Here is a 124,219-nt window from a genome sequence, read left to right on the forward strand (position 1 = left end):
TAATGGTTATTTTCCCATAAAATAACGGAAAAATCGGAATTTCTCAAAAAATGGCCAGAACGATTTTTATGTACTGTGCTATTGTCCTTTAAATTCTAAACAAAATGGTACAAAACACATTTCTGTAAAAATTATCGTTCAAAAGTTATTGTAACTTATGTTATTTTCCTATTAAAAACCCCATAAAATAACAAAAATCTGATTTTAGGAAAAAAACTGGTTTTGATTCAAATAATTTAATTAATTAATTATGGTCCTTATAATTTCAAAGAAAATAGAGCAAACCCCCATTGCGGGTAAACAATTATTACTGCTCAAAAATTATCGCACCTTTTGTGATTTTCTCTTTAAAATATCATAGTTTTACTCCCACCACTTACCTATGATAAAGGTTGTTGACAAGCCAATGGGAGAAAGTATGTGTCAGTTTGCAAATACCGTTTATTTAAATATATTTGATAAATTTTATAATCCATGTATTTATAAATTCAATACGGTATTAACATTTAGCCTAATATAAATGTCACTAAATTTAAATGCACACTGGTAAACACTAACTTGTGCCTGTAGTAACTTGTGTTGGTTTGTGATGTTGAATGAAACTCCAATATTATATCCAAGCCCAAGCATACTTTAATACATTTTCAAATGTATCACTTTTTGTACACAGACTCTTTTCTTGAATGTAATAAAGTTGCACTAGTTATAGTTTTATACTTTTAAAAATATAAATGTTATATTTAAATATTTTGTTGCACTTGTTTTACCTGACCTATTTTGTTGAATGTTTATTTCAGTTTTCATAAATAGACAGTATTATAAATTGAACTTGTTGAAAAAATACAATAAATAAATGATTATATATAATACATTGTATCCAGCAGGGCCGCGTTAAGGGTCAGTGGAGCCCTGCGCAACCCAAAAGCAGCGCCCCCTTTTTTCCTAGTGCGGGCGGGAGGGGGCGCCCGCTCCCCTCTGCCCGAAATGCCCAGTCTGCCCATTTATAAAAGTGGGCCTGGTATCTAGTGTATGAAAAAGCAGGAAAAATAGCCTACATGGACAAGCCGCAATTTTAACTTAGCTTCATTCAATTGTGGAATATGTACTTCCATTAAAATAATATAAAATTGCCCCCCATCATTTATTGCTTCATTAAGTAATTATTGTTGAATGTTTTTGGTTAGTTATGTTAATCAAAATCAAGTAACTGCCTTAAAAATAACTCGATAGAATCACAATTAATTAAGCTACATCTTTAAAATTGTTCAAAACATATAACCACTAAAAAAAATTACATATAGGTATGTTATAATTTATATATATATATATATATAATGTATAATATATATGTATATTATAATTTCTAAAATGCAGAATATATTGAGAGAATTATAAGGCAACTGCATCAAGTGCATTATACATTGGTGACCTACTTCTTTAATGACAAAAGTACTTTTCACAGAACAAAAGTTCCAAAGTACTTTTTTTGCCGGTACACCATAACTTCCTTAATTCTTAACCAATTTTAATAAATGAGGTGTCATTTTAAAGCTCCTTTTACCTACTACATCAGGGAAGTATACAGATCACTCATTTTTCAGTAGTTTTTCGTAAAAAACGATCTATTATATCATCCTGCAAGTAATTTAAACGAAGTGACTGTTCGCATGTCAAAACGACGTCACAACCCATTCCCGTTCCAGTCCCAGTTCCAGTATTGCAAAATAATGTAAAGGGAACAGTTACTTTTTTCTAGAAGTCATTTTCAATTTGAATTACATTAAATTTCAGTGAAGATTGAGGTTAATTAAATTGTTTGCTATTTCGAAGCGTTTAAAAGAATTTATTTAAAAAAAAGGCGAGCTTCTGTCTGTATATTCAGTTAAGGATAGGACGTTCTACTACTTAACAGTAGATGGAGCGTAAAAGGCCATGTCTGCTATCAAAGCGGAATTTTGAAATGTTACAGCAAGTTTGGTTTGGTTAGGTTAGTTAAGGACAGTTTCATTTCATAATCAATATTACGGGCAGAAAAACTTGAAGTTGTAGTTGATTCCATCCATTAGGCTAATGAGGTTAGAGGCACTACCGTTCCTAATACTGGGTTTTCTTTGTGTGCAACTTGTTCCCAGACAGTTATAAAAGTAAATGGATTAGGAGCGTAATGAGACGTCATTTGGAACAGACGTGCGCGGTAGCGGCTCTCGTCTGACGTGCGAATAGCCACTGCCAGAGCACAGCTATAGACATACCACGAACAAAACAACCTGCGCAGAAACGAAAAGATCACGTGGTTCGCGCCGGTAGGTGTGGCTTAACCCTTCAAACCTGCGCGGCTCGAAACGGCCCAGGGTTCTTTTGTTTCTGGTATTACTATAATAGCCCAGTAGGTAACTTAAGTAAAAGGCCAACAAAGACATGAAAGATGTAAAGCTGATTATTTGCATGGTGATAGCGTATGATAGGAAGGGTGTTTTCTGAAAGTTCCCCGAATTTCCTCCCCCCCTTGCTTCCCCTTAAACCCCCCTCCCCCCAAACACCAGGTTCAAAGTGCAGTGTTTTACTAAATCACCTATATCTTTTGATGTAAACGAGCTATCAGCATAACTGTTTTTTCTTTGAACCCCCGTTAAATTTACTTTAATAAAATAACCTTACATGTAGCATTATCTCTATTGGGTGGGGTTTTATATGTGATACAAAATAAATATTTTACTTGAAGTTGTAGATATATAATGAACATGAATTAGGCTTTCCAATAACCCATTAATTAACAAAATCCCAATAGAGATAATGCTACATGTAAGGTCGTTTTATTAAAGTAAATTTAACGGGGAGTTCAAAGAAAAAACTATTATGCTGATAGCTCGTTTACATCAAAATATATAGGCAATTTAGTAAAACACTACACTTTGAACCTGGTGGTTGGGGGGAGGGGGGTTTCAGGGGAAGCAAGGGGGGGAAATTTGGGGAACTTTCAGAAAACACCCTTCCTATTATATACTATCACCATGCAAAAAATCAGCTTTACATCTTTCATGTTCAGGTTCTTACCTAAAGTGACTGGGCTATAAAGTGTGGCCTTGTCTAATTTAAAATAAAAATTTTTATTGAGCGGAGCGAGCGAAGCTCTTATACGTCGACTCTTATGCATTTCGTAATACGCAAACTCCTCCTACACGGCTGAATCGATCGTTTTCAAATTTTGTATGGTGATAAAGACCATATCGGTGAGTGCCAACATCTATTTGGCGTTAAAAAAGTCTCTCAGGAATCCGCCCCACTGGGTCTCAAAGTTTCAATGTAATCCTTATGGAAGCAGTATTTGACACATAAACAAAGACATATGAGCTGTTGACTTTTGAACGCAGTAGATTAAAAAATGTCTGATAGAATTATTCCACAGATATTAGAACAGAAACGGTATGAATAATAAATATAATCAAATGACGACACTAGCTTGAGGTCGGTGACGTAAGAAGTGGTGAAGAAAGTAGTAAAGATGAGCAGTCTGGAGTGTGGAAACTGTTTATGACGATTAGATTTAGGTATCCGCATTCCTAAAATTCTAAGGTAAGGGAATGAAACAGGTCCGCGACGTAGGAAGTGGTGAAGGAAGTAGTCAAGGTGAGCTGTCCGGAGTGTGGGAACTGTTTATGACGATTAGATTAAGGGATATGCAATCCTAAAATGCTATGGGAAGGGAGGGAAACAGGTCCGAGACGTAAGAAGAGATGAAGGAAGTAGTAGGGTGAGCAGTGTGGAGTGTGGGAACTGGAAACATTGAAGATTAGATTAATGTATCTTCAGTCCTAAAATGCTATGGGAAGAAAGGGAAACAGGTTCACGACGTAGGGGGTGGTGAAGAATGTAGTAAAGGTGAGCAGTGTTGAGTTTGGGAATGGATTAATGTATCTGCAATGCTAAAATGCTATGGGAAGAGACTGTAGACTGTAGGTTAAAATGATCTTATTTTCGATACATGCAATCGTTTACAATATAAATTTACAACTGAGTTGACAACAGCTGATTTTTACTCCATAGAGGCTAGAAACGATTTTTACTCCGTAATAGTCCGGTGGCTTAGGGCTTTAATTTACGAATACCGTTACCTGATGGATAAAAGCACCAAATTTGGCATGAAGGTAACCTTAGGGTATACTAATAAATTTTAGCCTAGGAGCCCTTATGAAATTTTAAATATTTCCACACACGGTACCAAAATTCAAAATGGCCGGCAAATACGACAAAAACTACCTTTAAAACAATCCATTCTCCTGTTAGTCCTGTTAACTCTAAAATATAACTTAAATCCAAGCAAGACTCTACAATACAAACCGGAGACATACTAAATTATATGAAAGAAATCTTATGTCTGTGTGTGAGTGGGTGGGGGTATGTGTGTGAGTATTTATGTAACGAAACCTGTACTGGACATTGCGCAAAAATGGGCAAACCAATTTACTGCAAATTTGGTGTGGACTTTGTTAGTATCATATGTCAACATGTAGATCTGTTTCCTTTTATTTATCTATTTTTATAATTTTATTTTGTTTATTTTTACAATTTTCATCTATTTTTTTTTTTTTATCTACAGGGTTAGGCAAAAGTATGGAACCCCCCAGTTAACTTTTTAACGCGTTGCAGTAGGAAAACCAAACTGCATATATTTACACAATAAAAATTGCACTTTTTATACAAGTTACAACTTTGCCTCAGCCCCCAAAATGGGGTATTTTGGGGGCAGCCCCAAATTTTCAAACTTAAAAACCTATAATGTGACCGCTCATTTTAAAGGGTTTATCAAGATAAATTGAATGGTGAAAACCATAGGTCGATATCGCACCCCTAATCAAAATGGCAGCCATTTTAATTTAAGATGAGCAAGCAAAAGATAAAGTCTGGAAGCCTCCAATTAACTTTATAACGTGTGGCAGGGGGAAAACCAAACTCGGCACATGTTTACAAAATAAAAAAAAATTCACTTTTTCATTACAGTTAGAACTTGAACCCGGCTCCCAAAATGGGGTATTTGGGTGCGGTCCCAAATTTTCAAATGTAAACACCTATCATGTGACCCCTCATTTTAAAGGGTTTCTCAAGACAAATTAAATGGCGCAAACTAGAAGTCAATATCGCCCCCCTGATACTACTTACTTACTTTCCGTGCCCGGAAATCAGACTTCGCATTTCCAAAAATTAGCTACCGATATGGCTTTGTCATTCGCATGTAAAAGATCATCAAATGTGCAAGACTGGTCTAGGCGTGGGCAGATCAGCAGATGGCCAGGATCCTGAACAGCACCACACGCGCACAAGATGTTTTCTTTGTCTGGTAAGAGACCCCATTTCTGCATGTTTGTCCTGCATTTTGGTACCTCGACCCTAATTCGATTTAGGGACTTCCACATCGTGTAAAGAAGGCCTCCACCAGGAGCCAGTTCCTCCCTGGCTGGTAAGGAAGGGTTAGTCAACGTGGCCTCCAACTTTCGGGTGGCTCTCCACCCGATTGATTGAGAGTGATCCATCCAGGAAGGTATGGTTATCTAGAGTGTGGGGGGTTCTCCCTGGAACCTCAATTGAGCAAAGGGTGTCACCACCTTTGGTGGATAGGTTCATCCGGGTGGGACCCACTTCTATTCCTGCCTCCTTTTGGGAAACCCTGATGGCCTGGCAGTGATGTTGTGCTTGATGGGCAAACGAAGTAGATCGGGTGCTGGGTTCAAGCCCGCTGGGGGTGTTCAGGGATCTATCGCCTTGGTCACCTCTGGTTTCCCAGCAACTGGGTAAGGCTTCGATCGGGTAGTGGTGTAAATAGGTGGTTGGGGTTCCCCCCATCAGCTTGCTGGTGGTCCCCTTCTTCCTGGCTTTGATGGCGGGTTTTGCCTGTCAGGGATTGGATAGGTCCCGAGTGTTGCTTGCACTAAATGCGTCAGGGCATTTCACTATGGTCCTTCTGGGTTCCGTACCTGGGGGAACCCAGGTGAAGTGACGCTTAAACAAGTAGCCGGTATCCCTGGTTAGGATTGAGGGGCAACCCTCTTTCCGAAGGGTTGCTTCGGCAGCCGGTGAGCTTGATGACCTTAAGTCATCCTCCCATGGTGTACCAAAGGTCGGTGCGTATGCTTCGGCCTACATCATGGGGCCGGGTATGTTTAATTATAGGTACCGGGTTAGCAGTCAGGGAGTTTCTTGCTCTTAATGACAAAACGAAATGGAAATGGAAATGATCCATCCAGGACTTGTGTCCGTGATAAAAAGCTCTTTCTGGACCGAAGCTGTCACTCTGCAGAAGGTTGGTGGCCATGTAATGGGTGACGAGGGTCTGTCTTTTGCTTAGTCCTTTCTGCGTCGGCAGCGACATCACGTCGGATTGATGGAGGGGCGATCCCTATGATAGGATAGTTTGTGTACTGGGGTTGGTTTCAAAGACCCAGTTACAGTCCGAGCCATGTCATTGACTGCTATGTCAACCTTTTTTGCATGTGACGATGCATTCCATACTGGTGCAGCGTACTCCGCAGCCGACACACTGAGCGCTAAAGCTGAGGTTCTGAGGACATTAGGGTTAGCACCCCAGCATCTGCTGGTGAGCTTCCTGATGATATTATTCCTCGCTGAGACTTTACCTCTTGTCGCAATACAATGCGCCTTAAATGTCAGTGTGCGGTCCAGTATGACACCAAGATATTCCCCCCTAATCAAAATGGCAGTCATTTTGAAATATGCCTTATTAACTTTGTAACAGGTTATAGCTGGAACACTAAAATCTACATACCTATATTAAAAAAGATAATTCACCTTTTTGCCAGTATTAAAATATTAAATTTTTAAAGTTAACTGGGATTATCAAGACTTTATCTTTTGCTTGCTCATCTTAAATAATTAAAATGGCTGCCATTTCGATTTGGAGTGGGATATTGACCACTGGTTTACACCATTCAACTTCTCTTGATAAACCCTTTAAAATGAGTGGTCACATGATAGGTGTTTAATTTTGAAAATTTGGGGCTGACCCCAAAATACCCCATTCTGGGGGCTGGGGCAAAGTTGTAACTTTGATGAAAAAGTGCAATTTTTTATTTTGTAAATTTATGCTGAGTTTGGTTTTCCTACTGCAACGCGTTAAAAAGTTAACTGGGGGGTTTCCATACTTTTGCCTAACTCTGTAGATCTAAAAAAAATAGATGAAAATTGTAAAAATAAACTAAATAAAATTATAAAAATAGATAAATAAAAGGAAACAGATCTAAATGTTGACATCTAACAAAGTCCACACCAAATTTGCAGTAAATTGGTTTGACCATTTTTGCGCAATGTCCAGTACAGGTTTCGTTACATAAATACTCACACACATACCCCCACCCACTCACACACAGACACACATAAGATTTCTTTCACATAATTTAGTATGTCTTCGGTTAGTATTGTAGAGTCTTGGTTGGATTTAAGTTATATTTTAGAGTTAACAGGAGAATGGATTGTTTTAAAGGTAGTTTTTGTTGTATTTGTCGGCCATTTTGGATTTTGGTGCCGTGTGTGGAAATATTTAAAATTTCAAAAGGGCTCCTAGGCTAAAATTTATTAGTATACCCTAAGGTACCTTCATACCAAATTTGATGCTTTTATCCGCCATGTAACGGTAATTACACTAAGCCACCGGACTAGTAAAGAGTAAAAATGCTACTTAAGACCCTCAACGCATGCATTAAAAACGACTGTTTTTACTGCAGTATGACAAAAACAATATGATATGAACCCTTGATGACTCCGCTCAATTTTGTGGATGCCTCTGCGAACGCCACCTAGTTTACGTTATTCAATCAGCTGAAACATATGAATTAAATAAATCAAAACAAACTAATTATTTCTCAAATCTGAGTGGCAATAAGTCAAAAACATACAAATTTAGTAGTCTGTGCTTTCTACGATGAATAACCCCGGAGATGAAAACAGATTATTCACTTTAAGAAGTCTAAACAAGAACAACTCAAAAGTAAGTACTGCATGGATTCTTTACGTTTTATATTTCTTTATTTACAATATAGCCTTAATTTTGATATACATATTCTATATGTATTTAAGAAGTCCATCTTTAAACATCTTCTCTTATCTTTTATTTACTACAGGTTTCAATGAATGGTTATGTTGTGTCGAATTTGTAACTCATTTAAGCCCTTCAGGTTAGTTACCTCATAAACCCACGCTAAAAAGAACTCTTTTTATCATATATTGATGAAAAACCTACGCATTTTCAAAGATTGGTTGTGGCTCACTTGGACACCTACACTATGAAAGCGAAGTTGGCTGACTTCGGTCAAACTGTCATACTACGCAAAAAGACCGTAATCCTTTCAAACACTGACTAAGAAGGAATTTACCTTTAAAGTTACCCCCTCCCCTTATGACCTAAATAAATTCATATAGACAGACTGTTTTTTTGACTTTGTCAAGGGTGCGGTGTTTCAGTGAAAACTATGTGTAAAAACAAGGCGTCAAAACAAAAATCGTATATGGCCGTATTATCACTTCCAATATAGTGTTCAATTAGGTCCTGTAAATATGTAAAAAGGTAAATAACTTAAAATTGTACTTTGAAAATTTTTATTTATCTAAAGTGGGTTATTTGTATGTTTTATCTATGTCTAAACCCACATCTATTCCTAAAATCAACGATGCACAACTTACTACGCAGTATGAAGTACAGTAGGGTCTATGTTTTGCACTTCAATAAGTCGGATTTGAGAAGGATTTAGTGTGATTCTTCGCACGGTTCGGCTAGTCAAAATAAAAATGGTACCACTTTCATTAGATTTGAGTATCTGTGAGGAAAAACAACCAACAACAGAATCGGGTTAAAAAAATTATTTGTGGGTTGGTTGAAAAACGCTGGAAAATATTTTCAACTTATTAAGTGCCGGTAAGCCAACATGAAAAACTAAAATATTTTACTGTGAAAACAGAAGTCATGTAAGTTAATTTTAATTACTACTGTAAATATCTGGAATAGTTGTTCAACTGTCAAATGACGAAATGTGTTTTCTCTTTATTGGTTTTAATACTTCAGACCATATAGTCATATTATATAATATACGGACAATGTAGCACATGAGAGGATCTAAAGGATAAAGATAGGAGTAAAAATGAAAAAATCCCCTAACACCAATAGTTTGTTGCAAACAGTAAGTGATCCCTCTTCATTTGACACCCCTAGTGGAATTCTATGGGAAGGGGACTGTATTGAAACAGTTATTTAGCTTCAGGGGGTCGACATAATACTTTCCTTTCCAGTTCATACGTTATTGAAATGGGGAAGTGCGTAATATATACAGGTGGTTCATAAAAGGTGGGGACATTTTACGTAGTGGTTCCTTGGGTAAAAATAAAGTGACAATCAAGAATAAAGTTTTTTCCCAAAATCGCTTTGTTAACCAGATATCCGCCACTTTGTATTTTTTACATAAACATTTTTATTTTTGGATTTTTTCATTAGACGATCGTTATGAAACTTGATTGTGTAGCCTATGTTAAGGTAGAAGAGACCCAAGTTAGAAAAAAATTCATCTTTATTCAACCTAAAATTTAAAAATGGTGGTCATTGTAAGTTTTAAACATAAATTATTAACAAATAGCTGATTTTATGAAAACAAATTTAGTACACTTTTATTTAGCATTTTTAATTCCCTATCAAACGATACTAAGTTTAAAAGAATCGAATCAGAAATAGCTGAAATATTACGATTTTTAATAGTAAAATGGGGCAAACCTGACTAACTTAAAGGCTCTAACCAATTTTAATTTATACTCTACCCAATTTTATACTCTACATGTTTTATAAAGGAAATTCGTTTCGAGTTTTTTCAAAAGAAACTCTTAAATTTAAGAACAATAAATCAAATAAACAGTAAGTTTGTATACATTAATTTGAAGGTTATTACTAAAGAAGCTATATAATATTTGACACTCTCTATTAGTCCAGTTTAGCGTAGAAAAACTACTTGTGTAAAAGTGTTTGCATTTTTCTCAAAAATCACAAATTCAAACTTCCATTGCAGAATTAAGCGAACTTATAGAGCTTATAGAGATGTTTCATTTCAATGACTCTGTAGTATTACTTTCGGAAATTTAATGAGGATTATGAAAATTACAATAAATTCTAAATAAAATCAATTTTTATTGCACTTATGGCAATTTTATTGAAGCAAATACAAATATTAAAAAAATCTTAATTTGTATGTTATTTCCTACATGTGATGGATGGTATGGAAATCTAAATTAGTGCCATTTTGTCACCAATACTACCAGCTGTTATAAACATTCTGTATATATTACGCACTTAACCATTCCAATAAAAGTATGAATTGGAAAGGAAAGATTAATTAACACATACGAATTTGTAAAACTAACTTTGTTCCACCATCTATATATATAATACGCTAAGCCAATTTTTGTGAACAGAACTCCTCCCTCATTTTTCGACCGATTTTGATGATTAAAGTGTCAAAAGAATTGCCCTGATCTGTAGTTTTGCACAGTGTTTTTCGTTTTTTGATATCTTTATTAGTTTGGGTAGGATCTTCCATCAAAGTTGGATTTTCTCCCATAAGAATAACATGGGGGAATCTAAAAATTTAATTGGAAACTTTGTCTCCAATAATTTGAGAGAACGGCTGGGCGTAGAAACTTGGTAGGGGTGTCAAAAGAAAGGTCTTGGTCTGTAGATGGGTTATCAAAAGAAAAACGAAGTAAATTCCCTTAGGGCTCTGCCCCAGAAGCCTTTAAAGATCCCTCTACAGATTTGTTTACATTTTGGCCATGTGGATAATACTTTTTTATGAAACAGCTGTTAATTTGTAAATTGTATTTTAAACAAGACACATTAATTGGGAGTTACTGAATTGTCCAAAAGAAGCATTTGCAATGTTATTTTCTGATATTAAAATTAATTTTTTCTGTATCATGTTATGTTTTGCAATATATACCATGACGAAATCAGTGGAAAATCCTTTTATCACAGTAACTCTAAAAATTATTTCTTATTGACCTTATCCATTTTACGGGTTGGTGACTGCCCTTTTCACAATTTTTGTCTTTATTTTTATCATATTGTTCTAGACAGATCATCATAGGTTCATGAGATTATTGTCATACATGTTTTCAATCATTGGTAAAATATTAAATTGCGTAATACAATACAAAATAATAGCCTACAAGTGCAGAAGGGCACGGTGCCTATTTGAGCCGTGTCCATATTTTGTTAAATTAATAGTAGTTTACAGCAACTGGATAAAACATTTTACAATATTTATGTAGAAATATTTGCATGATAAATAAAGTCATTAAGCTAGAAAACTGCAATATACTGAAGACTTTTCAGAGAGGTTACTTCGATGTATTCATTCAGGTTAGTGAAAACATAATATAGATATATACCTATACAAATAAGAACTTTAATTCTTAGAGAGCCTTTGAATGTTATTAGACTAACGAAAAGGGTTGTGCAAGTTTACTAGCGCTACTCTGCAACAAAAACCATTTAATTTATCTCCAAAATATATATTCTTAAAGTGCACTGATCAGCAGCAAAAAAATATATGTAACTTACCCATATGTTATTGAAAATAACACAACATTTTAGCTGTAAATATGGCCCAATGAGTAAATAATATTTAAGCAGCTACTGTCGTGACAGAAAGGTCATATTCCTTTTAAACATCATCATTTATAAGATACGTTGATTAACAATGCATGTAAACGTCAATATTTACGTAACAGCAAATTTACAGTATTTTTGATTTTTGGAAATGTCCCATTGCTATATCATTTGCATTATTTGTTGTCAATGAAGCCGCATATAAATGAGGAGGCCCCTAACAGTTTAAGAATAAAAGCCAACTTCACTTCAAGTATATTCCACTACACCTCACATTCCGTAGAGAGATTATATTGACAACTTAATGTAATTGATATGGCTGAGACAACTAACTGACATCCCCCATGTCAAGGAATTCCAGCTTTAACAGTAACCCCACAACAAATTTCTCAAAACTGTGATGGAGGGTTATTCATTAGCACAGAAGTACGATATGAACTGACGCGACGTGACGAAGGAAAAATCAAACTTACACTGTAATGGATATCTCCCTTTGAAGTTAGAACGTGTCTTCCCAACAAACAGATTTTTTTTTTTCAAATAAAATCATAGATTAATCTACATTACACTGATGAAATCACGGAAGTGTTTAACTACAAAAGATCCACCAATACGATTTTAATACTATTTAAAGTTTAATCCAAACGATGAGATACCAGATAACATACTAATAACTCCGATGACGTACAGTATAGGAGATATTTTATCCATTGAATGATCTATGATATATTTGGTAACTATCATTATTGTTTTTACACTTATTAATCTTTAAACAATGCTAAATGCTCAAAATATGTACAATTTCACTCAATTTATCGCAGTTAGATGAATTAGCGTAATCCTTGAAAATAACCGTCGATTTCGACGGGTTTCACCTCGTGTATAATAATTCCAAAGTGCAATAACCTATTTATTACTAGAAACAATTATCGTAAACAGTATGACGTTAAAATTCGATTGTGCAAATTAACTTATTATAACAATATCTGTTTGTTATAATACCTACTATAAAATGAGAAAAGAATAAAACATAAACAAAATTGTATTGGGGAACTTTCTGCGTAAACTCCGTTCCTAAACCAACTCCGGGATCGGTAAATTATCGGGTCACGGAGAACTCAAAGAAGAAACGGAGAATCTGATAATTAGTGTGTTAAGGTAGGTAAGGATTTCTATAACCATGAGAGTTATGTATCCAGTGATTGTCGGGGCGCGGGGTAGTTAGTTAGTCGCACGGTGGTGTGTAGCCGTGTGGCGCAGGCGCTCCCCTCGTCACCCGCTCCGTGTCGGAACCGTCAGTCGCCTCTCGTCTGTCGCCTGTCACCGTGCTCCGCCATGAAGCACTGTAGTGCTTGGTTCATCTCGCTCTCCCCGGCGGTCGTCCTCGTGCTCTGCTGGTTATGTCCAGGTAGGTCTTCGCCCCTCTGGCCCCAGAAGCCGTGCGGTAGCTCCAGGTGTTTTCCTCGGGTCGTATCGATCCTTTACCCTTGACCCGGCGGCCATTTTCAGCTGAGAGATCGAACCTGACCTACTTGAGACACCTCGGTCACCAGTCACCACCATCCCCCGGATCTGCGGAGGTGTTAGATGTATAGGGTGTGCCGTTTCGGGCCCGGCCGGCGCTGCGTAACGTGCGTAACACGCACAACGCGTACTAACTCATTTACCTACACACGTCATTCAGAGTGTTAAGTTTCACTTGACACGAATGCTACACCTTGATCTAAAACAGAAATCTTGTAGCACGCGATGCCTTCACAAATTGCTACATACCTCAACCTCAACAGAATGCCCTTGCCTTTGTAGGTTATTCGTTTCTTGCTTGAATACGTTAAAACCCCACGTGTTTTTCCATACTGTATTTTACAGTGTAACTCGATGGTCTTTCTTTTTTCGTGTATACTGTTCATCTTATAGTATTTTCCCCCCTTCTTAGTGCAGTAAAACGAAAAGAAATGTGAAGCCTTCTAGGAATAGTATTATTTTGTCATGTGTGTAGCCTACGCTTTGTTTACTACAGTATAGGACTGCTCAATCTGGATTTAACGTGTAAAAAAATACTTCTCCAAATTTGCTACATTTTGTTAATTAGTTTTTAAGCTTGTTAAATTACAGCCTTTACATAATAGTTTATCACTTTATTACCCTCGCGATTGTAAAAGAACAACTCGTACATATTACACATTTGAGTACCGGTGCACTATTAAATGGAATTTTAATTACAAACTGGAGGTCGTCTAGTAGTCGAAAACTCGACCAAAGTTATTATAATGAACAAGCTTTTTCTATTTTCACCCCACGCTGTAAATAAAACATGTGATTGGAATTTCTCCAATTTGTTTTGGTTTTCTGTTTATATTTCGTTGTTATTTTGTCACCAGCATGACAACCGATAAAGTCCATGTTAATTTTTTAAATTTCAAATTATTTTTTTGTGCTTATTTTGAGCCTATTTTAATTTATGAAGGGAACAGGAACAGGATTTGATATCTACAGGATAAGAACAAGATTATTCATATTTCAAACGGTATATGCGTAGATTTTCCCTGCGATGCACTCGAGCTTAGAAAAAAGAATTGAGATAAACATGCTTAGCTCGTGACACCTAAGCTGGCACTTGGCCTAGCGCGGGCAGTGTAGGCGGGAGGAGGGTGGAGGTAGGGAAAAGACCGGACTGCAAACATTTCCGCTGCCTCACGGGGTTGACTACCCTTGTATTATGTACTTGAGCGCCTTCATATGGGTCGCGAGGACAGTTTATGCAACCCGCATGACGAGACATAATGTTTTTGAAAAAGGTACTATTAGCGATCGGCCAAGTGCCAGCTTAGATGTCACGAGCTGTACCTATTAAAATATACTAGAGGTCGTCCAGTGGTCGAAAACTCGACCAAAAATATGCAATTTGCAGACTTCTCTGTTTTCACCCCAAGCTGTAAATTAAAACATGTGATTGGAATTTCTTTCATTTGTTTTTCTTTTCTGTTTATATTTCGTTGTTATTTGGTCACCAGTATGGCAAACCATAAGGTCCATGTTATTTTTTTAAATTTCAACTTCATTTTTGTGCTTATTTTTGAGCTTATTTTAATTCATAATGTTATTCTGCACATCTACAGGAAAATATCTTTCCAACAGTATGCGTAGATTTTCCCTGTGATGCACTCGAGCTTAGAAAAAAGGTTTTAAAGAAACATGCTTGCCTATTAAAATATACTAGAGGTCGTCCAGTGGTCGAAAACTCGACCAAAAATATGCAATGTACAGTACAGACTACTCTATTTTCACCCCACACTATAAATAAAACATGTTATTTTTTGTGCTTATTTGTTAACCTATTTTAATTTATAAAGGGATTCTGCACAGCTACAGGCAAATATCTTTCTAACAGTAACAGTATGCGTAGATTCTCCCTGAGATGCACACGAGCTGAGAAAAAAGGTTTCAAAGAAACATGGTATATAACATATACATAGATAAACTGAATCGAACAGTCTTCATGCTATCAAACAAAGCGCCTGAATAATAAATAACCATTCGATCTGTAACCCAATGGCCAGCACAAATATTGACTAATTATTCGATCATTGGATGAGAAACAAAACCAAGAAAGGTGAAAACTGTGAGTTTGTGTGACGTCGCCGGTGTGACGACGTCTTAACTTGACAGGAGACGGGACTAGTGAGAAATAAAAACTACATAATTAGATAATACCACGGGCTGCACGGACCGGGATAAAGGTGTACGGTTGCAGGACTAGGACGGACTGACGTAGTGGTTAGATGCACGGGTATAGCGTGGTCGCGGCAGCCAATGGGAATTTATTAAAAATCACCTGATATGACGTCACAGACGTGGCGTGATGTACACACACACTAACACACACTTACATTTTATACAAATCTGGTTTCCTACAAGAAACGCTGTTTTACAAATATAATATTGAATACATAAAATCATCAAATATACTACATCCCTCCCGTGTAATTTTTATACACATCTCAGCAAATATAAAAGTTTAAAACAAGTAAAACAAAACTATTAATTTCAAAAACAAACTTCAAAAATCACACATACAATTTTTACAAATCAAGGCGTTCGACTGGTTTTATTATTCTACTGGGATATCTACGTGCTGTTGTAGTAACAGGTGTTTGGGGATGTACAATGGGCGATTGTTGTGGAGAACGGACCATGGGAGTGCTAGGTGAGGAGGGGAAGGAAGTATGACGTGTAGCAGGAGTACTATGATCAGGTGATCGGTTGGATATGCTGTGTCTATTTTTATATTGGGAGTGGGATTGCTGTAACGGAGTTTTGGGGGGATCAGCTGATGGTACCACTGCCGGCTCACATACGGTTTCAGAATGCGCATTCCTCAATTTGAAATAGTGTAGCAATATCGTCAACATACTCATCACAACTATCATTAGAATTTATCTGAGATTTCCTGTCAGAAACAAAGTTATGTATTTTGTTGTTTTTACTAAACTGTCCATTAGTCCTTTCAGTTTTCAAATTGTTCTTATCATTCTTAACAGTATAATTTTTGTTTGACTTACCTAACAGCTTTGATCTGCACACCTTAGATAAATGATTCTTTTTTCCACAAAAATGACATACCACAACACCCAATAATCTGCACTCATTTCTCATGTGACCGAAGCCACCACAACAAAAACACTGCACTGATTTGTGTTGAGGTCGAGGTGTTGACTTTGACGTTTGATTGTGCTGCTGAGCGCCGCCGCTGCTCCCTGAATCTCGTCGTCGTTGTGCCGCTGCCACTCGCAACACCTTGCCGCCGCTGCTGCCGACCGTCAACGCCGCTGCATTCTTCTCCGCCGCTTCCGCTGATGAGACGATTTTCACAGCTTGATCAAACGTTAAACTGGACTCTGATAACAGTTTCTGTTTGATAGTGTCGCTTCTTATTCCACTGACTAGACGATCTCGAAGAAAGTCGTTCAACGATGCGCCAAACTCACAGTGCGTGGACATCTTCTTCAAATTTGCTACATATTCGGCAACTCCTTCCCCCTCTAATTGGTTGCGTTTACTAAACTTGTAACGTTCCGCGATGAATGATGGTTTAGGATGTAAATGATCCTGAATTAACTTTACTATATCTTTAAAAGATTTTGCGTTAGGTTTATCGGGCGTGCACAAATCGCGTAACAGATTGTACGTTTTCTTCCCGACTACTGTCAATAAAGTACTCACTTTTTTGGCATCACTAATCCCGTTACACTCGACAAATAACTCAAACCTTTCAACGTACGAGGTCCAAGATTCTTCACTCCCGTCAAAGTCTCCGATTCCGCCGATGATTCCAGACATTGTATCTTGTTCAAAGAAGACACGAGATAAAATTAACACTGGGTTGTCGTAATCGGACATTAACCCTAATACTTATAAAAATACGGCCGAACAGTTACACCGCACACACGAATAGTTAGGTTCTTAATAATGCCATCGTTATCACTGTAACTTCCTCTTCGCCAGTGTGACGTCGCCGGTGTGACGACGTCTTAACTTGACAGGAGACGGGACTAGTGAGAAATAAAAACTACATAATTAGATAATACCACGGGCTGCACGGACCGGGATAAAGGTGTACGGTTGCAGGACTAGGACGGACTGACGTAGTGGTTAGATGCACGGGTATAGCGTGGTCGCGGCAGCCAATGGGAATTTATTAAAAATCACCTGATATGACGTCACAGACGTGGCGTGATGTACACACACACAAACACACACTTACATTTTATACAAATCTGGTTTCCTACAAGAAACGCTGTTTTACAAATATAATATTGAATACATAAAATCATCAAATATACTACAGTTTGTGTGTGGTTTTATTGATTACCCGTGGCCACGATGGAGGTATTTGAGTTTAGTGTCGCAAGAAGCCCCAAGTATGTTCCCCAAGCTGCTGATCCCCGGGCTTACTATGGGGTTGTCGTTGTCGGAGGATTGTTTCAGTGGAAATAAAACTGTATTCATTCCATCAGGCGATTGTAAGCTATGATTTAAGTAGGTATAAATGCGTAGTTGGAATATCAAACAGGCTACCAAAATACAGGACTAACTGTACATAGTTTCAAGAATAAATTCAATGATAAACAGTAACTTAGTTGAAATTCGTTACATTCTATAACTAAAACAAACTATAAATAATACAGGGTGACACAAAGGAACCGGACGTTTTTTAAACAGCTGTTCCATTGTTGTCGCACGTGGTAGGAAGATTGAGGTTATGTCATTACCTTCAGTGAGGCTTGCCATTTTTGTTGAAATGGCTTAGTGGACCCTAGACCATCGAGTTTTCGCATACGATACTTTTGTCCAAAATGGCGAATCTATCATCAAAACCCAGCGGGAATTTCGTCAACATTTTAATATTGAACTCCATGGAACGGTTCCAAGCCGAAATACGCTATTAAGATGGGTTTCAGGTTTCAGGGTTCCAAACAACTGGGAATATAACAAGAAAGAAACCACCAGGCCTTGTTAGAACTTTGTGAACACCCGAAAATATCACCAGAGTGAGAGCAGCATTGGATCATAAGGAGTCCAAGGGACCATTTTTTCGAGGAAAATTGTGTAACAGTGACAGTGAGCTCTCAACGCTATGTTCACATGTTGAACACATTTCTTTGTCAAGAAGTTAGCAGACGTCAAATAAACCGAAAAAGGGTATATTTTCAACAGGACGGTGCTACAGCCCACACTGCAGACCAATCAATGAGATTCTTGAGGCAAATGTTTCCGAACAAGGTGATTTCTCGCTTTGGTGACATACCGTGGCCGTCAGCAAGGACAGCTGTCATTACTTCCTTTGGGGATTTCTTAAAGGAGCGTCTTTATGATCACAAACCATGTACTCCAGAGGTTTTGAAGTTGGCAATCACAGAAGAAATCAATGGCATTGAACAAGACCTCCTGACCCGAGTTTCAGATGATTTTCAGACCAGAATGAACATTCTAGAGAAGTACATGGTCACCATATGCGTGAAGTTATTTTCAAAAAATGACTTTTTGGCAAAAAATGGCAAATGTTTACCTTACTATGTACAGTATTAAAACCATTTTATTCCTTTTAACTACTGTGTACTACTTATTTAAAAAACGTCCGGTTCCTTTGTGTCACCCTGTATAATAATGTTCATTCAATTTTAAAACAAGTCAGGGATAGCAAGTAGTTTGATTATATACATTTAAAAATCATCCAAAAATTGCATTATGCTACTACTTGTTAAACCATAGTTAGATAAATACTCACCATTTCCACATGATTCATCAAGTTTATAGTTTTGGCTGATGGCAGCTTGTTTCCGGCACTATTTGCGGGCATTGCATTGTAAACTGTAAGATCGTTCTTATTGACAGTTGATTGGAGCTTGTTACCATTTAACAATATTGGGGTTATTGTGACAGGCACATCATGTTTTACAGAGAGGGCGAAACTTGTCTGAGTATATGATAGTTTATATTATTATAGCCCGAGGCCAAAAATCCTCAAAAAAGAAAACAAAACTATCTAAGGTTCTGAGGTGGTCCAACAATTTGAGGAATGGGGTTACAAAAAGATGCGGAAGTAGCTTTCAGGGTTCATGGTCGTAACTTTCCATTTAAGTTAAGACGATTTTACCCAAGTTTCGTGTTAAATTCCCTTCGTAGATATGTTTAAAATGTAGCCGCATAAAGTGCAGTTTGTGTACACGTCAATTAGATTCACAAAATCAATAATTTCGTCTGAAAGCTAAAAATTGGAGGGAGAGGGACAGGAGAGCAAAACTTTTTTTCGATACGGAGGACACAATATGCAGCAACTAGGCAGGAATGACTGGAAGATTTCCCCATTTTGTTATCAAATTGTGCAAACAGAGTTTACTTTGGCTATGAATGATATTGTTGGAATCATTGTGATGATGGGCGTCGCATCATACGAATGTGACTGGGGTTTGATTTAATGATAGATAACGATCAGCATATTTGCACTACGATGCTTTGCAAATTGGCTCTACTTGTTTATATTAGGTCATTAGGTCCATGCAAATGTTACGAAATGAAATAGAAAAATAGAGACCGATTCTCTACTGCACTATTACGTTCCAGTTACAGCACGTCAGAGTTGTGTTCTGTGAAGAAAATTATAACATAACGACGTTTTGGGATGAAGGATTCGCTTTTCTCGTTCCAAAATCGAGAAATTCGTCTGATAAGAATTCTATGGCCTATACGACACGAGTGACAAATCACGCAAACTGTACTAACAAGAAGATCACTTATTTCAGCAATGGCAAATCTCGAATAAAATCGTCACGGCAAACCATAATAATTGAGTATTTATTTGAGTTTGCTGTGTACCGGTATGTTGTATTAAAACGTATTCATTTTGTGCTCTCTGGTTACACTTCATTATTGACTGATGAATTTAATAAAATACTCCTGTAAGTAAAAATCACAAATCTTGAACATTACTGTATCAACGTTTATTAAGGTAAATGGTAATAATTTAGTTATCATTCGAGTTTATTGTGTCCGAGTATATCTATTGACATATTTATTATACATTCAAAATGCCAATGAACAAAGACTTTATTAAGCCCTATACCGGCATAAAATTGATGGTGAGGTTGATACCTTTCCCCTAGAGGAACGTTTGAAATACTATTGCACTTTTTTCTACTGTGAATTATTCATATATTTTCTGTAAATGCCGGTACAGTAAAGACTGAAGGAGGGGAGAGAATATAAAAGCTTTATTCAGTTGTTGCGGCAGTAATTTCTCGCGCGCCCTCATTTCCGACTCAAATATTGATGTGCGAACTATTCACTTTGGACAGTCTCTTGCGCCACGCAATTCTTCCGTCTTTCCCCCTTCATCAATAACGACCATGTCAACATGTTTTCACCGCAATGGTAATTGAATTATGCTGCTAAATTTCATCCTCTGACCCTTTTACATAATAACCTCGAAGAAAGGTTTTGTAGTCTCTAAAGCAGAATATGTAAGCATATAAATGTCCGGTGCTAGAATATATTAATTTTTACCTTCTTCCGTTAGTCCTATTTTTTTACAAAACAGTTTTTTGAGTAATTTATATTGAAATAAACGGTATCAGCTATCTAGCACACACTTTCTCCCATTAGCTTGTCAACAACCCTCATCATTGGTAGGTGGTGGGAGTAACTATGATAGGGAAAATCACAAAAGTGGCAATAGCTTTTGAACCGTAAATTTTACAGCAATTGGGGCTGTACTATTTTGTTTAAGGTTATAAGGACAATCTTATATACTAAAAAACTTTTGCAAAACTTATGGCAGCTAGCCTACTGGACCGAATTACACGCGGTTGGTACCAAATGAAAGATATTTTCCTGTAGATGTACAGAATTCCTTAATAAATTAAAATAGGCTCAAAAATAAGCACAACAAATTAATTTTAAATTTTAAAAATATTAACATGGGCCTTATGGGTTGCCATGTTGGTGACAAAATAACAAAAAAATATAAACAGAAAATCAAAACAAATCATAGAAACTCCAATCACATGTTTTATTTAGATAGTGGGTTGAAAATAGAGAAGTTTGCACGATCCATACTTTTGGTCGAGTTTTCGACCACGGGGCGAGCTCTCATAACATACTATTTTTCAAACCAATCAACCTTTTTTAAACGAAAATCCGATATTTCATTATTTTGTGGGTTTTTATAAGAAACCAACATAAGTTACAATAACTGTTGACCGCGATTTGTACAGCAATAGGGGTTGTACCATTTTGTTAAGAATTGAAAGGGTTCAAACATACTACATTTTTATCAAAATCGTTCGGGCCATGTTGAGAAAAATAATACCTACATACTGTATTAAACTTGGACTACATGTGTGGTCTGTTCCTCTGTACAAATCCACACATACAGACAATTAGACAGGCAGACAGACACACACACAGACATCACTTCGAAACAGCTTTTGGGAGGCCAAAACAGATATATCCTCTCAAAACTCGAAAAATGTTGGTGAAAACAATACTTTTTCCATATACTATGTGTTTAGGGAGAGAAAGTAAAAATGCCTAAAAATCTCACTTAGGTACACTAGGGGCCATGAGGGTCAGCAGAAAGATGGCGGCAGCTAGCGCGACGTGTTTACTAATTTTCGACACTAATAAAATATACTAAACAATATTTTCAAATCAGCTGGTATTATTATATTTGGCAACAACGTGTGGTCCTCATTGGCTCTTTCGAAGTCACGTGGTAAATAGGCTTCTCCCTCAACTGCAGTCTCTCGTGGACCGTACTGTAGAAATCAGAAGGTCGCCTGTTTGATCACTTTGATTCTGAGAAAAATCAGATGTTTTTTGATGGTTCGAAACTGGACTTAATTTCGTTTAAGATCATTGTGCTTTTAATAAATGGTGCGGATAAAGAACCAGCAAAACTGTCAGTAACAATCAGTTATATCTTCGTCTCAAACAATGTACACACTCTGATGGTTGTTGTATAATCTAGTCTTATGTAAATAAAATAAACTAAGACCAAAAATAATGTTAGATGTAACATGTCAAAATGTACATTGTGCAAGTAAATTCAATATATTGTATCTAAAGTTAAAGTAATATGATATATCATTTAGTATTTAATTCGAAGTCATTGGAAAATAATTGGTCTTAGTTTAATTCTGCGATTACAACCTGTTCGTGTTATGTGCGTGATGTTTAAGTTAAATATGAATGGAGAATGGAGGTTCAGTGGAGAGTGAGTGCAATATAGTGATTCAGCTAACCGCGCGGTAACACGCATACATATATCTAGTAGATGTCCGGTGCACTTGATTAAACGCGTCTAGTACAATACCTGCGGTCCTTGAACATTTGGCAAGTTTAATTCTACTATTTAATGGTGGGCATGGTTTGTAAAACTCTAGATTATTTCAAAGCTACTTGTTGAAACATTTTCAGGTGGTCTATCATCATTCATTTTCGTTTAAATTTACAACTAATTGACATAAACGTCACACTTAGTATCATTTATTGGAATTGCTGCAAACTGGTAACTTAATTGAACAATCAAGTTTGTTTACTAAACTAAACTTTTAATGGGTTGTTTACATTATCGCCTGAAGACAGAACCAAATTCAAGATTTTAAAACGTCGTGAAACTCGTTTTCAATCTCATCTTGGCGAAAAATGTCTACAATAATAAATCAGCATAAAAATAGTAGCCTTAGGGAGGACTTAGTATTTATGGGAAACGTTAAGTATTCGAAAATGAAATAAAACCCAATATTACGATTCTTGATACAACACCGATACTGATGTTTGAGTCGGTTATCCTGAGTAGCGAATTGTTTATCTGCTCATTGACTACAGAGGCGACAGCTGTTGTGTTGTTGTTATTGTTTGTGTATCGTCGATTGACGTCGCTCCACAGTCTACAGAAGTCTTCGTACAATATTAAGGACGCACGTAGTTATGGCGTGTGTGTGTGTATCCTGCTTATTCTCGGCGGGGCGGAGGCGGCGTAGGTGCAGGAACTCCCCGTTTACCCCACATACACAGACAAACACACGGCCCTCGGCCCTCGTAAATATACATTAGCCAGCGATACAGTGGCCCACCCGCTGTAATGGAACCGTAAACTATGCACTCATTATAAATACATAAATTAAACTTAACTCTATATGAGGGGAAATGCATGGGATAAAACAAACACAATACAGTAACTGCGAGGGTGGAAAGACGCGTTTGTTTGGGTTTGCATCCAACTTTTGGGGAGGGTGTCTTGGCAATTATAAGGCAATATGCGCATTCCCTCAGACAGTCGCCCCTGCCACGTCAGTTAACAGTCAAAAGTTATGCAAATTTTCACTTTTATTTGGACAACGTTGTGATTGATAATTCACAATGTGTATACTATTGAAATTTGGTAACATTACATCAACTCTCATCGACCATTTCATGGTGCGTGATTTAGTGATCGAAAGTTTTTAGAATATGCTACGGTACTTATCGTGATACGGTATTCGAAATATTGGATGTATTAGTTTAAACGTTCAAATAAAAGTTAGCAGTTTTAATTTATACAGTATAGCAGCTTACAATGTTATAGCTATGTGCCGTTTACAATCTGCTACCAATCGAACAATTAGTTAATGAAATTATACTGATGATCCATCATAGAAGTACAAATACCATTAAACATTTTGTTTTTAAAATGTGATTTCTGGTTTCCAATATAATTTATAGGTAAACTTTATGTAATCCACGCGTCTTGGATTAAACATGCCTAGAAAATATTATCTTTTAAAACGTATATTACAACACATAGTAGTTCACAAAACCATCTTACCCAACCTAATGAACAAGGAAGCATGGATGTTTGGGTAGAGACGAAGGTAAAAGATTGTTTATTACTTAAGTTTGCGTTTTGTAGGATGGCGTGACCAATATCGTGAGTGTCTCCGTGACACAGTAACTGAAGTTCAGAACACAGAATACAAAGTACCGCCGAGTTAGGTAGGCTAGGTCACATGTAACTGACTTACATTTCCCCTACTTCATCATCGCAGCCTACACAGACGATTGATTTGTAGCATGAATATGATCTGCAAAGCACCACCGAGTTAGGCTAGGTCACATGTAACTGACTTACATTGCCGCTACTTCATCATTACAGCTGCCTTCACAGACGATTGATTTGTAGCATGAACATGTTCTGCAAAGCACCGCCGAGTTAGGCTAGGTCACATGTAACTGACTTACATTGCCGCTACTTCATCATCACAGCCTACACAGACGATTGATTTGTAGCATGAATATGTTCTGCAAAGCACCGCCGAGTTAGGCTAGGTCACATGTAACTGACTTACATTGCCGCTACTTCATCATTACAGCTGCCTTCACAGACGATTGATTTGTAGCATGAACATGTTCTGCAAAGCACCGCCGAGTTAGGCTAGGTCACATGTAACTGACTTACATTGCCGCTACTTCATCATCGCAGCCTACACAGACGATTGATTTGTAGCATGAATATGTTCTGCAAAGCACCGCCGAGTTAGGCTAGGTCACATGTAACTGACTTACATTGCCACTACTTCATCATCACAGTCTACACAGACGATTGATTTGTAGCATGAATATGTTCTGCAAAGCACCGCCGAGTTAGGCTAGGTCACATGTAACTGACTTACATTGCCACTACTTCATCATCACAGTCTACACAGACGATTGATTTGTAGCATGAACATGTTCTGCAAAGCACCGCCGAGTTAGGCTAGGTCACATGTAACTGACTTACATTGCCACTACTTCATCATCACAGTCTACACAGACGATTGATTTGTAGCATGAACATGTTATGCAAAGCACCGCCGAGTTAGGCTAGGTCACATGTAACTGACTTACATTGCCACTACTTCATCATCACAGTCTACACAGACGATTGATTTGTAGCATGAACATGTTCTGCAAAGCACCGCCGAGTTAGGCTAGGTCACATGTAACTGACTTACATTGCCACTACTTCATCATCGCAGCCTACACAGACGATTGATTTGTAGCATGAACATGTTCTGCAAAGCAACGCCGAGTTAGGCTAGGTCACATGTAACTGACTTACATTGCCGCTACTTCATCATTACAGCTGCCTTCACAGACGATTGATTTGTAGCATGAACATGTTCTGCAAAGCACCGCCGAGTTAGGCTAGGTCACATGTAACTGACTTACATTGCCACTACTTCATCATCACAGTCTACACAGACGATTGATTTGTAGCATGAACATGTTCTGCAAAGCAACGCCGAGTTAGGCTAGGTCACATGTAACTGACTTACATTGCCACTACTTCATCATCGCAGCCTACACAGACGATTGATTTGTAGCATGAACATGTTCTGCAAAGCACCGCCGAGTTAGGCTAGGTCACATGTAACTGACTTACATTGCCGCTACTTCATCATTACAGCTGCCTTCACAGACGATTGATTTGTAGCATGAACATGTTCTGCAAAGCACCGCCGAGTTAGGCTAGGTCACATGTAACTGACTTACATTGCCACTACTTCATCATCACAGTCTACACAGACGATTGATTTGTAGCATGAACATGTTATGCAAAGCACCGCCGAGTTAGGCTAGGTCACATGTAACTGACTTACATTGCCACTACTTCATCATCGCAGCCTACACAGACGATTGATTTGTAGCATGAACATGTTCTGCAAAGCACCGCCGAGTTAGGCTAGGTCACATGTAACTGACTTACATTGCCACTACTTCATCATCACAGTCTACACAGACGATTGATTTGTAGCATGAACATGTTATGCAAAGCACCACCGAGTTAGGCTAGGTCACATGTAACTGACTTACATTGCCGCTACTTCATCATCACAGTCTACACAGACGATTGATTTGTAGCATGAACATGTTCTGCAAAGCAACGCCGAGTAGGCTAGGTCACATGCAACTGACTTACATTGCCGCTACTTCATCATCACAGCCACATGCAACTGACATTGCCACTACTTCATCATCACAGCCTACACAGACGATTGATTTGTAGCATGAACATGTTCTGCAAAGCACCACCGAGTTAGGCTAGGTCACATGTCACTGACTTACATTGCCCCTACGTCATCATCGGAGCTCGCAGCCTACACAGACGATTGATTTGTAGCATGAATATGATCTGCAAAGCACCACCGAGTTAGGCTAGGTCACAGGCAAAGGACTTACATTGCCGCTACTTCATCATCACAGTCTACACAGACGATTGATTTGTAGCATGAATATGATCTGCAAAGCACCACCGAGTTAGGCTAGGTCACAGGCAACTGACTTACATTGCCGCTACTTCATCATCACAGTCTACACAGACGATTGATTTGTAGTATGAACATGTTCTGCAAAGCAACGCCGAGTAGGCTAGGTCACATGCAACTGACATTGCCACTACTTCATCATCACAGCCTACACAGACGATTGATTTGTAGCATGAACATGTTCTGCAAAGCACCGCCGAGTTAGGCTAGGTCACAGGCAACTGACTTACATTGCCGCTACTTCATCATTACAGCTGCCTACACAGACGATTGATTTGTAGCATGAATATGTTCTGCAAAGCACCGCCGAGTTAGGCTAGGTCACATGTAACTGACTTATATTGCCGCTACTTCATCATTACAGCTGCCTTCAAATACGATTGATTTGTAGCATGAATATGTTCTGCAAAGCACCGCCGAGTTAGGCTAGGTCACATGTAACTGACTTACATTGCCGCTACTTCATCATTACAGCTGCCTTCACAGACGATTGATTTGTAGCATGAATATGTTCTGCAAAGCACCGCCGAGTTAGGCTAGGTCACATGCAACTGACTTACATTGCCGCTACTTCATCATTACAGCTGCCTACACAGACGATTGATTTGTAGCATGAATATGTTCTGCAAAGCACCGCCGAGTTAGGCTAGGTCACATGTAACTGACTTACATTGCCGCTACTTCATCATCACAGCCTACACAGACGATTGATTTGTAGCATGAATATGTTATGCAAAGCACCGCCGAGTTAGGCTAGGTCACATGTAACTGACTTACATTGCCGCTACTTCATCATCACAGCCTACACAGACGATTGATTTGTAGCATGAATATGTTATGCAAAGCACCGCCGAGTTAGGCTAGGTCACATGTAACTGACTTACATTGCCGCTACTTCATCATCACAGCCTACACAGACGATTGATTTGTAGCATGAACATGTTCTGCAAAGCACCGCCGAGTTAGGCTAGGTCACATGTAACTGACTTACATTGCCCCTACTTCATCATCACAGCCTACACAGACGATTGATTTAAAGCATGAACATGTTCTGAAAAGCAACGCCCAGTTAGGCTAGGTCACATGAACCCATAAGGCCAATGTTAAAAAGTTTTGACTTTCAATTTAATTTTTTACGTAATTAGATTTTTGTTGGCAGTTTTAACTGCATTTAACACGTATTAAGGTAGAAATTAATTATTTACAACATTTGAAGGAAATCGTCGGAGCCGTTTTCGATATCTTTGTGCAAGCAAGCATACAAGCATACATACAGTGAGTAAATTAAGTCTGGCACACATTTTTTATCTTTTTTTCTATAGTAGATAGAAGAAATCAATTTGCGGGACTGATCAATAACAAATGTTAGGCACTTTTTACAAATTTTGAAAATAAAAATTCCCTTAAGGGCAAGGGGGGGTTGGGGGTAACTAAAAATTTTCAAATGACAACCCCCATCTTGTGACCCCTCATTTTAAAGGTTTTTGGAAGACAAATTTAACGATGTGTCTGAAAAAAATTTAATGTGTTTCAGACTTAATTCACCCGTTCAACCCTAAGTACATTTTAAGCCGCCATATTAGACAACACATATAACATGCTTACATATAAACACACACATACAAACATAAAAATATACATTATGTTTAAATAACTAAAATTTTTCAGACACATAGTTAAATTTGTCTTCCAAATACCTTTAAAATGAGGGGTCACAAGATGGGGGTTGTGATTTGAAAATTTTTAGTTACCCCCCCCCCCCACCTTACCCTTAAGGGGAATTTTTTCAAAATCATGAAAAAGTGCCAAACATTTGTTCTTACTCAGTCCCGCAAATTAATTCCTTCTATCTACAAAGAGTAAAAAAGATAAGAAAAGTGTGCCATACCTAATCTACCCGTTCAACCCTAAGTACATTTTAAACCGCCATCTTGGATAGGGTGCAAAATTTTTTTTTCCAGACACATCTTTGGATTTGTCTTCCAATGACCTTTAAAATGAGGGGTCACAAGATGGGGGTTGTCATTTGAAAAATTTTAGTTACCCCCCACCCCCCTTGCCCTTAAGGGAATTTTTATTTTTAAAATTTGAAAAAAGTGCCTAATATTTGTTATTAATCAGTCCCGCAAATTGATTTCTTCTATCTACTATAGAAAAAAAGATAAAAAATGTGTGCCAGACTTAATTTACACACTGTATATACAAGCTAACATTGCTCATAAAATAACAAAAAATAAAAAATAAAATTTAATAATAATAAAATAATAATAATAATAATACTATAGTGCATTTTGTAAAAATACTGGCGACAATGGTGGTACTATGTAAGCTACAGTATCAATGAATGATGAAGATTAACATGTACATTGTACAACTTTATGCGGCTATGGGTGACTTGGAAAACTTTTTGTAGCTAAACACTAAAAACAAGGATAGCTTCTGAAAAGTTATAAATCATTTGCAAGAAATGTTGATTATGTCAAACTGTTATGAACAGCGTGATTATTTCTATTAGTTACATAAGACAAGCTTTTAGTTGAGTCTTACAACTCAATGAAAATTTTATATCTGTTATTAGTTTTAAAATAGTAAAACAGGTACTTGACCTTGACAATTGCTCGATTTCGAGCAAGATGTAAACTAGTTCCAGTAAACTAGACTGGTAGCCAACAACACACTCACGCAGAACACCAAGAGGTTTTCATGTGTTCTCCTAACATGATGCATATAATTTGTTTATGGATGTGTGGTACAGCATGGTCATATTTAGAAACGTTAAGATTCTTTTTTTTATTGTCAAATAAAGTTTAAAATTTTATCTCGATCTGGGTTAAACATTTTTGCATTTCAAGTGGCAATTGAAATAGCTCGAGTCAGTGTAGTAGTTTCGTATAGTGTACAGTAGTTGTCAAGTTTCGTGATCGAAGCCAATGAATGTTGGATGAGCGGCACGCGGCGGTACCTCCATCGATTGACACAACCCTCCCCCAACCCCCTTTAAATGTTACCTCCGACCCTCAAACTGACAGATAAGAAGTAAATAAGCTTCAGATAAAAGAAAATCTGCTTGTAAGAAATTCTTATTAGAGTCAAAAGACTAATTTCCCAGGTCAAGTATATTTTTAAAAAGTTATTGAGTTTGTTCGACGCAAATAATAATGCAGGTTTAAGGTTCGAAGTCCGAAGGAAACAGTTCTCTGTTAGTTTATTTGTTGAGTTTAGGGAATTTCAACTCTGGTGAATTATTTGTGTGCGCACGATGCGGGAATTAAAATAACAATATCCCTGGCTGTACAATACAAATGTAAACGGCAAGTTTGCACTGTGCCTAGTGACGTCACGTTTACAAGTAGTGCAATGAGGATCCGGAAGCTCCAATGTACTGTATGTGTGAACATCGGCGCGTAACTACTGTAGTGGTTGCCGTCATGTCAGACTTCAATTTGGGGAAACAATAACTATCCTTTTCTTCCTCGCAGCTATCGACGCGATTATGTTTATACCTACGGAAAATACTGCTTCGTTTCACTAGTATAAATAGTGGCTGACGTTTAAAGGCAAGCTGCAGTTCGACAACTCTATTATCCTGATTCGACCACTCCACTCTGAATCTAGAATAAACAATTTTTAAACATCAATCAAACGTTACCATACTTTGTTTTGCTTCATTAAATTACTATTATCTAATCAAATTTCAAGTCAGTGATGTAGGACGTGGCCGAACTTACACCTTTCACATCAAAAAACGTTTTTTCCGAAACATTCTTTAAGTTATTAAATCTAATGAGTTGTTTATATTTACAAGTCCCTGCTTTTGTTATCGCTCAGGTTGTCACGTTATCGTTTTCACGCGGTTTTCCATACAACCGTGGAAGTGGCTCATTGAGTTTTATTTTATCTTGGTTCTTCCCTTTAACAAAAAACCCTCGAGATACATTTTAATTGGAGCGGTGGAGGGTGGATAGGGAGGCTTCGCAGATCCAATTACGCCCTTACTTTTCATGGTAAGCCGTGCACCGTCCACCATCCACTGTCCACAATCCACTTTCAACCCTATACCTCCCACCAATCCCTCATGTCCACTACTCCCAACCCGCCCACTGTCCACAATGCAATAACTGCCCCATAATCCACCTTCCATCAAATGTTCACAATTCATAATCAACCTTCCGTCAAAATGTCCACAATCCATCCACTATCCCTAATCCACTTTCCGCCAACCGTCCGCAATTCAACCATCGTCAATGTTGTACACATGACGGCGTAACACCGACGATCAAGGGATGGAGGTATACTTATCTCGCACGAGGCTCCTGGCTCTAAACTGAAATGCCACAACAAAGAAACAACGCCTAGAAAAAGATTCTTAAATCAATTTAATATTAAGAAGATATTTAATCAGAACCTACCACAACATTTACATTTGCGTGCATTCAATTTTGAAATTGTTCGAATAACCTACATTTTACTTTTTCATTTTTGCATTTAAGTATTGTGAGTGTGTGTAGTGTGTAGATTATTTACTTAGTAATTTTCAACAATAGCGTAGAGTCTAGCCCCTTATACAACGATGACGGTAAGAGCGAATAAAGGGGCCGTCCTTTTTCCCTTATCATAAAAAGGTGTTTGGAACGAGGTGGTAGACAGGCGATGAACGGACGAAGTGATTACGGCGGAAATGGCAGGGGATGGTGACGGGGCTGGAGATTGAAACATTGACATCTCTCCACAACTGCGTCGACACAAACTGGATTTCACAAACAGCAGAGAACATTGGCACTACTGTACTGCAGAAATAGATTGTAACTCCTTGTGCTCCTTTCATGCTATACTATACGATTTCACTCGTCCAAGAAGTCAAATGATAGGCAGTATGAGACCTCTCTCATAAGTTGGTTACAAACTGGACCGGGCATATTTATACAATTTGTGAAATTTACAAATTACGTCAAATTGAAATAGCAAAATACTAGGCCTACTTGTAAAAATAATCAATACCCCCGCCGCAGCAAACCTGCAGACTAAGCGAATTTCCATTTGCTTTATTGGATTTACACAAACATGTCTCTTTTAAAAATATCACATTTATTCCCTAGGCCTATTTAAATAACATTAATTTAACGTGTACTTAGGTTTACTTAGGTAAAAATGTTTGTTTTTTTTTGTAAAATGTTAATAGTTTGGAATGAAATGAATGCATTTTCCAAATTTGATCAAAATATGTTCATATACAAGCAAACTACAACAGTTTACTTATTCTCCATAAGAATAACATGGGAATTTTAAATTTACAGTTATTTAGAATTTTCTCCGTAACCATTAGGCGCATAAAAACGCTTCATTATACTAAATTATTTGTTTTTTAAGCTCTACAAAATGGGTTGGAAAGAAAATGTTAAATTTTAAGTTTTTAGGGTTAATAATGGGCAAAAACCAATTTTTACCCCATAAAACCCCCCATAAACACTTGTTCCCATAGTCCTATCATGCTGGTTCGCGAACTCGTTCGAATAAACATAGGTTTACATGTTTGTACCAAATTTCATCAAAATCGGATGAGTTTTGCTCGAGTTAGCGCGCTAACGGACACATATATAAATAAATAAATATATAAATGAATAAATAAATAAATATATATATATATATAAATTTGAACGGATGGTGTTTTTGGCCTCTAGGGACCTCAAAACGAAAAAGTAAATCGGTCCCGGGTCCAGGTCTTACCATGAGTAGGCCTACTACGGTAATAGCTTATTCCGTATATGGGTAATTCGCTAATAATTTTTTTTTCATAATAGCAGCCATTATAATTGTTACAACGTAAATGACTTAACAATGGCTGATTTAATAAAAATAACCACGCCGCAGCAATCCTGCACACTAAGCGAATTTCCATTTACCTAGCTGAATTTCTACTAAAATATTCCTTTAAAATCGTAATATTTATTTCCTATTCAAATAACATTAATTTTAACGAGTACTTAGGTTTGCTGTTACAGGGGAGGTAATGAGTTGTGTTTTTATAGAAATTTGGATAGCTTATTTTAGTATGAAATAAACAAAATTGCAAATGTGATTGAAATACAGTTTATCCATAAACAAGCAAACTACAACAGTTAATCATTTATCTATCTATCTACCTATCTATATTATTATACAATTGAAGTGGTGTCTGCCCGTCTGTCTGTCACGACTAAAATACAAAACCGATACAGCCAAAATTAAGCACAACAATGAATGGTCCACATCTAGAAATGTCATTGATGGTCGGGTCCCTGAGTTCCCTTATTATTAACTTAAGTCATTATTAACTTCCCTCGGGTTAGTTCCTCTCGGGCTACTCCCCTTGGATGTCCAAAGTTTTGAGGTTATATGGCATTTACTTATTGTTCAACATATTTAAAGAACAGATTGTAAAGTAGACAAATACAAAAAAAGTTTATTTTGTACAACTGTGTTTTTGGCCTCTGAGAACATCAAAACAAACAAATAAATCGGTCCCGGGTCCAGGTTTACCATAAGACCCGCAGTAATAGTGTTTCCCTGTATGGGAAATTGACTAAAAACCTAAATTGGTTTATATTGTATTTGACTTAAAACAAATTTCTTAATGAGAAAACAACTAAGATAGTTTTTTTCAATAATTAGATACCGATTTTTTTTTTAAATTTGTCAATTAAATTATCTATATTTTATATGGAAAGGTGGTTGACAATTAATTGTCTAAAAAGAAATTACAGTATTCTAGTTCTTTTTTTCATAAAGCTGTACCTCTACAGCAGTTTGCTTCAATTAAACGTAGTCTTATTTATATTGCCTATTAATTGAATTTAAATGCCTGATAGCTTTTTTCTTTAACATATTTTCTATAAGAGGTAACTGAGATGTATATTATGAAATAATTATATCTCATATATTGTTAGTTCCTATTTTTGTCTATGCTATTAAAGTATTAACACGGACAGTAAAGATATAAACATTAAAACCACATTTAGATCGATCAAGAAAACCGATTTGATCTAAAGTTGATCTACCGGTAGTCTAGAGTAATGAAGATAACATGGAGGAATCGTGTAATAAAGAACCCATTATATGCTTGCCAATGCATATGTTTTGCATTATAATGTTATTACACTACTACCTGTTCCCCGTCGGCTTCACCCGACATTGCCTTCATAATTTAGTATAGATCGTGTGTCCCATACAATTTTCAGTTCATATTGGTACATAGCCCCGCATGCAAAATAGTACAGTGTTAACAAATATAACAGCTTTGATACATTCACGTGTCAATTAATTCGGGGAAAGAATTTAATATTACTTATCACATTATTAATATTTAATTCTCTACTATAGTAGTTTCTGTTTCACTTCAAACCTTGTTACTTTTTTTTTAATTTCCCGTAAGTATTGATGGATACCCAACAAATAATTACTATGTAAAACCATTGACCATGGTAAAACCTACTTCAGTGTTATTTTGGTTTAAGATTAATACAGTTGTGGCGTCAAACCTATGATTTCAACACGAAACCTGTAGCAATGTACGGTTGAGAGGTGCGAACTGGTCCTGGTGGTATATCGCGGGGCTTCGGACCCCGAGGTCCCAAGCACAAAACCAGCCAATCACCAATGGATTTTATCTAGACATATGTGATAATACCGCAACCCTCCAAGGCTCTATGACCCACCCAGGACTAGCCTGCAGTAATGTGTGTGCAGTTCCCGGCTAGAGCCTTACGTCCTAGGATGTGAAGGTGGGACATAAAATAATTTACGATTTGGATTCTAAGCGCATGTATAGGCCTACTGTGCGAGTGATCTCTGTGGTGCGGTCATGCAACATGTCATTGAGTCATTATAGTTTATAGAGTAAGAGTACAAAGGCCTGACTGGGAATCATTATAAAAGGGTGAATTTGTTCTTCATCAAGCTGCTCTCCCATCGATGCATCGCCATATATGCATTGATGGTGCACCACGTATTGCCTATTCGTGCTGAATACGGAACAGTGAAATTTGTGTTAACTCAAATATTTTCGTTAGCGTTTATATCTAACCACAGACAATAGAGTTCCTTAGTCTATGATCTAACTCATAAAGTGTATTGTGTATGCCTACTTAGATACTTAAAAATAGAATATGATTATTGGATTTGTTTGTTAAAATCTATTTAGGGGAGGAATTGCTAAAGTTAATGTTACATAATATGGTGATAGCATTCATGGGAAGGCAGGAGCCCCCCCCTCCCACTGGGGTCGATAGCGTCGTGACGTCACTTTGACGTCATCGTCTGTCCCCTGCTGTGACGTCCGTCCCGGTCTTGGCTAACATCTTTTTGAGATGTACGATGTGCTAGAAGTGTTATTAGCGAGTTTTCCATATAAGGAAGACGTTATTACATATAGTATAGCATGTCTCACGATAGACATAGACCCAGGACCGATCAACTTTTTTGTTTTGATGTTGATGGACCGGATTTTGGACCATATCCGGTCAAATTTATTTATAACAGGCTAAACATATGTCCTTCAGATCGATAACTCGAGTAAAAAACATCCGATTATGATTAAATTTGGTACAATTATGTAAACTCACATTTATTCAATCGCTTTGCAATCCAGCAGTGGGACTATGACTACTGTGTGGGAACTGGGAACTGGGTTATATGGGGTGAATAGATTTTCCACCATTTTTGAACCTCAAACCATAACTTTGCTGCTATTTCTTTTCTTCCCATCTTGTAGAGCTTACAAAAATAATTTAGTGTTGAAACCTGCTATAAGCCTATAAAGGCTACAGAGGAAATTACAAAACCTGTGAATTTAAAATGCTTAGGCTATTATCCTTATGGAGTAAACTGCTTCAATTTGTCCTGTTTACCGAACTATTTGGATTAAAATTGGGTAATTTACTGAATTCATACTAAGCTTTATTGACATTTCACTAAACACACACTTTGTCACCTTGCCTGTATCAGCAAACTATGAGTACGGTAGGTACCAAACCTATTGATTTTAAATTGTTAAAAAATATCAATTTAGAGCACTGCCTTTTCTTTGTAAACATATGTTCTTTTCAATTTAGAATTGTTTCCATCTAATTACTTGTCATTCCTCTGTTCTCACAATCAAGTATATCTAGAAATTTAAAAAATCAGATTCTGTAGGTGAGTAAAAATTTAAAAACGTACGTTTTCAAGAAAAGGAATTAATAATATTTTTTTTCTTTTTCCGAATGTTTTTGATTTTGTTTATTTCATTGCCATTTGAAGTTTCATAAAATGTCTATGGTAACACAATATCTTTGGTGGTTTTAGCGAATTTCCCTATAGGGAAGTAGCTATTGCCGTAGGTGGCACGGTAAGACCTAGACCCGGGACCGATTTACTTTTTCATTTTGATGTCCCCAGAGGCCAAAAACACTATTCGTTCAAATTTTTATATATGTATATATATATATATATATATACAGGGTGTTTTTTTAAAAACTTGCATCTTTATTTATGTAAAAACCGCAATAGATAGAAATATGCAGTTTGCAGGAATCATCTATTGACGTAGGGGGACCAATTGTTTTGAATTCAACGTTACATTCACATTCCCCCCCTTTCCCCCCCTGCCCCCAACTTAATTTTTTTAAATAGCAAGGTACCCCTTGTGACATATTAAATAAAAGAGCATGAAAAAAGAAAAAGTTTGATGAAAAAAAATTGAAAATCGGTTAATAAATTTGTGAGATATTCCCCCCCCTTACCCCCCCGGAACTAATTTTTTTTTTAATAGCAAAGTACCCCTTGTGACATATCAAATGAAAGAGCATGAAAAAAGAAAAATTTTGGTGAAATTTATGTTTCATTTGATATGTCACAAGGGCGGGTACCTTGCTATTAAAAATCAAGTTATGGGTAGGGGAAAAGGGGGGTGATTATCTCACAAATTCATGAGCCGATTTTAAATTTTTTTTCACCAAAAATTTTCTTTTTTCATGCTCTTTCATTTGATATGTCACAAGGGGTACTTTGCTATTAAAAAAAAATTAAGTTCCGGGGGGGTGAGGGGGGGAATATCTCACAAATTTATGAACCGATTTTCAATTTTTTTTCATCAAACATTTTCTTTTTTTATGCTCTTTTATTTGATATGTCACAAGGGGTACCTTGCTATTTAAAAAAATTAAGTTGGGGGCAGGGGGGGAAAGGAGGGGGATGTGAATGTAACGTTGAATTCAAAACAATTGGTCCCCCTACGTCAATAGATGATTCCCGCAAACTGCATATTTCTATCTATTGCGGTTTTTACATAAATAAAGATGCAAGTTTTTAAAAAAACACCCTGTATATATATATATATATATAGACTTATATATATATATATATATATAGACTTATATATATATATATATAGACTTTTATATATATATATATATATATATATATATATATATATATACGTCCGTGAACGCGATAACTTGAGTAATTTTTGTCCGATTTTGATGAAATTTGGTTTAAAGGTGTAAAGCGGGATAAACTTGAATGAGTTCGCGAACCAGCACGATCGGACCATGGGAACGGGGCTTTACGGGGGGTTTTATGGGGTAAAAATTGGTTTTTCTCACTTTTGACCCTCAAAACACAAAATTTCCCAATTTCTCTTTAGACCTTTTTAAAGAGCTTAAAAAAACAAATAATTTAGTATATAAAAGTATTTTTGTTCGAATATTAGTAACGGAGAAAATTAAAAAAATTGTAAATTTAAAATTCCCATGTTATTCTTATGGAGAAAATTGTCAAATGTTGTAGTTTGCTTGTTTATGAATATATTTTGATCAAACTTGGCAAATTTATTTATTTTGTACTAAGCTATCAATATTTTACTCAAAAACACACTTTATTAGTTTCCTTGTAGCAGCAAACCTAGGTACTCGTTAAACCTAATGTTATTAAAATATATTTAACTGAAAATCAATTCAGACAAATGGAAATTCGCTTAGTCGGCAGGTTTGCTGCGGCGGGGGTATTTATTAATACAGCATCTTTTATGGAAAAACACAAAATTCTGTCACGACTATAACGAACGTAAACATTAATATTAAAAAAAGTTAATGGTATTTTTATAAATATGTTTTGCTGTAGATAGATTTAGTTTTAGGGCCATTTTGCAATAAACAGCTCACTAAGCTTTTGGTATATTTGGTATTAAAAAAAAAAACTAAAAAAAACTAAACAAATTTAAAAATTTTATTTGGCTCTGTTCTTGTGACAGCATTAAGCTACTTCCATTCCTACGAATTTACCCACTTGTTAACCTAGAGACTAATACCACTATTATCTATGATAGTTTATAGAGAGTCATGCTTTGCATTTGCAAAGGCAGAGGACACGTTTTAAGAAAATTTTGTTTACTATAATTTACGGTATACTATAGTATAGCATCTACTATAGCCATAATGTTCTACCACTGCACCTAAACAATAGAAAAAATTTAAGTTCTCACAGCTTTTTGTTTTGCTGCTTTGGTTCAAATTAGCTGTTGTCATAAACGCAAAAAGAATTAATAGTGCTGCACCCTGTTAGTAAACCTTATAACCTTTTAATGCTATTGAATATCATAAAACCAACTTGTGTAGTTGAAACAGCTGCTCCTAGCTAAATTCACTGCAGTAGGAGAGAATAAACTTTTCTGTCCGGCAGAGACTTAATTTATATGAAAAATTTTTGGAAAAGAACAAATTAACTAAAAATTAATAAACTATAGCAAGGAGGACTGGAGGGGATTAGGGAAGGTCTGCCCCAGGCAAGCTACAGTGGGATCAGGCAAGCTATAGTGGGAACAGACAAGCTATAGTAGGATCAGGCAAGTTATAGTGGGATCAGGCAAGCTATAGTGGGAACAGACAAGCTATAGTGGGATCAGGCAAGCTATAGTGGGAACAGGCAATCTATAGTGGAAACAGGCAGGCTATAGTGGGATCAGGCAAGCTATTAATATTGGAAATGACAAAAAGTCCAAAAGCATAATCTAATTGAGATTGATGTACCTATAAATATACCCTTTAAAAAAATGTTGATGCTAAAAGTATTCTGTAGTGCTTACCACAGAATAAAAAACTTCAAAAAGCAAAAAGTTTGATCTGATAAAATTGAAAATTCTGAAATGTTGTGAATGTTCACAACTAACCCAGCTGTCCATGGTCCAAAGAACCAGCTGATTACAGTCACAATAGTCAGTAATAAAGCTGTCATCTCATTCTTCTAACATTCGTCCTTTGCTCGGCTTAGTCATAAAATATACACTTGCTCTGATATGTCAGCATCGTATGGATCTACATTATATATTAAACTGTTTCTAAAAACTACAGTTGTGTGTGCGCCAGTTCCTTTGTAGGGTTGGCAGTAACTGGAGTTATGCAGACACGTTAATCGGATGAGAGAAGCCGCAAAAGATCAGATACCCTCCGCACGACTTCTCTGTAACAATAAAACTCTTCTGGTTACTAACATTTGTTGAACTATCTTGCCAACGAACATTTAAATAACATTATAATTGGCCGAATAAAAATAACTAAGTCAAGGAAGTTTTGTGAACTTAGATGGTTTGGACAAAACAAAATGCCTGTGATAGGTGCAGAGTGCCTATTTATTTTATGTGGTTACGAAATTCTCTTCGTAATATAAATATTGTTATGATTTATCAATACTACATGTCAAGAAATAAGACTGTAGTATTAAGGCAAAAATGTGGTTCAGATTCCGCTATAAACTGTATGTCCCTTTCCCTTAGTTGCCATTGACTGTATGGACTATTAATTAACAAACAGTCCTGTCTAAGGAAGGAACACGTCCTTAGTCAGTAACAAGACTACAAGATCTCGTCAATCATCCTACACTCATCTCCATTCATACTTTGCTTAAAATACTGGTACCTACCTTCAAATGGTCGCCATTTCAATTAAAAGTATTAAAGTATAATGTCTGTACCAATGTGACTCTTTTAAGCACATAGGTTTCCTTGCCAAACTCAGCAGATGGCTGCACTTGATCCTTGTGTGTTCAGTTAGTGCCCACCTTAACTCTTCAAAACGATCCATTGATCACATTGATGTTGTGCAGGTGTGGAGTCCATCATCTGCTACCATTGCAACTCTGCCTATGACCCTCGCTGTGGTGATCCATTCGACCCTTACAGTCTGGGGAAGATTAATTGCTCCATGCAGCCTCCCCTAGAGCACCTGCCATACATGGAGCCCACTGTCTGTCGCAAGAATGTCCAGAAAGGTATTTTATGAATCGTTGTCTTAATGTTCTGTAGTAAAAGCAGGGCTGCCAGTTGATGAGCTTAATTTTTCAGCAAATAGCAGCTCTTATACTTATGTTACTTATGTAATAAACTGAAAAAAAAACATTTAGACCTACCTAACAACACACCATCCAGTTGGTTAGCAATTACTGTACACAAGAACTCTGTCTCTCTCTCTCTTTCTCTCTCTCACACACACACAGGTGTAAAAATACAATAGTAGTACACATTCCTTGTTCTGCTTCAAACTGAAACGACTATAAAGCAATTCTATGTAATGAAAAAAGCCCAGCTGGTTAGAGTATTCAGTATAATAGACCTTCTGTCCTGCCAACCACCAATGGAAATTCAATGTGTAATATATTATGGTTTTAACCCGGTGATCCCGAGCCCACCCTGAATTGAGAACCCATTCACCGTGTATTAAAATTAAAATATAATACTTTAATGTCCTTTGTCCATCATCATAAAGTAATATAGTTTATTCAATAAGGTGAAGGGTCTCTGTTTAGTAATCTCTAAACATGCCCCACTTTGTGTATGGACTGACTGGGCTATAGCCCAGAGCGCCAAAAATTTATAGCGCCAATTAAAAAAAAAAACATGTAAATCACAACAATTCTATGGAAGAGGGACTAGATGTTCTATTTCAATTCCAAATTCAGTTTGTCAACTGTCTTTAGCTGCAAAGGCTGCAAAGCGTCACTTTCAACATATTTTTGCAAGCTATAACTAGGATAGTTTAGAAAACTTAACTGCATGCATCTTAGTCCCTCGTCTAGCATTTGGATACCAAACTTGGTTCTAGAAAACCATAAGCTTGGTCAAGCAAGCAGTTAGTTAATTGAATCCATTATTTTGCATTAGTTCTCTTTCTATTCAACCTAGGTGTGTAAAGGCTCTTAACAATGTGCTGTCTTACTTCAAACCTCAAACAAGGTAGTAAGGGATTATTCATCGATCAAATATGAGTGCGTCACCTGTTTAATGCCCCTTAGTATCTGTGTCCACCTACTGTAACTAGAGAATGTTGTTCAAGCAAACAAAAAAGTAGATAGCCAACCACTCAAATAAATATAGTTTCAACATTTCAAATAGATCTTACTCCTTGACTGTTGCAGTATATGGCAAGATCCGAGTTGTGCGTAGCTGTGGATTCATAGAGGACCCCGACAGAGAAGAGAAGTCCTGCGTGAGGAGGTCGGGGACCCACGATGTGCAGATGCTGTATTGCGCCTGCAAGGGTGACATCTGCAATCCTGCCTCCACGACAATAGCACCCGGACTGCTCATGGTGCTGGCCATGTCTGCTATTGGGGCCAGCGTGTTATAACAGCTCCATTCCTGTTAACACTGGTTCGCTTATTACTGTTGACCGATCTGATCTCAAGGCGTGTGGATGATAGTCGTAACACCGGCTTGCTTCTAGTTCAGGTCACCTAGAATTACGAAATGATTTTATACTTTGAGTTCATTGCTCTTTTTTGTTAAACCTCCTTTAAAATACACTGTAGGCAATTTGTTGTAGATATTAAACAAAGAGTACCTCAAAAATCCTCTACAGTAGGTATATCAAAATATAGATGTGCAATAGTTTTAACAGTTTTAGCATTTTTTAGTCAAAAGTTGTTGCTTTATGATGCAAGAATATGTTTAAATGTAAAATAAATTTTAAGTCAGGTGGTTTGGCAAAATCATCAGTTGTCTTTTTGCAGGAAGTTATTAGTTTTTAGCACATACCTAACGTGCCAGTAAAACCCCACCTGAGATAGTATGAAAATCCATTTGAGAAGAAGGTCAAAACATCATGAAACTATATTTCATGCTTATATCCATCAAATTTTGGTTTATTGTTTGGGTTTTTGCCTATTTAATCACTGCCATTGTTGATAATGAGTGTTATTTTCACTTGTTCATTTGTTATTTATCCTTTCCTCAACAACCAAATGGAGGTCAAGTATGAACAAATGAATTGAGTATACAATTACTTTAGTTGTCAACCAAAGAAAAACTCCAAGAATATGTAGATCTAGAAAGTGAGTTAATTTTAAATTGTAATTGTTCACATTCTCAATAGGAACACTATTGAGTGATATTTTAACAGAGTGTTTAAAGTAATGTAATATCAAATAATACTTTAACATACCTTCAGTTTTGTAAAGATCCTTGCTACAAGTAGTTTAAAAAAACACAAGATATTGGTAAATATAAAACTAATGAAAACTATCAGTCCACAGAAATGTTTTAAAGCATTTGAGTGTTACCTGAGTAGCTGAGAAACTACTCATAGATGAGATGCCTTGCCATACCTCTGCTATTTTCCTACACTAACACAACTGTATATATTTTTTCAATCCTAGTTGTAAGAGTGTTATTGTCAGTTCTATACTTGTGTTGTGTGCGTTTGTATGTTAGTGTTTGTGGGAATGAATGTGTACGAGCTAAAAATGATATTGTGCTTTATGGTTACTACCAACAGATTAATTTTGCGATATTTTAAATAACTGACATATTTTGAGTGTTAATTATAATTATCGTAATTTTAGAAGACAGTTAAATCAGTAACATTGACACGAAGACTCTGAAATGAAACAAAACCATTTCTGGAGAATGTTGTTGCATATCATAAAGTGTAAGCTGTAGACGGGACGGACAAACTAATTTAAGAACTCACTTAAAAAGGTGGAGATATGACTATGTAAAGCCTATGAGTGAGTGGTATAAATCAAGCAAGTAGAATTGACTTTATTTTTACCTCAAATTTAGTGACACAGTCACAGTACCTACGTCACCACTTACACATTTCCTCTACTCCCCAGGTGTTGAGAGTCTTTATGGCAATGTTAACGGTTTTTATCTATGTACCTAAGAAAGACGTTTTAAAACATCTTATGTTGATGATAAATATTGTTTTTGTTGTTAAACTAAGTGTATTATACAAATTGCTTTTTTATTTTAATGAGGCTGCTTTATAGAAACATTCAGGGCAATTTGGCTTTCAAAAACCCACATGCTTCCACTCTGTTTGTATTTAATACCTAACCTTTAGGAAGTTAATTTATTGCATTGACTTTAGATTACCTACATTCATTATCAATGTTAATAGCATTCTAGGACCTATGTAGCCTATTATTCAATCATTTTTGTATAATTTTCAACCTCAGGACCTATCGCAAACTCTAAAATTTTTATAAAAACTCTATAGTTACAAATCCAAAAAATACATAAAAATAGCACCACACCATTATTAAAAATCCCTCCCTCAATGACAATGAGACAATGTGGTTAATTTCTACTTAATACATGAACTCACCCTCTAATCTAGACTAGAGTAAGAATAGAATTTAAAGTTATCATTACTAGTAACTAAGAACCACTTTTATTAATATAAAAGAAGACAACACAGTGGCCACTACAGTCCTTCTACCTTATAGGTTTACTGATATGTCATATGAGTTTTTTTAATGGTTTAATACTGTAAATTTTAATATCAACAGCAATGCTTGATGCTCTAATACAGATTTTTCTTCCAACTTCCAAAATAGTTTTCTTTTCAAATTTTCACAAAATTGGTTAACAACGAATAACCATGTAAAAAATAAAATAAAAGATTTCACGTTCTGTTTCAAATAAGTAACAAATTTCATATTTTTTACAATGCATAAAACTAAGATGATATATTTGGAAAAGTGAACAACCATATATCACATTCACACTGGTATTTTAGAGTAATGACAAACAATCATTAATTGGGTTTATCACTACTGTACATCTTATATTTCTCAATTGTAATGTTCTTACAACAGTTTTTTTGTTCTTTCTAACACATCGAAATGGTTGAGGTCCTAGGTATGATAGATGAATTTTACAAAAAATATTGTATTTGCTACTATAATTTTGTATAATAACTTTGTAAGTAGGCTTTTGTAAGTTAAGTTTTAACTTTGTTGTAAATGTTTAATAATTCCATCCATAGCTTGAATTAGTTGTAATTAATATTACTCATAAAGTAGTTGTGTTTCAATGCTAACAAGTGATGAATAATAATCTAACAGTTGTTTCATGACCGTACCGTGTTTTAATTATTCTTAGTATATTAAAAGTAGTCTCTATTTATTTATTTAATTAAATTAACTTATAATCATTTTAAAAAGTTAACAATTTTCAACTCTTCCTCTTGTAATGTGAATTTTCAGTTTTAATCCTAAAAATAGGTGTTATTTCTAAATAAAAATCACTAAATTTACCACAGATCAGAGTAAGACTATTTTAAGTGGCTAGTTGATAATTTAAAATAAAGAATTTATTTAAGATTACTAGTTTGCTCATAGTTAAGTACCCAGTATTCAGGATTTATTTCTAGGGATTAAAAAAAAATATCTAGTAGTAGTATAATAATAAATACTTTGGCCTCATTGGGTTTCTCTCAATGTGGGGATCACTACCACCTATTGCTAGAGGAATTAAAAAAAACTGCTTTAACGGAAAACTGAATTTGCACCTCAGTTTCAATAAAAAAAAAAATCAAATGGTAATTTAATTTCACTAAACTAGGATGAATTGATAAATAGCCATTGGTTAGAGGAATCCCAGTGAAAGGGGTAGAGTAATTGGTAATATGAACATGGGATTAATTACTGTTAAAGTAGACAATCAGAATTCAGAATTCCGAGAGACCCAAGATGAATTACACTCTATTTCCCATTGAACATTTATTATTGATTGGCTAAGTAAAACCAAGGAGAAACTCTAAAATTAGGTTATAACATTCATAATTGTTTAGAAGGACCACAAATTGACACTTATTACACTTCTTTTAGATAAATTTGATCTCTATGGTTTGATTTTGGACTTTTATCAGCTGCAGGGTGCATGTAGCCAAGTCAAAAGTAACCTATCACTCAATTTTGTGCTATGATTTGTTCAGTTTTTAAAGTTATACCGAGTCAAGTTATTTTTGTGACAAGTGTTCCTCACAACTGTTTCCGCAGCAATTAATAGCAATGTTGTGACCAAAGATAACTAAATCTGACTATTTGTACTCCGTAGCTCACTGGGTCAAAGCATAAGATAGTATGGTTTTATTATTACCGACAATAAATCAAACTTTTATCAGAGTGTCAGCTATATCAGCTACAGTAGTTAAATTGTATTTCCTTTATTGTTTAGGTAGTTTAAGAAGCTTGACAACCAATGTGGTGTATTTGTGTCTTTGCAATTCCTACTAAAAATGATTTTTTTGTTACTCCAAAAACCTAGTGTAAAAATTTTAGTGTCAGAATTTCCCTTGATACTGGCTTAGTTTTTCTGTCTGCCATTGTGGACATGTGCTTGGTAATTATTATATTTATTACTTGTACAAACTTTTGCCATTTGTAGGTTTAACATTGCTTTGCTAGGAAAACTTTGTATGTTTTATTACTTACGACCCCTGTGATCCCCCATCATATCAACAGTTTTGTACATTTCAATAAAACACCAATGACAACATTAATGACGATGTGATACATTACGGTAAATGTGACTTTATTTTGATGTTATCAGTGTTAGTCCTAATAATTAATTGATATACAGTTACATTATGGAGCACAAAACAATCCACGTGAAAAAATTCTGATAAACAAAATACCTATAGAACATTCTTATTCTTATAATTTTAAAACTTCCATGGGTACTATGTTCTGTTACTATTCTTAAAGTAGGTTTAAATCAAGAAACACTTAATTCTCTTCAACCTCTACCCCGTTCAAAGTATCTGTATAGTGAATAGTTTGAATTATATTGCAAGAAAATTTGTTGTTACGAATCTCAAGTTTTGTGCTCCCAGAGAGAATTTTGAGATAATCAAAATTAATTTATATCAATTAATATTGGTGACATTAGGTTGTAAACTTATAAGCTATACTGATAAATTCTAAATGTTAAGATAAACAGATCTCATGTTTATACTGTTTGGGCACTGGGCGACTGGGCTGTTAGTAAGGTTACATGAACATGAAGCCTCATCTCCTTGCAGGCAATCCTATAAAATAGTTCCTTTACATATGTACTCTGGAAGTGTTTTTTTTTATTATTATTATTAGGCCTTTACACAATTTATTTGTTAAAAGTAAACCAGACTACTCACCATTAAAAAGTATAATATACCAGTTGTTTTAGTAGAGTGGAAATCATCAATACTTCATAGACTTTGCTACCTCTTTTTGATTTTAACAATTACTATAGCCAAGCTAATACAATAATAAATTTCTGCCTTTACAAAACCACAAGTTTGTAGCACAACCGTGTAAATGTTTAAAGCGTGTGATCATGAGACCTGTGTTTCTTACCGGTTTCTTACCGTTTTTCATTGGTTCATGGCATCAATTTTCTTTTATATGTTTAGATTTTAATCTTTGTTTACTGTAAAAGTGTAAATGTATTTATATCATGTTGCATTAGTACTGTAAAATAAAGGACATCCTATTAATTATTAATAAGATCCATTTCATCAGCTTTACATTTATAGCTTGTATTTATTGCCTTAGATTACTTTAAAATAAAGTACTGATATGTGTACACTTAAGTGAAGCTGGTTAAATTTTATTGATTTGAATGAAATTTGTTTAACTATTCTAAAAGTATCCAAGCAATAAATTTGGTAGATAATTAATTTAAGCTATGTCTTAATATTCCTTTAAGATTTTCCTTAGCCTGCAAAAGTAAAAAAAAACAAAAAAAACAGCTCAAAGCAAATTTACTACAGTTTTATATAAGCAATAACAGAAGATTATATTCTTAAACATTTGGAAATTTGCATGTTTAAACAACCAGAAACAACTAATTATATAGCGTTTAAACACTAACGAACTATATATATGTATTGAAAAGTAGAGAGAAACTATCAGGTTTTTACTTACACTTTGACTGAAAATATGGGCCTATTTGGTAAAGTGCAGGGTGGAGGATTTGTGTTTTGTGTAATGATATGACTATAAAGGAGGAATGCTTGCTTAGAAACCCAATACGGTATTTAAAAAAATAGATTTTCCATCATCCTAAATGCTGGTGTGCCACCAATAGAAACAAAAAGAAACTAGATAGTTTACAAGTGCTGGCAAATTGCACTTTTATTTATGATAGTATCGGAGTTAATTTTGTCAGCCAAGTTGATTTATTGCTAAACTTTAGAGTTGGGTCACAGTCTAAAAAATAATAGTGTATAGGCAATGATAATAGGTACTATTTTCATTTAAATACACGTTTCTACAGGTTGCTAAAATTGTCTGCATGAGCATCACTCGCAAGCAAAAAGGGAGCTAATATTCGAAAGAGAGAGAGAGAGAATAGTCATAAATCAGCTGATCTGGTATTTTACATAGAGGGCTGCTTACCGGCCCTAGGGGCGCAAGAGGTTTCTAAGTTTTACGGTTTGTTGGGGTTACAAGGAAGAGAACAATTTTTCCCTCAAGGAAGGGGAGAGAGGGAGGCGCAAATATCTCTCGGACTCGGCCCATAGTGCGTCACATGCAAATACAGTACTTATCTCAGAAATCCGAGTGATACTTCGGTTCATGCTATTTATTGGACTGTTTTTACAACTCCAAGCTACTTTAAGCTGCATACTTTTTTAGCTATCAGTCAAAGACAGGATAGCTAATTACATATAAATAAAAATGTGGACAGTTCAATTTCTAGCCACAGCCACACAAACATTTTCAATATTGTAGATTGAAAGATTGAAGGCAAAGGCATCATAAAACATGAATAAAGATACATTTTAACTTAATGCCCATTCACATATATTACATTCAGGCATTGTTAAAAATGATGTTTGTATGACTGTAGTTTCCTTATCTTAAGCTTTTTAGATTATTGTAGGAAAGAATAAAATCCAATCAATAGTAGAGTATTTCTACCACTAACTCACTTGTTCCATGTATAGTTACAGTACCTGCAGACTAGTGTTGTATCTATTGTATTAGCTTTTTGAACTTAGTGTTGTTATTTTAAAATTTTATCTGCAGTGCTGTTAAGTTAATTGCATCACATAAAGGTTTGTTGACTCACTTTTATTTAAATTAAATATATTTGACAAAGGTTGATTATATAATTTGTAATATGTGTTTAATTTACTATTCCCCAAGAATGCAGACCTACAGCCTCAAAAGCTTAGTTGCTGAGAGTAAGCTAAGTAGTAAAACCAATTTTTGTATTCATTGGCAAAACTAAGAAAACAAGGAAAGGTTCTGTGGGGTCAGAGCTGATTATTGGCTCTGTTGTGCTCTGTTGGACCAGCCTAAGTTGGGAATGGAGGAGGGAGCCTGGAGCATAAGATGTTCCACTTATTCCCACATTTAGACTTATAGGTTATAACAAACATGTGGAATTATAATATCAAATAAATTAAGATAAGAAGAATTAATTTTAAGGAATTAATTAAAAAAACTATCAGACTATAACTATCCAAATATACTAACCAAATGGAATGGATCAAATATCGAAGTTGAGGTACCCTGAACAAGTAGAACGAGGTATCTCTTTACCTAACAATGCTAAAACTTAGGACTTATTTGTTCAGTTTTTTATTCTTATTCCCAAGGGTTTGGTTTAGCGGAAATAGATTTTTGACTGAAAATAGTTTTCTACATCTGTTCCGCTGTTCGAGCAGGGAGTAGGCCTAACTCCCTTATCTGTTCAGTTCAACACCAGCTGTAAACACTGTCTGGCCAGGCTACACAGTGTTGCCTTGATCTGACCCTGTGCCGTGATTTGACGGTACCGTTCAATATACGGTACCATGACTGTACCGTAATGGTCATACGGTAGCTAATCATACAGTGACCAGAAAAAATTGATAGTTGCTGGGTATTAAATAAAACATTTAATTGAGTTTATCTAATTAATTACAGCTCACCTATATTCTATTTATGGTAGTATTTGAGGGTAAAATATCACATTCCCTGCTCCGCATCCCTTCTGCTTTGACGACATACCTGGGGAAAACAATTAAAAGACAAGTTCCATTGCTTAGGTGGATGTAGGGTTTTGGTGGATGTAAATAACACAATAGTTATTTGTGCAACTAGTGAGAAAAGTGAGCAATTGACTCACTCGAGAGGAATGGTTTCTCGAGTGAGGCAATTGTACTTTGAACTCGAGTTGCACATTATACTTTTCCTACAGTTACCATAAAACAAATAAATTTGTGAAGAAACATAACCTATTTTTACACAGAAGTGAACTTTTAATAAAACATTTAATGTGAAGAGACAAATACAACAGTACAACAGCTGACCAGCTGATTTACAGCCAGTGCTGCCAACGCATTTAGCGCGCATATGACGTTGCCTGCGTGTTACGCGCTCACTATTTCGTGCCTTCACGTTGCAAATCTGGAGTGAGACAAAGTAATTAGAGTGAGACTCACTGATGAGCGAATTAGCCACTTTGCTTTCTCAAATCAGTGAGAGAACATGTACATTGTTAGGTAACTGTAGGAAAAAGAATTTTATTTGGGCTCCAACTTTTAGTATTGTCTAGGAAGCAGGCAATCCAGCATCTGTGACAGAGTCTAGGAACTACGTAACAACGTAACGTAGGTAGTGTAGGTAGGTAGAGTTAATGGATTCTGTCGATCTGCCTGAGGCCTGTGTTAAAAGTTGTTCTTCTCTGTTGATTACTGGTTTTTTGATAAATTAAACAACCTGTTCTTATATTGGGACAAGATTGCTCTGTTACAGAGCTAGCCACTGTCCATGTTCATTCCATCTACTCCAGGATTGGAGTACTACTATCAATGAGAAGGGTAGCTTGCGATGTTTACAAGGTTAACTGGAATCAAGAGATATGGGAGTCCACAGTGATCCATTCCAGTTTTTTTTAAGGGAGAGGAGGGAAAATACTTTTACGCACACAGGTAGCCAGCCTGTAGTGTGAGACTCCTGAATTGCTCCAACCTACAACGGGTAGGTATTGGCGAATTCATTGTAATCCTGGGGCCCATTTCATAATAAACTAACAAGTTACAAGCTGTAACTTGTAATTCCCATTAGATTTATGATTACATTATGCATACTGGTAAACTTATTATTGCCATCTATAAAAATAAATGGTTTTTCTTTTCCGAGTCTCGTTAGCTCTTCTACCCAACCGATTTTCATAATTTTTGCCTTAAACTAAAGGTACCTTAAACGTACCGCAGATTTGCCATCAAGCATCGGCATTTATTTTGACGTATATTTTGAGTTATGCACAAACTGCCTCCCTGAACATTTCTTATGGGAGTTAAATTTGTTTTTTTCGAGTTCAATGTTTCGCAGGTTTTTTTCCTTTTCAATGGTTTAAAGGAGGGCTCTTCTACCTGCCCGATTTTCATAATTTTGGTCTTTAAATAAAGCTATGCAAGCACATATTTGTCATCAAGCATCATCATTAATTCATCTAATGTATTACTCGACGAAAGAATTTGTTTCTCTTCAATTAAAGATGTAATCCAGCAGTTCTAATTACATGATACATTTTGGTCTAAAAACCTTAAGTGAAATACCAAATCAAATCAAATCAAATCATCTTTATTCCATAGACACAAATTGTGAAAAGTACAATAGTGTATAGGCTGCGTCAACAATATAATACAACTTAAAACTAATCTAAGGTTGAGGCAAAATAATCTTCTATTTTATAAAAACAGTTTTTTAGAAGAATTCTCTTGATGGCTACTTTAAAAACATGTAATGGTAACTTTTTAACTTTAACTGGTAACTTGTTGTACAATTTGGTAGCGGTATATTTGAAGCTAGCTTGAGTGATGGCATAAAGGCACTGATCTATTCTTAAATTATTACAATTCCTTGTGGCATACTTGTGCACATCCTTATTACAAAGTAAAATATCACAGTTGTTTTTAACATATAACAGACATTGAAAAATATAAATACAGGTTAAGGGCATCACAGACAATTTCTTGTTGACAAATTCTTCTCTTCTTCACCAGCTTCCATTTCATTAAAGCACGCAGCTAAATCACGACCAACACAAATTGTTAAAAAAATTGAGTTATTTATCATCGATTTATAGCCAAACGATCTTTTTTGCAACCTCAACAGTACTTTCATAATTATTTGCAAATCTTCACAAATTAGGCTACCTAATGACATATTAATTAATAAAATCGGTTCAGTAGAACTGTAGATTTAATAGTACAAAGTTTAACAACAACATCGTTAATTCAGCATGTTATAAACCTGGAGGTTGCTTAACGTTTTTGCAAATAACTTTGAAACGGCGAGGAAATCGACCAGAGTGGAAGGTGATATTCTGAAAGAGAATAAAATTTCCTACAAATTACTAATATGAATTTCCTGAATATACTCAATAAAGGCAGCCAAAAGTTGGCTACAAATATAAAATTGAAAATATAAATCTGGAATAAAAGGAGTTTTAAATGTATTATTTTTATTTTTTATTTTTTACCTTAAAAACCTAATAAAATCAAACTTTCATAATTATTTGCAAATCTACACAAATTAGGCTTTCCAACGACCCATTAAGTAACAAAATCGGTCCGGTAGAAGTCTAGATTTAGTTGTACAAAGTTTAACAAAAATATATCTAATTCAGTATTTTCTCACCACTATAAATTTGAAGATCACTTAGATTATTGCCAATATCTTTTAAATGGAGGGGAAATCGACCAAAGTGAATGATATATTCTGAAAGAAAATAAAATTTACTACAAATAACTACTATGCAATTCTTGAAAATACTTAATAAAGGCAGCCAAAAGCTGGCTACAAATAGAATCTTGAAAATAGAAACTTGAAAAACCCAGTTTTTTATGTATTTTTGTTATTTTTAATTTTTCATCACATTTTTATTTAATAAATCACAATTTTATTTAATTATTTGCAAATTGACATGGATTAGGCTTTCTAATGACCCATTAATTGACAAAATCGGTCCAGTAGAAGTCTAGATTTAGTTGTACAATCTTTAACAAAAATATCCCAAACTCAATATTTTCTCATTACTATAAATTCGGAGGCTGCTTAGCTTTTTTGCAAATAACTTTTAAATGGTGAGGAAATCGACGAAAGTGGAAGGTGATATTCTCAAAGAGAATAAAATTTTCTACGAATTGATAACATGCACTTCTTGGAAAAATTAAAAAATGGCAGCTAAAAGACGCGCCAAAATAAAAAATGTGAAAAACACCGTTTCCAACGTATTTCTTATGGAAAACACGTTTTCTTTAATTTATCACCATAAATCATAACAAAAACAAACTTTCATAATTATTTGCAAATCTACACGACTTAAGCTTTCCAACGACCCATTAATTAATAAAATCGGTCCAGTAGAACTCTAGATTTAGTTGTACAAAGATTTTTAAAACTGAATTATACAGGGTGGGGCAGGGAAATATCCCTACTTTTAAGATGGTACTGTGAGTAGTGGGGGTGTGCTGGAGGAATGGGGTTAGGCTCAAATGAAGCTTTTGATTTGGGAATTTCTAAAATATCACTATCAGTAGTAGATATGGCTTGTTCGAGTGACCAATGTGCTTTTGCACTGGAGATGTATTTTTTTCTAAAATCTGTCTATTGTTGCTGTGCAGCTACCATTGGCTGTCGGGTTATCGGGTGGCCTGTCGCAAAGCTGTTACAATTTGGTGTTGGTGAATTACTTTCGTGTATGTGGTGGTGTATTGCGAAGGATATTTGGAGCTCAAAGAACGGTCCGGAGTCCTGAAAACATTGACCTTGTCAGAAGATCGATTTTGCAGTCTCCTCAAAGTTCTCCTTGTAAGCATGCATCCGCGCTGGCGTTGTCTAATCGTGCTGTGCCCCGTATTCTCCATGAGCACTTACACCTCCATCTATACAAGATGGTAGTTGCTCATGAACTCACACAAAGGGACTGGCAACAACGAATGCAGGCATGTGAAATCTTAATTGCGGGACTACCTCATGCTGCTCGGGTTTTGTTTAGTGACGAGGCACACTTCCATATTCCTGGAGCGGGTAAATAAGCAGAATGTGCTCTATTGGAGTGATGCTAAGCCTAGGGTAGTTCAAGGAAAGACCCTAGATGCCTTGAAGGATGCAATTCACCTTGAATGTTGCCTCTTTCCACAACAAATGCTTCATAAAGTTATTATGAACTCCAGAACCAGAATACAGTAATGCATTTAAGATTAGGAACACAACTTGCAGGATATGCTGTTTAAAACCAAGTAAAGTTATATTAAAATAAACTCCCAGATGTAACCTTTTAATCTCAATAAAAAGTTTGGCTCTAACATTTTTGGTTGTCTTTTAATTTACCTTTAAAATTAGGGATACTTCCCTGCCCCACCCTGTATATAGAATAGATGGGCCCCTTGTCATTAGTCGATGGACTCTTATATTATTGGCAGTAAATTAGAGGAAATTTGTTGTCGGCCACAACACATATCCTGGATGGGAAGCATTTAATTGGTATCATATATCCTTACCAGCTAAACTAATTTAGGTTTACGATCATTTTATACTGGTTCCTCCAGAGGTGTCAAGGAAAATTATCATTCTGTTTGCTGGAATCTGTGTAGGCCTATACAGTAGGCTCCTAGAGTCTTACTAGAGATAACAGGATCATAAAACCAAAACGGTTTCCGCCAAAGTTCTGTGCGACAAAACTGCTCAATTCATCTCGGTCATACTTAGCCTACATACTCAATGTTAAATAAATATTTAATACAGCTGGAGCTGGAAGTCCATAATTATTTAACTAAAGTCTTCCGATGCATTGATGATTTGCTGTATAAATGGCAGGCACAAATCATTTGGATATATGACTAGATTTAAAAAGTCCCCCATTGGCAACATAACAAAGAGCTCCTGACAGTCCTTGGAGCTAACGGCCATCCTGGATTTGCCCACCGTGCCCGTAAGACCGATGTTCATCTTGGATCCTCTCACGAATATGACGAACCCCTGTTTGAGAAAAGGCTGTTTCCCTGACGCACTGAAGACTGCAGGGCCATCCCAGTCTTTATGAAACGTGGCATCTCACTGCTGGCTAAACTTAATTACCATGCTTAACTTACAATTGCCATGCTGCCTGCTCTCTCCAAAGTAAGAGTCTGCAATTTGTTTTAACTGATAGAGTATTTTGAGACGTAGCCTACAGATGCCAAACATGGCTTTCGGAAAGGACGATCCATCACAACAGCCCTCGCTATCCGCCTAGTCAACTAAATTGTAGATGTTTTGAAGCCAATGACTCAGTCCTACTAAGCGTGTGAGTAAAGTATTCTACGTGGTATCGCATGAAATTATTTTCTCCAAGCTCAGAAATAAAAGTGTAACTGGTGTGGTCCTGCAGCCCATTTTATCCTATCAAGCAGGTCGAAAACAAAATGCGTCTCGCAGCGGTGCGACATCTCGTGTGAAACGTTTAAGGCACGTGCCACGGAGTCTCTCAAGGGAAGGCTCGGTTCTTTGCTCCCTCATCTTCACTGCCGTCATTAACGACCTGTCTTTAAACAATAAACCCTTGATATTTGCAGACGACACCACGCTGGTCACCAGAGGCAGAGGTACCTAAACTAATTAGGTACACACTGACGTAGAATGCATTTTTTGGTTGTAAAAACGAGTGGTTCAGCCATAAGTTGCTTGAAATAAATAACAAGACTCAAATACCCCCGCCTCAGCAAACCTGCAGACTAAGCGAATTTCAACTTGTCTGATTACATTTTTACTAAAATATTTCCATAAATAAGACATATTTATTCCCTATTTAAATAACATAAGATTTAACGAGTGCTTAGGTTTGCTGCTACGGAGAAGGTGAAAAGTATTTTTGACCATACGTCAATAGTATAGGATGAAATAAACAAATTTGCCAAATTTTATCAATATATATTCATAAACAAGTAAACTACAAACAATTCTCATTTTCTCCATAAGAATAACATGGGAATTTCAAATTACACTATTTTTGAATTTTCTCCGTGACCGTTAGGCATACAACAGCACTTCAAAATAGGATTATTTCTTTTTTTAAGCTCTACAAATCGGTTTGAAAAGAAATTGCAAAATGTTTTGTTTTTAGGGTAAAAAATGAGAAAACCCTATTTTTACCCCATAAAACCCCCCCCATTAACCCCCGTTCCCATGGTCCGATTATGCTGGATCGCGAACTCGTTTGAAAAAACGTAGGTTTACACGTTTGTACCAAATTTAATTAAAATCGGATCATTTTTGCTCGAGTTATCGTGCTAACGGACACACACACACACACACACACACACACACACACACATATATATATATAACTTAGAGGGTACTAAATGTTTAATTATTTATTTAATTTATTAATATATATATATATGAATTTGAACGGATGGTGTTTTTGGCCTCTAGGGACCTCAAAATGAAAAATTAAATCGGAATTCGCTAAAACTGGTGTTACCATTTATATTTCCCCCTTCTCGATTTTATTTTATTTTATTTCGGTCAGTTGGCCAGTAAGTAGGTAAACCTGAAGATACACAATCCAAATTCATTTCTGTTATAGCTCTGTAAAGAGTTCTGCCTCTTGGAGTTACTAGTCTTTACCTTTACCTTTACCTTCCGTCGTGAACTTTTACCAGAGAAAACTGGATTGTTCATGTCAATAAAAATTAAAAAATTAAAACAACACTTCATACATAAAATTGAATATGAAAACATTTAACATTAATATTTACAGAGCACAAATGGCGAGCAGGGAGGTTAGTGAATCGGCAAAAAACTCATCAATTGAGTAGAAGGCCATGTCCTTCAGCCACCGCACCAAGACACGCTAAAACCGGGTTTTCTCAAGCAGCCTAACTTTAGTTGGAAGCCTGTTGAACATCTTCAACGCCAAGTCCGGAAAGTGCTTTGAAGTTTTAACTAGCCTGCGTCTCGGGATGTCCAGATTAGATCTGCTTCTTAAGTAGTGGTTATGAATCTCACTTCTGGTGGTGAAGGAGGCCTCGTGTCGCTTAACATATACCAGCGAAACCAAGATGTAGTTTGATGGTACGGTGAGTATCCCCAAACTCCGAAACAGGGGCCGACAGTGATCTAGGTAATCACTTGAGGTGATAATCCTCACCGCTGCCTTCTGCAGCAAAAGCAGTCTGTGGCACTCTGAAGCGTGCCCCCAAAGAAGCAGTCCATAGCTGATATGAGAATGGAACAGTGCATGATAAACCACTATTAGGTATTTGCGGTCGAGCAGGCTCAGAAGCTTCCGCAGCAGGAACAAGATTCTGGATAATCTCTTGGTGATCACATCAATGTGTTTATCCCAGGATAGCTTACGGTCCAGAGTGAAACCCAACAGTTTTACGGGATCAACGGCTTTGTGAAATTCTATTTCGCTGAGACTGCAGAGTAGTAACTGGGTTTTTGACTCGTTCAGTTGTAACATATTACATTGGAACCATGTCTTGGCTTGGTCGAAAGCCAGTTCCTGGTTGGCAATCAACTCATTAAGATTTTGCCCCCTACTGAGAAGAGTGGTGTCATCTGCGAACATTAGCACTCCCCCCTCAACACTAAGATCGTTGGTGTGTAATATGAACAGTAGGGGACCAAGCACTGAGCCTTGCGGCACCCCATAGGGTACAAGTTGAGTAGCCGATGTTGAGCCGTTAATAGCAACACACTGCAACCTCCCATTTAAATAGGACTCTAGCATACTTAGAGCCTTGCCACAGAGACCATAGTGACGAAGTTTGTCCAACAAAAGGCTATGCGAAACACAGTCAAAGGCCTTTGTTAAGTCACATAATGTTAAAAGAATTGAGTCTCTATTTTCAAAAGCGTCGGAGACTTGCTTGACAAGGTCCATAACTGCTGAGGTGGTAGATTTCCCTGACCTGAAACCATGTTGAGTGCTGGACAAAAGGCTATTTCCTTCAAAAAACTCCACAAGTTGTTTTTTCATGATTTTTTCAATTATATTGCTTAAGACAGGGAGTATTGATATTGGCCTATAGCTACTTATTTCTTCCGGGTCTCCTTTTTTGAAGATAGGAACCGTTTTAGAAGTCTTTAGCGCATCAGGAAAATAGCCATCGGCAAGACAGAGGTTGATGACATAAGTAAGAGGGGATATTATAACAGGAGCAACCTTCTTAAACAGCGACACCGACATTCCATAGACATCTAGGCTACTTGAGTCCTTAGAAGCCTTTATTACACTCAAAACATCAGCTTCAGTAACTGAATTCCATTCACCAAACCTCACTCTGTTGCCAGATTGCATAGGCCTTAGATATGCAACAGGGTCAATATTAGATGCTGGAATCGCATTCATTATACTGGTCACAGAATCAATAAAAAACCTGTTTGCCTCATCAGGACTGGCTTTACAAGCAAACACACTAGGCCTAGTACGGTTACTGTTTACAACACTCCAAGCTGCCTTACATGGGTTTTGGGCCTCGGTTATAAACTTACCATAGGCCTCCTTTTTGGCTGCCTCAATCTTACGGTTATACATTCTCTTAGCTTGCAAGTACAATCTATGGAAGTGGTCCCTGACATCGGGTGTAACTGCCGACTGAGACCTATCTTTCAGCATCAGAACTACAGTTTTCCATCTAGCTAACTCGGGGGTAAACCCCGAGTTAGCCTCGAGCCCCAGTCTAGTCTAGTCTCGAGCCCCAGTGTGTGTGCTTAGCATTATAGTCCCCACCCGCAATAAATGTTGGACCAAGTGTTGAGAAAAAGTCTCTAAATTGATCCCTACTTATTGCATGAGGTGGAGGACAGTAGACCGCCGAGAGTGTAAGAGAGGCGTTATTGCCACATTTTACAACAATACTCGTGGCTTGTAAGAAATCATTTTTCATGTTAGGAAGCTCATAGTGTTTTAGTTTTTTGTGAACTAGTACAGCAGTTCCTCCATGAGCTCTATTATTTGGATGGTTAGTAAAGTAGACAATATAACCAGGAATTTTGAAGAAACTTCTATCAGTGAAGTGGGTTTCAGAAATGAGGCATACATCTATTTTTTGTTGAGTGATAAATAACTTAAGTTCTTGGCTGTGGTTTGCCAAGCCATTAGCATTCCAAAGTGATATTCTTAGGAGGGAGTTCATTTCAATTCGTTAATGACAGCTGTTAGTAGGTTCATGAGGGTACCTATTTGTTGGGTTTGTTGTAATATTAGCTTCTCAAATTTTTCAATAAAACAGGTAACTGTATGCTCAAGATTGTTGGCGCTAGATCGTTCACTACTCACATTTTGGTGCTGATTTAGGAGTGGCAGCAGCTTGAGCATAAGTTTGATGTGTAACATCAGGTTTATCAGCAGTGAAGGATCTACTTGACACTTCGGCACGAGCTGACCCAGTTGCAGTTCTCGACTCCTTCAAACACTTTTGCGAAGGGTTGATTTTACGTTTGATTTCTTGATAAATTGCACAACCCTTGTAGTTCGCTGGATGGTTCCCTTCACACAAAGCACACTTTGGTGGTTCAGCGACAGGTTTTGTACAAATCAAGGTATCATGGTTTTGACCACATTTCACACAGCGAAATGGATACCAGCAGTAACCCTTTGTGTGCCCATATTGTTGACACTTTTTACACTGGACAATTTCTGATCTTTTTCTTGGTGGTTCAAACACGATTTTGGCATTCAACAAATATTGAATATTATATACCGTATGTCTTTGTTATTTTGGCTAGGCTCTAAGTCCACAAAGAACAGTGAAAGTGGTGATTTAGTTTTAAAGTCCCTTATATTTGATACATTACGTACTTTGTGGCCTTTTTCCTCAATTGATAATTTGATATCATCTATGTCAGTTGAGAAATGCATATTCTTCAGGACCACTCTGAAAGACCTGTCTTGTTTTAGGTACCGGTACTTGAAATTAATGTATGAAACGGAACTTTTAGCTCAATCAATTTATGAACTAGTTTTCGATATGAGTCAATGGATAATGGACAAATTTTGACCTTATTACCGTTTATGCACATGTAAGTGTATTCATGTCTATGGATCACTGACTCTATTGATGTCATCATTTGTTTGATATTAGACACGTTTGGGATGAATATGGGTGGAGGTTTAATCTCCTTCTCCTTATTGTCAGAAATAACAGTTTCTTCCATGTCACTTGAGTCACTAAGGGCTTCAAACATGTTTCCCGTTTGAACCACATTGTTTGAGGTCGATTGTCGAGGTTTTTTAGAATGACGGGTTTTCAGATTAACATTTCCCCTCTTACAAGTTCGTATTACCCGGGACAGTTTGCCAAAAACCATCATGACGCGTGGTTACAATATTAGTATTCGATTGGACGTCACTGGTTTGAGCGGACGACAAAAAAAGTTGTTCATTCGCTGGACTTTCACGATTACAGATCACATCACCGTTTTTTGAATCACCAGTGTCAATACCATAGTCATGATCCAACATAGTATTAGCTGATTCAAAGAACGAAACAAAGGTAACAAAGGTAAACACAAATCAAACAACAAATTGAAAGATTGAGGTTATGGAAACTAATACGTAAATCTTCCTTATTAAAACACAAAACTTTACAGTTTTTAATGAAAGATTAAACACTAATGACCAAAAGGATCTTATTAACAGAATATAAAAAGTCCAGTGAAATTCTTACCAAGAATTTAAGTGAAAATAACTCACATAATTAAATTCTTGGTTTTCACAACACAATATGACCAGCTGACAAACTGTAAATTGTACAGGTAAACATTGAACTTCATTGTTTTTCAATTAACAACTGATCATAGAAAGTATAAAGGACACGACATACTGTAGTTGAAATGCGTGAGATGGGCATTGAACCTATTTTGGGCCTTTAAAAATACAATGAATATATACACTTAAAGATAGACTGAGGGTATATTTGGTGGACAGACCTCTGTATTCATATGGAGTGAAGTGGATGACACATCACTTTTTGGCAACTAGCCACCATCGTAGTTAGTTTTTTTTTTTTTTTTTTTTTTTTTTTTTTTTATTTCAACGGACATTCCATTTTGTTTGATGTGGTACTAAAGATACATTGTACAGTTCAAGATGACTAATATTAAATAACAACTGTGAACTTTTAACACTTAGACATAGGCAACAAAACAAATAACAATAATATAGTAATTAACAACAATAAATTATAGCAAAAACATAACAAAGACGATCGTAATACATAATAACCATAAATAACAAGGAAAACAGGCATGTTTGGGAGAATAAATATTAGCTTAAATAAGTATAACAGATTATGACTAGAGCAATTATGAACAACTTTGTTTAGTATTTACAAGGAACATGCAGTTTAATGAATGTGATTTTGAAAAGAAACTAGGAAAAAAACAAGTGTAAATAATGATTATTACCAACAAGGATATTGAAGATACAACAAACAAAAAAATAAATAAATAAATTAATTAATTAATTAATTAATAAGCTAAACACTCACGCACTATTTGCCTGTTCAGGCGTGTGGCCCTTTAAAGGCGCCACCTATAACACAAGCACACCATTCACCCACAAATTCCGAATGCGATCCTTTAAAGGCATCGCCAAGCACAACCGCACAAACTCGCTTTACCAACACGTATCATCTGGGCTGTCGTTATTGGATGAGGCGTCGCTTTACCGCTCTTCTAAAACTGGCCAGGTTGCTTTTGAAGAAGTCAACACTGGAGGAGACGGTGTTGCCGTGGCGCTGTATTCTGGGCAAGGTACTGTTCTTCTCGTAATTGGTGGACTGGTGGGCTCTACCAAAGAGTTCAGTTGACCTTGTGCCACTAGGAACGCGAAAATAGATTCCCTCCAGTATCTCAGGACAGTCTATTATTCCGTTGACAAGTTTGAAGAGAAAGATGATATCCTGGAGTTTTCTTCGGGTTTCCAGTGTATCCAACTTCAGCAGACAAGATACCTCATCCATTGGTACAGATCTATAAGTGAACCCAAGTCTCAAGCCGACCAGGCGTAATAGTCTGTTCTGTACTGACTGCAATGTGGACACTGCCGTTACCTGGTGTGGGGACCATACAATAGATGCGTATTCAAGTATGGGTCGCACATAAGCACAGTAAAGCAGCTTTAGCGTGGATGGGTTTGTAAGGTAGTGTGAGGATCTATATATTAGACCTAAGTTCCTGCTTGCTCTGGATGAGATGTTGTTGATGTGGTTGGTAAAACTTAAAGAAGAGTGCATCAAAATTCCAAGGTCCTTGGCTTCATCCTTTCTCTGAAGACTACAACCACTGAGAGTGTAACTTGTGTTATGTCTAGAACGTGTTCTATGGAAGGACATGTAAAAACATTTTTCTTTGTTAAGCACCATGCAATTTTTGTTACACCACACTTCAACGGCATCTAGGGCGTCCTGAAGGGAGCTCTCATCGGCTTTGTTCCCAATCTTTGTAAATATTTTCATATCATCAGCAAATAATAGCTGGTTGACTCCTAGGCCCCTGACGATGTCATTAATGAAGGCAATAAAAAGTATTGGACCCAAGTGTGATCCCTGCGGGACCTCCGAAGTAGCATCGATCACTGAAGATTGTGAGGAGGTAAATCTTACAATAAGCTTTCTATTCCTCAGATAGCTTCCGAACCATTGCAGCAGCGATCCGTGGATTCCATAGGACTCAAGTTTAACAAGGAGATGATTGTGGCTAACCTTGTCAAAAGCCTTTGAAAAGTCCAGGTACAGAGCATCGACCTGGAAACCCTCTTTGAAAGCAGCCATTACGTAGGATTCAAATGTGACAAGGTTAGTTATGGTTGACTTCCCCGGGACAAAGCCGTGCTGGGAGGGGCTTAAGGCTGGAATTATCACTGGGGATACCCTGGTTAGAATTAGTTTTTCAAAAACCTTAGCGAGCACCGGTTGAATGGCTATGGGTCTGTAGTTTTTAGCATCGGTTTTAGAGCCTGACTTGTGGATAGGAATTATGTAGCTGGACTTGAGGGCAGTTGGGAAGATTCCTTGATGCACAGATTCATTGAATAGCTGCTGGACAGGCTTAGCAATAATGCTACTACAGTGTCTGAGTACAGAGGGTGGTACAGAGTCAGGTCCACAGCCTTTAGATGTGTCTAAGTCGCGAAGGGCTCTTAACACTTCCTCCTCAGAGAAAGTACATGAACTGATCAGGTTAGAGCTGCAGATATCGTATTGTGTTTGGGGGGCCACAGTAGGTGGAGTAAAAACAGAAGAGAAAAAACTAGCGAAAAGTTCACACATTTCCTTTGGTTCTGTGGAGGTCACCCCATTATAAGTCAGACTTGCAGGCGTGTCCCTCTGCAGTTTAGAGTTTTTCAAGAAGCTCCAGAATATTTTGGGGTTTGTAGTGATCGTGTCTTGCACATGAGATATATAATCTAAATAGCAGCGCCTCGATAGTTGCTTGCAGCGCTCTCTGATTTGAGAGAATTCATTGTAGTCTGAAGTACTAAGTGTTGACTTGTATTTCTTGTGCGCAAGTTTTTTATGGATGACTTGTTGCTTGAGTTCTCTGCTGAACCATGCGGGGAATTTTGATTGTTTTTAGATTTAGTTTTAGAAGTGCAATCTTCTCCGTCTTTGTAGGTCACCGCGATGCAGTATTCAAGTACAGTAAGTACCTATTCAAAGTTCATGAGTATGTCGTGTGACACGGCGCGTCTTTACTTGACCAAGTATGGTACCAGTATTATTGGTGTACTAGTTGGTTGATGTGGCATTTAGTTTTGACTTTGGAACCATCATCAGTCTGGCACCTGCTTTTATCAAACTGTTGTTTAAAGCAAGCTTCAGGTTTTACAATAGGATGAGAAGTCTGCCACCACTTGTCGTATTCAAAGTCAGTGATGATAATTAATTATGATACGAATTTAACATTTAACTGCAATCTAAGTGTAACCGAATTAACAGATTAAAATAATGTATCCTTACATTCGCAATGACTATATATCCTCCAAGGTTGTGAGATATAAAATCAATGGTACAAGCTTCAGCTTTGAGAGTACGGTGTATGTTTAACCTTTGCCTATATTCTCCTATGACGTCATCACAAGATAATAAGTCACCTTACGGTAGAGTGAATCCGAAGAGTGTTGTACTCGCTTCAGCAGAGGACAAGGGCTGGCTGAGATGCAATGCAAGACGACGCTAATCTCATTTGGCATTCATTCGGTCGTTCGTGGTTCTCGGTTCTCGTCTCAGTTCAGTCAGTTTGACATTTTGACGTTGTACAAAACAATCAAAATATACCGCACGATAAACAATAAATTTTAATAACAAGATAAGTGACTGACTAGTGAGGTAGCGGTGATTTAATCGAAGTAGTATTTTGTGAAATATGATTATGAAAACCGAGAAGAAGCCTGATAATTTCAACAACGAGAAACCCACTGGAGACAATGAAGATTCGGAATCGTTAGAAGAACAGCCCCTTGACATTGGAGAACACTATCTTGTTCGGAGGTCCGACGATTCTTGGCGTAAGTAAAATAAATAGCACTTAACATAAGTGCTTCCGGTAAATATTTTGTAACCCCCATGTTTAGGCTTGAGCACATTAAGTTACCTCAGCATTACGCCTAGCGTAAAAGCTCAACATAAAAGCTATGATAGCCTAGGCCATGTTTTCTTCAGTTAAAACCAAAGCTTATCTTTATGAATGAGATAACCTATTTAAGTCAGGTCGGCTGCACTTTACTTTAGGTCCTACACTCATTCGAATGAAAATATCGATCGATATATCGATTAATCAATTGTTTCATTCGATATATCGTTTGGTTAGTTAGGTAAGGTTATCCTAACCTACCTAACCAAACGATATATCGAATGAAACAATCGAACAAGTTTCATTCGAATGAGTGTAGGACCTAAAGTAAAGTGCAGCCGTCAGGTCATTGAATTAAACAAAAGGATATTCAATATACCTAGGCTAGGTGCCTCCAAACAAATTTTTAAATTTGATAGCCTATCTTACATTACTTACATTTTACCTGTAGTTTTTTTACCTGAATTCGGCTGCACTTTACGTTCTACACTCATTGGAATGAAACAACCGAATGAAATTAACCTTACCTAGGCCTAATTAATCAAATGATATGAACAATTGATATATCGATCAATATTTACATTCGAATGAGTGTAGGACGTAAAGTAAAGTGCAGCCCTGAATTCAAACATACCATCACTTTTCACCGCAGATGAATATTACTGAAGATATGTAGGCTGCACTTTACCTTTCGCCCTACATTCATTTGGGTAATTCTGAGCAATTGCTTAGTCAACACCAAACTTTTTCATATTTTACTACAGTCATATAACAATGTTCTTCTTTCAACATGTTCAATAGAACAATGTTCTGGTATTCAATAATTAATAATTTAGCTCTAACCTAAAGGTGAGTGAGCGTAGCGAACGAACTTCAACCAGGACGTCCGATTGAGCCATGCGAACGAGCTCATCTTGAAAATGAACGAGCATTTGACATAAAACCACATTAGGACAGGACGACGTCTGTCGGGCCAGCTAGTATATCAATAAAAAATTTAAACAAATTTTAACTAAAATTCTTTTATCAAATTTTTTTTACCAAATATTTTAAAACCTATATTTACCTTGGTGCCTATATTTTTATTCATGCGATAATATAGGTACGATACCTATCTTAAAAATACGATGAAACAACGAAAAAAAAACCCTATATAAATCTGAGGAACTGTAAACTTAACCATAGAATGTTTGGTTGTTGGTTGGTTTAAGTTTGTTTATGTGTTTAATGATCAAATCAAAATTAGTCGATTGTTACTTGCCAAAATGTCAAACTTAGCTAAACCACAGGTACTTAGAATCTGACTCGATTGTATTTAGACTAAATATCAAACCATCCTAATCTATTAGTAGGCCTACTGTAAGTTAGTTAACTTCTCCTAACTTAATTCTACTTTTGATAGCTATCCTATAGGCCCTAGGTACTGGTAATGGTTTCATGCTTCCAGAGTTTCATCCTGAGTAGGCCTATTAACTTAATCTTAATGCCTATGTACAAAGACTCGCCTTTGGCTCGCTGTGGGCTCCGCCCCCAGGCCCCCTTTTTTGTTGGGGGTAAGTAATAATGAGCCACTGGGGACAGGGCGCAAGACCTACAATCGTGCCAAATATCAGATATCCAGTTAATCTAGAAATGGGTAAACGTGATTTAGACTTATGCACCTGTAAGAATAATATTAGGGGGGAGGATTTAATATTTCGGGGGGGGGGGGGGGGCTGTATTTGTAAAATTTATCTTTTCGTAATGGGCGCAATGATTTAAAATCTTATCTAGGCTATCTGTTACCATGTTCAAGCTATAGCCGTTTGAAAAAACGTGTTTTGTCATTTTCAGAGGTCCGCCATTTTGGATTTTTGGGGGGGTTAAAATTTGAAAATGGGACTTTTGCAAATTTCCCCGATAATTTAAGATACCATACTACAATACTACCAAATTTCAAGTCTCTAGCACGTTTCTAAACGATTCAGATGACCATATAACAAAGTCATTAAATTTCAATGTTATTCTCCTTAAGAATAACATGGAGCTCGTGAAAACTTTCAAATTTTGACATTAAAATTAAGTTTTAGGGGTCAAGGAGTAAAGTTACGAAAAAACATGTAATTAGTAAAATTTAAAGTAAAGTAAGAGGAATTCAAAGCAATAATATTTATTTAAGTATGAAAAAATAGCGAAAACCGGTAAAAATTTGAAAGAAATTTACCAAATTTTGAAAGTAGGGCGTTTTTTGAAGCTGAAGGAGTGCGATTTTCGGAAAACGCCTAAGAGGGTTTTGTAGCAAATTTAATTCCTGTTTATGAAAATTCATTCAAATCCTTTCTAGCTCTTACCGTGTTCGAGCTATAGCCGTTTGAAAAGAACGTGTTTTGTCGCTTTTACATGTCCGCCATTTTGGATTTTTTAGGGGGTTGATATTTGAAAATGGTTTTTTACGAATTTCACCTTTAATGTAAGATACCATACTGCAATACTACGAAGTTTCAAGTCTCTAGCACCTTTCTAAACGGTTCAGATGAGCATACCAAAGTCGGCAACTTTCAATGTTATTCTCCATAAGAATAACATGGGGCTCATAAAAGTGGTTAAAAACCTTTAAATTTTGACGTTAAACCTAAATTTTGGGGGTTAAGGAGTAAAGATACGAAAAAACATTAAATGAGTAAAATTTAAAGTCAACTAAGAAGGATACAGAGCATTAACAATATTTGTAAAAAAGAATTATTTAGGTAAGAAAAAATGGCGAAAACCGTTACAATTTTTTAAAAATTTTACCAAATTTTTAAATTAGGGCGTTATTTGAAGCTGAAGGAGTGCGATTTTTGAAAAACGCCTAGGCTAATAGGGTTAGAAGAAAATTTATGAAAAGAAAATTGATGCATAATCGTCTTTCGTGATCAGAATCATGAGCATCTTTCATGATCACTGTAAAAGTTTGGACATCTTAATGAGTTCTCAAAGATTAGCATTCTCACATTGGAAAACCTACAACCACACAATCAGCCATGATACAATGAGAAGTGCAGCAGATAGAACGGACATTATTAGTTATCCTTAAGGGCGGTATAGTAGCCTACACCACCCATGGATGCCGTTGGATTAGGTTGGGCTAGAGAGCTGGATGAAGGATTCAAAATAACTCGTACATTCTAAATTTCTAAGAGATCTAAGCTACATTTCTTAAAATTGGAAGATTAAAAAATATTAATAAATAAATTGTTTTTTTTTCAGATCCAGCAGAAATAATTCAAACCCGATATAATGAGCAAGAAAGTCACTATGAATATTATGTTCATTATGAAGGCTACAATAGACGTTTGGATGAATGGGTCCCTAGAGACAGGTAATCCTAAACATTGTGTTTTAATCTCACCTGGTAGTTGATTTTAACATAATATGACAAGTTCTTTTGTGTTTTTGTTGGCCTTAAAAGATTTATAGAACCTATGTCATGTGCCATAACGAACCACACTTTTGTTTCTGTCTTCCTAAAGTACAGTAGTTTCATGAACTAATCATAAAACAGCACTAGCATCATAAAACTGTGGTGGTTTCTGCCAGTTGTTTTAACACACAAAGAATACTTAGCCAATTAAATCAAAATTTAATTGTCTATGAATTTAGGATTTTAGTACACTTTTTGCCTTTTTACTTATAGGTAGACTACTTTCTAACACAGGTTCATATGGCAAAATGCCACTTGAGGCCTACATCGTATGATAAAGCATAAACACATTTATTGAACTTTTATTGATCAAAATACATGCCATCGATCTTGTCATGGGAACATAAAATACAAAAATCAGTAATACAACCATAAAAACATGCTGCACTAAAAACATAAAGCAATATTAATAGAGCCAAAGTCTGCTTCAAAATATTCATCAAGGCTAATTAATTTACACAGTTTCAAGAACTTTTAAATCAAGTTACCTTTTATTTTGTAGAAATGCCTTTATAGTTCTAAGTTTTGTAGATCACTGATGCCCATTTCGCCACAAGTTGTGGCATCTTCAGAGTTAAACTAAACTATATCACTACTATATACAAAGTTTGTGAGTTAGGTATTGAACAGTTTATATATCTTATCACTGAGGTTGCTTGCACTCGCGGCGGGCGCGGGAAGCTTACTTCCAGCACATCTTGGACAGTTAGACTGACATTGTCAGGCGGTTTCCCGGAATTGTTGTTTCTACGGCGTTGCCTATTTTCTATGAAGTTGCCATTTTTCATTAGATTTAGTCTCTATTTCATGTATAATTTTAAAGGTGATGGAATTGTTAATCTTCTTTTACATTAAGCAGGCTAGTATCAGGTTGATATTTGTTTATATGTTTATAAATTTTTTAGGTTTCCTGTATTTTGGCTTTGATTTTAGACTGAGTTTGTTTTAAAACTGTGAGGGAATTGGGGAATGCCATTGAGTGGTTGGGGTTTTGTTTGAGATGTTTTGCTACTATCAAAGTGGGATTTTTGTAGTGGCTATTTTTGTACTCTTTGAAACGCTCTAAAATGATACGTTTGTGTAGCCAATGTATTGTTTGGTACAAGGGGGATTGCAGGTTATTTTGTATACTCCTCTGTCCTTTTCTATTGTGCGGGCCTCTGTACTTCTTTCAATGTTGTATAATGGTATAGGAGTGTTCTTGACTTGGTATACAGGTGTGTAGCCAGATTTTTTGAATGCTTTGCAGATTTTTTCTGAAATTTTGTCAGCATATTTGATAGGTACATATTTTGGGTTTGGTTCGGGATTTTGGTTTGTAGTTTTGTTTTCTGACAAATAAATGTTTTATTTTTCTTCTCATTTTGTTTATAATAAGGGTCGAATATGGAAGGGTTTTATCCATTGTTTGTTGCTATGTTTTTTATTACTCTAATTTCTTTTTTGTATCAGGTTCGTCAATATTACAGTTTAAGAGCCTGTAGATAAATAAGCGGAAATAAGCCATTTTTTTATTGTGTGGGTGATTGGAGTCAGCAGGTATGACAAGGTCAGAGCTAACAAGATTGCTTTCCATAATGTTCCAATGAACTTTTCAACTTGATTTCCTGCTGGATTATATGGAGTCGTTTGACTAGTGGCTATTCCTCTCTCATGAAGGTAGTCCCTGAGTTCTTTTGGAAGAAAAGATGTCCCTCTGTCTGAATGTGTGTAGTTTGGTACTCCAAATATTGAAAATAGATATTCTAAACAGCGAACTACTGTGCTTGAGGACATATCACTGCAGGGGTATGCGAATGGGAAGTGTGAATATTCATCGATTATAGTCAATAGATATCGATTTTGTGTACAAGATGGCAAAGGACCCTTAAAATCTACATTTAGTCGCAGGGCCGATTTACCGAATAGGTGAACGGCCGTGAAGACATACTTATTTCGTCCCCCGTGATCGTTTGGACATAGTAATTGCCTCCCGTGATTGAGGCAAAATGGTAATAATCTCCCGTGGCCATGTGGAGATCATCCGTCTTCCGTGGATAGCAAAATTCTGGCAAAATGGTAATCATCTCCCATGGTCACATGGACATTATCATCGTCTTGCACGATCGCGGCATAATTCTGATCATCCCTCTCGTATCATTATTGTATCTCCCGCAGTCCTGTAGCCATCGTAATCGTCTCCCGCGGTTTTGAAAACATTGTAAATCGCCTCCCGCGATTGTGGCAAAATGTTAATAATATCACGCAGTCGTGTGGAGATCATCATCGTCTTCCGCAATCGCGGTCAAATTCTTGCTGTTTCCCGTTGTCGTGTGGACATTAGCCTACCATGGTTTTCCGTGATCGCGGCAATATTCTGATCATCCCTAATGACTCTGTAGATGTCATCATCGTCTTCTGCGATGGCGGAGAATTCTGATCATCCTTTGCGGCCGTGTGTAGACATATTATCGTCTCCCGCGGTCACGGAAACGTCACTGTTGTCATGCGCGATCGCGGTAAATTGAAAATTCCAGGTAGAAATACAAATTTCATGCATAATTCCTGGTTAAAAAACTCATGCATAATTCACGGATTTCCCAGTTTTCTCGGTTGGTGGACACCCTGTTATTGCAAAGGGGCGCTACTATTAGTTGTGCCTAGGGCGCTGACAGGGTCAAAAACGGGCCTGTTTAGTCACTCAAAAGGTTTTGTCTTGATAAGGGGAGCATTTGTGGTTTTATAGAAACGAGGTTTAATCTCAATTCAATTCAATTATTTAAGATGGGGACGCCACTATGTGCGTATTTTAACCCAAATATGAGTGAAGGATGAATGTAGAATGAGTGGCGCGATCTTGTAGTCTTGTTAGTGACTAAGGCCGACATGTTCCTTAGACACAGCTGTTAATTAATAGCCCATACAGCTAATGGCAACTAAGGGACCTACAGTTTATAGTGGAATCCGAACCATCTCTGTACACATTGGGCATTTGTTTGTCATTTTTTTAACATCCTCAATCGAGTAAAGGAGGTTTTTACTTGTTACCCAGTGGTATATCCTAGTGATACCAGGGTAGCAGAGTGACTGGTGAAATGCAAAAGTGCTTGTCATCACAATTTATGTTTGTGACAGCTCCATAAACGTGTGAAAATGCATCTGCGGTGACGTTTTCTTTGCCTGGTCTGTACTGTATGTCAAAAGAATAAGGTGACAACTCAAGACGCCATCTAGTGATTTTCTCATTCTTTATTTTACTAGTATGCAGACTGTTGAACACAAACGACAAAGCCTGTTGATCGGTGATTAATAGAAAATGTCGCCCAATGAGGAAATGTCTCCACTTCTTTAGAGATTCAACTATGGCTAGTGCTTCCTTCTCAATAGAGGAATGACATTTTTCACAATCGTTCAATGTTTTTGAAAAGAAAGCCACAGGTCTACCCTTTTGACTTAACGTGGCAGCGATAGCGAAGTTCGACGCATCTGTTCCCACAACTAATGGAAAAAGATCATCAATCACGGTGAGTATAGATTTTCCTATGTCTTGTTTAATTTCCTAAAAAGCCAAAGCTGGAAAAGATGAGGGCAATATAGGAAAAGATTTGCAATCAATCAGAGGTTGAATCTTGTTTGAGAACTTAGGAACCCACTTTGAGTAGTGAGAAAATATTCCTAATACACGTTTTAATTGAGATGCATTAACTGGCAGTGGCAAATCTAACAAAGGTTTCAGACGCTCTGGATCTGCTTGCATAGACTGGTAGCGAATTTGATATCCTAGGATTGATATTATGTCTTGAGAAAATTTGCTCTTCTCATTGTTTAGAGTAATATTATATTATTTCTTAGCTAACTTTAAGAATTTATTCAGCCTTTCATCATGTTCTGATTGTGTTTTTCCTGTTATGGTTATGTCATCAATGAAAGCCCACACCCCTTCTAGTTCTTCAGTAGAAATAATCTTATCAATCGTGTGCTGAAAAGCAGACACGCCATGCTGGACGAGTCTTGGAGAAAACCAATCCTGATTGACTGGCTGCTGCCTAGGTGTCACTTGCCTATCCATAGGTACTGTTTTGGGGACCCATAAAAAACAAATAAGAACTTATCGAAGAAAGCATTAAACAAAAGATCTGGGGTTGTATTTACAGAGGGATTATCTACAATGGCTCTCCAGTCCACATTGGCCAAGGCTAGCTTAAATTGTGGAATCATCCTTGCTAAAATCTTCCTTTATTATCCTAAAAGTACAAGAATAGTTACCATGTCAATCTAAGACTAGGCTTTGATCACTCACCGAACTGCAGTCAGCATCGAGTAACTAACAGCATCATGGTCGGTACGAATATATAGAATACTTACAGAAACAATGACTAATACTAAAAAACTAACTAAATTAATAAACCAACAGATTTACAACGGTGACAGTGTAGCAAGATGCGTGGAGTAAAAGAGGTGGGCCAGACAGAGCGCGCCCCTCTCCCCCCCTCGCCCATCGGACCGAGGCAGTGACGTCACTGCAGTCCTCGAGCCGCTACTCACAGCCCGTACACAACACTTTTAGATGTTATTTTGCGTTGTTTACGCCAGTTTGTACTACGCAATTGTTGAAATTGGTTTTGCTTGGTTTTAAATATATTAATATGTTATTCCTTATTATATTACTACTCAAATATTAGAGCAATTGTTTATTAAATTGATGTCCATTTCTGCAATTGTTGTTATATCACTAAGGATCTACTCTGATCCGGTAAATAGCATCTAATTTTATGATAGCCTACTTAACTACAGTTGTTCATGAATATATTAGTAACTAAATTAGATACCCTTAAGATTTTTCAAATTATTAATTAAATCAAACAAACATTTTTCACTATACAGATATACCAAATAAAAGTAATTTTTGGTAATGTACAATCATCATTAGATTAGTGTAATTAGGAATGGAGATTTATATTTTTTTGAATGGAAAGAAAACACATTTGAAATAAAAACACATTATTTACAAAGTGTATCTCTCACCATTGGACATGCAATCAGATATAAACACATTGAGTTATTAGAGTTCTTGAAATCTTTTACTTACTCTTAAATTTAGTACTGACGATGTACTAAAATTAAGATTTTACGTTTCTTAGTTGATTGTTTTTGATTTTTTGTTGCCGTTCATTTGTTTTTGCCTGTTTAAAAAACTTCAATATCATTAGACTCTACTATTCTTCTTTGAGCAAATAGCTCAAGACGGTCTAAAGGTAAACAATTAACTTAATGGCGTATGGCTTAATGTCTTTACTTTCTCCACAGGGTCATTTATTTATATCAAAGCATTTTAAATAATTAATTTTCAATTTTAAAAATTCCTTTTCCAAACTCTCAATTTTCATTTAGCCTACATTGCGGTGTTTTATTATTACAACACAGCTTGCACAACTTTTTTGTTTCCCCGGTAAAGTTTTCTGAATTTTCGTTTTGTAGAACATTCCTCCGCATCACTGCGATAATACTGTGTTCAGTAGACACAAGTTTGATTCAGGGCTCACGAATGTTTAACATTCCCCAAACCCAATAATCATGAAATTAATTCCTTTAAACATCATCAAAATAAACAAATATAAAAATGTTTGAAATCCAAAAATCGTTTCTTTTGCACCTTTCAATAAAGACAAAGCATATTTTTTTTGCGAATAAAATATGACTCTTATGTCGGATTGAGTTTTAGTCTTAAAATAGGTAACTTTCATTATATATAGCTAGAGCAAAACGCATACCTAGCATTTTTTATCTCAGAAAGTAAAGTAAAGTTTTCAGAAAGTAAACTCGTATAAAAACACCGAACAACGTGCACTTACATAAAAGAGAATATCCTCTTAATACGAAAATAATAAAGTCTAAAATGAAATATATGTATATACATACGGAATTAATATTTTTCTTTAAAAGTACCTGTAAAACAAGCTTTCCTCGGGGAAAATCATTAGTATTCTCTGAGCGTATTTTTTGGTCAATGCCATTTATCCAAACAGATTTTTGTGGTCTATTTAATTCCTGTAAAATAGTAATACAGTATCGTAGTTGACTTTGATTTGTAAGCAACATTTATGATTCTCATGTAAACTATTATATAATTGGTTGTTGTTTTTTGTATCAACAAACCCAAATAAGTTTAACATTAAATAGAAAAAGAAGAAATTAAAAGTGAAAAAGGATGGTGTTTCATTTATAACTAACACCAAAAGGCAGTTGAAGTAACTTTTAAACAGGCAACTTTTTTATCTAGTGCTAAAACATATATTTTATTAACTAGTCTGAAAAAGGGGAGTGTTATATCTTAATCTAAAATTATTATAAAGTGTAATTATTATTCCAACTGAATTGGTAGACGCCCGCATTTCATCGCTTTCTATGCAACATACAGGCCTAATTGGTTATTTACTATTGTCAAACTGTTCACAATTCATGTTAGTTCAAAATCATAAAAATCATTATTTAGTACACAAAGATATTTGTGTCATAACGGTAAATACCTCCTCCAAACCAGCGTAAATCGTGCCTGAAAAAGTAAGGTTTGTGCGTTTAGCATGTATCTAGCGGCGAGGCTGCCGCGGCTGGGACTGCAGTGACGTCATCGTGCGCAGTCCGCTCTGTCTGGCCCACCTCTTTTACTCCACGCATCTTGACAGTGTAGTCCCATGAATTTTACGAGGTGGCAATAGTGTCCAAGCAATACCTCACTCGAGTAGGAGCGTGGTTGGTTATGTACATATCAAAACTTTGGAGGATGTGTCTGAAGGCAAAACACAAGTCGTCCTCCACATTTAAATGAATATTTACATCGCCCCCCAAAATTATCGGCATATTCAGTCTACTTAAGTATGTTAGACAGTGATCCAATTTTTGGAAGAAATTGTCTGTCGTGCCATCCGGGGATCTATAAAGCGATATCACTATGATTGAATATTTTAGTAAAATAACTCCTGACAGCTCTATATCCAATTCATTACAGAATATTTCAAGGTCTAATGATTTGTGAGCAAGACTTGGCTTCAAGTACACCGATGTTCCGCCATTTTTATGGTTAGAGTTGTAAGGTACCAAATTTTGAGGGGGGTAAAAACGTACTATGAATAAATGAACACCAGAACTTACCCGATTTTTAACCACAATAGCCTACTCCGAGGCCTATGTGTTGGCCATAGCTTGGGCTATGGGCCAAAGAACGTAGGCCTATTTTTATTCACAGTGAAGTACACAAACACATCCACAACTACATATTTATTCATAATAGCACTTCGTTTCACATAATAAAGTTAAAACGACCGATTTTACAGATATTTAACGCCGACGACGACATAACCCCAAACTGGTGTTTATTTGTTGACAGACGACAGACGAAACTAGACCAGCTCAACAAGTGAATTCGATCAGCTGTTATCTAGTAGTACTAAAGTTCGCCGCTTGAGCGCGTAAGCTTCGAGCGGGCAGGAACGAAGGATTTTACTCAAAGACAGGATTATTCGTTCGCACGCCGTCTACGAAGTAGCATCGTCGTTACAAGACTAATTACGCATTCACGCCAATCGCCGATATTACGAAGGTTAGCTATTCTAATAGTTAGACCATTTCTACGTTTTACTTTATTTCCGTTTAACATTCGCATTCCCGTTTCCGAATTCGATTTTCGATAACTAAATTTAATAACTTAAATTTCGCCGACTTGATTCTAGACCCGCCAGTTCCTGCCTGCCAGTGACTAGCGGTGATTATCGTTTCGTTTGGTTTGATTTAGATCAACTGGTTTCAAAATTACGATTTCTACGAATGATTATTACGTCCGTTTATTCTAATTAATTCGCCGATTTAATACCCCGAGACTTGTCGTCTGAGTTCTAAACCCCGTCTTTGGCGGGCGAGAGAACCTAGTCTTGGGAGTAGGCTGATTTTAATAATCAGCCACGAATATTAGTATTACATTTATTTTAAACGTATCACGATAAATTCTCCGTCCAATTATATTAATTAGGCCCCGACGACTCTGTAGGAATTGCTTTTACATTATATTCGATTTTATATTATTTACCTAGGCCTTTAGCTAATTATTTTAAAGTTCATTACGAGTAATTGAATCACATTGGCTTCAGATTGAATACTCGTCGGCCCTACAGAGTCATTCTAAAAGTTAGGCAAAATTCTCCAAAACACTTTTACGAAGGCTGGGATGATATAGCTCCAACTGGGCGTCTGCAGGATTTCCTGAGCGCTTCTAGAGCTCTGAGCCTTCGATTAAAATTTAAATAAATTGATCAGTCAAAGCCGTGACAACTTCGTATCGACCCCTGGATTTTTCTCGGCTCCTTCTGAGCACTCCGGGGAAGAAATTCGAGTGTGGCCGGGTCTAGGGGTAGGCCTAGCCTGACTTGGTGAATACTAGTTTATTCCCCCCCTAGAATTTTGCGTCACATCTCTGGCGCCCGAACAGGGACTCGATAACACGGTTTTGACTTTGATATTTAAACGAAATTACGAGATAAACGAAATTTACGACGACTTCGACTACTACGACGACCATTACTCGACCCGATACGTTATCGATTAGCCACGTAACGATAGACACGGTGGAAATTCAAACGTCGACGACTACAACTACGTCGAAATTCCCGAAATAATGCCTTCGATGATAAAGAGCGCACCGAGATCGCCGATGGACGACTCGTGCGTCGGTTGGATCCACACTTTGAGCGGACGGTATTAGCGGAGATGACGAAGTATCAGCTGGGAATTGGGAGTAGCGTCGCCGAGCTTCGCAAACGCTTTTGCGAGTCTTTGAGAAACCCGTTGGGAAGCATCGGTCAGCCGATGAACCCGACGGTGATTACGATATCGTGGACTACCGCCTCTGCGGCCCATGATATCCGAATTCGACCGCAATTGCTGGAACCTCCAACGCACCAGGAGACGGCCAGCATGCGAGATATACTCGGGACTCCCACCGAACATTTTTCACCCGTTCGACGAACCCTCGAAGTGTTGGTAAAGCTGCTAGCCAACATCCCATCGCCCAGGCAGGATACATACCGCGCATCACGATCTTTGGTCCAACGACGGAACACGATTTACCCGACGCCATACGACCTCCGAGTGGAGCCGTTTGCTCCATTTCATAACGCAATTCACGGGAACCGTCAGCCGCGAACGCGCCCCCAGAGATGGCCGACCCTTCGTTGACGCGGTCATCTCAGGTGAGACGTTCAGCGCCCTCGTCGTTACCGGCTCGTCAGTCAGTCTAATTGGAGATCGTACGCCACCTTCGGACGTGCGGCGTCGTACCCGACCAGACTGACGTCAACCAACGAATGGACAACGCAGCGTGTATTTCGGATCGATACCGAGTAGACGACGAAATCGCTGGCCAACCTTATTCGCGGGATATCCACGTCCCAGGCCTAAGTGTGGAGGTGGTACTCGGCATTCGGTGTACTGCTGACCTCGCTCTAGTCAGAGTACACACCGAAGTACGAAACCTCCACAACGACGATGTCTCCCCGCCCTTTCCGGTCAACAACATCAACCACGAAATCAAAATTTTCAAAATTACACGAAAAACAAACACGAAATTTGCAGAATTTCTGGAACGCGAGATACCGCTGTTTGACAACGATTAGGGGTAGTCGGCGTTGACTGAGCAGACGCAGTGGCTCAGGGCAATTGCAACCCCTGTCAAACAGAGGTATCCCAGAAACCCTGTAACGCAATCTATCGAAGTGGATGCTTTCCCGAGGCAACCCGTGGCAAAAGAGGGCCACACGGGCCTGGCCACGGTGAGTCACCTCACATCGGAGGTGGCCGACGTGCCTCGTGAACGTCCCAACGTACTAATTCGCCGAGACCGGAAGGACGACGCATCGAGGCTAACCGCGACGAACGACGGCCAATCGGGCCTGGTCGCGGTGAGTCACCTCACATCGGAGGTGGCCGAGGTGCCTCGTGAACGTCCCAACGTACTAATTCGCCGAGACCGGAAAGATGACGCATCGAGGCCAACCGCGACGAACGACGGCCAATCGGGCCATTTCGTGGTGAGTCACCTCACATCGGAGGTGGCCGACGTGCCTCGTGGACGACGCCCGACACGACGTAGATTCTTCAAAACCGAACAGCCGATCGAACAACGCAACGAACTCCGACGCACGCCCCGACGGAGCTGGTGATATCCCTCCCGTTGGTTGACGCGATACGATACGAACGATTACGACTAAACGACGACTTACACAGGCACCCCTTCTTCGAGACCATTCCGACCCCGTCCGAACCCCTACGTTTAAGATCTTTTTTTTCTTTTTTTGCTGAAGTTGGTAAGGGGTGTAAGGTACCAAATTTTGAGGGGGGTAAAAACGTACTATGAATAAATGAACACCAGAACTTACCCGATTTTTAACCACAATAGCCTACTCCGAGGCCTATGTGTTGGCCATAGCTTGGGCTATGGGCCAAAGAACGTAGGCCTATTTTTATTCACAGTGAAGTACACAAACACATCCACAACTACATATTTATTCATAATAGCACTTCGTTTCACATAATAAAGTTAAAACGACCGATTTTACGAATATTTAACGCCGATGACAACATCACTTAACCTCAAAATGGTGTTTGTTGACCAACGACAGACGACAACTAGACCGACCGGCTCAACAGGTGAATTTCCGATCAGCTGTTGGCTAGTTCTCAAACTCACCACCAGAGCGATTAAGCCTCGACCGAGGAAATCATGATTTGAGTCGGACAAGATTATTCGCTGTTTGACCGCCGACCAGCTCGCACAAATTACGAATACGACCCTACGATCCTATTACGAAGGTTAGCTAACACACTAGTTAGGCCCTTTTTTACGTTTTACGTTATTCCTGTTTTATCTTACGCATACTGTACTTAACTTATTATCCTTTTCGTTTTCTTAAATTCCCGATTCGACTTAACTTAAATTAGTTTTCGCCGACTTGCATACAACCCGCCAGTTCCTGCCTGCCAGTGACTAGCGGTGGATACCTTTCGGCTCGTTTAAATCAATTGGCTACGAAATTACATTTGTTCCGTTCTCTTAAAGAATTATTACGTACGTTTATTTTAGTTAATTCGTCGTTTAATACCCCGAGACTTGTCGTCTACGTTCTAAACCCCGTCTTTGGCGGGTGAAAGAATCAAGTCTTGGGAGTAGACTGATTTGATCAGGCAGTCACGAATATTAATATTAAATTTATTTTAAATCATCCCACGATAAATTCTCCATTCGATCATATTAATTAGGCCCGACGACTCTGTAGGAATTGCTTTTTACGTTTTATATTCGATTTTATATTATTTACCAACGTCCTTAGCCAGATAGTTTACAGTTTATTACGAGTATTTATATCACATTGGCTTAAGATTGGATACTCGTCGGCCCTACAGAGTCATACTAAAAGTTAGGCAAAATTCTCCAAAACACTTTTACGAAGGCTGGGATGATATAGCTCCAACTGGGCGTCTGCAGGATTTCCTGAGCGCTTCTAGAGCTCTGAGCCTTCGATTAAAATTTAAATAAATTGATCAGTCAAAGCCGTGACAACTTCGTATCGACCCCTGGATTTTTCTCGGCTCCTTCTGAGCACTCCGGGGAAGAAATTCGAGTGTGGCCGGGTCTAGGGGTAGGCCTAGCCTGACTTGGTGAATACTAGTTTATTCCACCCCTAGAATTTTGCGTCACAGAGTGATAATAAGCAGAGGCTAGCTTCAGACTATCAATATTGGCAAAAAAAATTCCTTCATCACTATTTAAGTGGTGCTCACATAAGCATAGCACATCTGGAGAAGTATTTTTCACAAACGCCTCAACTAGATTTATCTTGGTCCTCAAGCATTGAACATTACTAAAAGTTAGCTTTAGCCCTAAAGGAATATATTCCTTTGTTTTCTAGTTCCTCGACTGATATATCTATACCATTAAAGATATCTTGAAGAAATCTTTTGACGTCTTCTTCGCCGGTTTCCTCCTTTAGCCGTCCCAAATAAACCCAAGCCTTCTTCACTCTTGCACTTAAACTCGTACTTGTACTTGTTCTGATAATTACTTGGCGAACTTGGAACCCGCCGCGAGTGCAAGCAACCTCAGTGATGGGATATATAAACTGTTCAATACTTAACTTCGTATATAGTAGTAATATAGTTTAGTTTAACTCTGAAGATGCCACAACTTGTGGCGAAATGGGCATCAGTGATCTACAGATCTTAGAACTTTAAGAACTAAAGGCATTTACAAAATAAAAGGTAACTTGAGAATCTTGATCCGATTTCGGATCCGGGATCGGCAGCCATATTTTGATTTTAATTTCCATACTTTCATTTCGGTTTCGGTTGTTGTTACTCCGTTCAGCCCTATCATTTTTCGGCTGAGATGGTGGGTAGCATTTTTTGTCATGTAGCTGCCCGCCACCAGCACAAACGCTTTTGGTTTTAGTTAATTGTAGAACTTATATGTAACTACGTCTTGTGTTAGTATTTGAGCTTTTTTCTTTGCTCTGAATTGAGCTTATAGACTGTGCTGCATTTTTATCTTCATGATTCACACACATAGTATGGTCGTTTTGCAGAGTAGTTTCTCCATTCGGTGGGATTTGGACCGGTTGTTGCCCATTCGATACCTGCTTAGTAGGTATCGATGGGCGTCTTTGCTTTCATTACTTCATGCATACCTGAGCAGTCGTCACACATCCACTTGATTTTAGTAGAAAGTTCTTGGATTTTCATATATTCCTTCAAGTCAATATCAACACACGTAGAATGGTGCCACTTGTCACAGTAACCATCGCACTGAAGGCCTTTACCACTATTTTATACAATAAAATCGTACACTTAGGACATACAGCTTCATCTTCACCTGCCGCCATCTTGTCGTGTAGTAGAAATTTTTGGAAGTGTCCTGAACCAGTGTTTGAACGCTCTACTTGCAGAAGGATTTTCACAATTTATATGAAACCTGCCTGTTTTTAAAAGCCTTTCCATTTTTATTTTTATTATCTTAATAAATCTAAGTTTATTAAATAAGTTGTGAATAACTGGTCCTTTTTAGAAAATAAGGCTAAATTTAAATTCTTACATAGTTGGAAAAGTAAAAAAATCTCTAATACAAGCAAAAAGTAAATAAATACATCAGCTGATTACTAAGAACAGTAATTCATAACACAGTTTTGAGTTAGAGCTTTAGGAAGTAAATATTTTCTGGCCGCTAAACTTGGCAACAAAAATAAAACCACAGTGTTTGAATTCAATCAAATACTGTCAGCAAATGTTGCTCTGTTTACATTTTCGTCATCGATTAAATATTGGATTATTAAATATTAAATAATATGAATACCAATATTTAATAGGACTAAGTTTAATAAGATCCAACTGACTCTAGATGTTACATAAATTGAGCTTACTATGTATTCCACTGCTTGTGTGAAAAGAATATCAGGCTTGCCAAATAAATAAATATGATACTGATACTAACTCATAATTCTTTTACATTAAAGATTTCACAAGCAATCTAATTTTCTATTGAGAGGTTTGTGTGGTTCTCAGAATATCATTTGTGTTTAATATGCTTTTCAGGATAATGAATTCAAGATTCGACATGACAGACCAACAGTGGAAAACTGGAGACAGAATGCTAGATCTCTTAGATCAGTCTGATAGAAAAATCACAAGAAATCAGAAAAGACGCCATGATGAAATCAACCATATTCAAAAGGTGGGCTAGAACAACTGGCTGTCGCAAGACAAAGGTTATCTACAGCAGGCCAATCGACCAGTCAGTAAAATTTAATCCTTGTGCCTGGCTGTTAAAATTTGAGAAATATCTTCTATAATGACGAGTATGTTGCTCAGTCAGTAGCTACATAGACTGCAAGACTAAGGCAGTGGTGTCTTGGGTTAGCATTCTCATACCACTACTTAATATTTTATCAGTTGGCCTACAATTCATCACCACTTGATTGGCTTGATGACATACTCAGCCTTTGAGGCCCATACTGCATGATGGAGAATTCAAGGTTAAATTAGGCTGCCAACTTAAAAAAAAATAGCAGGGTCATATTTACTTCAGTGAGACACACAGCTCAGTAAATGAAAATTTCCCTAGCCTCAAAAGCAAAATTGGTTTAATTCCTAATATATATTAAGTTTAATTAAATTTTAAAGGAAAAAAAAACTTAAACAGTTTTTGTATTAGGTAATTGTTTAGGTTCAAGCCTTTAAAATTTAGATAAAAAAAAATTCCATCCTTGACAGTACTTAAGTGTAAAAGCTAACTGTCGCGTTGCATAAAACCGGCCTAAACTAGACTTTAACACAGTCAGCAACCAACTGTTGAACAGAATAGACAGTAGACACGTTCTTGGACAATGGGCCTTAAAGCGATTGACGCCCAGCGATTATCAAGCGATCATTGCTCTGCGACGGACACAACAGACGTGCCTTGGACAATGCACCTTAAACTTTACCCTTCTAATCCAACCTAATTCCAAAAAACTTAGTACACAGTCACAAATCTACATAAAACCCAACCTACCTTCCTCACATGCTAAGTAAGAACTGATTTGACTGCAATCAACCATAATTTAAGCATTTCAAGATTGCTTTGACGTTTATTAATCTGCATTCTGATTGCATTTACACATACACATTGTATGTGAAGCTCATAATGCATAGCACCATCATTTACTGATTTAATGAATCTTCTCATCATTATCTCTACCTCTACTCCTAACCTTTTGTTCTCCTTCAAGCCTATATAGTATTGGAAGAATTCGTTATAATTGAATCTTTTTGAATGAATCGATTCAATTGTACATGGAATAGTGTATAGTGAGTTTGATTGTTTTGTATCGCATATAAAGAGCTGTTCACTCTCCACATACAGAAGTTTCAATCCACCATGATATCACCTATACCATTCAATAAACTTAAATTTCATAATATTTACTTTTTTTACACTTAAAATTTGTTCCAACAAAAACTGATGCATTCTGTAAGAAGGTTCTCCAGCTACTAGGAGGTCACGAATTGTGGATATTTATAGGCATGGACTGATGATGTGATACTTCCTGGTGTGGACTAGTGTCCGCAATAGTGAGTACTACGACTATCCGCAGTACTATCCTGATAATTAGACCAATTTGTATACACTAAGGCAAAAATGTGGTTCGGATTCCACTATAAACTGTAGGTCCCTTAGTTGCCATTAGCTGTAAGGGCTATTAATTAACAGCTGTGTCTAAGGAATGTCGGCCTTAGTAGCCTTAACAAGACTACAAGATCGCGCCACTCATCCTACACTCGTCTCCATTCATACTTGGCTTAAAATACCTACTTTGTATGGTCGCCATTTCATTGAACAGTAAGATACACACAAATGTACATACAAATTAAATTTTTTATCAGTGAAAGCATATGCAACATTAGTATATATTTTTTAATCTGTTGAATAAAAAGAGTTAATTGTAGGTTAAAAATTCATTTATTTCAGTAGGTTAAAAACTCTGAAATCATATTTTACTAACTATTACTATTGATTGCTTGATTGCAGACATATGAAGAAATGGACCCGACTACGGCAGCCCTGGAGAAAGAGCATGAGGCTATTACCAAAGTGAAATACATAGATAGAGTCCAGATAGGGAGGTTTGAAATAGATACGTGGTACTTTAGCCCCTACCCAGATGAATACGGCAAACAGCCCAAATTGTGGATTTGCGAGTACTGCCTACGATATATGAGATTGGAAAAGTCCTACCGGTACCACATGGTAAGTTGACTTCGCTTTGTATGTTACCTACTAGAGGTGTGCGGATAGTGAAATTTCATTTCAGATTAGATTCAGGTTGGTTAGTGGGTCAAAATTTGAATTGGGTACAATAACAGTCCCTTAGTAATAAAAAAATGTTGCTCACTTTACCTATTGCTAAAAACCTTTTATTTTGGAAGTTTAGGCCTTAATATTGCTGTATATACAGTTTATTTGTTAAATATTAAGAGGTTTTGGAAATAAACTGAGAAAATAGTGGCCAAAGTAACGACGGTCACACGTCCCCCGAACGAGTTTTACCATTAAAGAGACGAATTAAATACTTTTACCAATGAGAAAAGTGAATATAAAACATTTTATTATCATCTCTAATAACGAAAGATGGCTAATACGTGCATATTACGGATGAAATAATACTCATTAAACGCCAAACTGAGTTAAAAGTCGTGTCCCTAACATCAGCGGTAACGGCGGTAGTGCAGTCTGTTTCACATCGCACAGCAAGACTAGCGCGAGTAGCGGCGGAAATCGGCGTTAAAACACAAGTGTCATGGCGATGAGCAGCAATAATGCTAGTAGTTTGTGCTCCCAAGATAATTTGGACTTGGAGGTAAGTAATTTTGTTAGTTGAAACTGTTATGTATAATTTATAAGTGTAACAACGGTACATGACTAATTGTCAATAAAATATAAATCACAATGCATCGTACTAGTTTAAGTTTTGCGTAATACGGCCCGGTTCCAAATGCCGACTTGCCTCTAGCGATAGCATCCGCCATTTTGAGGTTAGCAGACACGACGTATGAAATTGTAACGCCGGTCTGTGAATCGCCGGTCACGAATGATGCACAATTAAACGTGACATCCGATACATTTTGTGACCGCTGATTCATTTGATTGATATACGTTTTGATCTTGTTGGTGATATATTTGTTGGTTTATTATTTTCGATTTTGACATGGAATATAATATAATGAATTAGTAAACAATGTTTTGATGAAAATAATGATGATGCAGGGTTGCCTCCAACCGGGAAAAAGACCAAATTATGCGTGAGTTTTCATTGCAACCAGCAAATTTCTAGAACTGCTTTCCACTTTTTTATCCAATCTAAATTGAGTTAGGACTATTTAGTTCTTGTTGCAGTTGTGAAATTAGTTGATATGGGTTTTTGAAAAATAATGATTTTATGTGTTTTAATTTTTATTAAAGATAGGGGAAGGGGTTTGCTTTAACTTATTACTTTTTTAGTTTTTTTTATTTACTCTCTACATTAGTTAGGTCTACATTAATTAGGCCTGAGCCTATTTATTAAATTTATGATAAAGCCTTGATTTAATAGCTTAATGTTTGCATCTAAATTGAGTTAGGACTATTTAGTTCTTGTTGCAGTTGTGAAATTAATTGATATGGGTTTTTGAAAAATAATGATTTTATGTGTTTTAATTTTTATTAAAGATAGGGGAAGGGGTTTGCTTTATTACTTTTTTAGTTTTTTTTATTTACTCTCTACATTAGTTAGGTCTACATTAATTAGGCCTGAGCCTATTTATTAAATTTATGATAAAGTCTTGATTTAATAGCTTAATGTTTGCATCTAAATTGAGTTAGGACTACGTAGTTCTTGTTGCAGTTGTGAAATTAGTTGATATGGGTTTTTGAAAAATAATGATTTTATGTGTTGTAATTTTTATTAAAGATAGGGGAAGGGGTTTGCTTTATTACTTTTTTAGTTTTTTTTATTTACTCTCTACATTAGTTAGGTCTACATTAATTAGGCCTGAGCCTATTTATTAAATTTATGATAAAGCCTTGATTTAATAGCTTAATGTTTGCATTCATGAAAAGTTAAACTTATAATCATAAATATAATTTGAGTTAAACGTTTTTTTTTAATAATTTTAGATGGCTAAGTTAAATACAGCAAATAATATTTTTAAAATATGTCATGGTGTAGAATTATTACAAGTATTTTTTATTAAAGATTCAGTTAGGCTTTTTTAATCCTATTGTCCTCTTGTAATGACATTAAGTAGGCCTTTGCTAGAAAACAAATTCTTTAATTTTCCAGACCATGGATGGAAGAGATGAAGATCTTCTGTTGAAAGAAAGATTGAAAAAAGATAGAGAAGAGGCTTTGGTCCGTAGAAAAAAAATTGAATTAGAAAAATCTGCAATACGAAAGAAAAAGAATGCCGAATTTCAAAGACGAAAATACGCGGAAATTAAAAGAAGACGTGTGTTGGAACATGACCGAGGTTTACTTTCTAGACCAATGACTTCTAGTACGCCTATAAATACTTCAAGTACTGCAGCTCCAGATAATTTAGAAGTAACTAAAACTGGTTCTACTAAAGCTGTGCAAACACCAAAGAAAATATGTACCACCAGTACCCCTCCAGATAATTTGAACTTGGTGAAGCCTAGTTGTTCACAAGTTAACGATAAAAGTAAAAGGCCAATTAAGCCTGCTACAGTAAAAAATTCGGTTAGTTCAAAACAGGCGATTAAAAAATCAAACAATAAACCCAGAACTAAGCTAAGTGAAAAGGCATTAGAGGAGAAACGTTTGAAAGAAAGGGAGAGGCAGAGAAAACATAGAGCAAAGCTTACCGAAGAACAACTGGAAAAAAAGAGAGAGTATGACAAGCAGTATAAATTGAAAAGAAAAGAGGCTGGTACCTGGAAGTTGAGAAAAGATATGAATGAAAGGGAAAAAAGAAGAGACAGAAAATTAGTTAGAGAAAGAGTAAAACGCTGCAGAGAAAGAAAAAAACTTCAGAATGGGCAAAATGAGGCTGTTATACAGTGTGATATCCAAAATGAATCCTTAAATAATATATCAAACAACAGTTTAAAGAGTCACAGTGCAAAAAAAAGAGAACTGAGGAAAAAATCGAAAAAAACCATTAAGGTTTATAGAGACCTACTTTCAACACAAAAACAGCTCGCATCTGCACAGAGAAAAGCAGAAAGATATAAGAAAAGATTTCAAAGATATAAAAACTCTGTGACCAAATCCCCATCCCCAACGAAAAAAATAACACAACTGGCAAATAACAGAAAAGTACCTACTCCAGTAAAAAGGCGGCTGGTTTATTTAGAAACAATCGAGGAAGGTTTAATTCAAAAGAAAAACACCCTTAAAAGCAAAGCAGAAATTAGTGAATTCAACGCCATGGTTTCAACGCCTTTACTAAGGAAAAGAAAACTAATAAATAAGGCCAAAAATCTAGTTGGAAGCTACAAAGCTTATAGGAGAATTGGAAAAACTAAGCAAGAGCATAAAAGAAGATTGCCTCGTAATACAATCTATTTAGTCAGAAGATTTTACTGCCAGGACATTAACAGTAAACAACTCCCTGGTAAAAAAGATTGCATTACAAGACGCAAAGTTAAAAAACAAAAAAGACTTCTACTAGATACAGCTAAAGGTTTACACAAAAAATTCAATGAAGAACATCCAAACAATAAAGTTTGTTACAGTACATTTTTAAAACTGAGGCCATTTTGGGTTGTATTCCCAAAATTGAACGATCTTGATACATGTGCATGTATAATTTGCAGCAATGTCATCCTTGTACATGAAAAATGTATTCAAACAAAGATTGTGACAAAATCATTAGATGAATTAGTTGAAGAGACAGTGTGTAACAAGAAATCCCTAGATTGCATGTCAGGTGTTTGCACGAGATGTGAGTCAAGCAGGATAAAGACTTCAAATATTGATCAATCTGAAGTAAATTACTTGCAGTGGAAACAGATTACAAAACCGATTTCTGACAAAAATCCTAAACTGATGAGGGTGAGTATCAAAGAGGAAGTTCAATGCACTGTTTCTGAACTAGCAATGAAGCTACAAGAACAGCTAGATCTTTACAAAGTACATTTATCTAAAATAACACACCAATACAATGCCATGGACACACTTAAGAAATCACTTAAAGAAAACGAGTGTTTGCTCCACATTGATTTCTCTGAAAACTATTTATGCAAGTCTTATAAAGAAATCCAAAGCTGCCACTTTGGAGGTTCAAAACAGCAACTGTCACTCCACACAGTAGTTATGTACTCCAAAAATAAATTGGAATCACTTTGTACCATAACCGATAACACTGATCACAAGGCACATGCTGTCTGGGCTCATCTTTTGCCATTGTTTGATAAAATAAACAAAAGCCCTGAAATTGACACTTTACATGTATTAAGTGATGGACCGTCATCACAATACAAAAATAGGTTCAATATATTTTTCATGTCTAGAATAAAGGAGTATGTACCAAATTTGAAATCCATGACATGGAATTTTTCCATTAGTGGGCACGGCAAAGGCTCTGCCGATGGAATCGGTGGAGTGGTGAAAAGAAGTGCAGATCTCATGGTGAAATGTGGCAATGATGTAACAGATGTAGACTCATTTATAAAGTGTGTAAGCAAAACTTGCAGTAAGGTAAATCTAATAAAGATTAAATCTACAGACATTGATGAGATGTATTTGAAAAGGCCTGAAAAGCTTCAGGCTGTTGTTGGCATTAGTCAGATTCAACAAGCTACATGGAAAGACGAACCATGCAAAATCTTTCTCAGAAGGCTTAGTTGCTTTACCTGTGCCTTCAACAAGGCTTGTAAGCATCATCCGCACAATCCTCCATACCACATCGTTGAAAGTCATTGTATCCTTTTACTTTATCACTAATTTATTTTGCTTTTCTTAACTAACTAACATTAGTTTGTAAGTTATTAAAAACACATATTTGCCAATAATAAATCAATTTATTTAACTTATAACCCATTATTTACAAAAGATTGTTGGAAGTGTGATTTAATGGAACTTGTGTTTCAAAAATTTTATGTAAATAAATTGATTGGGCAACAGGACAATTTAGGTCCACTTGTTTATAAATTGAAACTTGACTTTTAATTAAAAAGACAAAAATGTAAGAACATCAAACAACATTCTTTGTTAAGCAATGCATTTTTAATAAACAGGCATAATTTTAAGACCATCTTCCCAATAGATTATTAAAATACTTTTTCTTAGCCAAATTAACAGTACATGCACTTGAGACTAATGATCCCACGTTGGAAAACAATTTGGATGGCCCACAAGAAGACAATCTATTGGATAAAACTAATGGTCCCAGCTTGGAAAACAATTTGGATGACCCACAAGAAGACAATTTATGTCGTACAAGACGCATTGATGTGGGAAGCTGGGTTTGTGTCATTTATGACAACGACTGGTATCCAGGTAACTAAAATTTAAACTCAATTTAAAAAATCAACAAATTTTTTACATTCTTTTTATAATTTTGTTTACATTAATCTTATAACAGTAGGCCAAAAATCATTCAAAAATTTAAATAATTCATTGCTTTTTGGTAAAAATTATTGTTTGCCCTAAATAATTTGATTTTTTTTTTAATTTTAGGAGTTGTGGAGGAGAAGAAAGAAGGAGATATATTGGTGGTAGCGTTTATGTCCAAAAGTGGCAATAAATTCTTCTGGCCTACACCTGAAGACAAACAGGAAGTTACCATTGCTGGGTTAATGTGTGTGACCAAACCACCTTATCCAGTGTCACAACGCCATTACCAAATAGAAAAAAAAGAGATGGAGAAAATAAAGAAAATTTTTTCTAACGTTTAGTTGGAAGACTAACTTACTTTTATTAGTTTGAACTGTTATTATTAGCATATTCTTTTTTTCATTATTTCAATCTTCTTTTGATGCCTATGGACATATTAAATATTAAGATATAGTTGTTCTTTATGTCATAGTGTGAGATTCTGATTCATCTCTGTAACGGATGTCACACACATGTAACAGAGGTCATACACATGTAACGGAGGTCACACACATGTAACAGAATGTCACATTTTTAATTTATATTTTTAAAATACGTACAGTGTAAATATGTATAAATTGTTATATTTTTTCAATTTAGTTTGATTTTAAATTAGTACACAATGATTTTCATGACTATAAAATCGTATACACACATTATGAGGTTAAAAAACCTGTGTAAAACTCGTATTTGGAAAATAATTACATCTTTTCTAAGCTTTTATGAAGATATAGGTAAAACAAAAGAAACAGGGCTGTAATATATTTAACAACAGTATATTTGAGCAATAAAAAATAAAAAATACATTGGGTTTCCCACTTTTTTCATCATGTAATTAAGATTTATCTTAGTGTGACCTCTGTTACACAAAACGAGAATTTTCAGTATAAAACTATCTCTACCATTGACATATATATCTATTAGTGCTTTCTACGTATTTTGTGGTGTTCTATAGGTTACCAGTATTAAAAAGTGCAATTGTCATTAGAATAACTATTAATAAATATTTTTTGTAATCACTACTTAGAATCGTACTTTATTCAAATTATGACCCAGTTATTGGATATTGGGAGGTTCAGATATGATAGGGCGCTGGTTAATAATAACTTAGCCTATGAATTTATAGCAAAACCTATAACGCACTGTAAAGTTGTGTAAATAAATGTTAAAGACGATTCCAAATTATAGAAGTTTGAATTAGTCATGTTCCACTGTTTTTAGTGTTTTTACTAAAGGTTCCACTGTTGCACTAAAGGTACTCGCATTATCTGGCAGACTGATAGCAGCTATCACAAGACTTACTGTCAGAATCTTTGGCTCAGGCTAAACCGTGTCTTGCTTGTTTTTTTTTTTTGTAGAGTGAGTATAGGTACCCTAGAGATAGCCCCCTGATAAGGAGATCTACAGGAAAGACACTCACATTATCTGGGAGACTCAGTGTGTCTAGTAGTCGGGAAAAACGGGAAAGTCGGGACTTATTATTGAATTTCAAATAGGTCTTAAAAAGTCGGGAATATTCATGATTTTGCCGCGATTGCGTAAGACGTTTCCGTGACCGCGGAAGAAGATTATGATGTCCACACGACTGCGGGAGATATTCATAATGTTGCCGCGATCGCGGACAACGACAATGTCGTTTCCACAACCGCGGGAGACGACGAGGATGTCTACACACCCGCATAAAATGTTCATGTTTTGCCGCGATTGGGGATGACGACAATGACATAGCCATGACCGCAGCAGTCAATGAAGACCATCATGATGATGTCTACAGGGCCACGGAAGATGTTTATGATTTTTCCGCGATCGCGGACGATGACGATGACGTTACTCTGACCGCGGGATACATCGATAATGTCTACACAGCCATGGGAAATGTTCAGTTCATGATTTTGCTGGGAGCGCGGACCACGACGATGACGCTTCCATGACCGGTGCAGTCAACGATGATGTCTACATAGCTGCAGAAGATTTTCATGATCCAAAAAACCTAAATTGGCTGTTAGAATATTTATTGCTGCAATTTTTCTTTACTTGAAAAACACCCCATTATGTTAATAATACTTTATGACATGAAGACAGGGGTTGGTGTGTTAAACTATAAAATTTGGTATCAGTATCAAGAATCGAGAATTAATACATTTTGGTATCGGCATATCACTAATTGTTGAAAAAAACTAGTCTTGAAAAATCCGGAATTAGTCTTAAAAAAATCACCACATCACTTACTGTCAGAATCTTTGTCTCATTCTAAACCGAGTTGTTCTTGTTTGTTTGTAGAGTGAGTGTACCTGGAGACAACCCCCTGGTAAGGAGATCTATAGGAAAGACACACTCAGTATCTGGGAAACTCGTGGTAGCCACCACATCACTTACCGTCAGAATCTTTGTCTCATTCTAAACCGAGTTGTTCTTGTTTGTTTGTAGAGTGAGTGTACCTGGAGACAACCCCCTGGTAAGATCTATAGGAAAGACACACTCAGTATCTGGGAAACTCGTGGTAGCCACCACATCACTTACCGTCAGAATATTTGTCTCATTCTAAACCGAGTTTTGCTTGTTTGTTTGTAGAGTGAGTGTACCTGGAGACAACCCCCTGGTAAGGAGATCTACAGGAAAGGCACACTCAGTATCTGGGAGACTGATGGCAGCCACCACAAGACTTACTGTCAGAATCTCTGTCTTTTGGCCAAATTATTCTTGGACCACAAAACACTCTACTTTGACGTTGAACCCTTCCTTTTCTACATTCTTTGTGAAGTAGATAAGCATGGAGCACATCTTGTCGGTTATTTTTCCAAGGTAAAATTTTGGTTTTCACCTTTGTGCTGTAGGGAGCTGTTTTCACCATGTACAGGGTGTCCCGTAAGTATGTGTTACCTAACAAAAATATGTTGTAATAGGTTTCATGGGTCACATCACAATTTAAGAAGAGTTTAATTTAACATTCTTTAAATGCCTTTTTAGCAAGATGTCTGACACTAGCCATTCTATTATTTAAGCTGCAAAATGAAAATAGCTGCCATTTTTTAAGAGATTTTTTGACTGTGGAAAAAAATATGTTTAAAATCGGGGTGTGTAACCCCTAAAACCCCTTTGGACACGCCACTGCCTGTAATTATTATTAGTAATTGATTTGTAGTATGAATTAAATTGTAGTATTTAATAATAACCAGCATCATTGGTTCCTCACCCACAGACAACGACCTTTCGTCAATATTTTATTTATAAAATAATTGTAAAAATTTGAATATTATAAAAAATGTGTAATCAAAATAATTATTACGCTAGTAATAAATAAATATTTTATAAAAAAAATTTATTTGTATTGCCGTCTGATCATTTTAGTAAGCTAAACGCAACTATCTGATTAATTTACAAGTGATTTTAAGTTTTGTACAAATACGATATTGGTACGCAAATATAATTAGAACAAATTAGATATAAGTTAAAGTTACAGATTTACAAAACAAAATCCAGACGTCTACTAGTGACTTCAAATTCTATGTGAACATTCAAAGCTGCAAGTCCACTCAGACTACAAACACAGCTTGACTTGACAACATCACAACAAACACTGTCCTCAAATTAAATCCAAAATTTAATTGTTAACAACCTACACACAGCGCGAACGCGTCAAGGGTCAAGTGAGCATTGGAGCAACTAGCAGCACTATTGTCATTGTCTAGCCTAGCGCTGGTCGCTAGTGGCAACTTGGCAACGGCACGTAGGCACTATCACTATGAGGCAGGCGGATGAAGGGAGAACATGCAGTCAAGCTGTCTCTATTGACAACTAACCGCCAATGATTTAAGAATTAATTAACCAATACAGCAATTTAAGTACCGTCAATTTTCAAGCAGTTTAAATTAGGCATATCTGCATAGGCCTAAAAATATGCGTGCTCCTTGCTGTATTTAATTTAAATAGTGTTTTAATAATAGTTTTAAAGTTAGATATTTTAAAAATTTAGTGAAAAATTTACGTATATACAGCTGACTCCTGACCCTCGTAAAGAGTTAACCCTAGGTTCTTGTGGGGAGTGGGCTTAAGCCCCTAAAGCCCCCTGGGAGCGCCACTGCGCTTCGGCATCAAGAAATTTGAGGTGTGCGATAGCAAGACAGGCTACATGCATAGTGAATACTCTATGATCAATGATTGGTATTTTAATGGAGAATGTACCGGGTGTTTCAAAATGACTCGCCCGGTTTCAACGCTTTATAACTTTTATACTATTAAACTTACCGCTATAAAATACACATCAAACGAAAAAGCAACTCAAAGAGTTTATGCCTACCAAAGACACATTATTTAATAAAATCGATCCAGCAGAACTGTAGATTTAATTGTACAAAGTTAAAAAATAATCTCCAACTTTTTTAGCACTAGAAATTTGGAGGTTACTTGACGTTTTTGCAAATAACTTTTAAATGGTGAGGAAATCGACCAAAGTGGAAGGTAATATTCCGAAAGAGAATAAAATTTCCTACAATTTACTATTATGCATTTTTTGAAAATACTCAAGAAAGGTACCAAAAATTGCTTAAAAATGAAAAAAATTGAAAATCCCCGTCTTCAATGTAGACAATAGACATAGCAAACATTAAATTTCACACTTTTTTATTTTAAGGCAAATTTAGGCTACATTTATTGAGTATTTTCAAGATATGCATAATAGTAGATTGTAGGAAATTTAAATTTTATTCTCTTTCGGAATAATACCTTCCACTTTGATCGATTTCCTCACCATTTAAAAGTTATTTGCAAAAACGTCAAGTAACCTCCAAATTTCTAGTGTTAAAAAAAGTTGGAGATTACTTTTTAACTTTGTACAATTAAATCTACAGTTCTGCTGGATCGATTTTATTAAATAATGTGTCTTTGGTAGGCATAAACTCTTTGAGTTGCTTTTTCGTTTGATGTGTATTTTATAGCGGTAAGTTTAATAGTATAAAAGTTATAAAGCGTTGAAACCGGGTGAGTCATTTTGAAACACCTGGTATTTAAATTATTAAGGTAAACAATAACTCCAATATGCTTAACACTTAATAATTGTCTTGGAAAACTTTATATACAGTATTATTAAATTATGCCAAGCTAACACTCTACAGAATTTAATAAAAACACAATAAGGTGGACCCCTACAGTTTTTAAAGCATAAAATTGTTGTTTTTTTTTTTAGTTTGGCTTGAACTATACTTTATATAATAATGGCAATATTATTAAAACATTGTGATGACAAACACTGATAAGGCGGCAATGCTTTTGTTGACGTTCTGCAGACAATTCGTCCTGCTAACCAAAAATGGTTAGCCAAACTAGTACAATGCTAGTACTTTTTGTGATTTCATTTTCTAGGTTATTGCGGATCGTTTGTACATTAAAATAATGCGTATATGTATTATTTAAAGTATTAATTTTTACTTTCAACAAAAACATTCATAAAAACATTATTATTGTTTTCCGGCTGGATAATGTACTGTACCATATTAATGAATATTTATTGTAAACTACTTTATAAAATAAAAAGTACTTATGCTTAGTTATTAAAAGAGACTTTATTAAAAATTTTTTTACATAATTACAAAAAAAATAATAAAATACATTCGGTCAGTGAACCATATTATTATGTACACAATTTTACTTTTAATGTTAAGAATGATTATGATTGCAGGAGAAGGAGTCTCCTGATGGCAACAACGTGGCTTGTATCCTGACTTTGCCCCCGTACCAGCGGCAGGGCTACGGCAAGCTGCTCATTGCCTTCAGTTACGAGTTGAGCAAGATGGAGGGTGCTGTGGGAAGTCCAGAGAAACCTCTGTCTGACCTGGGCAAGCTCAGCTACCGATCCTACTGGTCCTGGGTGTTACTGGAGATACTCAGGGACTTCCGGGGCACTGTCTCCATCAAAGACCTCAGGTATCACCTGTAGACAATTTGAAGTTTTCTCTTCGATTCATGCAGATGGTGTTTTGTTTTCCTATATTTTTACAATATTCTCTATAAGAATAACATGGGAATTTTAAAATAGCAATTTTTTTGAAAGTTCAGGTTTGATTTCTTCTAAAACAATTTCCAATGATAAAGTCCGAGAAGAGAAGTGCTGAACGTTTTGGTGTAGAATTTTAATTTTATGTGAACTTTTAACATTAGTGTATTTAATAGGTAAAGAGGAGGGATTGGTAACTCTTGCTGGTCCAGTCTGGTTATCTATAAAAAATGACCATCACTGCTGCCAGAAATGAGAGTCTTTGGCAGTTTATCCAAACACTCCGAAGCACATTTACTCTGCTCTGCACTTACACTTACTTCACTTTGACTGTTGGACTCATGATGATGATGATGATAATTATGTTGAGATGAGTTGAGGGGTGGAAAGGTTGACATGTTTGCCAAATCAGGAGTGTCTGTAGAGCCGTCTTTGAGCTGAGATGATGGACTTGAAAAGGACAGTGTTGTATTTCCAATAGTGTGTATAACTGAGTCAAAAGATGATTTGGAGTTGGTAGATATTTTACGCTTGTTGATTTCTTGAAGTAATCTTTTGACAAAAGCCTCATGGGACAATCCGTTTCTTAATACTCTGGCAGACTTCTGGTCATAATTAACAATTATTATCTTCGCTTCAGTTTGGTTATGAAAATTCACAAGACAGGAGACAAATTGATGTAGTTCTATTTTATCCCGGACACAGCCCATCGGAGAACAGATCAGCGTCTTTAGCTTCCTTAATTTAAAGTGATCCGTCAGTTGTAAAAAAGCTTGTGTGTAATCCTCATACTTGGGCTTCCCATAATAGACAGGCTTCGTTACTAAAGCAAACACAGTAGCTCCTTCCTTTGAAACTTGGCACGTCAAATTGCTGTTCACTAAATCATTTTGTGAAGGTCTTCTTGGAACACTTCTGGTGCAGATGTTATTCCAAAGGGTAGTTTCAGAAATTTAAAGCGTCCAAACGGTGTCAGGAACGTTGTCAAATCTTGGGATTCTTCGTCCAATGTGATCTGCCAGAATCCGTTATTAGCATCCAATTTAGAATAGCATTTTGCTTCTGAGATTTGGGCAAGTGTTATGTCGATGGGTTGAATAGGATAGTATCTTCGTTTGACGCATCTATTTAATTTAGTAAGATCCACACAAATGCGAACTTTGTTAGAGTCCTTCTTTGGCACAACAACCATTGGAGAGCACCAGTCTGTGGCATGGTGTACCTCAGCGATCACCCCCATTGACACCATTCTTTCAAGCTCTTCTTTAGTAGATTCCCAAAGAATGTTCAGGGATACAGGTTCTTCATTCGACTGCGCCATGTTCTGTTTCTTATTTAGATAAAAATTAAAAGATCAAATGAAACTAAACTGTTTTTAATCAAGACACTAATACAAGAAAATATTATTGAAGAAGGTAAATAAAATCATATGGTTAAATATTAATTAAATAACCATAGAAGTTAAACAGTTTTAAAAACAGTGGCACCCAAAATAATAAATGTTCTTGTATATTTGATCGACTTAAGCTTTCAGAATGGTGTTTTTCCTTCAAAATTGAAAACTGCTGTTGTTGTACCTATTTTTAAAGGTGGACTAAATAACTCTTGCAACAGTTATCGTCCCATCTCCTTACTTTCTTGCTTCTCAAAAATTTATGAGAAAGTAATGAAGAGGAAACTTTAAAATTTTCTCAATTATACTGGTTTTCTTAGTAGCAATCAGTTTGGCTTTAGAGAAGGATTGAATACTGAAAGTGCTTTAATACATTTTATGAATGATATCTATAACGGACTAAACGCAAATAAGTTTACAAGCGGATTATTTTTGGATATTAGAAAAGCATTCGACACTGTGGATCACAAAATTTTACTTAATAAATTGTTTAGGTGTGGTATTAGAAGTGTAGCACATAAATGGTTTGAAAGTTATTTGTCAGAAAGATATCAGTGTGTTAAAATTGGATCTGAATATAGCGACGTTGGGAAAATTCTACATGGAGTACCTCAAGGCTCTATTTTAGGACCAATTTTATTCATAATATACATAAATGGTTTATGTAATGGTAACTAAACGGTAAATTAACATCTTTTGCTGATGACACAGCTTTTAGTTACATAGGAGACACATCTGTTGATGTGCAAAATGACATGAAAAAGGATCTTGAAGCAATACAGTGGTGGTTCACAATGGATCATATGAAGCTAAATACAGATAAAACCAAATATATTAACTTTAGCCTCAGGAAAACTGCAACATTTTTGGAGCCAATTACATATAATTGTGCTGATTGCCTATCTAATTTAAGTAGGCATATCTGTCCAACTAAAGAATGTGCTGTGATTGAACAAACTTCTCATTTAAAATACCTAGGTATAATTTTAGATCAGGATTTAAGCTGGAAAACGCATATAAATATTACAAAAAATAAAATTAACAATGTTATTAGACTTTTCTATTTTCTGAGGGACATGTGTCCTGAAAGGATTCTGCGTATGTTATATTTCTCACTTGTGCACAGCCGGCTTGATTATGGAATTTTTCTCTGGGGAAGCGCATATACAATAAATTTACATGGAATTTATCTACAACAAAAACACCTCCTAAGGTTGATCAAATGTAAACAAATTACTGAACCTTCACGCCCGTTGTTTAATAAATAACCTAAAAATTTTTTCAATAAAATCTTTGTCTATGTTTAAAGTTTTAAAAATTTTTTATGATGAAAGGAGTAACATACTAGCTCTACAAGAAGAAAATTCATACAGGAGAATGCTAAGGAACGCAGATTACTTCCAAGTTCCAAAGCCCAATAACACATTTTTTACCAAGACTTTTATGTTTATCGGACCTTGGTTATTAATAATAAACTGGCAGATAACATTAAGACCTCAAGGAACAAAAAACATTTTCTAAAAAACCTTAAGAAATGGTTGTTTGAACTTGATGAAGTTGACTTAATATTAAATATTCAGGCATAATTTAGATGTTTTGTGTATTATACAATTTCTTTTTCGTTTATATGTACAGTTAATACAATATCAGTTTCATATTTTTCAAGTAATTTCAAACATAAAAAAAAAAAATAGTGAGCTAGGCTACCATTTGATTTTGTTAAGTAAATTAAATATAGTAGAATAGGTTTAGGATTTTACTGATTGTGAAAACTGAACAGATGTTTTGTTTATTTTTAAACTACTGTATATTATTTTTAAGTGAGACAGGTTTTTCTTTACTATTCATTATTGTCAAACGCAGAATTTTTTTTGTTAATTTAAAAATTAAAATAGAACCTCCAAACAGACATAGCCTTGGATATTTTCTCATATTTTCTCTTTTCTATACGGTATACTACAGCATATAATCAGTAATTTGCTTTTAATTGTTTTTTGTATAAATTAATTATCTTTATAAAACCTAGTATATATAAGCTAATCAATGTTTGTCTTGATTTTGTAACTGATTGTATATATTGTGAATTCTTTGTCAAAAAGAGAAAATAAATTCATTATTTCATTAAAAATGTTTCTATTTTGTGTCCTCTTCTCGTTGCAAAGCACGGGTACAACAGCTAGTATATATATATATTATGTATATACATGTATAAAAATTTGAACGAATAGTGTTTTTAGCCTCTAGGGACATCAAAATGAAAAAGTATTTCAGTCCCGGCTCCAGGTCTTACCTTGCCACTTACGTTAATAGCTACTCCCTTCAGGGAAATTTGCAAAAATTAGTGAAAAAGTCAGTTGACAATTGCTATAAACTAAGATGGCTTTGTTCTACCTCCCGTTAATATCCCTTCATGTTTCTTCTAATTTTTCACAAAACAGCCATTTTACCATGAGAAATCAAAACTGTTAAAACTCGTGTTAAATTACAAGAACTTTTTCAATAACATATTAACATTAACAATAATAGCTTATTCCCATGGGAAATTTGCTACAAATTATTTAGTTCTGAAATAAAACTTTAACTTCAACTGGTCCTTTTGAAATCAAATAAATAAAACATGTGTTAGTAAGAAAACAAAGACAAACAAATTATGACTTCTAATGTTGATTAATATTGAACGTACTATATAAAATAACTCAATTTACAACATCAATAGTGATCCAATACACACATGAGTTACAATTTGGACTTTGTTTCAGTGAAATGACAAGCATCACACAGACTGATATAATCTCAACGCTGCAGTCAATGAACATGGTCAAGTACTGGAAGGGTCAGCATGTGATCTGTGTGACGCCCAAGTTGGTAGATGAACACATTCGCTCAGCACAGTTCAAGAGGCCGCGACTAGTAGTTGACACAACAGCTCTCAAATGGTCCCCACCCAAGAAAACACCTCAAATACGTGTTGGCAAGAAGTAACACATGGTAAGCTGCAGATTACAAGTGGTTATGTTCCACGCCCAGACTGGCCATTTCCGCAGGTCTGGGGCCTCTACGTAGCATAAAAAAAGATTTTTCCTACAGTCACCCGAAAAAGTTGGCTTCCTTGTACTGTTTATAGTACAGAAAGCTGCTAATTGCTGAATATTTATACTTTGTCGTACGGTTTATACTTTGGCGCACATCAGGATTCCAACAAAACAACACAAAACAGTGTGGTTCTATTTTGCATGTAATCCATGTACGCTTGGAAATAGGTTGGCAACACTTAAAGATAATAATATTATGAGCAGCTGAATGACTATCATAACTACGATTTAACCTGTCATTTCGTGTTTATAGTTTATGTTCTCTTTTCGGTATTTCTGAACTTTCTGGACTTTTCTTTTAAACGTTTTTAAAACATTCCTACAATCTTAATAAACAAGAAACTACCTTTAAAGCATTTTTTTAGGCCCGGAAACCACTGCAAATTACAAAAATATACGGAACTATTATTTTAAGTCGCTCAGCACATTGCTTGCCGAGGAAAAATAGCGGAGTGATACGGACCGGGGACTACTTTCTCTAGGGCACCTATTTGTGTTGCCACCTGAACCTAAAAACGTGTTGTATAGCGTTTGAAAGACTAATTATTTATATGCTTTATAGTGACTGTAGGAAAAATATGATGTGTAACACGAGTGCGAAAGGCCTTTACTGCACTCGAGATCATTCCTCGCCTGCGGCTCGTGCGTAAACGTTGCTCTCGTGTGCAGCAAAGTGCCACTTTGCTCACTAGTTACACAAATAACTATTGTATCATTAGAAGTTATTTTCATGTTCTTGGTAATGTTTTTCAAAAGTATAAAATGTTGCTTGCAGTTTATGTCTTGCCCTTCATAAAAGGTGTAGTAAAAACGTTTCATAACTTAGGTTGATTAAGATACTACACTTTATTTTGAACTCCATTTCGATCATTGGATGTTCTATAGCATGAGTTTGGTAGTGATGTAGTATATGGTAATACAAAAAGAATGATATTTTAAAAATAAATAATAAAGTCAAAAATAATTATATCTTTTATATATTAATGGGCTAGCATTTTTCTTTAAAACCTTTTTTCTCAGCTTGTGTGCATTGTTGGGAAAATCTACGCATACTGTAAGAAATATATTTTCCTTTAGATGTGCAGAATCCCTTTAAAAATTAAAATAGGCTCCAATATTAGCACAAAAAATGAATTTGAAATTTAAAAAATTAACATGGGCTTTATTGGTTGCCATGCTGGTGACGAAATAACAACAAAATATAAACAGAAATTCAAAACAAACACATAACATTGGTTATGAAATTTCTATTGAATACCAATACAGAATATTTATTCAGGGAAAAAGAATGAAGTATAAACATAAACGAGTAGCAGGAAGTGATGTCGGGACGCTAGTCTCCCATAAGCACAGAGGAAGTTTCCGCCATATGGGACGCTGGTGTTCTATGAGCACTGATGAAGTATTATTCCTACTAATCACTCTAGAACATGTCATATTTTACTATATACCAAAATAGCTATAACAGAGGATAATTAACATTTTACCTCAATCACTGAAGACGTTGACGATGTTTCCATGATGGCGGGAGACTATGATAATGTTGAACTGACAGTTGGATTTACTTAAGATTTTGCTGCGATCACAAAAAACTATGACAATGTTTCTGTGACTGTGGATGAGATGATGTCAACACAATCGCAAGTGAGGGTTTGGATTTTGCCTCGATTATGGCTCTTGTCTTGTAACGATTCTTATTACTGTCGTTTTAAGATTTTAAATTATTTCTGTAAGCAATTCAGATATAATTGGTGATTCAGATAGTTTTTGAGTTGAGATAATTGGAGTTCTACTGTTATGTTCTTTTTCAATAAAAAATGGCAACAGCTGGTCCAGATGGATTGGATATCTACTTCAGTATCCAAAAGTCAATGCTGGGACTCTATTCAGGCAAGGGAGTGTTCCATTTCCTACCTTAATTGAATTCCAAGTCAAGTGATTTTCTTCAAAAAGATAACTAATTTGTGGTTGTTACAGAAGTGTTGTCTGGTGAATGTTCTCAGTCCAGATTGCTCCTCTTGGCAGAACTGGCTATACAGCTGTTTGCTGGTCTCTTAGTGTCATCTCACTCCATCCAGCCCCTCTGTTTACATCCTCACGTCTTTATTTCTCAATAGTGTTTTTCAGTGTCAGTTGACTTTTTCACTTTAACTTGAAGCTTGTATGTTTCAATAAAAGTGTTTTTAATTGTAATATGTTGTATCTATTATGCATCACCCTCAAACCTTAGACTGCAATAGTCGGACACTTCATAAGACAAGTGAATAGATTAAAATTTAGTCTACAGTTTTTATTTGTGTAAATTTGATTGAAAGGTGAATGATTGCACTGCCTATTATATGTGAATACAACATTTTATGATGAGCAGGTCTAGTAGGTTCAGAGTTTTTGTGAACTGTCAGTGATAAGTGAGATTTGATTCCAGCAAATTAGATAAACAGTGCAATTACAGTTAGGCATGACATTCTCAGTGGTTGGTGGAACCTTAAGTAGTGTTAGTCTCGATGGATTTAGTATCCATCGGGCTGAAGTTGTTAAACTCAAGCTGAACTGGCTCTATCGTGTACACCAACTCTGCAAACCATGATGGGTAGCTTTTTGTTTGTTTCCATTCCAGAAACTATGTAAATGAGGGTCGTGCACAAAGTATAGAAAGATTGTGCATGACGCACAGTGCAGGTCCCCCCATACTGTGATTACTTGCGCGGCCGCTTGCCCCTTACTTTCTCATCAGTGTGAGGTGATTCTCTTTGCTGTGTGATCTTGCTACTTGTTTTCGCAGCGTTTTAAAATGGCGGCGCTTATCAAAGATTCTGTTTAATGTTAAGTATGGAGTGTAATTCGCTTTTTGAATGTTCAAAAAGTTAAGTCCATTGAAATTCATAGGCAAATTAAAGCTGTCTATGGTGAAGATACAATGAATGAGTCATCAGTAAGAAGTGATAAACAGTAGTGGTTTATCATGTTTAACCAAGGAAGAACTAACATGCATGAAGATCTGAGCGGAAGGCCATCACTAGTCATGGATGAACTGAAGCAAAAAGTTTAAGAAAAAATGTACGATAATCGACTTTTCACTTTGACGACCTTGCATGACTCTTTTCCACAAATTACACGATCTCTCCTACACGAGATAGTGACAGATCATCTTGGTTACAACAAAGTGGGTGCCTAAAATTTTGACGGCGGTCAAAAGGTAAAACACATGGGGCCTTGAATTTTTTACACAATATGACAAAGATAGAGACCAATTTCTTGATCGTATTGTTACAGAAGATGAAACGTGGGTTCCGTATAAGACTCCAGAAAGCAAGTGTCAGTCAATCACACAAATTCGCCTTCAAAACCCAAAAAGGGAAAGCTTGCAATGCTCTCTAATTGGAGCTTTGTTTATTATACTTCTTACGGACGTGTTGCAGAAAGTCAACAGTCCCGGAAGGTCAAATAATTTATACCTGTGCCGCTAGGTCAAAAACTACAATGTTTGCAGTGTCTGTAGATCAAAAATCCCAGTAAGTCAAATAGTACAGTCCGAGCTAAAAACGTGGTCTATGTTAAAGCAATTGACTTATTGTGAATTTGATCTAATGCAACAGCAGTTTTAATATAACGAAATAAGATCAAATATAAGTTCAGTTTCGCTGAGTCAACAGTGCCGGAAGGTCAAAAGTATAATCTGTTAAAAACAACGATAGTCCTCTCGACGCATGACTTCAATAATTTCGTGTTTTGGTGTACTTAAAGTTGTGCTAAAATTTTGATAATTGGCACAGAGCTTCTTGGTTAGTCCTACTCGATGACTATTTTGTTGGAACTTTAAACTATTTACCGATCTAATTAATAAAAATTGATATGTATGGTGAAATAGTTTTAAATCGTGATTTCTAACATGAAAAAGTTAGCATGCGAGATTTTTTTTTTGGGTTAGAGAGGTTTCGTCTGTGGCAAAGTTGTAGCCAAAAGTGTGATGCGTAAAATATATTTTTTTTGAATTTTTTACAATCAGTGGTTCAATATATAACTTGGGTTGAAGAGGTCGGCAAATTTAGCATTTCGCAACACATGGAAAGAACTACATCGTACGATGCGACTGCTGAGTGGACTTTTAATTTACAGTTCTAAGAACGAGAAAAAGATGAATATACAGATCACCAGTACACTCATATTATTTATAAAACATTTTTCTGTATTACCAGCTTACGTTTTTCACTTATAAGAATACATCATAAACAGGGTGTTAAAAATAAGCGGGGAGATACTTTACCTAGTAATTCCTTGGGTCAAAATAAACAGAAAATCAAGGATAACATTTTTTCCGAAATCGTTTCGTTAACCAGATATCCACCATTTTGTATTTTTTACATACAAATATTTATCTTTGCACTTTTCCTACCGATGTTTATGAAACTTGGTATGTATGTTAAGGTAGGAGAGACCCATGTTATAAAAAAGGATTCATCTCGATTCACCCTAAAATTTCAAAATTTAACACTTAACTACAATATAATATACTTTACTACACCACAATATTTACGTATCACCATAAATCTTTAACAAAATAAAACGTTAACATTTTTAAAATCCAAAGTAAATCAATATAATCTTTCTTTTTTGAAAAATATATTTAAAAAAAGGCGATGGTAAAATAACGACAGGCGAGTTTCGATCTGGGTGTTTCAGGTTTGAATCTAGGAGAATTTAACATTAATTAGGTAACATTAATGTTTAATCCTCCTAGGTTTGAACTGATTGAGAGGAGTAGGCTACATGAAACCGAAGGGGGGAGGTAGCAACAAGTGCACTAGTATTTACTAGTGTCCAATTACAATTTGATGGATTTAACCAAAACCTTTTCTATTTCACTTATTTTCAGCTGTTAAATTTCAAACGATACGTTTTAGCGACATCATTAACGTTATTATCATCATCATCATCGTTTGAGTTTGGGTTTGCGGTAATGTATTTTTATGAATAAAACCTTTAATTTGATACCAAACTTGACCTCTACTGCTATTAATTGACTGTATGCGCACTATTAATTAACAGCTGTGTCTAAGGATTATGTCGGCCTTAGGCACAAACAGGACAACAAGATCGCTCCACTCATCCCACACTCATCTCCATTCATACTTGGCTTAAAATGCATACATTTGTATGGTCGCCATTTCAAAGCAACATGGCTACATTATCAATGACAAACGTGGAAAACCTTATACGAGTGCGAGTAAGTCCGAAAACAGAGTAAGTCCGAAAACAACTCTAAAATACCCCCGCCGCAGCAAACCTGCCGACTAAGCGAATTTCCATTTGTCTGAATTGATTTTCAGTTAAATATATTTTAATAACACTAGGTTTAACGAGTACCTAGGTTTGCTGCTACAAGGAAACTAATTAAGTGTGTTTTTGAGTAAAATATTGATAGCTTAGTACAAAATAAATAAATTTGCCAAGTTTGATCAAAATGTATCCATAAACAAGCAAACTACAAAATTTGACAATTTGATAAGAATAACATGGGAATTTTAAATTTACAATTTTTTTAATTTTCTCCGTTACTAATAATCGAACAAAAATACTTTTATATACTAAATTATTTGTTTTTTTAAGCTCTTTAAAAAGGTCTAAAGAGAAATCGGGAAATTTTGTGTTTTGAGGGTCAAAAGTGAGAAAAACCAATTTTTACCCCATAAAACCCCCCGTAAAGCCCCGTTCCCATGGTCCGATCGTGCTGGTTCGCGAACTCATTCAAGTTTATGCCGCTTTACACCTTTAAACCAAATTTCATCAAAATCGGACAAAAATTACTCAAGTTATCGTGTTTACGGACGTATATATATATAGGTCTATATATATATACATATATAAAAATTTTTACGAATGGTGTTTTTGGCCTCTGGGGACATCAAAATGAAAAAGTAAATCGGTCCCGGGTCTAGGTCTTACCGTGCCACCTACGGTAATAGCTACTTCCCTATAGGGAAATTCGCTAAAACAATAAGCAATAAATTGCAAGAACCGTTGCTTATATCATTGGGTATACACGTATGTACTGACGTGTATACTCAATGCTTATATCGAACGAATGTACATCGTGAGAATTTCCATTAGTTGTTCCATTTAGTTGTGTGTCCATTACTATAATAGTTTAGTTGACTCTTTTAAAGTCAGCGGAAATTGTGACTGTTATTACCCTTGAAATAATGTTTGTGTAGTACTTTGCAATCCTACCAATGCTTATAGAATCATACGATTACAATTTTCTGGTTAGAATATGTCGCATAGAGTGGTGACTACTGTATCTTTTTGGTTTGCTTGTAAAACAGGATCAACAGAGATTTTCCATCGACTTAAACAATACGATACTCTCAAATTGTTCATTGCTATAACAAACTATCACACAGTTTGATGAATATTTGTGTGTAAACCTGTATTCTATCTATTTTTCCTTTTATTTTTCCAAGACTTTATAGAAAATCACGCATTACGTGATCAGTGAAGAAAGTCTGTATCCCATGTGTTTTATAGGTAAAGAAGTAAAGAAGAACACTGCTTCAGGTCAGAGCATTCAGTATCATCAGCAATTGTAATTCCCGAATCAGTAACTGAATCAATAGTCAATTATGTTAGGGTTTGTTGATTATTTATAATGCACTTTACATGCTCCATTTGATAGTTTATAATAATTTACTCGGAATCTATAAGACACCTTTGGCTTGTATTAAATAGTGGGTTGGGCCGTTTAGTATTTTGAATACAATAGGGGTACTCGTCAAACAGTTAAATATTATTATTTCTATGAATTTAATGGGTAACTTTAAAGATTAGGTGGAACTTCTAACAATACTTCACTGTAATCAGCAGCAAACATACATAAGGAATTCCAGTTATTGCAACAGACGCTCTGACAGCCCGTCAACATAAGACCTGCAGACGGGTCAACGAATTTGCTGAAAAAACGAAGTGAGTGTAAAGTGACTATTTATATCCGGTCATCATACGCCACGAGACATTCCGTCAGTGAATGGGAGGCCCACACAAGGGTGAAGATCGATAACGCGCTGCATTTGGAATGGAATAATTTGCACAGGTCCTCGAAAAGTACTAAATTCTCGAGTCCCGAAAAAGTCAAGTGCCCAGAATGTCTTATACACATACGGAAATTCAAGTCCTCAAAATATTGCAATAGTGTATTTTCGTATAAATTCTTGAGACCCGAAAAAGTCAAGTCCCCAAAATGTCTTATACACTTACATATATATGAATTTGAACGAATGGTGTTTTTGGCCTCTAGGGACTCAAAACGAAAAATTACATCGGTCCAGGGTCCAGGTGTTGCCATGAGTACTACGGTAATAGATTATTCCCTATATGCGAAATTCGCTAAAAACCTAATAATTCTATAGAATAACTAGCTGTACCCGCTGGCTTTGCCCCGTTTAATTAACTAATTAATTTTCAAGATGAGCTCGTTCGCATGGCTCAATCACGTCCTGGTTGAAGTTCGTTCGCTACGCTCACTCACCTTTAGGTTGGAGCTCGTTCGCTGAGCTCACTTGCCTTGGGGTTAACTCGCCTCCAGGTTGAAGTTCGTTCGAAACGCTCACTCAGCTTTTGGTTGCAAATAAGCTGTTGTCATAAATTGTTTAATTGACACAGCTGTTAAGGTTCATTAATTCCTTTTAAATATAAAAAATCATAAGGTTAACATGGGAAACTCCAGAGCCACTGGAGCGAAGCTCGAATGCCCTATCATAATAAAAATTACTCAGTTTTCCTATTTAATGTCCAAAGAATCGGTGTATCGAATTTCAGCCTCCTAGGTAAATGGGAAGTGGGAGAATTAGTGATGATGAGTGAGTGAGAGTGAGTGTGTCAGTGAGGTTTTTGCCTTTTATAAGTATACATAGCACATTCAACCAGCTGTTAGTTAAAACAAATTATATTGGACTAAAACAAATCAATGATTACAAAGAATACTTTAAAAAATAATTTGAACATCCTACTACTGTATTTTACTATGCATATTTAATTAATCTGCCATCATCGTACCGAAGAATTGAATGTGTCAATGGTCAGCATTACACATAGTATAAATAAGCCAACCGTAAGTATGTATTTTAATTTTCTTCCAAATGCTGAATTTGTGTCACAAATGCTGAATGTTACAGCTGTTGTGTTAAGCAAATTATATTGTACTAAAAGCTAGCTAGAAGCATTGACTTATTGGAGAAGGTTAGCATCGGCTGCTAGACTTTTTAAAAACTGAAACTTAATTTATAAAAAACTGGGACACTAATTTTTAAATTATGGCTTTGAAATTCCCTAGTTCTCAAAATTGTCTTTCTTTCAACACAAAACTAAAGAAAATCCATCGTCTGGTTGATTCAGAATCGTGAAAAACCCCCATTTACGTTTTAATAATATAGTTTGGACAGGTTTCAACCGTTCCGAGGCGTAATACATGTACTCAGTTTATATGTAGACTACATTATAACTCATAAAATAGTTCTACAATTAAATGGATCTCCTTTTACAAACGTATATAATAACCAGAAATTTTCAGATCGTCCTTGCGGGTATTTTGTGCCACAAATTTTGACGAAAGGCTTTTCATTACATAAACTATACCTATTTACAGTGTTGACCAAACAGTTGGCAAGAAGCATTAATAGATAAGCTATGTACCAAATATGATAATTTTAGCTCTATTCTAATTATGACAAAACACGAAGTAACTAAAAGCGAGTTTTGTTGGTGTAGTAAGCGTTGCAGGAGGTCTACTTTACACTGAATCGACGTTCACTTTTATTACTTTTGATCTTCCGGCACTGTTGACTCAGCGAAACTGAACTTGTATTTTACCGTATTTCGTTATATTAAAACTGCTGTTGCATTAGGTCAAATTCCCAATAAGTCAATTGCTTTAACATAGACCACGTTTTTAGCTCGGACTGTATTATTTGACTTACTGGGACTTTTGATCTACAGACACTGCAAACATTGTAGTTTTTGACCTAGCGGCACAGGTATAAATTATTTGATCTTCCGGGACTGTTGACTTCCAGCAACATTCCCCTTCTTACTACCTTCTTCTGGAGTAGTAACACTTCACTTATGTGACCACTATTTCCCCAATGAATCAAGCCAAAGCTAATTATGGATTGAAAATATGCAGAGTAGGCTATCCCAATGTAAGGTTCAGGTACAACTCCCATAAGATTTATAAGCAAACAGATTACTCTGGACAGCATTGCACAAACTTAATCTACTTGAGGAAACCAGCTTGAAAATTTAAAATTTTTTATTCCCAGAACTGTAATGACATTTTCTCTGTTTACATTCTGTGACTACTGGAATGTTTTTAAGACTGAAGCGTGGTGTTGATGGAAATTGAAAAAAAATTTTGTATACACCAAAGTTTCATCTACTATTATAAGTCAAACTGATCTAAATATTGCAAGTAAACCTAAGCCTACTTAATGTAATGAACAGAGAAAATTTAATTTTTACAGTAGGATGCTCAGTAAGCCATGTTTGATTTGACTGTGACTGGTCCATAGCGATGACCAGAACAACTTTAGATGCCAATGGTAGAAAACATATGTACCAAACTTTTGTTTTGTTCTTGTTTAAAATTCCCCAAAAGAAAAGAAAACCTCAATTTAGCGCCCAGTCTCAAATACTTGTACACTCTGTATGGATGCCTAGAATGCCTATATGAAAGAGCTGACATGTGGATATTCTAGCACAGAATAATTATACCCAATGTCCTAAACACAAACTACCTTTTCGAGCCCCATCAACTGATAGTCATTAGTATACAGGAAAGGAAGTTCCAGCTACGCTATACCAGTTGTCAAGGTTTAGTGAGTCACATTGTTTGTGTTCACCTAACATTAACATTGTGTTCATCAGGCACACTTCCTCATCACATCTGAACAGCTCGGATGAATATTTTTGTTGTTCACTGAATATCTTTTTATATTGTGCTATTCAATAGTATATTATTTTGACAAAACTTCGTGTAATGCATATGCAGTTACCAGCGGACCGGTATATAGCCTAGGCTATTTGGATTGTAAAAGCAATATAAAGGAAACTCACGTTTTATTTACAAATAGTTTTGCCTTTTATTATTTAAGTTTCAGTGGAATTTCTATTTATTATAATGGGAATTTTAACTTGGTAATCCAACACATTAATTTATTTTAATCGCACACATTTCTTATCTTGTTAATAAATAAAAATTAATAAAATATATTTTTTTTTGTTTTAGTTCCTATTGTAGGAATTAATATACAATTACAGGTTAATACAATGAGTAGCATTCAGCTGCAGTAGCATTAATACAGCGTTTGTAAAGAGCGTGATTAATTTCTTGGTATGAAAACTAAATCTCTCTTTAAATTAAAGTAAAACTTCAGCATGAGTATTCTCTCTAAAATACTCTCGTATGATGGATTAGCTGAAGACAGATGAGTTGGATTTAAAGGTATATTGTTTACTATAAAGAAAGATTATTTTAATACAATTAACTATAATACTAATTCAACTGAATGAATACTACTACTAGTACTACTACTACTGATGGGGCGTCACAAATCTCAGTCGATGTTTTGCCTCGTAGATTAGCCGCCTCCACTCTTCTCTATCCTCCGCCATCCGGATTTCTCCTCTGCATTGGATCACATCTTTTTTGACTTACCATCTTAATTTAGGCCTACCCAACGGACGTCTTCCTGTAGGTACGGCCTCACAAACCTCCTCTCCTAATTACCTATGTAAACTATAAAAGGGAGTGTATAAAAATTGTAAAATCCATCCTTAAATAAGAGTGAAACCAAACATTAAGTTTACGCCAGCACTTGAAATGTCACCCACACGAAACACTCATTAACATTGCTCTATTTTCCCCTATATTGAGTATCTTCATTGTAATTTTTGCTTTATAGTTCCAACTGATGCTTTCCCCTTTGTACTGTATTTCTTAACTTGCTAGTATTCTGTATAGATGGCTTGTTATAAACACATGTTACAAGTATTTTGTTGACCTTTTCCTTGTTATTTTGTCCAACCAACATAGTTATTTATCAACCCATAAGACCAATGTTAATTTTTTTTTAATTTTCAAATGAGTTGTGTAGGAAAATAAAAATTTTCCTGAGGTAGTGCCTGTCACCAATAACATTTTTAGGGCTACAAGTCCCTAATTCCAAAATTTAATCGAAATCCTTCTTCTGAATTTCAGATATACTTATATTTCAGACAGACAGACAAACAGACCTAGAGTATAGGATATATTTGAAATTTAAAATTGGATGTATCTTTAACATGGTAATACAATGAGTTCTTCCCACTAAAGATACAACATCAGATTGCTCAAACTTAAGCATAAAACAAACGGCAGTTATTAGTTTTAAGGATTTACTCAAATACATATCTAATTGATTCACTGTTGATGTTTGCACCATTTAAGTTCTGCAGACAAATTTTATAGTGTTTTGTATATAACTTACATATAATTTTATATTATAACAACAGGTCATCAGTATAAAAACTGTAGCTATATAATAAAAAAATTAAATAAATGTTGGTCTCTTTGCCTTGGCCAATCCTGCCTGTTAACCATTCATCATAATTGCCTAATGCAATTCTGTGCTAAAACTTGATATCCCCACAACTTGTACAGTATTGTGCACCCCATCACAACAATGTTCTAGCTGAGGCTGCACTAAGCAACTCATCTCAAGTGGAGTCTGTATTGGCTGATTGGATGTTTCCGCTATAAAAGGCGCGAGAATTGCTTTGGACCATCAATTGTGTCTGACCTTGGGCCTTGGACGGCTTGACCTTCACTGGCAACACAGATGCAACAGACGCCTCTCCTGCTACTATATTGAATTTGAAATATTCAAAGCAGGAGATAGGGGTTAAAGAAGTGTAAATAATTATTTCCTGTATCTATGGTGTTTATATAAGATGTAAATATTGAAAAATTGAATATTAACAAAAAAATTTAGATTGATCTTAGTAAAAGATATGCCATAAAGATTTTCTAGAGCACTTATAAAAATAATTAATTACATTAATACTTAATTCAGAAATGGCGACCATACGAATATAGGTAATTTAAGCCATTATAAATAACGATGGGACCCATATGCGAAAACTGCACATTTTAGGGATCAAAACTTAATTCCAAGGTATAAATAACATTGCAAAAAATAACATTGCAATACCCTAGCATAAGTATAGTACGTTTTCAAAATATAGATCTACACCAAAAAGACTGAAGATGATTTACTTACCTCAATCAGGTTGTAATAAAAAAAAATAGCCTATTTAAAAAACATCATAAACTGCTTTGTGTGTCCCTTGTTTACAATCTGACAGTGGTAAGCATTCAACAGAAGGATCAGCTGTTAGGGATTACAATTCATAAAGAAAGTTGGTCATCAACAATGGATCTTTAGCAAGTGAACTCTAGAAATAATTTAAACACAAGGAAGGCAAAGCTCTTAAGGAATACTTTTTTTGTTACTATTTGCAGGTAGGTACACTTCATCATAAGCTTTTTGATTCCACTTTTTATGAAAAAAGAACATAGTTGAGTGAGCCAGGCATAATCCACTAGTGTCTACAATTCTATTCATTACTTTATTTTTGTTGCTGATGTTTTGATGGATACCTAATAACAGTTGCTATAGCTCACAATAAGTCGTTCCATAAGTTTGATTTGGTAAAAAGTTTGTGTATCGACAGAAATTAACAAAACAGCAATTTACATCATCAAAATCTGTCGCTGTCGGTGGCTCGAACATCAACTATGATGAATTTCATAAAAATTCTGGTGACAACTTTAACATGGGAATGGAATGTCTAGTTGTATCAATAGTCAAAAGTACAACTTCTTAAGAGTGTTAACAAATTTTTAAGCCCTTTCTATGTTAAAACAAACCTTCATTGTCGATGTTAGCCTCCGGATTACCAAATAATAATAAAAAAGGTTGGTTTAAACAGTTGATCAAGCAAAAATAGCCTTTCAGTACAAGGACATAAAACTAAAACTTTGTAAAACTATTGAAAAAGTTCAATGTAACATGCCTGCAAAATAACTTGGTTCCAAAATATATAAATGTGAAGGTTACCACAAGTGTTGCGTATCTGTGTTTGTGTCGTGTTTAAATGTTTATCTATTTTCATGTTAAATATGAAACTCTTCATAAATAAAGAAAGAAAACGTCCTTGTACAGCCTGATGATGGCTCCACATAGGAGCCCAATCTAGTTGCATTTTCAAAAAGATTGGATTGCCTAATAACAGGTATTTAAACATTTTTTGTAAAACAAACCTGAATATTCCCAGTGTCATTTAAATACATACAGTACATTGTTAACTGTATTTTTAAATGTGCAATTTTGTAACAATAACACCCAATCAAATGTCTACTAATATTTGACATTATTTATTGTATAAACGGATATAAAAAGAACTGTAACTTAAATAATAATAAATAGGCCTACTGTAAACTTTATATTGTAATGACAAATTAATAATCAAGGCCCACCGAAGCATAAGATACTGTTAAAAGCATTTCAGATCCAAACAACAAATTAAGAAATTGTAACTTGAATAAATGTATTATTACGCAATTTTTTTAACACAAAACAATCAAGTTACAGTATTTGAAAAAAAATATTACTAAACAACAGTCACTAGAGAACATTTTTCAAATTTATTGTTATTTTGTCCTATACGTGATAACTAAACTAGTTTTATCGATAAAAAACCTAAGTTATTACAAGACTCTATCAAGTATGTTTTAATCCATTACTAACAAAGGTTGACCTGTATTTTTATATTTATTGTATTGTTGATCTCTATACAGGGCCAATGTAGGATACCAGTTAATCAGCTGATCAACAGTGATACTGGTTAATAAACTGCAAATCAGCTGATCAATAGTGATACTGGTTAAGAAGCTGCAAATCAGCTAATCAACAATGTATAATCTGGCCAGTGACCTCTGGTGGTGACCCACTAAACTGGTGAGTGTACCTAGCATCAGCCTGACCAGTCAGTCTCGTCATGGCAGCAGGCAAGATATCTCTTCTCTCCATCCTTCTGGTGGCCTTAGTGGCTGAATCCATTGCACAGACTTGCAATGCAGTCAACAAAAAGGTTTGTAACCTGTAGATTCAATATTGTTAACCACATTTGCGAGTTCCGTATCTGTAGTTTATTGTTAATAAACATTTTAGTAGGTAATCAAGTACCATACTTTTCTTGGATTCTATATTATTATTGTACATGATGCAACATAAAGTTAAACCCCCCTACTACAAGGAGAACACCATCATTGCTTCTTTCTCTTTGTATAGTTCCATAGTTCTTATGATTCTTGTTGAACAATTTAAAACTTGCAACGACTTGATGCAGGATTGCTCTTATCCTGCATATTCAAGACTGTTAATAACTTACTCAAGAACTTTAATTAAATGTTACATGAAATTAACTTTTTTGTATTAGGCTACATAAATAAAAAACGAATACTGCTTCTTTCTTATTTTATATTTCATAGTTATAAATATGCAGTGTTGATAAAATGTAAATATCTTTACTATACTCTAAAAGTAGTTTAAAAATAAAACTTTTTGTTGATCCATCTTCCTTTTCATATTATTTAGTAATTTAATTTTCTTACGGAGTTTACTCCTTGTTTCTTTCACTCTCTATTTAATTTAGGCCTATTAATAAAAATTCTCGGTTATCCTTTCAACAATTAAAAGCCGAGGGTTTGAATGTTTATTTAACACAGAATAAAAAATTACAAACTGGATTAACACAGCAGTATGCCTACTCACTTTGTTTTGTAATTGAAGCTGGATAATATGAATGCAGAGTAAGTGTATAGAATAGGGTGGTATAACCTTTCTTATTGATTGAGATCATCTAATTTTTTAGATTGGACAGTATTTATCGAAAGTCCAATGACAAGAACAGGGTTTAAAAACTACAGACTTTCCTCAGGAATAATATGCATTATTCAAAATATAATTGAATTTTTCGATTCAGCGGTTTTTTATACATTTGACGATCTAAAGTAGCATTTTTACTCCCAAAAAAAGTAAAAATCTGCTGTTTAAACTGTTGTACATTTCTATTGTAGCAAGCGCATAATTATCGATCGATTTATTAGGTAAGGTTTTAGCTTATTGTTGCAGTCTTGTCAATAGTTCCACATATTGATGGTATAATGTACAGTGTAACAAAATCGTAAAAGACGAATGGTTGAATCATTTACTAAACAGCTGCTTATTTACATTAGCAGAATTGAAAACAATCTGGACAGGACGGATATTGTTTTGAGAGTTATCTTTACATGAAAAGAATTTTTTGATCTCTAGCTTAGTTTGTTAATGTTGCAATTTGCAATATGACAAAAAATAGAGTTCATCACACTGGTTTTCAAGCTCACGCTTGAGATCAGGTCACTTTACTACAGTGATATACTATTAATGGAACAGAATTTAAAATCAGAGTGGGACATGGACACTTTTCTATTTTAAAATTCCTTTCAGGCTTTGGCTTTAGGTTATTTTTTAGTTCATTAGGTATTTTTACTTTCTCTCCCTATACATAGTATATGGAGAAAGTATTTTTTTTTGTCAAAATTTTCGTCAATAGTTTGAGTTTTGAGTGGATTTCGAAGTGATGTCTATGTGTGTGTGTGTGTGTCTGTGTGTCTGGATGTGTACAGAGCTACAGATCACACCTAAAGTCCGATTTTTATGAAATTTGGTTTTGTTATGTAGGTAGGCCTACTAATCCATGGTATCTCCAGGCGTTTTTTTCATTTTTTTAAATTTTGATTTTAATGTGGATTTTGCTATTAAAATGGTAGAACTCCTATTTCTGTAAAAATTACGGTTCAAAAGTTATTGTAAATTATGTTACTTTCCCATTAAAAACCCCCATAAAATATGGGAAAATCGTATTTTTGAAAGAAACCGGGTTAGTTAGATTGAAATTAGTATGTCATAATACTTATAATTCCAAACAACATAATGCAACCCCCCATTGCTGTAAAAATTATGGTTCAAAAGTTATTGTAACTTGTGTTATTTTCCCATAAAACCCCATTTAAAAAACGGAAAAATGGATTTTTTGAAAAAAAAACCCGAATCTGATTGAAATCCTTCTGTTATGGTTCTTATAATTCTAAACAAAATAGTGCATCCCTTCATTCGTGTTAAAATTACTGTTCAAAAGTTAATGAAACTTTTGAGATTCTACCTATTAAATACCACAGTTATTCTCATCGCTTACCCATGACAAAGGTTGTTGACAAGCTAATGGGAGAAAGTATGTGTCAGATTGGCAGATTGCTGAGGATTTGCTGAGGTACTGTTTATTAGTTTACAAAGTGGAAAATTTAAAATAATTTATTGAAAATCTGCGGTCAGTGGAACATGTTCCTTACACCCTAAAAAATAGATACCCGATAAATACAACCCCCAGATTCTTAAGGTTTTGAGTTTGGGCTGTTATGTGTCTGCCTCATCAGGCTAAAGAGAGAAAGAGATTTATTAATCATGAGTGAGGGTTAATTAGTTAATTACGCAATATTTTTTATGATGACATATGTTCCAGTGTTCAGGCACTAATAAGGAATGCTGCTCAGGCTGTTGCCTTGGCACCAAGTGTGTGGAAGGTGAGTACAGTAGGTACTTGTAACATAAATATAACAGCCAGTATTAGGTACAAGCAGTAGTTTATTTCTTTAACTCAGGGCTCACAACTCTTTATTTGTCACAAATACTCGTAAATTTTGGCAGTTTCTTCATTCATGGTATGCAAAGCAATACCTACAAAGTAAAATCACTGGCAGTCCAGCTTGCAGAAAGAAAATCTACAAACAAAAATGTTATAACTACATTTTTTTGGACTAACAACCTAACTAACTTGACTCAAGTCAACACAAGCAAGGTTTTGTTCACCTTGTGTTGTTCATGAGCCACTAAGAAGTTGAAATATAGTTCAAATGACAAGACCTATATACAACTTTACTCTGCTGTGTCTAATTACTCTAATTGAGCCATAAATCATAAATATAAATCATTTTCTTCAATTTCATTAACAAATTTTTACTAAAATATATTATATACATGGTCAGGCAAAAGTTTTGAAATTCCTTCCTAGTGTTATAACAGAATAATTTATAAATAAAAAACTTTTTTAAAACAATACGTTTTTAAACGCAAAAAGTTTTTTATTTATAAATTATTTTCTACTTTTTAGTTTTTAATGTGTGTGGATGTTAAATCTATTTCAAGCATCTATATCAGATTAAGACAGAGGCATGTGTGAAATCTAAGGTTTATTTGTGTTTCTTTTAATATATTTATGTATTAGATTGAATGTGTGGCCTACCTACTAACTATAAATATATCAATCTTTTTAATTTATTGTTTACTTTATAGAATACTAAATAAATAACAAATGTTATTATTAACAAACACCTTTATATCTGCAGTCAGATTATCTTTATTTTGAAATTGTTTGTATAAAGAATCTCTTGGGAGCATAACTTGTACCTCTTAACCTCTGCTCTTCGAACTGTCAAATTTAAGTATTTACAGCTGACTTAAATTAATTGATATATTTACATTCTTTCAAAATGTAAACATGGAAAATTTGGAAGCCCATGGGGCGTAGCCCAAGGAAAATATGAAAGTTAAATTATATAATATTGCATTGTCATCCATTTGTGAGCTATGTTTCAAATTTCAAGTCTCCAGCTCATCGGGAACTTCGTTTAAAATTGATATCAAAATTTGTAGGAAAGCGACTAGTGAGCTAATTAAAACAAGCCCATGGGGCGTAGCCCAAGGGAAATATGAAAATTAAATGATATAATATTGCATTGTCATCCATTTGTGAGCTATGTTTCAAATTTCAAGTCTCCAGCTCATCGGGAACTTCGTTTAAAATTGATATCAAAATTTGTAGGAAAGCGACTAGTGAGCTAATAAAAACAAGCCCATGGAGTGTAGCCCAAGGGAAATATGAAAATTAAAGATATATTGCATTGTCATCCATTTGTGAGCTATGTTTCAAGTTTCAAGTCTCTAGCTCATGGGGAACTTAGTATAAAATTGATTGCAAAATTTGTACCGGACAAGAAAGCGAGCTAATAAAAACGTTTAAAAAATTAAAAACTTAGTCTTGTTGGTCAGTATGACAATTAATTTTGCTGGGAATCCCAAAATGGTACATTTCAGGGACAACTTTAAGATTTTAAATATAAAGCTTCATCCAGCTACATACAATTTTAAAGGCCTATTTGAAGAAGAATATCAGCGAAAAATAGAAGTCTCTATCCCAATCAAGTATGACTTTTGAAAAAACGCCTAAAATATATTTGCATGGTTTCCCTGAATAAACAATAATATGTTTATGTGGATTGGTTAAAACAAACACATTTCCTCTCTTGTTGCCCTTGTAATGTTTCTAGAGTTTCTATTCTTATCATTTACTAAATGTTTTTACTTGCCAAACAATAAATAAGACCACAACATGACCCCTTGCACTTTGAATTTGTTAATAATTAAAGGTTTCCCAGTAATATTTAGATGGAAAAACATCCTAAATCAATTTTTCCTCTATTACTATTTGATAACATTTTAAAAACTCACTACCCTTTAAAATTAATTACTTTTTATCAGATTTTCAAAGTAACATAATAAAGTTTCAAAACATACAATTCTAAATCATGAGTCTGCTGATTACAGATGCTATAACCTATGTATGGGTTGTAAATAGGAAATTTTATGTTACTGCCTTTGATGTTATGGCTAAATGTACAGAAAAATACCACCGGCACAGCAAACCAGTAGATTATGGGAATTTCGATTAGTGTGAGATTGGACTTTTACTGAAATATTTTATATTTCCATAAACAATTCGCATTTAATCCCTCATATTTAATTCAAGTAACATTAGAGTACATTGAGGACTTAGGTTTGCTGCTGCGTGAAAAGAAAAAGTGTTTGTTTATAATAATAGAATAGAATGAAATAAATATATTTGCTGAATTTAGTAAAAATATAGCGTAAACAAGCACTGGGATTTGTAATATACCGCTTATTTCCGTAATTAATTGTAAAACAGTTTTTAACTACTCTACAAAATTGTTTGTCTTTTTAAGTTTTACATGATGGTTGCAATAAAATTGGGAATTCCATGTATTTTGGGTACAACTTTTAAAACCCCCATTTTTGGAAAAAGTCTTAAACTGTATTACCCTTTCGATGACCCAATCTTACTGGTTCACAAACTTAATCACGTTAACTCCTCTTTTAATATTCATTCCAAATTGGGTTCAAAATCTGACCAAAACTAATTTAATATTGCAGGCTACGGTATGTAATTTTTTAATGTCGTATAATTCTTCTTTTAAAACATCTTGGCCTCCGAATAATAACAATGTCGTCCTCTTCACTAGAACTACTAGATTCATCCATTGTGTGTTATCTTACTACGAAATTTAACTTTTCAATGTATCACTACTTGCTAGGCCTACTTGTAAAACTTTTATGGTGGTTTAGAGATTGCTAAAATATTCCCCAATTTACAGATCCTGTATTACAGGAGTTGCTCTTTATGAGACACTACACTGAAGATGTCCTGTATTATTTACTTTTAATACAGGAGAATTGCCTTTATTTTTTTTACAGGGAAAACTCTTTATGAAACACAAACTTGTAACTTTTTTTGTTATACAGGGATTTTACCTGTATTACAGGGCCTGTAACTTTTATGTTCAAATAAAACATACCCAGAGCTTATCACCAAGTACAACAAGTATACACCAAGTATAAGTATAGGCATTTGTAAAAAAAAAAAAAATAATAATTGAAACATGTTTCTATAAGTATAAGCTAATTTCATTTTTCTTTAGGAAAACAAATACCCGCATATGTTTACCTCTTAATCATTAATCATTATGCACACTGAGTACGTACTGTCAGATGGTTTTTGGTTTGAGGGATACCAATGGTTTTTAACCCTAACAATTTACCATTATCATTACCAATTAAGATGGGGACGCCACCACCTAGGTGTGCATTTTAACCCAAATATGAATGAATGATGAGTGTAGAATGAAATGAGATGCCTTGTACACCCACACGCAATATTATATCAGCCTACTGAAATAACTTTAAAGAGTTTAATTTACAAGTAGGTAGATGATGAATGATTATTATTGTGTGTGGTATTACGCACAATAGCATCCTCTTGCAAGGTAGCATAAAACACTTAATTTAACTGTTACAAAGCTGTATAAGGTTGCCTTAAATGTCTAATCATCTGCTTTAGGTATATTTACCGAAATTAACAGAATTGTAAGGGTTTTACTGAACATTTAACATAAGATATATGTTACTTTTCATAGAGGAATCTTACAGATGGATAAGCATTATACCTTGAATTTTAACTGAACCTTTTGACTTATTGAATTAACATTTTTATGCTGTCTGATAGCGACTCAGTGTGCACCCAAGTGCCCAGCTGACCTAGAGTTCAAGTGTAAATCAGCTGCTCAGGAGTGTTTCCTGAAGCCTGTGGCCAGCTGTTCCAAGCCTCCGTGCAAGCCAGAGCCTGCCTGTCGATTCATTCCCCCCTGCAACCGCCTCAACTGCCCCAAGGGTAAACATTGTGTGGACATCGGAGGAAACCCTCCCACTGCAGCCTGCCAGCCCGATCCCAAGACCCCGGCACCTGCGTCTTAATCTGAGTTCAGCTATGTGACTGCTGTTTGTTCATCTCACCATTAAATGTTTACTGTTAAGAAAACTTTTGTTTTTTTACTACTCATCTTCTAATTCACCGTTAATATTATGACATATTATATAATTCAAAGAAGAATAAATCCGAGACCTAACCCCACAAATGTATTTAAGAAATCGGGAATTTACAAATTATCATGTAACAACTGTAAAAAGTACTAAATATGTCAAACAGGTTGACAATTCGAAGTCAGATACAAAGACCATATGCAGGCAATAAGATCAAATAACTTGACAACGCAAAAATCCTCATACGCTGAACATATACTTTCAGACCAACCATATACTCAGATATAAATAAAAATAATAATATTCTAGATGTTGAAAATAAAGCTTGATGCCAACCCCGTACGAAGGACGGGTTCTCTGCTAGTTTTCCTATAAAAAACCTAAATTATCAAAAAGTCGTATTTTAGAAAAACCAGATATTGATTAGACAATTAATGTGTTATGGCCCCTTAAATTCTAAACAAAATGGTACAAATCACATTTTCATAAAAAAATTATGGTTAATGAGTTGTATCACCCAGCAAAAAGTTGTGTTAGTAGCCTACCCATAAAAAAAAAATCTGTTTTAAGGAAAAACCCGGTTTTTTTGATTAAAATTAATGTGTTATGGTCCTTTTAATTCTAAAAAAAAATTGTGCAATCATTGCTGAAAAAATTACGGTTCAAAATTCATTGCAACTTCTATGATTTGCCCTATAAAATATCAAAGTTACACCCACCGCTTATAAGTACCCATGTTAAAGGTTGTTAACAAGCTATTGGGAGAAAGTATGTGTCATATTGTTTATAGACCTACCGTTTATTAAGAACTAGCAGAGTGTGTCCTTCGTACGGGGTTGGCATACAAGTTAAAAATACTTATTGCAGTTATACTCAAGCTTTGCGTTTGCAATGGGGGAGGACAAAGTTTGATAAAATTTGCTTCTTTGAATTGACAGTATACTACGGTATTGCACATCTACCATAGCATTATGTTCTACCACTTCACCTAAACAATAAAAACAAAAAATAATATTACAAATTCACAAAAAATCACAAATTATTCATGACATTAAAAACTAGAACATAACTGTGAGTACAAACCATTCCCCTTTGACAGTTCTCATTGCGTATCACAGTGTTTTTTTGCTGTAGGTAGTTCAAATTAGCTTTTTACATAAATGCAAAAATAATAATTATTAACTATAATTATTATAGTGCTGCACCCTGTTGGTAAATCTTAAAACTTTTTAATGCTTTTGTATATCATAGAACCAACTTTTTTAGTTGAAACAGCTGACTAAATTATTTAATTCCATCCAAATATGAACTAGTGTATATGTTGCTCGAATTCGAGCAATTGCAAAGTATTACAGGAGTTATTTCAAAACGAATAACAGTCATATTTACAATGAGTTTAAAAGAGTCAACTCAAAGATTGCCGGTGTGTAACTTAGACCATGTTTATCTTCGTTATTGATAAACCTAAAACATTCCGGCCGGTTTCCTCCTTCTCAAAATGCCTCGCTGTACAGGCAACACAGGTCATTGATAGAGGGCCAATTGAGAACGAAAAGTCGTTTTGGGGTAGTGTTAAGGCTGTGGTACACCCCTGCCACTCCGTGGAAATGCAGAGCTTTCGTTTTACACTGATTGCATACGCTGTATATAAGTTAAGAACAAACTTAAGGTCTCGTTTGAAAGCTTAACAGTTTATCTACCTTTCCCTGTTTTTAGAATTTCTTAAAATTACTAAGTGAAGTATAAAAGACGAATCAAATTGTATGGAAATTGGGACTTTTCAAAGTAGAATTAGAGGTGCAAAAAAAATTTTTTTTAATTTTTAAAACTAGAGAAAGGTAGATTCAAGTGTGCCCTTCAATAATAAGTTTAGTTAATTTTAATAACCTAATAAATAACAGCATTAAGAGTGTAAAACAAACCGTCTGCAACCCCAAATTTTGCTGCCGTTTGGTGGTGCTCGTAGCGGCCAGACAGCGTAACTCTTGCGGCGCGCCCCACCCCTGCCTTTCCGTTTCCCCTCAACTGGTGAGGATACACGTGGTTGAATTGAAGCTTTGACATTTCGATACAGCTGTGTTTGTGAATTGTTGGAAAACATGTTTATGTTATAATTTTATTTTGTAAGTTGTTACGATGCCACCAACACGCAAAAAGAAAGGACTCTACCTCTCTTCAAAACGGAAGAAGAATTACGGAAACAATTTGAGAAAACGTCCTAAGGATAATTGTGAAAGTGTTTGGTAAGTGTACAACAATATCTTATAATTTGTAACGTTAATAAATATTTGAGTTTCACTTTGATAATTTGTTACTGTAGTTGCAATTATACTTTTCGTCTAAAGAAACCCCCAAAAAATCCCCAAATAGTCTTACTAATTTATAGTGAAAAATGAGTAGATAAGCAAATGTCAGTGTCCTAGTGTTTGTATCAGTGGAGGTTCCGAAGGGCTAAATAGGCTAAAGCCCCTCCTTGTACCCTGGAAAAATAGATTTAAACATACATTTTGTCCTTTAAACACGCAATGTTTTAAAACAGACATCAATATAGTTTTTATTAAACAAAATAAGCGACATTCTGTGGTCGCTGCGCGACAGCGAGGACGGGGAGGGGGAAACAGCTGATTTCATGTTCCTAGTAGTTGTCAAATTGTCTACAGGTAGCTGTGCTACCAGGGCTTAGACCCACAGCAGACCGGAAGTATATGCTACTAGCGAGCAGGCACTTCCCCAGACGTGGCGCTAGTCGCCACAGTCATATACACTTGGACTTGGTTGTCTGCTAGCTACTAACTTACAGTTACACTGGCATCAGCCATCAGCGGCAGCACCATTAGCCTAATTGACTATACAAACACAAGTGTTCCAGTTTATACAATCAATACTATTACTAAATTTGATACTATACATTTTGTGACACATCTATGAAATGGAGATGAGATGTGACCCCTCGGTATAGCCCCCTCCTTGACAAGGTCCTAGAACCGCCACTGCAAAGTTTGTATCATAGTGTACGTATGTCATAAATTTTTTTTTAACTTGTATAGGTAATTGTTTGTACTGTTATACTGAATTTGAACTGTCAAACGCCCTGTTTTTTTGCAATTTTCTATCTGGGATAGGGTATTGACTTTCTTGTACGAAGGGGGGGGGGGCATATAGGCATTATAGGCATAAAAATAAGCAAACGTTTTTATATTTTCATTATGTCCTAATCCTATAATTTCCCGTCTATCTGTCTGTTTATGTTTTTCTTTACTTGAATTTAACATAACACCCACCCAGTAGATTATTTGACCAATATTGTTATGTATTTTGTTCATTAGGTTTGTGTATTACAATTACACTTTTTTTTAGCAATGAAAGTAACAACTCTGCGGATGACTCTCTAAACACAAATAACATAGTAGAGAGTGCGAATACAAGTCCACCTATTACAGATGACAGTATACTTATGCAAATGGAAGAAGACAGTGATGACTCTGACTGGTTGGCGACAGTACCTACCACCAGCACACCTAACGTCTCGTAATTATTCTCTTAATAATTTTACTAATTATTATTATTCTTTGCCTTCATATTCATAGGCACTTTCTTCATGGGCAACCCCAGGTATTATTGTTATTGTTTGGCATTTCCATGAAGACATGTAACTTATTTCAAATGAAAATTATAAGCTGTAGGTACTGGCAAAATCATTTTAAAATCAGCCGATTACATTTCAATAACATGTTATGTATAATACTTTAATACTTTAATACTTTTAATACTTTTCAATGAAATGGCGACCATACAGAGTAGGTATTTTAAGCCAAGTATGAATGGAGATGAGTGTAGGATGAGTGGCGCGATCTTGTAGTCTTATTAGTGACTAAGGCCGACATATTCCTTAGACACAGCTGTTAATTAATAGCCCATACAGCTAATGGAAGCTAAGGAACCTACAGTTTAAAGTGGAATCCGAACCAAATTTCTGCCTTTGGTATTACTGTATACGAATTGGTCTAATTATCAGGATAGTACTGCGGATAGTCGTAGTACTCACCCGTGCGGACGTTAATCCACACACTGAATTGGGCAAAAAATGTTTGTTTTTAAGATAGCAAATGATATTTTCAGCCCACGGTTAGTATTTTAGCATTATTAGTCCATCATTGTTATCTATATATTAATAGGCAAGCATGTTTCTTTAAAACCTTTTTTCTCAGCTCGTGTGCATCGCAGGGAAAATCTACGCATACTGTTAGAAAGATATTTTCCTGTAGTTGTGCAGAATGCTTTTAAAAATTAAAATAGGCTAACAAATAAGAACAAAAAATTAACTTGAAAACTTCAAAAAATTAACATGGACCATATGGGTTGCCATGATGGTGACGAAATAACAACAAAATGTAAACAGAAAATCAAAACAAATGGAAGAAATTCCAATCACATGTTTTATTTACAGTGTGGGGAGAAAATAGAGAAGTCTGTACATTAATTATTTTTGGTCGAGTTTCGACCACAGGACGACCACTAGTTATTATTATTTTCTTTTCAGACATGCTTCAAGCTCTTGCAATACAGCTTATACGCCATCCAGTTCTATACAAATCAGCGGAAGGAGAATAATAGACGTTTCTTTTTTCTTAAATTCCATCCAAAAGTTGGGAACCCACGCGCCGTTTGATTGCAATTTTGCTGATATGGATATATGCCATGAGCGGCAGGTTGGCATGATGCAAGAGTACACATTCATTTGTAGGATGTGCAACAGGAAGGATAAAATAATGTCAGAAGATTGTTCTACGAAGTCCGAGTCCCTTAATCTGAACACGTCTATGGTTAGTTTAGAATTTATTTTTATAATAGTTTATTAGTTTATATTCCATTGTAATAAAATTATAATAATGATGTCCGCACAACAAAGCTCGGCAAAGGTGACTGACTAAAACTTAAGTAAACAAAGACTAAA

General features: G+C 35.8%; 3 protein-coding genes across 3 annotated transcripts; all 3 read left to right on the forward strand.

Annotated features, from left to right (window-relative positions):
- Positions 1-12,951: 12,951 nt before the first annotated feature.
- LOC128985734 (uncharacterized) lies at positions 12,952-47,895 on the forward strand. The gene is made up of 3 exons (XM_054405550.1): positions 12,952-13,061; positions 39,610-39,774; positions 40,918-47,895. The coding sequence occupies exons 1-3, from the start codon at positions 12,989-12,991 to the stop codon at positions 41,127-41,129; spliced, it is 450 nt and encodes a 149-aa protein (XP_054261525.1). The 5' UTR covers positions 12,952-12,988; the 3' UTR covers positions 41,130-47,895.
- Positions 47,896-62,942: 15,047 nt separating this feature from the next.
- LOC128986951 (histone acetyltransferase KAT8-like) lies at positions 62,943-100,597 on the forward strand. The gene is made up of 8 exons (XM_054407572.1): positions 62,943-63,274; positions 66,568-66,679; positions 80,390-80,528; positions 82,365-82,583; positions 90,502-90,732; positions 93,605-93,849; positions 98,072-98,300; positions 100,382-100,597. Exons 1-7 carry the CDS (start codon positions 63,133-63,135, stop codon positions 98,292-98,294), a joined length of 1,311 nt encoding a protein of 436 aa, XP_054263547.1. The 5' UTR covers positions 62,943-63,132; the 3' UTR covers positions 98,295-98,300; positions 100,382-100,597.
- Positions 100,598-112,432: 11,835 nt separating this feature from the next.
- Positions 112,433-119,263, forward strand: LOC128986502 (probable spore coat protein DDB_G0283555). The gene is made up of 3 exons (XM_054406904.1): positions 112,433-112,585; positions 115,058-115,118; positions 118,952-119,263. Exons 1-3 carry the CDS (start codon positions 112,493-112,495, stop codon positions 119,197-119,199), a joined length of 402 nt encoding a protein of 133 aa, XP_054262879.1. The 5' UTR covers positions 112,433-112,492; the 3' UTR covers positions 119,200-119,263.
- Positions 119,264-124,219: the final 4,956 nt, after the last annotated feature.

Source organism: Macrosteles quadrilineatus, unplaced genomic scaffold (assembly GCF_028750875.1).
Source record: "Macrosteles quadrilineatus isolate MER2022 unplaced genomic scaffold, UCM_ALF_1.0 Scaffold_2__2_contigs__length_208266976, whole genome shotgun sequence".
Lineage (NCBI taxonomy): Eukaryota > Metazoa > Arthropoda > Insecta > Hemiptera > Cicadellidae > Macrosteles > Macrosteles quadrilineatus.

What these genes read in the sequence shown, in the direction of transcription:
- LOC128985734 (XM_054405550.1), top strand. Translation starts at nt 12,989, where the DNA reads ATGAAGCACTGTAGTGCTTGGTTCATCTCGCTCTCCCCGGCGGTCGTC. An exon ending in GCTCTGCTGGTTATGTCCAG is followed by an intron (nt 13,062 to 39,609) that starts GTAGGTCTTCGC and finishes GATGTTGTGCAG; the next exon opens with GTGTGGAGTCCATCATCTGC. An exon ending in TCGCAAGAATGTCCAGAAAG is followed by an intron (nt 39,775 to 40,917) that starts GTATTTTATGAA and finishes TGACTGTTGCAG; the next exon opens with TATATGGCAAGATCCGAGTT.
- LOC128986951 (XM_054407572.1), top strand. Translation starts at nt 63,133, where the DNA reads ATGATTATGAAAACCGAGAAGAAGCCTGATAATTTCAACAACGAGAAA. An exon ending in AAATCAACCATATTCAAAAG is followed by an intron (nt 80,529 to 82,364) that starts GTGGGCTAGAAC and finishes GCTTGATTGCAG; the next exon opens with ACATATGAAGAAATGGACCC. An exon ending in AGTCCTACCGGTACCACATG is followed by an intron (nt 82,584 to 90,501) that starts GTAAGTTGACTT and finishes GTTTGTTTGTAG; the next exon opens with AGTGAGTGTACCTGGAGACA.
- LOC128986502 (XM_054406904.1), top strand. Translation starts at nt 112,493, where the DNA reads ATGGCAGCAGGCAAGATATCTCTTCTCTCCATCCTTCTGGTGGCCTTA. An exon ending in GCAATGCAGTCAACAAAAAG is followed by an intron (nt 112,586 to 115,057) that starts GTTTGTAACCTG and finishes CATATGTTCCAG; the next exon opens with TGTTCAGGCACTAATAAGGA. An exon ending in TGGCACCAAGTGTGTGGAAG is followed by an intron (nt 115,119 to 118,951) that starts GTGAGTACAGTA and finishes GCTGTCTGATAG; the next exon opens with CGACTCAGTGTGCACCCAAG.